The sequence below is a fragment of the Vombatus ursinus genome, unplaced genomic scaffold, assembly GCF_900497805.2.
Source record: "Vombatus ursinus unplaced genomic scaffold, bare-nosed wombat genome assembly UNPS02011572.1, whole genome shotgun sequence".
Classification (NCBI taxonomy): Eukaryota; Metazoa; Chordata; class Mammalia; order Diprotodontia; family Vombatidae; genus Vombatus; species Vombatus ursinus.
The window spans coordinates 3957199-4100904 of record NW_020951350.1 but is presented as its reverse complement, the minus strand read 5'-3'; the positions used below and the strand labels follow the sequence as shown (position 1 = coordinate 4100904).

The 143706-nt window shown below is 40.7% G+C and overlaps 5 protein-coding genes and 1 long non-coding RNA gene across 14 annotated transcripts in view; 4 read left to right on the top strand and 2 right to left on the bottom strand.

The window, feature by feature from the left end:
• The window catches only part of UBE2D2 (ubiquitin conjugating enzyme E2 D2), a 42750-nt gene extending 29427 nt beyond the window's left edge, over nt 1-13323 (bottom strand). Inside the window, exon 1 of the mRNA XM_027856546.1 lies at nt 12865-13323. Within this exon, the coding sequence (XP_027712347.1) occupies nt 12865-12888 (24 nt within the window). The 5' untranslated portion in view covers nt 12889-13323. The remainder of the gene's footprint in view (nt 1-12864) is intronic.
• Nucleotides 13324-34588: 21265 nt separating this feature from the next.
• On the top strand, nt 34589-53908 carry TMEM173 (transmembrane protein 173). 2 transcript variants are annotated; one of them, XM_027856593.1, is made up of 8 exons: nt 34589-34607; nt 46977-47051; nt 47629-47855; nt 49181-49364; nt 49692-49800; nt 51146-51384; nt 52032-52218; nt 53396-53908. In XM_027856593.1, the coding sequence occupies exons 3-8, from the start codon at nt 47629-47631 to the stop codon at nt 53593-53595; spliced, it is 1146 nt and encodes a 381-aa protein (XP_027712394.1). In that variant the 5' UTR covers nt 34589-34607; nt 46977-47051; the 3' UTR covers nt 53596-53908. The 2 variants fall into 2 exon arrangements, with proteins under 2 accessions (XP_027712394.1, XP_027712393.1); XM_027856592.1 differs by lacking the exon at nt 34589-34607 and adding an exon at nt 40915-40946.
• A 9550-nt stretch (nt 53909-63458) lies between these two features.
• Nucleotides 63459-80757, top strand: ECSCR (endothelial cell surface expressed chemotaxis and apoptosis regulator). Of its 5 annotated transcripts, none has more exons than XM_027856599.1 (10): nt 63462-63606; nt 71108-71155; nt 72283-72342; nt 72816-72968; nt 73383-73439; nt 76684-76794; nt 78360-78458; nt 79429-79465; nt 80077-80176; nt 80399-80757. In XM_027856599.1, the coding sequence occupies exons 1-10, from the start codon at nt 63549-63551 to the stop codon at nt 80405-80407; spliced, it is 732 nt and encodes a 243-aa protein (XP_027712400.1). In that variant the 5' UTR covers nt 63462-63548; the 3' UTR covers nt 80408-80757. The 5 variants fall into 5 exon arrangements, with proteins under 5 accessions (XP_027712404.1, XP_027712405.1, XP_027712400.1 ...); XM_027856600.1 differs by having other exon boundaries at nt 63464-63606; nt 80080-80176; XM_027856603.1 differs by lacking the exon at nt 72283-72342 and having other exon boundaries at nt 63459-63606.
• Nucleotides 80758-90617: 9860 nt separating this feature from the next.
• Nucleotides 90618-121374, top strand: DNAJC18 (DnaJ heat shock protein family (Hsp40) member C18). 3 transcript variants are annotated; one of them, XM_027856596.1, is made up of 8 exons: nt 90618-90728; nt 91766-91943; nt 96504-96649; nt 100841-101026; nt 101873-101985; nt 108944-109053; nt 112798-112970; nt 116921-121374. In XM_027856596.1, the coding sequence occupies exons 1-8, from the start codon at nt 90689-90691 to the stop codon at nt 117043-117045; spliced, it is 1071 nt and encodes a 356-aa protein (XP_027712397.1). In that variant the 5' UTR covers nt 90618-90688; the 3' UTR covers nt 117046-121374. The 3 variants fall into 3 exon arrangements, with proteins under 3 accessions (XP_027712397.1, XP_027712398.1, XP_027712399.1); XM_027856597.1 differs by having other exon boundaries at nt 90640-90728; nt 91570-91943; XM_027856598.1 differs by lacking the exon at nt 90618-90728 and adding an exon at nt 93621-93672 and having other exon boundaries at nt 91858-91943.
• On the bottom strand, nt 96152-112851 carry LOC114039024. Its single transcript, XR_003568613.1, has 3 exons — nt 112767-112851; nt 106571-106650; nt 96152-96401 (listed from the first exon to the last, which is right to left on the bottom strand). It is a non-coding gene; the product is annotated as an uncharacterized LOC114039024 (long non-coding RNA).
• An 8362-nt stretch (nt 121375-129736) lies between the features above and the next one.
• SPATA24 (spermatogenesis associated 24) lies at nt 129737-142854 on the top strand. 2 transcript variants are annotated; one of them, XM_027856605.1, is made up of 6 exons: nt 129737-129897; nt 135383-135448; nt 135703-135833; nt 135936-136006; nt 142131-142233; nt 142388-142854. In XM_027856605.1, the coding sequence occupies exons 1-6, from the start codon at nt 129781-129783 to the stop codon at nt 142515-142517; spliced, it is 618 nt and encodes a 205-aa protein (XP_027712406.1). In that variant the 5' UTR covers nt 129737-129780; the 3' UTR covers nt 142518-142854. The 2 variants fall into 2 exon arrangements, with proteins under 2 accessions (XP_027712406.1, XP_027712407.1); XM_027856606.1 differs by having other exon boundaries at nt 135781-135833; nt 142388-142853.
• Nucleotides 142855-143706: the final 852 nt, after the last annotated feature.

Below are 143706 nucleotides of genomic sequence, written 5' to 3'. Positions count from 1 at the left end.
AATGTGAGGTTCTAGGGGTGGCAGTGATGACTATGTTTTTCCCTTTCTTTGTATACCCAGCACTTTGCACAGTACCTGGGACAGAGTAGTAAGCACCTAATACTTGTTGATTGACTACCTGGTGCTTATATCCTCCAAAAAGGGCTAACTGATTTGAATAAGTATGTTATTTAACAGTACCTTAAAAGCTCTTTCCAATTTGCACTTTTTCCCTGTGAGATTTAAGGTCCATTTCCTCACATGTAAAGTGCATTTAACTCCTGTGACCACTCATCTAAGGGTATGGACCTTATGTAACAAGGTCTCCATATATTTTGAATAAATTTTTATCAGTTATTGCCTTCCCCCATTCTGTTGCTTTCCTTTTGCACCTTGAGTGCATACTATATTACAGCATTTAATTATGTTCTCTTTTTCATTTCTCAATGTTTCGTGTTAGAATCTCCGCCCCCACCCACAGGAGTATAGTGATACTTAATTTTATTCTATATACACCACAGCATCCAGCCTAGAGTTGAACATTAACCCCCCCCAAAAAAATTACATGAATAAACTCATGACACAGAGCAAAAAACTTTCAGGAAATGTTTATTTCAGTGCATTTTGCCTCACCTCCTATGAAATGAGAATTGATATTAACAATGTTTACCCTAAGATAGTAAGCTAATCGATTAGGAATTTAACAAAACAGAGCCCCCTAGACATGAGACTCCTGGTTAATGCTGTGTTAACTGGAACACCCAAGTGAATCATAGAATAAAAGCTATCAAATACTTGAATTTAAGCATCTTAGAAAAAAAAATGGGGGCTGTACCTGTGATTTTACTGGTATAGAGAACTCTCAGATAAGGAAAACTCCCTATACTAATGCAGGTCAGATACTTATCCACAACTTAGCTGCTCAGAGCACTGAAATGTTAAGTGACTTCGCTCAAAGTCACAAAGTCAATGTGTCAGAGGTAAGACTTTTGATTTTTAAGGTCAGCTCTCTGCCCACTATACTATACTGACTTTCAAGTACCTCCGAAAACACCTATTAAATCAATCTCCCTTGAAAGGTGTTTTTTTTTTTTGGTTTGGTTGATTTTTTTTGGGTGAGGCAACTGCAGTTAAGTGACTTGCCCAGAGTCACACAGCTAGTAAATGTTACTGTCTGAGGTTGGATTTGAACTCAGGTCCTCTTGACTCCAGGGCTGGTGCTCTATCCAGTGCGCTACCCAGCTGCCCCCAAAGTTTTTTTTTTTAAATTAACAAAAGGTAAAGTCTTTTGTTTGTCTAGTTTGAATGCACTTAATTATTTCCAAACACCCACAGTATTTAATAAAAACTCTCAAATTTGGAGAGTCTCCTTCTTATTAGTGATATTTTGCTCAATTTTTTACTCCAAAGTAAATCCACACCCCTGTCCCATTTAAGTACGACACAGGAGAGACAGAACAGGCTACTAGAGAAAGATAATATTGGTATTCCCCTACTTCAATGCACCCAATTTAGAGTTCTCAGTCATCAAGGCACATGCCTCTAAATATATCTCTAATGTGCAATTCAAGACTTGACAAAGGGAAGGAGATACAGCAAGGTTTCCAGAAAGTGGACAGTTAGGCTAGCTGATGCCACTATTTTGGGAGGGTCCTGAGGAATTAGCTGTGAAGGAAACATCGTAATACCAGAGGCTGCTCTCTGGCACCTGGATAGCCAGGGTCTCCAGCTGACTCCTGGTGTTGATGACATCTGCCTAGTAAGTATGTTATTCCTCAAGATGTCTGCAAGAGTTTGGGAAAGATGCTGTCAGGAGGTACATCTGTGATCCACAGACACCAAAAAAGCACTTTGGTTATTTTGGCAAGAAATGCCTCTAACACACATCACACTGATCACCACCATGGCCCCAACCTGGAGAAGAGAGGGAAAAGAGAGGAAAGAGTAAAAAGTTCCATCCTGGGATACTTTGAGGATACTAAAAAGTGGTGAGCATAGGCTATTAAGAGGAAAAGAAAATAGCACCCCACCTGATTTGTTCCTTTCCAACAAATCCCACCAAATCAACAGTCAAGCATTGCTTTCTGAGTTATTTTCTTTTTTTAGGCAATTGGGGTTAAGTGACTTGCCCAGGGTCACACAGCTAATACGTGTAAGTGTTTGGTCTGAGGCCAAATTTGAACTCAGGTCCTCCTGATTTCAGGGCCGGTGCTCTATCCACTGCGCCACCTAGCTGCCCCCTCTGGATTATTTTCAATTAGAGGATATGCACTTGAATTTGTTAACCTGGAGATGAAATCTTGGAAACCTAATGCACTGTTTTTGACTGATTTTATCTCCAATTATATCAATGTCTACAAATTTTAGAAACTTATATTTTCCCTTGTAGTGTCAAAAGATTGCAGACACTTTGCTGAGGTTAAAGAAAAAGTATACTCCAGTCAATCTGATCGTTGTTTGGGTCAACTTTTGTATTGATTTTGTCGATATTTTTTATGTAGTATAGACTACCAACTGGCTGAAAATCATGCTGTTTCAATTTTGGTGGGCTGAGAAACTATGTACTTACAAATAGTTTGGAAGAAGGAAAGAGGAATCTATATTTAAGATTCAAATTATACCCCGTATATTATTTTAAAATATAATTTAAAAACAATTACTCAAAACACTTCTGACCCCCCTCCCAAAAAAAACAACCACAGGATGTGATTTATTAAAGTCAGTAACAGACTAGTCTATGTTTTAAATAACAAACAAACAAAAACCAATACAAAGCTTATGTTAACAGAGAAGAATGAGTAGATGCTTTGGGAAAAACCATTTAAAGACGTTCAATTACCAGTGGCTTTTTCTTCAGTCCTCATCATTCTTAATTTCTCTATAGCATTATTACACTGCTGACTCTCCTACCACTGAAGGCTTTTCCCTTTCTTTATCTCAAAGAAACCCTGGTTTTCTTCTCACACCTCTCCTTTCTTGTCCCTTTTGTTGGTTCCTCATCTCCTTCATACCCACCCAAGCATAAAGCTGTCCCTCAAAATTCTCTATTTGGCCCTCTTCTCTTTTCTCTCCATCGTCTTTCTTGGCAATCTTATTCACTTCCATAGTTTGGGCTACCAAGTTTAGTAGTCTTGTGAAGGACACAATGCAGCACAATGACAACAGGAGAAACGAAGGATTTAAATTATGAACAAAACTTCTCCCTTTGTCATGTATTTCTATTTCACCTATGCCTAGTAATATATGGATTGTGGGATAAAGTACCATACAAGAAGACTCAACATGCAGTTAAGTTTGGGCATCCTTGCACAGGTTGTTGGCATGCTTTAGCAACTGCTTAAACTTTTAACTAATGAGTATTATAGAATAAAAGCATAGATTTAGCAAGCATATTTTTCAATGATTTTCCAACATCACCCCCCTTGTGTTTATATTTCCTCATCTGCAAAACAGGAGGGAGAAGATGAGAAAGGGGGAGGGGGGAGAGAAAGGGGCTGACTAGATGACCTGTGAGGTCTCTTCAGCTCAAAATCTATGATCCTATGTTTCTCTTCACATCAGTCATTTCTAGATACCACTTCCCTTTGTCCCAAACTAGAGAATGTTCCTTTGTAATAAAAATTTAAACAAAGCCAAGACACAACTACTGCAATGTTCTCCACCCAAAGTCTACCACACCTATCCAAGGAAAGAAGAGAGATGCACTTTCTTATCTTTTCTCTAGTGGCCATTCACTTTCAAAGTTGAAGTGTTTTTCTTCAACAACTAACTCATATCATATATAATCTTACTAACCACCAACGCAGGAGTAACCACTTGAAGATTTCCAGAAAGCACTTCTGAGATTTGTACAGAGGAGCTAGTATGCCAGTGAATTCTAAAATCTGTTATGTAGGAAATAAAGATATTGTGAATTAATTATGCAAGTATATTACAGTCCAGCTACTTCTTTTTTAAAAAGATAACTATTTTTTATTGATAGCTTTCATAAAACTCTGCTCCCTAAGTCTCCCCTTTTAACAAAGTTTTAGAAAGAGCAGGAAAAAAGCAGTTCAATAAACCCAACACATTCACCACATCTGACTATATGCAACATTCCACATTCCCCAACTCTGTAAGGGAGAGAGGAATATTTTCTACCTCTTCTCTAGAACTAAGTTTGAAGATTATAATTAGCTCAATTTTTTCCTGGTTTCCCATTTACATTGCTGTATATTGTATATATTGTTTCCTCTTTACTTCATCCTTCATCAGTTCATGTAAGTCTTCATAGGCTTCTCTAAATTAGTCATATTTGTTCTTTCTTGGACTGTACAGTAGTAATATTCCATCATATTAATGTAGCATAACTTGTTTAGTTATTCCACCCTGCCCCAAATCAATGGGCACCATGTGGCTTCCATCTCTTTGCTACTACAAAAAGTTGCACTTTGTTTCTGGCGAGTTTCTTACGCAGGCTATTGATGAGGTTATGAGGAATTATGATTAGTATTAGAGGTAAGGACAATGTTAATATCTTTTCTCCCCTCCTTCAACTTGTTGGGACATGGGGTTAACTAAGAAAATCAGACCTTACCATAGAAGACAGCTGATAGGCTTCCACCTCATTTTCACATAACTATTAACAGCTTTAAAGGTTTTCTAGGTAGGGAAATCCAAATCTAACATTCTAATTTCAGAACAAAAAAACCATATTCTGACAAAACTTTAATAAGACTTTCAAAAAGACTTTAACATTTTAATACCGTTTCTCTTCAGTCCTAGATTGAGAACCAAATGAAGTGGATGTTAAAAGGACCAAAAAACAAACAAACAAAAAAACCCACCAAAAGGAAACATCCTACATTATATTTGAGGGGAAATATCAAATGTTTATGTTCTGGGTCTATCTAAACTCCTTGTCTTTATTTCTATGGAAATACTTTTTAACAACAGAAATCTGAGACAATAAAAAAAATGAAAATGGAACCACATACATAAAACCCCAAATTCACATATAAAAAATAATTAGTCCACAATGACGTGTTGTATTATAAGTAGTGGTGCTTCACTTCTCTAAATTTTCTTCATCCCAACAAGCCTAAAAACCAGATTGTATTCTTTGGACTTCTCTATTATGCCCTCATGTCCGGTACCTCCCCCCATGAATTTCAACTTCCTTTTGTATGCTATCTTCTCCCTCTAGAATTTAAGCTCCAGGAGGTCAGAAACAGTCTTTCTTTTTCATATTTGTATCCTCAGCCCAAAGTACACTGCAGGAAACATATTAGGCACTTAAATGTTACAAGGTAGTTTACTTGAACATTAAAGTTTATCTGCTTCTGGTATTACTACTGTGGAACACTAAAGAAAGTGAATATATAAATGCCTTTGATATCAGACTGGACCCTAGCAACAGACATTTTCTCTTATTGGTAAGGGACAAAAAAGCTGACATGAAATTTCTATGTCCCAAGGGATCCACATCACCTTACAGATTTGACTTCTAATTTTATAGCCCATTAATACCCAATTTTTGGCAGAAAATTATACAACTTCTAACACAGGAACACTAACTTAGATCATGTTCTTTTTAAAACCTTGAAAGCCAAAGCCTTTTCTGACTACAAGTAAGATGTGAGGAAAGGCCACAAGTTCTATTTTTAAAAATCAAGAAACTAATCCAATACCAGGGTACCAATTAAATTCATACCAAGATGATAGGACCAAAACATTCCTTATAATATGGTGATATCTGAGTCCCACTCCTCCCCACCCCACCCCCAATTAGTCTCAAGTGGGCTTTAATAAAATTCAGCACCTGTGGACCCACAGGTTTATTAGTCTACAATTATCCATAGGAAGAGGCTTCAATCTCCACATCAACCTAAACCTGTCCTTCCTATCCTAGAAATCTAAGAATTAAAACTTTAGTTCTCCCCATTTATTCCTAAGAGCAAATTCTAGTCACGCCTGCAACCAGAAGGTTACCCGGAGGCTTGAATGAAGGATACTGTCCCCTGGACTGGGTCATTTAACAGGTATAGATTCCTTAGGAATTAAAGACAATTTACCTAAGAGAGGTCTTTTTTCCAAACAAGTACTAAAACTACCAACAAACTTACTTAGGATTCAGTGGTTCCTTAAAGAATTTGCAACAAACTTACAGCTGCCCTCACACAAGTCTGTTTTGCTGGTATTTTTTTTAAACATTCAAGTTACATATCCAATAAGGCTTACCAGTGTTTATTTCTGTTTCAAAACTTATGCTGCTGTTACTAACAAGCTGTTGCACTTAATTAGTCTTTTGATCCTGCACTGAAGTTAATTACTAATGTTAAGTAAAATGTAACCTTATTTTTTTTTTTTGTTTCTACAGAAAGGACTACACCAGCATGAGAGTTCATTACAGGAGAATCTACAGTGATCAAAAGCTGTACATCCTGGAAAAGTAAGTGATTACACAAACCTTTTCAAAGATTGCTGCTATGAATTTCAGAGACTTCACTTAAAGCAAGTTTTCCATCTCGTAATGACAAAAGCATTAAGAATTTAATGAAATCTTTCCCTTCTGAACAGATACTACTACAGGTACTATTTTGTTCAACCTATTTAGTGCTTTCATTTCTTGCATTTTTCAAAACAGAGGTCACTTGCCACCCTCCTCCTAAAAAAAGGCTTTTCCTGATCCCAATTACTTTATTTTTTATATTGTGTTATCCTGTATATATTTATTTGTTCATAAATTGTGTACCTCCTAGTAGACCATAAGCTCCTTCAGCAGTGTCTTTGTATTGCTAATTTCTCCATACCCTGCATATAACAAGCACCTCATTAATAAATTCTTGTTGAATGGGAAGTGTTAGGCTAGGTCCATCCTACTAATTCAAAATTTTAAAAATTGTTCATGAATGTTGCCTTGAAATAGAAAATTCTTACAGTTGGAATTTAATACCATTTCTACTCAACACAGAAAATGAAACAAGTATGCTTAAAAATATATCTAATTTCATGAATAGGCCTACCCTACTAAATCAGTAATAGCATAATAAAGCTTAGGTGACTCTTATATGGTCTTACCTCAAGATAGAAGAAATTTTGCTCAAGATGAAAACAATTAAAGTACAAACAATACAAATTAATTTTCTAACAGAAGCCACAGCTCTGAACAGTGACAGGCCAATATAGGAGAAAGAACAAACACCCTAGAGTCTACAGTCAGCATCCTGGGTTATTCTCTACCACTAAGCAACAGCTAATGTGAATCAAATCACTTCACCTGTACAGTGAAGGACTGAATTATATAATCTCTCAAGCTATTCCTGGTTCTAAGATGCTATGATGACTCTAACTTAACAACTTTGAAGATGAAGATGGAGTCTCGAACATCTTCCTGTCCTGCGTCTATCAAGCAGTCTTCTTAGTAGGCTAGTCATAACCTAAAAATACCATTGAAATCTTCTGTAGCTCCAACTTGTACTTTCCATTACAGTTAAATGTAACATTCAATCACACCATAACAATCAGGGAACCAGTAGCCCTGAAAAAGCTCATGAAGATTAAAAAGAAGCTCATGCTTCTTAACAGTGTTCCACATTGGGGGGGGGGGGTTCAGAGAATAAACTTTTTGCTACATATATACACATTACTCGTCACTAGGGGAAAATATTTCCAGCCCAAGAAACAATATACTATCACTGTAACTAAGTATTAGAAACACATTAAGAAGATAGTATATTTGTTAAGTAGGGTCTTTACATTTACAGTAAAAAAAAAGGACACAGTTCCCATCTGCATTAAATATTTTTTAGAATACTCTTAGAGTTTAATACTTATTTCTAATCAGTAACTCTGGAAAAAAGTACATGAATGTTGAGATCTGAGTTTTTAAGATTCTATCAACTTCATGGTTCAACTAAAGTTATTGTCACTTCACTCGGTAATAATCAGTGATAACCAGTTATGTTGAAACAAATAGACAGACTGCCACTATTCTTCAGTCACCATATCTATTAAAAAACTACTAAGAACTGACTTTTCTGGGCCAGTCACAAACTAAAGACTGATGGACAAAAAATATTACTGAGATATGTTACATGTTAAATGGGCTTTTACATGTTGGTCTGGGAACCTAACCACCTATTTCTTACAGAGAAAAATCTGTCCTAAACTCAGCTTGTTCAACTAAGACCACATCCCTCCTACTGCAATGCCAGAAGAGTCCTTCCTACTCCCCTAGTGCAGAGATCCTTGACAACAACAGAGTTCACTGGGGTACATTATCTTGGAAACTACCCATACACTACACTAAAGATATAATTTAAACACCTGACCAAAAATATTAGAAGCATTTCTTCTTTGGAACTGTCCATTACCAATGTAAGCTGGTTTGCTGCTAGTTTTCAAGTAATTACCACCTCACCCCCAGTCAATAGCATTTACAGAGAATGAGGCACTCCAAATAAAATATCAGGTGGCTGTGGATTTAAATAATAGCTGAGTTCCTGAAGGAAAAAAAAAAATAAGTCTTATCATAAATGTATTAGGAAACTGCTATTTGGTAGGACTTCCAGGACAGAACAATATTCTTCCACCAAGCATTTATTTATGAAGCACTAACAGCTCGACATAGTACCATTAACTAATCTTAAACTGTATATTTCTTACACATATTTTTTTTTTTAAAAAGTCATCTTTAACACCAGTGTTCTCTTGGTGATGCTACAATGACTATAAAACACACTGGGAGCACCAGGATCTCCCAAGAACCAAAAACTGCAGGCCAAGACAGATGGTGGAAGTGAATAAGTATTTATAAAGTGCCTACTATGTGCCAGACCCTGAGCTAAACACTTTTTACAAACATTAACCTCATTTGATTCTCACAACAACCCTATTATTATCCCCACATTATATCTGAAACTGAGGCAAACAGAGGTTAAGTGACTCATCCAGTGTCACAGAGCCAGTGAGGGCCTGAGGCTAAATTTGAACTCAGTTCTTCTTAACTCCTGGTCCATTTCTCCCCACTTCATCACCAGCTGCCTAATGGTGGTGGTGGGGTTATGCAGATTAAAGTATATTACCAACAATGACTTGTATATACCAAGTATGTACAGATGCATGAAAGACAAGGACAACTGGAAAAGGAAGTGGTCTGCTCCAAGCAATGGTCTCTACAAAATATTAAGAGTCAGAGAAGAATTTTCAGTGTATGGACTATGAAGCACACAGGTAGAGATTCAGAGTACCCAAAGTTTTGAAGATATGGGTCCACTGATGTATCTAAGTCACAACTTTTCCACATCGTTTGCAAGAAACAGATCAGGTCATTGTAGCCTCCAACTCACAAAAACTTTGCGAATTTCTGTTAGAGTATACACTTATAATGTTTTTAGTTCAACTTTAGCAAACCATAACAAGGGCCAGAGCCTATGCCAATTAAACAATTTTAATCTTGCCTAATGGCCAAACTATTATAACATCAAGTTTTAAAAGGTTAAACATTATGGTTCAAATGTTTAAAAAAAAAAACACAAAATCCACTGGTTATATTTTCATCCCAAATTCAAAAAAGAGCAGATTATCCATAATATCACTAAATCTGAAGCCCAAACCCTACATCTATTTTTCTTACTACATTATCTTTTCTGAGGCACTATCTCTTAAAGTCACCTGTTTTAACAGCTAAATACCATTCGCAGATGACTTAAGGGAGCCTTAGAAACTTGCCTAGTTCAATTCCATCCCCCCTCTCCCATTTTATAGATGATAAAAGGAAGCCCAGACACTGACTCACTCAAGGTATTGATAGTGAAAGTAACAGTACTTGAACCCAAGCTTTCTGTGCCTAAAGTCAGGGTTCTTTTCATGGTACTACATAGTTCCTAATAAAAAATATTTACTACAAAACTAGCAATGTTCTCAGTAATCATCTTAGTTTGTTAAACTATCTCTCTACTTATATTTTAAAAAGTATTATACCCTATACTAATTAGTATAGCTTTAATTATACAATAGGTACAAAAATATTTTAAAAATCTAGTTTGGTGATTTACTTTAGGTTTTCTTGGACCTCACTAAAGCAGTCCTTCCCAGTTTGGTAGGGTCAACTTTCTACTCTTCATAAGATAAGGTAATAAATATAGCTAGCATTACTGAATTTTCAAAAAATAACTTTCAAGAACTGTACTTTTAATAAGAGTTCACTCATCACTTTGAGAGTAGGAAACTGTTTCATTCCTTTGCTATCCCCTACATAGTATCTGGCCCATTGTAGGTGCTTAATATGTTTGGTGATTATCTGACTTCCTATTATCCAGCACACCTTCAAAGAGTCTAGAGGCAGCCAAGACAGAAGTCACAAAGTTCAGGTACAAAGGCTCAAGCACTTCACTCTGAGCCTATTCAATGATAATCTAAGAAGTATGATCTGGTTTCTTAGGCCTCTCAAGCTTTGAAACAGCAAATGAGAAGGCAAGAGTGGCAATGCTAGAGGAAGGAACAATGACAGCAAACAATAGGAAGTGATACAAGGATTAAAAAGGATATATAGTACCTTGTACATAGTAGGCACCAAATGTATGAACTGAAGAGACTTAAAACCACTATAAATATAATAATCTGGAACTTTTAAAAAGAGTTTCTCAATAACTCCTCAGGGCATCATTATATATACAACACAGTGCAATGATAATGCCCCTGAATCATCAAGAAAAGACAGCTTATATTGAGGACATTGTTAGGACAAAGAAGGGTGCTTTTTAGATGAATTTCACCAAAATGATTCAAACGAAGTGTTGCCATTCATGAGAATGTTTCATGAAAGTTCCTTTCACAGTGTCAGATAAACTGATGCACTACTGAACCATGGAACACACAACTTTATTAACGAATATGAGGCATGGCATATTAGAATGTCTACATCATGCTCTCAGATATAATCAGATGCCTATCCTAATGTCAGATTTCAGGGATATTAAAGTTGAAGAAACTCAAGACTAATTATTGGGGTGAGGACTAAAGAAGCCACATAAAAGTTTAATATAACAAGTATGAAGGTCTTTAAAGGGCCAGGGTTCAAGCCATTTATTCACTCAAATGACTTTAGGCAAACTGCTTAACTTCTAATGGCCTGTTTCTTTATCTGGAAAATGAAGGACTGACCAGATGATCTGAGGTTCTTTCCAGTTTAAAAACTAAGTTTAAAAAACTTTAACTCTAAGAATACTACTGGCTGCCTAGCAAGTATTGGGCCAGGTATGTTAAGGAAAGGATTCTTATTCGGAATTAGGTAGGCAAAATTCCCTTTCAATTCAGATTCTGTGAAGTCTTTATTTTTTTTTTCTTGAAGAGTTAAAAATCATACTGCAGTAGAAATAAAAAAGAATATAGTTGAAAAGTCTAATATTTATCAGTTTAAACAATGAAAAGTTGAAGTCACCTAAGGAATCTTTACTTATCCAAAATTAGTTTGTTTCTTCATTCGGCCAGAGATTGATTTTAACTGATTAGAAACCAAGAAGACCATTAGACAATCTACTTCAGAAGAAAAACTAGAAGCAATCTCAAATTACAGAAGTTCTTTGAGATCAAGAATCACATTGGTGCCTACTGCTGTATGAAGTCCAGTTCAAAGTAGTTTACATTTTAAATACCATGTATGTTTCACTAGGCCTTGTACTGCCAAAATACTAAGTATTTAACTGATGCACAAAATCAAAGTTACTATGGGTGCCTTTCTATTTCTAAGAAAATAATCCACTCCAAATGGTACAGAGAAGCCATAACTGAGTAGTAGCAGCAACAAACAGTATAGGTTGATGCTTCACTTTTGGTTCATGTCAATGGGAAAAACTTCTTATCCTCCAACTGTCATCAAAATTTATCCCCTGAACTACAGAATTTATCACGAAGTACCTAATGGTAAGCTGACCCATCAAAAACTCAACCCAACTATACGAAAGAGGAAGAGTAATGATAGAGACTGAACAAAAATGCCCACGTTCCATGGAAATGCATAATCATTTTTGAAAAGTTATTCTGCAAAATTCCTTTACTGACTTTAGAGGTTTGATTCTCCTTTTTAAAATTAAAGATCTTCTACTTGCAGGAGTTCTACTTCAAACTGAAATGGAGGCTGCTGACTGTACACATGGCGACCTAAAGGGAATAAAACGGCGCTCCCTCTACTCCCCCTCCCTCAGATAAAGCACATTATTTCCTTCTTAACTTCCTGCAATAACAGTTTCTCGACAATCTGAGTGTGCGGATGTGTGTCGACCTTCCACCGGGTTTTTAGTTCTCCCAACAGGGTGGGGAAGCCTTTTCTTTCGTTTCTCACTCATTACCAGGCCTAGATCTGGCTTCAGACGGGAAGGTCTAGCCCACCTAAAGGGGGACTGGAGGAGGCGGGAGAGGGGAAATGAAGAGGCCACTTTCCTACCCCACACTTCCTCTCCACCTCCTACGGGACAATAGCCCCGAGGCGCAGCTACGGGGGGTGGGGGTGGGGTGGGGTTGGAGAGGATGACCCAAGAGAGTGGGACCCCGAAGATTTAGAGCCAGAGCTGCAAGTGGCGGGGGTGGGGGGGGTGGGCTTCCGCGAAAAGCTTGCTGAGCGGAGCCAGACTCTGGCCTAGCAGCAGGCAGGGAACCCCGGGCCTCCCCGGGCGCCATCACTGGGAGTGGGGGAGGAAAAAAGAAACCCTTGGCAGGGCCCTTCCCCCCCCCACGAAGCCCCCGCCCTGCCAACCAGATAAGCCTGGGAAGAGGTCGGGCTGTGTGGTCCGGGGTGGGGGGGCAGCAGGGGTCCCAGCGAGAAAGGGAAGGGAAGCAGCAGCAGCACCGCGGGCCCGGACCTGCTGGGCCCGACTAGGCCCCTCCGGCCTCGGGCCCGGCCCTTACCTTGTGGATTCTCTTCAGAGCCATTGTGTGAAACGGGCGGCGGCGGACCCCGGGGCGAGGACGGGGATAGGGGAGAGGGACGGGGAGGGGAGGAGGGGAAGGTGGAGGGAGCTAGGCCGCGGCGATTTTTTGCCGTAGGGGGGAGAGGAGGAAAGAGGTTGAAGAGGGGTTAGGGAAGACGGGGAGCGGCACCGGCCCGGAGAAGAGGGGTCGGCGGCAGCAGGCAGCAGCGACGGGGCAGGGGGAGCAGGGAAGGGGATTGGGGAGGAGGAGGGATGGAGGGAAGTGTGGTGCCCGGGCTGGGAGGCCGCAGCGGCAGGGAGGGGGAGGAACGAGGGGTAGGGGGAGGGGAGGGGGCGGGGTGGACCCCTCTGGCAGATCCCCGGACTCGGCTCTTGGGCGCTACCGCAGTGAGGACCGCATCACCCGGCGGCGGCCCCTTTATGCGCTGCTGCTGCCTCCTCCACCACCGGCGCCGCCGCCGCCGCCACTGCCGCCGCCGCCGCCACCGCCTCCTCCTCCTCCTCCGCCGCCGCCGCCGCCGCCGCTGCTGCTGCTGCGCCGACACCGCCTCCGCAGATCCTTCCGCCAAGGAGGGAGAGAGTAGTCCGCGCCGCTCCCTCCGGACCTGGGGGCCTTCTCGGCGGCGAGGTCGCTTCCTCGAAAGGCAGCCAGGCAGGACTGACGGAATGCCAACGATGGTGCTACACTGGAGGGAACGGATGGAGAAAAGGCTGAGGAGGAAGTGGAGTTGGAAGGCACGGCGGAAGGATACCGTCGGACGGTGTGATGTCGCTGATGCTGCCGCCGACGCCGCCACCGCGGCCGCCGGAGAAGATGACGCGGGTGGGGGGGGCTAGGAGTGGGATCTCGCGATGCCCGGGGGAGAGCTGCGAGAGTTGGAAGGGGTCGGCCTCTGGCAGCTGGGGTCGCTTCTGTCTGCGCGGAGGCCTTAAGGGGCTTCGCCGCGCATCTTCCGTCCTGGCCGGCGCGGCGCCGTCCGGCCTAGCCTGGGCAGGCAACAGGAACTGCCATAAGTGTTTCGCCCTCTACTTTTCAGATAACTTTCAGATACATTGACATCAACTGTCAAGCACCCGGGGTTGGCTCTCGGCTGTCATTATACCTGTTTTACGGATGAGGAGTTTGAGGCCCAGAACAAGTGAATGTTGTTGGCCTAACTCGGGAGCAAAGCTGGGACTAGAGCTCCGGCCTTCCCAAGAGTCTGAGTGTCTCAGAAAACTCTGTCCTCTGCACCAATAGGTTCAATCGCCTAGGAGGAGCCCTGGGGATTCTGATGCCTAGGAGGAGCCTCCCTTGGGGTGCAGAGGTATTTGCTATGTAGGGTTTCTTCTTGAGAAGTAGGGCTTGTTCTCCCCAGTCTCCAGAGGCTGCTGCTGTCCAGCTGGAAAACCCGCGCCGGCTGTGTTTTTTCTGAAACTGTTAGGACACGCCGTAGAAGACCCCGAGACTGGTTTTTCTGATCCTGCCAGAGCCTGGAGAGGTGTTGGCGGTTACTGTTCCACTTAGCCTTGCTCTCCTGTACATGCTGTGAAGCCCACATAAATTGTTAGTGAGGAGAACTTGCTACCAACTCTTGTTTTATGAAATGCTCTGTTGAAACAAACCGTTCTCACAAATATCCCCGGGGATCTTAGCACAAAAGATGCACCATATTATCTCCAATAAAGTGCCAACTTTGGGTCTCAGATTCCCATTACCTCGTTCCATTGATAGATAAGGCCAGAAAAACTGGGTGGATATGTGTGTGTGTATTTTGAGGAAGAAGAAGAGGTAATGAGGATAAACCTTTAATAATAATTTTTGATGTGAAATAAGTCATCAAGAAACAATGTTTAGTACCTATGGTGTTCACAGCACTGGTAGATGATGGAGAGAACCAAAGTATAAGACATCGGTGTACTGGTAAATATTTAACAGCTAGCTTGAGGGGAGGGGAGTGGAATGTGCCCACACATACTTTTAAGTTTAGTCTGCATTGTTAATATTTTCTCCATCACTTTCTTAAGTCTAGACAGTCAACAAAACAGTAAGTCAAGGACCCTGATTTGTGGATTTACATGGTATAAATGCTCACACTGAAAATTTAACAATTAGTCATTACTCCCTCCCCTCTCCCCCAAATCCCCACCCCAGCCTGGAGCTGGCACTCACCTCTGCCTATATGAATTTACAACCCATTTGGGATACAATTAAAGGACAATAAGTGACAGTATATTATGTGCTGAGTGGTGTGGCATATAATATAAGCGTGAAAGGAATTAGAGTGAGTTCATTGGAGGCTAGAGTTTTGGAATAGGGCTTCATAGAGACAAAGGGACTTAAACTGGGCTTTGAAAAAGGTTGGGTAGGATTTGTTCAAGTGGGGGGATTGGGAAAAGACCATGACAAAAAGCAAAGGCACAGGTAATGATGAGTGGGATCTCTGGAGGTACTGAGGAAATCATCCAGATTGGAGTGGATAAATGGGATTGTTAGATTGTTAGTTAGTTAGTTTGGTTTTAGCCTTACCAAAGAAAACACTTGCCCAGGGAACTCTTTATGTGGGTGTTTAGGGAACAGAGGTTTCCATTTTATTGATTTTTCACAAAGAATTTTCCTCAAAACAACCCTGTGGAGTTGGTAGTTTCTGGATACTTAATGTGGAAAGGCCTAATTTCTCTGAGCCTATTTCCTCATCTGTAAAATGAAAATATCACCCACATGCCAGGTTTGATGGGATCAAATGAAAAAAGATTTATAAAGCACTTCGCAAATCTTTGAGCATATAAGTGTGAGATTACTGCTGGGGATTTTTTTTCTACTAATGATTATATGTGAATCCCAATCATTTCTGAGTTTTGATTTAATTCACAAGACTATCTATTATATTATGACCCTCCCTGTAATTATGTTGGGCATTTATAGTCTGAGGTGCTTCTAGAGCCCAGCTGGGTGAGCACCCATGCTTTTGTCTTCACAAAAAGCATTCCCTTTACAAAGGTACTTTCACCACCATGGGCAACTGAAAACCAACCAGAGACTAGGGAAATCTTTGTAAGTAGATGGATGATGCCTGTTGTGAAAAGTACAAATCACAAAAGATACAAAAAGGGATCAGGCAAACAATATATAATAACTTACATCCAGGCTGTGCCATAATATGCTGCTGATACAAAGTAAAATAAAGTAGATAGGAGTTAACTTTCAAACTATTATTCATAACAGAACTATAGAACTGGAAAGAACCTTAGAGGTTCTTTCTACTCTAGCTCACTTATTTTACAGATGAAAAAGCTGAGTTCTAGCAAGGAGAAGTGATTTGCCCAAGATCATAGAGCCAGTTGGAGACACAACCTTCACAATTATTTTTTAGTGTAGTTTCAGAACATAAGAGAATGACAGAATAAACAATTTTGAGCTGTATTTGTTTCAAATGACACTGCTTACAAGATCAATCTTTTATTTACTTAGAATGCTGGACTTAACTTATAGAAGTTCAAATTCTGGCAGCAACTTTTTCCATAGAAAATAATGAAAATGATGGTTTAATAAAGGAATCTCCCTAGTTTTTAAGTTCTTCCAGTACTTCCAGTCTATCTTGACAGCTAATCAGATTTGGAGCTTGCTCTGAATAACTGAAATTAATGTCCAAAATTTTATCATCACCACATTTTCACAGGAGGGCAGCTAGGTGGCACAGTGAATAGAACCTGGAGTTGGGAAGACTCATCTTCATGAATTCAAATCAGGCCTCAGACTCTTACTAGCTGTATGACTCTAGACAAGTCACTTAACCCTGTTTGCCTCAGTTTCCTTATCTATAAAATGAGCAAGAGAAGGAAATGGCAAACCATTCCAATATCTTTGCAAAGAAAACCCCAAAATGAGGTCACAAAGAATTAGACACAACTAAACATTTCATAGGGGGAAAATATTATAAACCCAAGTAACTGATACTTGTGTATAATTCATTTGAAAATTCTTAGAAGCTTGGGAGCTTCAAGAACAGCTCAGAAGAGACAGTATCCTTTAACAAACTTTTTTTGAAAAATTTTGAATCTGTAACATTTAATAGTGCTTCACAGTTTCAAGAGTGCTTTCACATTCCTTTTGGACCCTTAAAATACTCCTGGAAGTAAGGTAGATAGTATCATTCCCCATTTTAAGTACATTTTCCCCCAGTTAAGTAAACTGAAGGCTTAGAAGTTAAGGTCATATAACTAGTAAATAGTGAAACAGAGAGTAGAATCTAGGCCCATGATTCTTCTACTATGTACTACTCTTTCACTGTGAATCTACATGATTAATAATTAAAATACTCATTTCGAGGCTCAACTTAGGTTCCCACTCTATAGGACTGTCTTTTTCTGATTACTACCAGTTGTTGGTGCTTTCCCCACCCCTCAGAAATTACTTTGTATTTACTTTTTGTGTATATATATGTCTACATTTACACATATACATACCTATGTATAGTATATATACATATGTAAATATATGTATACACATATGTGTACATATTATACTGTATTTACTTGTCCATGTACATGTTCTCCCTCCCCTCTCAGTAGAACATAAATTACCCGAGGGCAGGGACTGTTTCATTTGTATTCCCAGTGTCTTATACACGTAGGAGGTGCTTAATAGATGCTAGTTGAATTGAACTGACTTGGATCAAATAGTGTTTCAAGCAACCATTTTGTGAAACGCAACTTTGAGTTCAAAAATCCCGTTGTGGAGAGAATTATGGGTCAGTGTAAATGACTTGGGGCTCAGTTTCTGATACAGTGGTATACACATAAACCGGGACAAAGTAAAATAATTACATTTTTTGATGTCTACAATAAACCTTACAACTTTTTGCATTGTTTAAAAAACCTTTTAACATTCAATGTCATCCATTTATAGCAGTTCCTTGTTTTATGTGATTACACATTGAATCTATAAGATTTTGACAAATTCATTCATTATGAAATCACACTAGAAAATATGCATACAGTTGATTTTTTTTCTAAATCTGGACTTCATTATTATAGCCCATAGGTTTTCAAGGGGTTTCAATCAGGTAAATTCCTAGGCCACTGAAACTTGTTTATTTCCATCTTTTGGATAAATGTTTTAGCCCTTCATGACATAGTGCAAGGTTGTATTGCAGTATTCCGTCTCTGTTTTGGAATTTCTGTAATTCCAGAAGAATTCAATATATCAATTGATATATTGATATCAATATATATCAATATATTTCTTGGAGTTCATCATTTTCTCAGTGGGGACAAGGCTTCTGGGCCCGCTGCAAGTTTAAAAAAACCTATTTTTAGAGGTGCATATTTTAGATTCTGATGAAGATGCTTGGCTCTTACAAGCTCACCTAGACTTCTTCAGACAACAGTTTTGATATAGCCTTGAATGAAAAAGTGAATTTCATCAGTAGGAATTACCTTTTCCTAATCTTCATTACTCCAGTCTTTATATTGTCTTGCCCAAGGCAAGCATTTTTCCTTCATTGAACAATAGTTAACAGCTGTTTCTTATTAGTCTTCTCTTTGCTCTTCCAAGTTTTTTTCTGAAATTTATTTTTTATTAATTTATTTTGATTTATCAACAATCACTTCCATAAGCTTTTGAGTTTTAAATTTTTCTTCCCATCCCTCCTCACCTCCCTCCCCAAGATGGCGCACAATCTGATATAGGCTCTACATATACATTCCTATTAAACATATTTCACAGTAGTCATGTTGTAGGTAAGAATTAGAACCAATAGGAGGAACCATCAGAAAGAGGAAACAAAACACAACAGAAGAAAAAAAAATAGTGAATAGTATGCTTTGATCTGCATTCAAACTCCATAGTTCTTTCTTTGGATGCAGATAGCATTTTCTATCACGAAGCCTTTGGAGATGTCTTAGATCCTTGTATTGCTGAGGCTAAATCTATCAAAGTCAGTCATCACACAGTGTGGTTGCTACTGTGTACAAGGTTCTCCTGGTTCTGCTCACTTCTATCTGCATCAGTCCATACAAGACTTTCTAGGTTTTTTTGAAGTCTGCCTGTTCATCATTTCTTATCGCACAGTAGTATTCCATTACATTCATATGCCACAACTTGTTCAGCCATTCCCCAGATGATGGGCATCCTCTCAATTTCCAATTCTTTGCCACCTCAAAAAGAGCTGCTATAAACATTTTTGTACATGTGGGTTCTTTTCCCATTTGTATGATCTCTTTGGGATACAGCCCTAGAAGTGCTATTGCTGGGTCAAAGGGTATGAACATTTTTATAGCCCTTTGGGCATAGTTCCAAATTGCTCTCCAAAATGGTTGGATCATTTCACACAACTCCACCAACAATGCATTAGTGTTCCAATTTTCCCACATCTTCTCCAGCATTTATCATTTTCCTTTTTTGTCATATTAACTAGTCTGGTAGGTGTGAGGTTTTTTTAATTTGCATTTCTCAGAGTTGTTTTGATTTGCATTTCTCTAATCAATAGTGATTTAGAGCATTTTTTCATATGACTATAGATGGCTTTAATTTCTTCATCTGAGAACTGCCTGTTCATATCCTTTGACCATTTATCAATTGGGGAATGCTCTTCCAACTTTTGAAGAGGCCTATGCCACATTGTCAAGGAATCTGTAACAACCCCTCCACCTGCCAGGTGCTCGTGAAGGTCTTTACATATTCTCCAAGGATCAGTTAAGGCTGTTTTGCAGTAAAATTTTGTCAGTTTTAGGCATTGCTTTTTGTTTTTAAACACTTTCCTTTTCTCTTGAGTTCAACTAGTTCTATTCCATTTGTGGGCTAGAATGATCTATGACATTCATCCTTTTATTGAACTGTGCTCTTTAAGAACTACAACTTTTGTAAGTGACCTTTGAGTATTATCCCTTCTTATAAACCACAGAATTAAAAACACAACAAATCAGTGATGAAACATGTATATGGCACAAAATCTTGCACTCAGCCAACAGAAAACTAACCAAAGGTGGGGAAACCAGCTCATCTGGTCCAAGGGCAGACATTCTGAATCAGCCCAGTTCAAATGGAAGCATGACAGCATGACCACTGCTGTCACAAAATGAAACCATATCAAAATTCTTGCTTGTCCCAAGTAATTTGCACATGATTGTAAGTCCTTACTCATGCCCAGAAAAGATACTATCAGTTCAAGAGCTAAATTGCTATCATTACTGGGCTTTAAGTACTTGTCTCTAAAAAGGAGGACACAGTTCTTTGCTACTTATGTTGGATTTGAGGAGTTTTCTTTTTCATCTACTCCCCAAGAATGCCTGTTAATGCTAATTCAGAGGATTTGCCATTAGGAGCGAGACAAGTCCAAACCACCTGTCTCTCATTAAAGGCGGCAACAAGTTTTAATCATTGTTAATCAGGCTTGGCATCCTGCTGCAATTTTCCTAAATAATCTACTGCCCCTCTTTCCTTTAAAATGCATTGCTGCTTCAGCAGGATTTTTATGGGCAACATGTTGTAGTTGTTGTTCAGTCATTTTTCAGTTGTGTCTAACTCTTCATGACCCCATCTGGGGTTTTCTTGGCAAAAATACTGGAATGGTTTACCATTTCCTTCTCCAGTTCACCTGACATAAGGAAACTGAGGAGAACAGGGTTAATTGACTTGCCCAGGGTCACACAGCTAGAAAGTGTCTAAGACTAGATTTTAACTCAGGAAGATGAGTCTTCCTGACTGCAGGCCTCCTGCTCTATCCACCGTGCCATTTAGCAGTCCTTAATATAGGATATGACAGCCTGGTAAATCTATACAACTTTGGGATAGGTTCATAAAGGTCATCGGCTCAGGCTCCATGGGAAAAATGTGACAACAGTTATTAGGGTTACATATTTGGAAAACTACTTTTTTTTCTTGTTTATTTTTATTAATTAATTTATTTTTAGTTTTCAACATTCACTTCCATAAGCTTTTGAGTTTTAAATTTTCTCTCCCCACACTCCTTCCCCAAGATGGTGTACAATCTGGTGTAGGCTTTACATATATATTCCTATTAAACATATTTTCACTTTAGTCATGTTGTAAAGCAGACTTAGAACCACTAGGAGGAACCACAAGAAAGAAGAAAAAAAAACAGAAGGAAAAAAAGAGCAAATAGTATGCTTAGAACTGCATTTAGAATCCATAGTTCTTTCTCTGGATATGTATAGCATTTTCCATCATGAGACTTTTGGAGATGTCTTAGATCCTTGCATTGCTGAGAAGAACTTAGTCTATCAAAGTTAGTCATCAAACAATTGGAAAACCAATTTCAACAATGGTACAAAGCTCCCATGTGAGACCTAACACTGGGAGGAAGTACTAGCATAAAAAATATCTGAAAGAAAAAAGCTGTGTGTAAAAAGTTGTCCACCAAACCCCTGGGTTTTGATAATTATAATTTAGATGACTTTAAAGAAACAATTTGGCTTCTAACATGGAGGTGACTGATAATTATAATTTATAGTTATATAATTTTATAATTCCTTGAATGGATCTTCATTGATGAATCTGATATTCCTCACTTCGAAGAACCCAGTCCCTCAAGTCTGGTCAGCATGTTCATGTAAGACACTGTTATTTAAGAATTTTAAAGCCAATTATAAGATTGAGAAGGATTCTTAAAGGATACAAGACTCTACCAGAGGAAGAAATTCCTAAGAAAACTGGGAGCCTATAGGAGACTGTAAAAAGGCTAGGAAACAGTCGGACATTTAAGGATCTTTACAGTCTGGTGCCAACTTACGTTTCCAGGCTTGATGCATGTCTTTTCCCTCCCCTCACCAGGTTCCAGCCAAACCAGTTACTCGGTGCTCCCCATACAGGACATTCCATCTCCTATTTCCATGCTGTTCACAGACTCCCCTCCCCACCCCCATGCCTAGAAGGCTCTGCTTTTTTTCCCCTCTGCCTCTTAGAATCTCTAGCTTCCTTCAGTGCTAAGATCCACCGCTTTTATGAGGCCTTTACTGATCCCCACACTTGTGTCTGTTCTTCCTATACTATTTTATATTGACTTTGCATATATTTTGTATTTATTCATAAGTTTTCTTTCCCCCAATAGAACATGTTTATTGAGGGCTGGATTGGTTGGTTGGTTGTTTCTTTGGTATTCTTAATGTCTAGCTAAGTGTTTAGAACTTTGCCAGTGATTAATGTTCATGTTGGATTTAACTGGAGGGCTCTGAGAGGATGGGAACTGAGGTTGTGATTGAGCGTACAGGCAGATCAGATCCTCAGTCATGAAAGGTCAGTGGTACCCTGCAGATGATCAGTAAACTGACAGACCTGTAGTTTCAACTGTCACCCACTACATACCTGCCAGGGAGTGATGTGGCTTTAACCTGTGACTATACTTTTAGGAGGATACCTTTTTTTTTTAATGGGAGGACTAGGATAGAGAACTTTGGCCCCCACAATACTCTCAGAGATTCTTTAACATACCATAAAGAACACCTCTGTTCATTTCATTATTGTTCGAGAAAGAAGATAAACTTAAAGTCAGTCATGGGTTTCAAGCAAATAACATTCAGATCATTCTAATTCTGATTTGCCTTTAATTTCCATTAAGAAAATGGTATTTGGGGTTGGAGTCAATCTTATTTAATGGCAAAGGCAAACCTTAATTAAATGGATTAAGGATCAAGTTACATTAGAATGGCTCAGAGAATAAGTGAAATCTGTAAGTACCACAGTTAACATAAAATGTAAGGTTTTTATTATTTAGAGACAATATAGTCTTGTGGAAAGACTTAGAATCAAGAATCCTCATTCAGATCTTAACTGGAAGCCATGGGCAATAGATCAAGACTCTCTGTGCCTTAGTCATCTCTTCTGTAAAGTAAAGAGACCTCTAGACCTACATACCTCAACGAGTTCGTCAAAAGCTCTTTTGTAAATCTTAATGTGATATATAAATGTGCTGTTATTATTATAATAGCACCATGGAGACAGAAAGACACATAAAATGGGAAGAAACAAAGGACTTCCAGAAGTCTTCTAATTCATTCCTGGTGCCTGGAAATCAGCCTCCCCAGGAAGGAGAGCTAGGTGACACTCCCTCCCCCAGGAAGGGTTTCCTAAGGTTCCCTAGGCCTTTTAACAAGACTGTTAGTCAATGCAGAGCTTAGTCAAATCTCAATCCTTCCTGTTGCTTTTTCTTCGGTCTTCAGTGGAAATGGAAAGTCATTTTCAAGATTCACCCTGAGTTTTCCCTTTTAGGTCTTTATGTAGTGTTCTTCACATGACTTGCCATTTAACAGGGCAGGGCAGAAAAGGGAAAGAACTGAAAAGTTGGGGTGGGGTGGTGTGGGGTGCTCACACTAGTTGATTTGACCACTGCTGTAGTCTCCTTGACTTGTTTGCTCTTTCCCTGCCCTTCCCTCCATTCTGGAACTAGAGTGGTATCTGTTCTCCAGAGAAATGATTAAGTGGTGTCTGTCTTTATCTTCCTCCATTCCAACCTTTGTTCCCCCATTTATGGCCTAATAACCCCTTCACCTGGTGGAGAGGCTTCCAGAGAGGCACAGAAAATAATTGATTTAGATGAGGGACAGTCACTCACCTGTTCTACCTCAAAACTGGAGACCTCCTGGCTCTTGAAAGCAGTATAGTTATTCCTTTGTTACTTAGTGATCATTCCTTGCATGTGGGTAGAGTTTTGAATATACTTTGCTTTCACATTCATTGCCTCATTAGGTCCTTAGAGCTTCCCTCCTTCTTCCTAGTCTAATAGGTTTAAATGTAACAAAAGAATATTTATCATCATCATTTTTGATGATGTTGTAGTCAGAATCATCTTTGAATTTTAGAGGTGGAAAAGATCTTAGGGATCATTTAGTCCAAACCCCTCATTTTACAAATAATAATGACAAAAATATCTAGCAGTCATATATCACTTTAAGGTTTGCAAAGCACTTTTATGTATGAAGCAATTTTATCTTCACAACAACCTGTGAGGTAGGTGCTAGTATCCGCATTTTACAGAACAGATGAAGAAACATGTTAGTTAAGTGACTTGCCCAGGGTCACACAACAAGTTAAATGTCTGAAGGAGAATGAGAAAAGGAGGACCAGAAAAGTTAATCGAACTTGCCTAAAGTCACAGAGACTTAAAATATTATTAAAAGCATTAAATAATCCTGTTCTTGGCTGAGACCACACAAAAGGTCCTCTACTTCATTTGCTCCTCATTCTAGGAGAAATCTAACAGAGAAAAGGAAAGGAGAAAGGAATAAGCATTTATATAGTGCCTACTATGTGCCAGGAACTGTGCTAAGTTCTTTACAAATATTATCTCATTTGATCCTCACAACAACCCTGCAGGGTAGATGTTGTCATTATTCCCATTTTACAGTTGAAGAAACCTAGGCAAACAGGTTAAGTGACTTGCCCCAGGATCCCACAGCTAAGTAAGTGTCTGAGGTTGTTTTTGAACCCAGATCTTTCTGACTACAGGCCCAGATCTTTATCTGCTGTGACAAGTAGCTACTACTAACTCAGATTTTTATTATATTCAAAATACCTAGCCAATGAGATTTATGTGTTTGGTTTGGGGCTTGGAATGACAGGGAAGGGGAGATCATCAGGTATTAATCCCCTTAGCATTCCTTTCAGAACCAGGTTCACTTCCCTGGGCCAAGACCGAGAGAGCTAACATTATGCCTGTCCTGCCCCTTTATGCCACTTCTCCATCGACCTTATCCTGATGTGACCACATCCTTTCCTCACAACCCTAGTCATCTTGTCCGAAGCACTCCAATCTCTTCTTGCTTTCCTTCTCCCTTTTTATTTCTCCTTTGGTCTGACATCCCTCCTCTTCTCTCCCCTCCCTGTCATGTTACCTCCTTCCCTCTTTCTCATTTGGTGAAATCACTACTACTCCCACCTCCCATGACACGGGAACCCCATCAATAGCACTATCACTCCGTCTCCCTAATCAAGTACGGGTTATCCTTTTGTGCATTTAGGTGCCCCTGCTAGAAGCAGTATTTAAATAGCAAAAGTTACAGTTGTGGGAAAGGCTGTTCTCCACCAGAGGGAGGCGCCAAGTCAAAACCATCACCAATTTCTTGGAAGCTTCGGTTTATGAGATAAATACTGAGGAAAATAATCTAAAGGGAGTCACAAGTTCCTTCTTCTGTGCCTTCTGCCCTCAGAGGCCCCTGACCTCCTTTCCCTCCCTTCTATGACTCTGCCCTCTTCCAGACTTCCCAGGAAGTTTGAGTTGACCAAGTAAAGTTTGGGAATCTGGCCTAAGTTCCTGAACTGAAATGGACATTCTGATTCTTCCATAATCCCCACAGTTGAATTCTTCTCTTCAGAGGTGAAGAACCATGAGAATGGCTCTCAGATAATTTAATATGGATGAAACCAGTCTGTAAGTCACCTCAAGGTTCCTGGGCTCAGTCAGAGGGAAGAAGGAAGAAGGAAGGTGAGAAGCCAAACAAGGATTGGCTCTAAAGAGTCCTTCAACTCAAGAGACAGACTCTTAGACTATTCATTTGTTCTTTGAACATTTCACAGAGGCAGCTGGGTGGCATCTTGGAGAGAGTGCTGGCTTTGGGGTCAGGAAGATCTGAACTGCAATCCTGTCTCAGGCACTTAGTATTTGTGTGGTCCTGGGCAAGTCTCCCGACCTCCCTGAGTCTTAGGTTCATCATCTATAAATTAAGGATTATAGTAATACCATCTACCTAACTGTTGTTGTGAGTCTCAAATATATGTAAAGCACTTCGCAAACTTTCAAGTACTATACAAATTATGCTACTGTTACAACCCAGTATGTTATTTATGATACACAACCTAGATATTCTTATATCAGGATGGGGAGCAATTGGCTTTTCCTGGTCAGCCTCTTTCTTCACAGGAGCCGTGAGTGTGGTGGATCTGGAGGGAGTAGCTGTATGACCTTGGGCAAGTCACTTAACCCCAGTTGCCTCAACCTCCCCCCCCAAAAAAGATGACACTTCTCTAGACCTCAGTTTCCATTTGTAAAATGAAAGATATATACTAGATAACATCTAAAGTTTCTTTCAGAGCTCTGTGAGTTCCTTAAATTCTTGATTTCTTGCAATCTTGGGACTTCTTTCAGGAAAAAGACATGGTCTCTCACATTCTCACTTCTCCTCTGACCCATCTGCTATCTGCTATCTTTTAGGGCATAATATCTGATGATCGCCAATAAAGCCTTACTCTATTGCTTCACCATTCATGGAATTGACCCTGAACTGAACTGAGTCCTCAAAGGCTATGTTGCTGGCCATCTCTAAGCTGGTAACGTGCCAACGGTCTGGTGGCAAGACTATATCCTTCCCTATCAATTAGGAATATGACTGAACAAGTTATGATATATGGATGTGTACTGTTGTACTCCAAGAAATCACAAAAGGGATGATTTCAGAGAAACCTGGCAAGACTTGTATGAACTGATGCAGAGTGAAATGAACAGGATCAGGAAAACATCTTATACAATAACAATAACACTGTAAAAAACAAACAACTTTGAAAGCCTTAGGAGCTCTAATCAGTGAAACAACCAACCTTGATTCCAAAGAACTGATGATTAACCATGCTACCCACTTCCTGACAGAGAGGTGATAAACTAAATGTGCTCAGTGAGACAAACATTTTTGGGCATAGACAATGTGAGCATTTGTTTTGTTTCACTATGCATATTTGTTAACTAATTTTGTTTTCCTTTTTAAAAAAAAAATTGGTAGGGGGTAGCCAGGTGGCACAGTGGATAAACCTCTGGCCTTGGAGTCAGGAGGACCTGAGTTCAAATCCAGCCTCAGACACTTGACACTTACTAGCTGTGTGACCCTGGGCAAGTCACTTAACCCCCATTGCCTCACCAAAAAAAAAAATTGGTATTGCAAGAGGGAAAATAAATGCTTTGTTAAATTGAAAAAAATAATTAAATAAAATTTTACAAAAGATTACATCTGTAGTATAGGTAAGTGCTAAGAGGCTACCAAATGGTTTTTTTTAGCTATAGTTTTTTTTAATTTTCTTTTTTACCTTTAATTTTTATTTTATTTTTTTCTCAATTACATGTAAGCAAGTATTTTTAACATTTGTTTTTCAAAATTTTGGGTTTCAAATTCCCTCCCTAGTCCTTGAGAAGGCAAACAATTTGATATAGATTCTACACATGCAGGTCATGCAAAATATTTCCATATTAGCCATGTTGTAAAAGAAAAAAACCTAATAATAATAAAGTTTAAAAAAGTTATACTTCAATCTGCAATCAGACTCCGTCAGTTCTTTCTCTGGAGATGGATAGCATTTTTCATCATAAGTCCTTCTGAATTGTCTTAGATCGTTGTATTGCTGTGCAACAATTCTTAAAACTGTTTATTAAAGAGAGATTGAGGGATTGTGATCTGCATTGGTGAAGAGATCTCCCACAAGGGAGTTTTAGAATGTTAAAGTACTGTCATGAAAAGCATCAGACATAGGGGCTTTATAGTCAACTAATTAGAACCCAATCCCAGGCCTTGCTGCCGAAAGCTTGTCACATCTGACTATAGTCCTGGAGTTAGGACAGTTAAGCGGTATAGTGGGTAGAGCTTTGGTCCTGGAGTCAGGAAAGCCTGAGCTCAAATTTGACTTCATATATTTAGTGTGACCCTGGGCAAGGTCCTTAACATATTTTTTTAAAATTTGTTTTTAGTTTTCAATATCCACTTGTATAAGATTTTGAGTTCTAAATTTTCTCCCTTTCCCTCTGCTCTCCCCTCCCCAAAGCGGTATGCAATCTGATATAGGCTATACATGTACAATCATATTAAACATATTTATCCACTTGTAAAGAAGAATTAGAACCAAAGGGGAAAACCATGAGAAAGAAGAAACAAACAAACAAAGGAAGAGAAAATAGTATGCTTCCATCCACATTCAGACTCCAAAGTTTTTTCTCTGGATGTGGATAGCATTTTCCATAGTGAGTTTTTTGGAGTTGTCTTAGATCTTTGCATTGCTGAGGAGAGCTAAATCTATCAAAGTCAGTCATCACACAGTGTGGTTGCTAGTGTGTACAAGGTTCTCCTGGTTCTGCCCATTTCACTCAGCATCAGTTCATATAAGTCTTTCCAGGTTTTTCTGAAGTCTGCTTGCTCATCATTTCTTATGAAATGATTTCTACTACATTCATATACCATATTCCATTACATTCATATACCATAACTTGTTCAACCATTCCCCAGTTGATGGGCATCCCCTCAATTTCAAAAAGAGCTGCTATAAATATTTTACTTTTCCCATTTTTATAATCTCTTTGGGATATGGACGTAGAAGTAATATTGCTGAGTTAAGGGGTCTATAGCCCTTTGAGTCACAGTTTATAGCCCTTCGGGCTATAGTTCCAAATTGCTCTCCAGAATGGTTGGATCAGTTCACAACTCCACCAACAATGCACTAGTGTTCCAATTTTCCTACATCTTCTCCAACATTTATCATTTTCCTGTTTTATCATGTTAGCCAATCTGATAGGTGTGATGTGGTACTTCAGAGTTGTTTTCATTTGCATTTCTCTAATCAATAGTGATTTAGAGCATTTTTTCATATGACTATAGATAGCTTTAATTTCTTCCTCTGAAAACTTCCTGTTCATATCCTTTGACCATTTATCAATTGGGGAATGACTTGTATTCTTCTAAATTCTACTCATTTTAGAAATGAGGCCTTTATTAGAGACACTGGCTGTCACATTTGTTTCCCAGCTTTCTTTTTCCTTTCTAATCTTGGTTGCATTGAAGGCCCTTAACATCTTTTGGCCTCAGTTCCCTCATCTGTTAAAGAGATAATAATAGCACTTATCTCAAAGGATTGTTTAAGGATCAAATGAAATAATGTTTATAAACATTGCTTATATACTGTGGCTTAGCAAAGTATTTGACACATAATAGATACTTAATACATGTTTTTCTTTCCTTATGGTATCTAAGCTCTGAGCCCAAATACTTGTTTGTCATTTAGCAAAAAATAAAAAGATGTTTCTTACTCTTCCAGTGTGACATAGTAGATAGGGCATTGGACTTGAAGTGAGGAAGCTCCTGCCTCAGATACTAACTATGTGATCCTGGAAAGTCAGTTAGCTTCTCTGAGGCTCAGTTTCCTCATCTGTCAAATGGGGAGGATATGCCTACTTTGCAGTGTTGTTGTGAGCATCATGTAAAATAATGGATATAAATTGATTCACAAACCTTAAAGTATTACATAAATGTGAGATATTATTGCCTAAACAAGATTAATTCTTTATTGACCATTTTTACTGTTTTTTTGGTTTATTAATCATTTAACAATAAACAATCATATATACACATACCCCTCCCACAGTACCTTTCCATAAAAAAGTCAAGCAAAAGCACCTGACATATTAAGTGTGAATGATATTACGTGTAACTTTCCTTCTCCCCTGCCTTGGTAGTTTTACTGTTAGTTAAAAGAAAGAATGTGTTTTATCTTATTTGGAGCCAGCATTGTCTATTGCATTTGACTGGAGTTTTGTTGCCTTTTCACATTACCATCATTTATATTGTATTAATCAACATTGCTTTTCTGATTCTGCTTTCTTCAGTTTACATCAGTTTATACATATCTTATGTTTTTTTAAATTCTTCATCTTCATTCTTCATAGAGCAATACTTTTCCATTATAGCCTGGTACCACAATATTTTCAGCTATTCTCCAAGCTAAGGAGCCTAATTTGTTTTCAGCTTTCCACTATTACAAAACTGTGTTGCTGTGAATATTTTGATATTTTTTGAGGTTTTCTTTCTGCCATTGACTTCCTTGGGGTATATAAATCCAGGAATAAGATCACTGTATTGATTGGCATGAGCAGCTTAGTAATTTTTCTCAAGCAATTCCAAAATGTTTTCCAAAATGATAGTGAGCTAGTATGCCTGTCTGCCCACAGCCATTCCAACTTTGACTTTTTCTCTTTCCCAATTTGATATCTAAGCAGTTTTATGCTGGCCAGATAAGTGGCACAGTGCATAGGATGTCAGATCTGGAGTCAGGAAAGGAACACTTATCTTCCTGAGTTCAAATCTGGCTTCAGGCTAGCTGTGTGATTCTGGGCAAATCACTTAACCTGTTTGCCTCAGTTTCCTCATGTGTAAAATAAGCTGGAGAAGGAAATATCAAACCACTCCATTATTTTTGCCAAAAAAAAACCAAACAAACCCTAAATGGAGTCACAAAGAATCAGACAAGGCAGAAACAACTGAACAATAACAATAACAACAGGTGTTATTCTTGTATTTTTCTTAGTGATTTTGAACATTTTTAAATGGTTGCTGCTGTATTTCTCCTTTTGAAAAATCTTTAATCATCTCCTTTGGCCACTTATCTAATAGCCTATTTTAGATTACTGTTTCCCCATGGCACACAAAGATTGGGTTGCCTGTACCAACTCCTGTTTCTCACAGCATAGTGGTTCTACTTTGAACATCTTCAGAACCCTAGAATGATGTCTGTCTACACACAATTCCACCACACCCCTTAGTTAGCAAGGTTGGAATCTGTCTCTCTTTCATCCAAACTCAAATCTGGTGACCATTTAATATTTACATTTATTTTAATTACCAAGGGGCGGTTTATAATTCTATGATTTTCTAAGTACTTTTGTTATCTCAACTCTAATAGCTAGAACCAGCAGATGAAACACTAGCATAAGAAGCCCGCCCACTCCTGCGCTTCTCACCATCTTCCATCTACTCTCAGCAAGAGGCTATGTAATTCTTTTTTTTTAATCTACATTTCCAAAATTCATTCTTTCATTCATTTGTATTTTACATTTCTGGCACTTCCCAATAATTCCTCCTCTACTGTACCCCCCCAGGTAATAACAAAGAGGTAAAATTAAGGAAAATGGGGCGAGCTAGGTGGCATAGTCAATGGAGTGGGGGGCTTAGAGTCAGGAAGACTCATCTTCCTGAGTTCAAATCTGGCCTCAGATACCCACTTGCTGTGTGACCCTGGGCAAGTCACTTAACCCTGTTTGCTTCAGTTTCCCCATCTGTAAAATGAACTGGAGATGGAAATGGCAAACCACTCTAGTATCTTTGCTAAGAAAACCCCAAATGGAATCACAAAGAGTCAGTCAGGACTGAAATGACAGAACAATCAACACATTGGCTATGTCTGAAAATGAATGTCTCATTCTTCACTTGTTAGTTCACTACCTCTCTGGTTTGAGATGGGAGGCATATTTAACTATCGAAACCACAATTGGTCCTGTATTGATCTGAAGTCTTTCATTGTTTCCTTTACGTTATTGTGGTCATTATCTAAAATGTTGTCTTGGCTCTGTTTACTTTGTTCTGCCTTAGTTCATACAAGTTTCTCTGAATTCTTCACAAACTCTTTCATTAATTCTTTACCATTTCTTATGGCACAATAATATTTCATTACATCATTTTGCTCAGCCATTCCCCAATTGATGGGTACAGATTACCCATCATTTACAGATTTGTAAAAAGTACTACTGCAAATATTTTTATGCCTTTGACCCCCTTAGAGTATATGTCTAGTACTTATATCACTGGATCAGAGGGTATGTACATTTTAGTGACTTTTCTAGTATAATTCCAAATTGTTTTCCAGAACAGTTGGACCAATTAACATCTTCACCAACACCACATCACTGTTCCTGCCTTCTTCATTCTCTCCAATGATTACTGTTTTTTGTCATGCTTGCCAGTCTAGAGGGTATGAGGTGAAACTTCATCATTCCTTTAATTTTTATTTATATTATGAGTTAGAGAATTACTTCATATAATAATTTGCTTTTCTTCTTTGTAAAACTTTTTGTTCATATACTTTGATCTCTTATCCACTAGGAAATGGTTCTTTTTGTGGTTTCTTTAAGTTCCAGTGACCAGGTGCCTGAGAGCCCATCTGTCACTGGTGGTTTACCCATCCCAGCCCCGGGAGTACCTATTCATCTCTTGTAAGTGGTTGGGCAGAACAATTACAGACTTATAAGAGAATTTTATTCCAGTTAATCCATTTGTGGGCCTCCAGAAGGCTGACTACAACAGAGGCTAAGGAGAAAAGGGATGGACCAAACACTACCTGGGTCAGAAAAATGAGAAAAGGTAGCTAGTTTCACCCCTGCTATTCAACTACCTAAACAATCTGCCACATGTACATTATCACTGCTGTTACTATCATACAACAACACTATCAAAAGCTAATGTGTTCCTCAGATAGGCAAAGTGGGAATTTCTCTTGTCTTTCAATAGTATATAAGTCTATCCCCCACCCCATCCCCTATTAAACCAAGCTCCCCAGGGACTTTGTTCATCTTTGTATTCCCACAATGCTGAATTCATGTGTTGTGAGGATCACATGAGCTAATATGCTTGGCAGATGATAAAGGACAATACAAGTAAAGGATTTCTGCCTTTCTTCCCAGGACTTTTCATAGTGCTCTGAACGTCAGAGGTATTTTCACACTTTTTATTACAGTTATTTGGGTACAGGCCTCTCTTTCCATCTAGACTATAACATTATCAAAGGCAGGGACCATGTGTTGAACAGTATCTACTTCTTTGTATCCTCCACAACACCTAGTGCAGGACCTTGCCCATAATAAGTGCTCCATAAACAAATGTTTGTGGAATTGAATGGAGGTAAATATCAAGAAACATTTTTCCACTCCACCCCAACCACGACTGCCCACCTCTACCTGCTGGCTAAAAGGGCCTTGTACCTTATAGAGTTTGTCGGCTGATTGAGATATTTGGGGATAGGAGCTGTTTACTTCTGCCTTCCTAGCAAGTCTATGCTTTTAGTCTCTAGGGTATCAACCTAACGGGCCTGGGAAACACCTCAGAGTATGAGAGATTAAGTATAAACAGGTACACTGCTCTCTATAATAGGATACAAAGAATTCTTTCTAGGTCTGAGCTAGTTAGCCCAAATGTTTAGAGCATGACACAAGGAGAGCCATGGCTAAATCCCCATACAAGTCACTGAACTTCTCACAAAATACGTAATAGCTAGAGACCGGCATCATTAGCCGGTCCTCTCCTAAGTCTGCCTTGGTTACTGGGAAACCAGAAAACTCAGTGCCACTCCTTTGTACTCCTAGAAAGTCACCTCATCAGCAATTCCCTCTGGGTAATGGGTCAGCAGCGACATCTTCATGGAGGAATAACTCAACAGGGTTGATGCCTGACAACATGAGTCCATGTGACGATAACAAGGGCAGCTCTACTAATTGTCTCCTCACTCATCCACATCTCTTCTGTTTTTTTTTTTAATTTTCCCTGTCATCCTCTCATTTTCTTTTTCCTCTTCTTTCTTTTATCTTATTTTTATTATTTTATATCACCTTTGTTTCCAAATATATTCCTCCCCTCCACCCAATTTCTTGTAACAAAGTTTAAAAAGAAAAGAAAAAAAGAACAGCTCAGCAAAACCAACATGTAACCATGCTTGACAGCAAATGCATTATTTCATGTTCATAGTTCCCCAGCTCTGCAAAGATGGGAGGGGGGGGGGTTCTCATCTCCTCTTAAGGACAAATTTGACCGTTATAATAACATAGCATTCATTTTTCAATTGGCACAATCCTGGAAATCCTTTCCTTTTGACACTTAAAAATTCAGCATTGGGAGATGTGTAACTTTTGCATGTTTATCATGACTATATAAATGTTACCCTTTGTTTTCTCATACTGTTCAATAACGTGGATTATTCTATACTCAACAACTCTCCAGCCAGAACCTTAGTCACCTTCCTGACATTCTGAATTGGAAGATTGCTATGTGGACCAACTAGCCATTATGAAGTTGGAGATAACCTCAGACTTCCCCTCTTGAGCCTCAATTTCCTCCTCTATTAGTTAGGAAAAACAACCCCTGCCCCTTTCTTCTCAGAGCTGGCATGTGAGTAAAAAGAGGGAAAGTTTGTTGTTGTTCAGTTATTTTCAGTTGTGTCCAACTCTTTGTGATCCCATTTGGGGTTTTCTTGGCAAAGACACTGGATTGGTTTGCCATTTCCTTTTCCAGTTCATTTTACAGATAAAGCAACTGAGGAAAACAGGGTTAAGTGAATTGCCCAGGGTCACACAGCTAGTAAGTGTCTGAGGCCAGATTTGAACTCAGGAAGTTGAGTCTTCTTGACTCCAAGCCTGGCACTCTCTCCACTGTGCCATCTAGTACTTTGGGGAAAAAAAGTCAAACAGATACAAGTGCAGGATACAACTGTCAGCATTAACATTTAAGGGGAAATGCACTCATTGTGCAGCCTCGTTGTTCAGAACTGGTCCGTTGAAGGAAAGTGGGGATGGACCTGTCAGGCAGGCCCAGCTCTCCAAAGGATGTTCATTCCCGACCTGCCCCAGCGCCTGCGCACTCCGACTGGGCTCGGGCTCTCAGAGCGGCCGAGCTTTGTGTGGCTCCATCTAGTGCAGGCACCTGCCATACGCACCCGTCGCTGGGATGAGGTCACTGGCGAGGGGTATGCTGGGAGTGGTCACAGTGAGGGTTAGGGATGGTGGAGCGGTAGGGTAGGGAGCTGAGAAGCCAGGCCAACTGGTTTTGTTTGAGCAGCCCAGCTACCTCTTTAAAGATAAAATGCTGTGGTCTGTGCCACAAGGCATGGCCCAAGAGGATAGAAGCAAGCTGGGTTTTTCCCCCCAGGTATCTCTTCCGGGCTTTAAAAACTTGCCCCTCTCCCTGTGGAGGAGGGGAGGAGAATGACCTTATTAGAAGGTAGGAAAATTTTCCCCTTCCTTCCTTGACCTAGTTCCCCACTCACTACTCCAGCATCAGAAACTGAGGTGCAGGCTTAGTGCTGCTTAGACTGGGAGATTTCCATCTAGGCGTGTCATTTTATTTAAATATCAGGATTCCCAGCAAGTACCCCAGGCTGTCTCTATGCCATAGCTTCTTCCATCCAGGACAAGGGTCCCCTGGTTCCTGCTGGTCTGTTGAACCACCATCATTGTGCTGTTAGGGCATTGTGACGTGGCACCCCCTCCACAGCCTTAGCCATTGTGTTTCAGCTGCTCTGAGAAGGGCACAGAAGTAATGTCTCGAGTTTTCTGGGCAGCATAGAGAAATCTAGATCCAGACAAATGACTCACTCCCGGCTCCAGGACCAGAATCTTCCAAAAGGAACAGAAGCTTGACGCTTATCCCAGATGTCAGAGACAGACCCATACCCTGCCCCTCCCAGAGTTTCTGGGCCAAGTTTCTTTTTTGAGGAGTTTAGCAGATGACCCACCTAAAACCACCTATCATTCAGTCAATATTTTATCAAGTAGTTTCTTTGTTCAAGGTGGAAGTGGAAAGAGGGCCTGACTTTAAGGCAGAAGATCTAGATATGGTTCCTGACTCTGACATTTGTGTTACCTGGTGTTCCCAGTTTGGGAGACAGGATGTGGTAACAGGAAGGCTGAAAATGCCTTCAACAACGCCGACAAGGGCATCAGCTTGAAAAAAGCCAAGGCCTGTACATTGGTATTCTTAAACTGCCCTGCATACTCTAGCTGGAGGGCTGATTGTGTTAAGCAAGGGAGAACAAGAAAGATGCATGAAACTTCCTTATGGCAGAGTAGCACAAGTCTAGGGAATGTGGTCAATTGGGTGGCTTGTCCTGCATGGTTTCCCTGTCCCTGGGAAAGTTTTATGTGCTGGGTTGGGCTGTAAATCTGAGCTCTTGGGCACAGAATACACCAAAGGACTGGGTGAAAATGCCGTTACAAGATCAGTAACAACTACATCCTTAATAATAATAGCTCACATTTTTTTTTACAATACTTAATTCAATTAGCATTTATTAAAATGCAATTTAGAATATTTGCATTCTACTTTATGTGCTTTCTTCACAAAAGCCCTGTGAGAGAAATATTATCCCCATTTTATTGATGAGAAACTGAGGCTCAAAGACTTAGCCAGTTATATAACTAGTAAGTGTGAGAGCCTAGATTCAAACCCCAGCTTTCCTGACTAGAAGTTCAGTTCCATTTGTACCGCACCACGCTATCAATGCAATGGAACAGAAGTGAGCTAATTCCCCATGGGAAAGTACTGGATTTGGAATCAGAGCACCTGGGTTCCACTCCCAGCTCTGCTGCTTATCAGTGTGATCTCGGACAAGTAATTTCATTTGCCTGGCCCTCACTTTGCCTATCTACAAAATGACAGGGTTTGAGCTCCATGACCAGCTCACTTCCAGTCCTAGATCTCTCAAGGGTCCTGAGGTTTCTCCTTCTCAGAGTCCTTGCCTATTCTCTCAGGTGTGCTTGCATCAGAGATCCCAGGACAATCTGACTGCAGAGGTTGTGACTTTGATGCCCTGGGGAAGACCCTTCACTTCTCTGGGTTTCAATTTCCCTCATCATGAAAGGGAAATCCTTGCCCTGCATAATTTACAGATCAAATGAGCTAATATATGTAAATGTGCTTTGTAAATGGTAAAGTACAGCAGTACATGAAAAGGATTTTACCCTTTCTTCTTGTGATTTTTCACAGTCCTCTGCCACATTAAGCGTTTTCTCACTTTGCTTTGTATAATAGTTATTTATGTGCAAGCCTGTCTCTCCTAGACTGTGAGATTTTTGAAGTTAAGGATGATGTGTGGGACCATGTTTCAAGTTCATCCTTCCCATCACCCATAAATAAATGTTTGTCAAATTGAAGATTCAGTTTTTGCCCTTGTTGTCCACATCCTGCATAATTTTACAAACCTTGAGCTTCAAATCTGAAAGGGACTTTAAAAATCACCTACTTTAATCCCTTCATTTCACAGATGAGGAAGGTAAGGGCCAGAAATGTGATGACTTGTCTAAGTCACACTGTTGCTTAATAGCAGAGCTAGACTAGTTCTTTCGTATAGGTCACTTATTAACAAACATGGTTGCATTGCCCTACATTCTGTGTAGAGGGAAGCTATGCAAAGGGAAGATGGGGTGTTATTTTACCATTCTGCTTAAGCCTGGCCCCCGTGGGAGGGCTGGGAGAGAACTATGCCTGTTGCCATGGGGACAGGCTTTAGTATCTAGGAGAGATGGAAGAGATTTGAGACTAGGATTATTAAAGGGAGGAAAGTGCTTCCTGGGCTAGATTCCCACAGCTGTCCAAGAAAAAGAGAAATTGTAGAGGCAAGCTGACCCTGCTGGAAGAAATTCTGATGTGTGTGATGGGGGGAGGGAGCAGGGATGGGGGAATGGTGATTCCTTCCTTTACTAACTACATATCTGTGTGAGGCCAGATTTTTTTCATGTACTTCAACCAAAACCACATAGTAAGTGCGAAAGACTAAATGTAGATAAAAAAATCCAGATATTAAAGAGATTTGCAAAAATATGTAAAACAATGTCACTCCTTCCCCAGTCTCAGTTGGTCTTCTCTGACTTCTGTATGTTCCCTCATGCTTAGAATGCATTACCTCCCCTAGCTGAAATTCTTCTCTTCCTTCTAGTCAAAATTCAGATTTTACTTTTCTATCAAGCCTTCCCTGATGCCCCCAGTTGAAAGTGATTCCTCCATATTTCTTACTGGATTTTGTCAAGACCCTTTATTTGCCCTTATCACATTCCACCCTGCCTTATACTTATATGTATATGACTTAGGACCCTATTAGATTGTGAGCTTCTTAAGGTTGTTCATTTTCATATCTTTCAGGCGTGGTACACAGTAGAGCACTTAGTCATTAAATTGAATACCACCTTCAGTTAGCCCAATGGCCACTAGATGTCGCAAAATGCAAATCTCATTCTTACTTCTTGGCTTTGCACAGAGTTTGTTGAGCAATGCTCTTGAACACCACCAAGCCCACTCAATGCAAATTAGACTTTGAAACAGCAGTTCTTGAAATTTGGTCTCAGGACACTTTTATACTCTTAAAAATTTCTGAGGACTCCAAAGACTTATTGTTTACAAGGGTTACCATATTAGCAGTGAAAACGGATTAAATTTTAAAATATTTAATAATTCTTTAAAAAAATAACAACCCCATTAGATGTTTATATAAATAACACATTTCTCATGAAAAAGTACTAGTGTTTTCCAAAATAAAAATTTTGGTGAGAGGAGTGACATTGTTTTACATATTTTTGCAAATCTCTTTAATATCTGGATTTTTATATCTACATTTAGTCTTTTGCACTTACTATGTGGTTTTGGTTGAAGTACATGAAAAAAATCTGGCCTCACACAGATATGTAGTTAGAAAAAGAAGGAATATTTTCATAGGCAAATAATAGCTTAATATTATTGTAAAAATAGTTTTGACCTCGAGGAACCCCTGAAAGGGTCTCAGGGATCTCCAGGAGTCTACCCAGCACATTTTGGAAACCACTGCTTTAAAACTTCCCTGAGGGTAAAGCCTATCCAAAGAAATTACAGAATCTCAGAGCTGGAAGGGATCTCAGGAACCATTGTGTCCAATCCATACCTAAATAAGTATCTCCTTTCCAGTCTACCTGACAAGTGGGTTATCTAGCTTTTACTTGAATACCTCCAATTAGAAAGAACTCACAGTCCCCAAAGCAGATGATTCCAATTTGAGATGACATCAGTTGTCAAAACTTTTATCTTTACATTGAACCTAAATCTGCCTTACTGCTGATACTATGTGCTGTAACCTATTGATCCCCTAGAGCTGAGAAGAACAATTCTGTTTCCTATCCCTTAAAATATTGGAAAACAATTGTCTCATCTTCTCCAAGTTAATCATTCCCAGTTCCTTAATTTGAGCCTCAAGTAAGACCTCTGACCACCCTGGTCAACCTCCTCTAGCTTCTATCTTGCTTTGAGTGGCCTACATTCTAACTTGAATACAATACTCCAATGTGGTCAGAACTGGGCAGAGAACAATGGGACTGTAACCTGGACATTAAGCCTCTCTTATGGACAGGACCTGAGAGAATCTCATAACCATCCCCACTTTAGGTACACACACACACACACACACACACACACACACACACACACACACACACATTCTGAAACACATGAACAAAAGTACACTATTTTACCTATGAGTAATAGTAATAATTACTGACACTTTTATCCTTTTTTAAAGATTGAAGATTATCTTTACAAGTTTTAGGCCTGATATGGGAATTTTGTTTTGCTTAACTATGCATATTTGTTATAAGAGAAATTTTGTTTGTTTTTTTAAATGGGTGAGGGGAGGTAGCAGGCATAGGCTTTTCCCTTTTTGGCTCAAAGTGGATGTAGTGGGGATGACAAAGGTAATATAAGAACATTTATGAGCATCAGTGGCACTGGATCTTGCTCCTAAATGGACTGAATTTGGGTGTGGCAAATCTCAGAACTCTGTGACCCAAGCAAGCTCAAGGAGCAGGGGGACCTTGACGGGTTTGGCACTTACAGCCAGGGATAAGAGAGATCAGTGAAGGTTTAAAAATTAGTAAAGAAGAAAACCCTGGGAGTTGGGCAAAGGTCCCTTGAAATAGTTTTGGTTGCAGGGTGTCCTTCAGTTCAATCCTGGGAAAACCTAGTCCAGGGGTGGGGAACCTGTGGCCTCAAGGCCACATGTAGCCTTCTAGGTGTTTGGGTGTGGCCTCTTGACTGAGTCCAAGTTTTACAGAACAAATCCTTTAATTAAGGGGATTTGTTCTGTAAAGTTTGGATTTAGTCAAAGGGCCACACTTGAGGACCCAGAAGGCCACATGTGGCCTTGAGACCACAGGTTCCCCACCCCTCAACTCATATGATTCCAGGAGCAAATGTAGAGATTAATGATTAGCAATAAGGGAAGTCAGCTGGAGAAGAAATGAGGGATGGGACCAGAATACATGTAGAACGGACTGGGCCTTTGTGGAAGAGAAGACTGGAGTAAAGATAATGAGGGATGATGTCCACGGGTGGTGATATGAAGATAGAGAGAAGAGGGAGCTTAGGTGACTGGTTTCTAGTAAAGTATGAGATAAAATTCTTTGGTCTGGGAGGAAGGAGAGAGTGGTGTGGGAGACTGGAGCAGAGAAGAAGCTTGAAACAGCAGCTGTGGAGATGGGATAGAGAATCAATTGGCAAGGAGTAAAGGGCTTGTCTTGTTGCAGTGAGGGCCCAGTTGAGATTCAATGACATATATTTGTAGTGGGCCATATCAACATGGCCATCACCTTTCTTCCTAGAGCTATGCTCAGTAGCCCCTGTTGTCAAGGAGCTGTATGTATTGGGCGGGGGGGGGGGGGGGGAATATTTCTTGGCCACAAATAAGTAAACATGAGATAATTTGAGGAGGGAGGCAGCACTAATGATTGGAAAGAATATGAAAGGTTTTCCAAAACTTGTGGCAACTGAGCTAAGTATGAAGATAAAAATTTTGAGCAGTGGAATTAATGAGAAAATGCATTCCAGACACAGGGGACAGATTATGGGAATACATGGAGGCCAGAGATGGGATGTGAGTTTAGGGAATAGTTAAGAAGTGATGGGTTTTTCTGTGTGACATTTGGCAAGTTATTTAATGTCTACAGGTCTCAGTTTCCTCACCTGAATCTAAGTCTAAGTATTCCCCATCCTCCAAAAAACCTTTACTAGATCTTACCACCCCTTCGAGCTATCATGCTGTATCTCTCCTCCCTCTTTCAACCAAATTTAGAGTGATTCCCGGCTGTTTGCCGTTGGTACTTCCACTTTCTTTCCTCTCATTTCTCAGTCCTTTGTAGTGTGGCCTCTGCCCTCATTACTCAACTGAAACTGCTCTTTCTAAGGTACCAGTGAATCTCTGAATTGTCCATTTTGATGGACTTTTCTCAGTCCTTCTTGACCTCTTTGCAGCATTTGACACTGTTGACCATCCTCTCCTCCTGGATATAATATAAATGATTTGAACTAAATGACTTCTAAGGTCCCTGATGAGCCTAATGATCCTAGTAGGTTTATTTGGAAATCTGCTATCTTAGTACTAATGACCTTAGAGCTAGATTCCTGTTGTACTGTGCCAGAGCTATAGGCTGAGCCACCCATGGGTGGCGGATTAACGCTCTCATTTTCAGTTCCTTTTTTTTGTCTCTTATTTAAGACAGTTTGTCTAGTGTGTGAAAGAGAATAATATGGAGTAATGCACGAAAGGTAGGTTGGAGAAAGACTATGGAGGGCCCTTGGTGCCATACTGAATATTTTGTATTTATCCTAAAAGAGTCACTGAAGAATTTTAAGCAGGGGAACGATATGGTCAGATTTGTGTTTTAGGAAGATTATTTTGGCTGCTGTGTGAAGGATGAATTGCTTAGAGAGACTGGAAGGGAGAAGACTAATTAGGAAGCTTCCTGATTAGTCTGGGCTAGAGGTGATGAGGGCCTGAACCAGGGTGGCAGTTGTGTGAGTGGAGGTGAGGAAACAGATGTCTTAGAGATTATGGATCAAAAGAGATAATGCATATAAAGTGCTTTGTCAGCTTTAAAGTGACAGATAAATATCAACTGTTATAATAATAACTATTATTATTGTTATGGAAGTAGAGTTGACATGACTTGGAAATTGATTCAATATGGAGAATGAAGGAGAAATTAAAGACAAGGATGATGCTGGGGGTACAAACTTGGTGACTGAGAGCATGGGGGTGCCCTTGTCAGAAATCCAGAAGTCTGGAGGAATGAGGGGTTGTGTTCTGGAAATGTGGACTTCCGGAAACTGATGGGACATCCAGAAGATGACTGTGAGTAATTAGTTGAAAGTGTGGGAATGGAATTCAGGAGAGAGATGAAAGTTGAAAATCTGAATTTGGGGGTCATCTGCATAGAGGCAGTAATTGAACTCAAGGGTGCCAGTGATATCACTGAGTTCAAGAGAGCTGGTAGAGAAACAAGAGGGATGTTCCCAGCAGAGCCTTGGAGGACAAGCTCAGATTTAGGGGCAGAGTAGGAAGAGAAAGCAAGAAAATGCAGTGCTGAGGAAAACAAAAGGCAGCTATGTGGTACAGTGGGTGCAGTATTGATCCCAAAGTCAGGAAGACCTGAATTTAAATCGAGCCTCAGATACTTCCTAGCTGAGTGATCCTGGGTAAGTCACTTAACTTCTCACTGTCTCAGTTGCCTCAACTGTAAAATGGGACTAATAATAGACCCTACCTCCAAAAGTTGTTGTGCAGATAAAATGAGATAATATTTGTAAAATGTTTGACATAGTACTTGGCACATAATAAATGTTTGTTCCCTCCCAAGAGAGGTAAGAGTACATAGGATAGGATGCTTAGCAATGTCAAGAACTGCAGAGAAATCAAAGAGAATCAAAACTGAGTAAAAGCCAACAGATTTAGCCTGGGAAGATGTGATATGCTGTAGGAAAATTCAGAGAGGGGAAGGATAGTTTCAGCTCAGGAGAATCAAGGCTGGTGTTGGTAAAATCCTGCTGGGGCTCCCTCCTTCTTAAATGAGACAGAAGCCCTGGGTCTCCATGCCAGTGATCCCAGGTCTAGAAAAAATGCTTGAAATACTAGCTGTACCAGTCTGGTATGGGGAGAAGAAGAAAGGGGGCGCAGTTAACAGGTTTATTTTCTCTTTTTTTCCCTTAAGATTTTAAATTTTTTTTAACATTTTTATTTAAAGTTTTGAGTTGCAAATTCTGTCCCTCCCTCCCCTAGTCTCTCCCTGAGAGGGTAAACAATAAGATATAGGTTATACATGTGCAATTATGTAAAACATTTCCATATTAGTCATTTTACATAAGAAGACTCGAATTAAAGAAAAAAAATGAAAAAATAAAGTGAAAAATAGCATGCTTCAGTCTGTATTCAAATAATATCAGTTCTTTCTCTGGATTCAGATAGTATGCTTAATCATTAATCCTTTGAGATTGTCTTAGATCATTGTATTGCTGAGAATAGCTAAGTCATTTACAATTCTTCATCAAACAATATTGCTGTTACTGTGTAAAACATTCTCCTAGCGCTGTTCACTTCACTGTGCATCAGTTCATGTTAAGGCTTTCCAGGTTTTTCTGAAATCATCCTGCTTGTCATTTCTTATAGCACAATGATATTCCATCATAGTCATGTAGCCATTGTTTAGCCATTCCCCAATTGATGAACATCCCTTTGATTTCCAATTCTTAGCCACCACAAAAGGAGCTGTTATAAATATTTTTGTACAAATAAGTCCTCCCCCCCTTTACTTATCTCTTTGGGATATGGACCTAGCAGTGGTACTGTTGGATCAAAGGGTATGCACAGTTTTACAGCCCTTTGAGCATAGTTCCAAATTGTTCTCCAGAGTGGTTAAATCTGTTTCCTCCTAGAACTCATTCAGCTTCTCCTTCAAAAATGTAAGTGCTATACCATTTGGTGCATATATGTTTAGTATTGATATGACTTCATTGTCTTTGGTACCTTTCAGCAACATATAGTTCCCTTCTTTTTCTCTTTTAATTAGATCTATTTTTGCTTTTGTTTTGTCTGAGATCATAATTGCTACCTCTGCTTTCTTTTCTTCAGCTGAAGCATAATAGGTTCTGCTCCAACTCCTTACTTTTAGCCTGTGTGTTATCTCTCTGCTTCAAATGTGTTTCTTATAAACAACATATTGTAGGATTCTGGTTTTTAATCCATTCTGCCATCTGCTTCTGTTTTATGGGTGAGTTCATCCCATTTACATTTATAGTTATGATGACTGTGTATTTCACTCCATGCTATTTTTTGCTTATTTATCCCCCACCCTTTCCTTCTTCACAAGTGTTTTACTTCTGATCACCATCTTTCCCAGTATTTCCCTCCCTTTTATCAGTCCCCCCCCCTTATATTATCCCCATCTCTTTTTACTTCCTTAAAGGGTAAGATAGATTTCTGTATCCAGCTGAGTTTGTATGTTATTCCCTCTTTGAGCCAGTTTTGATGAGAGAAGGGTTTAAACTTTGTCTGCCACCCCCTCTCCATCTTCCCCTCCATTATAATAGGTCTTTCACGACTCTTTTGTGTGGGATAATTTATCCCATTCAATCTCCCTCCTCCTTCTTCCAGTGCAGTTTTCTTTCTCACTCCTTTATTTTGTTTTGAGGATATCATCCCATCAAAGTCACCTTATATCCACGTACTCTGTCTATATATACTCCTCATTGCTCTTACAGTAATAAAGTTGTTAAGAGTTACAAATATTATCTTGCCATATAGAAATGTAAAGTTTAACCTTATTAAATTTCTTAGGTTTTCTCTTTCTTGTTTTTTTTTTTACCTTTTTATGTTTCCCTTGAGTCTTGTATTTGGAGGTCAAATTTTTTATTCAGCTCTGGTCTTTTCATTAGAAATGCTTGAAAGTCCTCTGTTTTGTTCAATGTCCAGTTTTTCTCAGAAAGATTATATTCAACTTTGCTGGGTAGGTGATTCTTGGTTGTAATCCTAACTCCTTTGCCTTCCAGTATATCATATTCTAAGCCCTCCAGTTCTTTTATGAGGAAACTGCCAAATCCCTGTGTAATCCTGACTGTAGCTCCATGATATTTGAATTGTTTCTTTTTGTCTGCTTTCAATCTGTGAGCTCTGGAATTTGGCTATGATGTTTCTAGGAGTTTTCATTTTGGGATCCCTTTCAGGTGGTGATCGGTTGATTCTTTCAATTTCTATTTTGCTCTCTGGTTCTAATATATGAAGATAGTTTTCTTTGATAATTTATTGAAAGATGTCCAGGTTTTTTTTTTAATCATGGTTTTCATGTAGTCTAATAATTCTTATATTATCTTTCCTGGATCTATTTTCTAGGTCAGTTGTTTTTCCAATGAGAAACTCCACATTTTCTTCTTTTTTTTACTTTTTTTATTTTGTTTTATCATATTTTGATGTCTCATAGTCATTAGTTTCCACTTGTTCAATTCTAATTTTTAAGTAATTATTATCTTCAGTGAGCTTTTGTATTTCCTTTTCCATTTAGTCAATTCTATTTTTTAGAGAGTTATTTTCCTTGGTAAAATTTTGTATATCTTTTCCCATGCTATTGACTGTTTTCATGATTCTCTTGCATTCTTTTCTTTTCTTTTCTTTTCTCAACTTTTCTTCTAATTCTCTAATTTGCTTCTTAAAATCCTTTTTCCCTTTGACTCAGCAATAGCACTTCTAGGGCTGTATCCTAAAGAGATCATACAAATGGGAAAAGGCCCACATGTACAAAAATATTTATAGCAGCTCTTTTTGTGTTGGCCAATAATTGGAAATTAAGAGAATGCCCATCAATTGGGGAATGGCTGAATAAGTTGTGGTATATGAATGTAATGGAATACTGTTGTGCTGTAAGAAATGATGAGCAGGCAGACTTCAGAAAAACCTGGAAAGACTTGTATGGTCTGATGCAGAGTGAACATTGTACACAGTAACAGCCACATTGTGCGATGACTGACTTTGATAGACTTAACCCTTCTCAGCAATACAAGGATCTAAGGCGTCTCCAAAGGCCCCATGATGGAAAATGCTATCCACATCCAAAGAAAGAATGCAGATCAAAGCATACTATTTTCTATTTTTTCTTCTGTTGTGTTTTGTTTCCTCTTTCTGGTGGTTCCTCCTATTGGTTCTAATTCTTCTTCACAACATCATTAATGTGAAAATATGTTTAATAGGAATGTATATGTAGAACCTATGTCAATTGTGCACCGTCTTGGAAAGGCAGGTGAGGAGGGATGGGGAGAAAAATTTAAAAGTCAAAAACTTATGAAAGTGATTGTTGATGAATCAAAATAAATTAATAAAGTTAAAAAAAACTTTTTAAGCTCTTCCAGGAATTCTTTTTGGGCCTGAGACCAAATTACATTTTTCTTTGAGGCTTCACATGTAGCTATTTTGACACTGTTGTCCTCTTTTAAGTTTATGCCTTGATCTTCCCTATCACCATAGTAACTTTTATAGACAGGCTCTTTTTTTGTTTTGTTTTGTTTTGTTCATTTTTTTCTACCCTTTTGTGTGTGAGTGTGTGTGACTTGGTATTTTTATGTGAGAGTTGGACTCTAGTCCTCACTATCCCAAGCTTTTTGTGCTATGGCTCTGGGACTTACTGCTGGCTTTCACTGGTTTTCAGAGCTTGGCTGCTTGCTTTCTCTGGAGGGTAGGCTTCCCTTTTGGCTTGTACTGGGGAGTGGGGCCTCCCCATTGGCTTCCCCAGGTGTGAGGTGTAGCTGCTGGCCTGCCCCAGAGGTGGGGCCCTGCTGCTGGGTTGCTACGGAAACAGGGTCTCCCTGCTGGTAGCCCCCAGGGTTGGGATCTCACGGTTGGTTAGCCCCAGGGTGGGGCTTCACTACTGGTCAGCTAAATAGGGTCCAGGCTGTGTGGGATGTGAAGACCCTTACCAATAAATTCTGGAGACTCAGATGTAGCAAAGAGAAAGATTTCTTTATTAGCTTTCTCGAGAAAGGGCACCCTCCGTCCACCTAAAATGGCTCTGGTGGAAGAGTGCAAGGGTGTGCTCAGCAAAGAAAGATTATATACATGCCTAACCGCAACTCCTCCTCCCTAACCCCCTTCCTGTCAGCTCATTGGTGCAAGCCTTGACAGCACAATCAATTCTCAGCAATCTACCCCAGCAACAGAGAATAAAGACAGTTTCACAAACTTTCCTGGAGACAAGGAAAGGCAGGAAGTTTTTGCAAGAGTAAAATGTTTCAATGGAATAAGAAATGATTAACTCTTTGAGGAGGCTTCACTCCTGAGAGATCCTCAGAGATCATCTCTCACAAAGCCTCTCTGCTGGCTTCTGCTGGGGGCCGGGTCTCTGGGGTGGGATCTTGTTGCACAGCTCAGACTGCTCACTTGCCTAGGGGGCTGCTGGCTTGCAGAAACACAGGGTCTGATGGTGGATTGCCCCAGGCTTGGAGCCTTGCTGCTGGCCCCCTGCTGTGGGGCCGGCTGAGGCTGCTGCTCTTGGACCTTGCTCTCCTCCCACTCCAGTGAGACAGACAGACCTTTCCTGCTGGGCTCGTGAGCTGCTTCCCTGTTCCTAGACCAATTCTGAGGGTTTTCTAGTTGTTTGGAGGGGAATTTGGGAAGGCTTCAGAGGGTTCCTTCCTCACTCCCCCATCTTGACGCTGAAAGTCCCAACAAGTTTATTTTCAGTTCTTTTCTGGGAAGACTGCCCATAATTATGACTAAATCCTTACCCTGTGAGTAAGTTTTTGAGATTTTGTTGTCAGATTTCTCAGCAGAGCTGGAGGTTTGACGAAGCAGCCTAGGAATTCCAGAAACCTTAGGACCACAAAGACAGGAAGGTGAGTGGACGTGGACCCCTCCCCACAATCCCATGCCCCCCAGACCCAGGTCCTCAGCTTGTGGCTCTCTGTGAAACTAAACTCGTTCCCGTACTGAAGTACAAACAATGTACGTTTTCAAGGTTCTGCTTCCTGGAGAGGGAAGAATGTGGGTGAGGCTGGGCAGGAATGTTAGTGGAAGGGTAAGGGGTAGGTTATTTACCTGGCTAACTAAGGGGTTGGAGAGTAACCCATGTATGTATATCTACCTATGTATCTTCAGGTATATACGTACGTATATATCAGTGGTCTTTCTCAGTCCTTTTTTCTCGACTTCCATCTCTGTCCTAGGCACCAGGGGAAACCCCTCCTTATGCTGGGGTTCGTGCTTAAGAGGAAGCCTGAAAGAGCATTCCCCCTTCTGTAATCTGTGGAGAAGGGAACATCCAGGGGAGGGCCCTCTGAAGGGATGGGGCAGTTGTGGGCAGAGATGAGATCTCATTCCTGTCTGCTCCTTTTCCCAAGGTGGGGCCTTTGTCAAAGAGAGCAAGAAAGTTGGGGGCAGCTGCTGTATCAGTGAGTCTCTTTGTGCCCACAGATGCCGAGGCCCCGTCTCCACCCCTCCATCCCCCAGCCCCGGGGCCAAGGGGCTCAGAAGGCAGCCTGTGTCCTCTTGAGCCTCTGTCTGGTCATTGTATATCTCCACGGGGAGCCAGCTGCTTACACCCTCCAGTGGCTGCTGTTCTCCTTCACCTCTCTGCAGGTGGGGCTGCTGCTGAAGGGGGCCTGCTGCCTGGGTGAGGAACTCAGTCATATCCAATCCAGGTGAGGTAGTAAGAAGAATGGATAGAGCACTAGCCCTGGTACTTGGGGGAAGCTCGGTGGCACAGAGGATAGAGTGCCAGGCCTGCAGTCAGGAAGACTGGGCTTCGTGAGTTCACATCTGGCCTCAGACACTTACTAGGTGTGTGACCCTGAGCAAGTCACTTAACCTTGTTTGCCTCAATTTCCTCATCTGTCAAATGAGCTAAAGAAGGAAATGACAAACCACTCCAGTATCTTTTCCAGGAAAACCCCAAATGAGGTCACAGTCAGACACTTGGAATCCAAGTTGACACAGTTGAACAACTTGGAATCACAAGACCCAAGTTCAAATCCTGCCTTAGATACTTACTAGCTGTAAGACCCTGCACAAGTCATTTAACTTCTACCAACCTCAATTTCCTTATCTGTAAATGAGGATAATAATAGCACCTACCTTCCAGGGCTATTGTGAAAATTAATTGCTATATAAATGCTATCTGTTATTATTCTTAAGATCTTCCTTACCTCCCTCTTATCCACTATCTCTACCCTTCACCTTCAGATCCCTCCTAAGCATCTCTACTTCCATCTGTCCTCCCCTTCCCTCATGATCCTTTATCTCTGCTCTGTACATGGGGTGGGATATAGTTCCTGCCCTATCAAGAGACAGCATCCTGCCCTGGTAGCAAGGCACTTGTGCCTTACATGACTCTTGTATGGAGAGAGATGTAACTTCACACATTCACACATATAACTAGTCCAAGCCTGAAAGTTCTTACTTTAAACTAAGCTCAGTCTCTTCTGAGGCCCCTCCCCACCAAAAAACAGAAAAATAAAATCTGTTCTCCTCCCAACCTTGAAAAAAAGGGGAAGTCAAGGAGAGAATAGCAGGCCCCAGGGACTATTCTTTGCTCTTCCTGTTCTTACTTCTCTTCTCCCCCTCCACCTCCCGGCTCCTGCATCAGCAAATATTCTATCCACAGGGCTGTAAGAACCAGTCACAGCTTCTCAGGGTGATGACTGAGGCCCATGCTACATCCTTGTAATGGAGTCAGGGCCTAGATTCAGGGCTGGTCAGAAGACCCTGGGTACGGGGCAGCTAGGTGGCACAGTGGATAGAGCACTGGCCCTGGAGTCAGGATGACCTGAGTTCAAATCCAGCCTCAGACCAAACACTTGACACTTACTAGCTGTGTGACCCTGGGCAAGTCACTTAACCCCAATTGCCTAAAAAAAAAAGAAGACCCTGGGTAGAATCTGTTAGTCCTAGCCTAGGCCACGAGCTCTGGTCAGGCCCCTGGGTATGTACTGTCTTCACTTTCTCTTCTTTTTGTGTGACCCTCCAGGTACCAGGGTAGTTACTGGCAGGCAATACAAGCTTGTACGGTCTACCCACTCCAGCGAGGCGCTCTGTTGCTGCTCTCAGGATATTTCTGTGTCACCTTCTCCAGTAAGCCAAGCCCATCTCTCACCTGGGTTTTTGCCTTGCTGGGCCTCTCTCAAGCACTGAGCTTCATCCTAGGATTCCAGGTACAAAAGATCGGGGCAGGTAGATTTGGAGACAGGGAAGGCAGAAGGGCACTTGGCACCAAATCAGGAGGGAGGAAGCAGGTGTGAGTGTATCTGCCCCTACCCAGGGGAGCCTAGGAGAGGCTATTGCTAGATCTGTGGTTTTAAAAAATACAAATGAGAATTTGTTTTTGAGCCCTCAGTTACTCCATATGAAGCAGGTGGGGATGCCACTTGAGTGGTAGCCTGAGTACCAAAAGATACATGAACTCTGGTCAGGGCTGAGTGACTCTCCTGGGATGGATTCCTCTTCCCAGCACTTATGAGGGTATCTGCCCTACCCTCCAGAGCCTGAGTCCAGCTGAGATCTCTGGAGTCTGTGAAAGGAAACATCTCAATGTGGCCCATGGACTGGCCTGGTCATATTATATCGGGTACTTGAAGCTGATCCTGCCTGGTGAGCCACCCTCCCCATTTCATTCTTTCCCCATATTCATCTCAAAGACCCACCAGACAATAATAAGGACTCCCTACCTGTCTAACGTGTTTTATAGTTTCCGAAGTGCTTTCACAAATGTCTTCTCATTTATTACTCACAAAAACCCTGGGAGGTTAGATAGGGCAGGTGTTATTATCCGCATTTCATAGTTAAAGAAATGGTTCCATAGTGGTAAAGTGAATTGCCCAGGGTCCAAATGAATCAGTGATGAAGTCAAGATTCAAACCCAGGGGTGAGGGGGGAAAAGAGGAGAGGTTATCTCCAAATTCCTAGGCTAATTCTACTGTTCCCTGCTGCCTCCTAGACAAGCCCTAGAGATGGCTGGAGGGGGTCTCCCTATACTCTCAGATGCTGAATATCCATCCATCAATACCACTGTGGGAGAGTGAGGTCCAGGGACAAATGACCAGCCCTGAATCTAGCCCTGACTCCATTACAAGGATGTAGCATGGGCTTCAGTCATCACCTCTGAGGAGCTGTGTCTGGTTCTTACTGTCCTATGGATGGAATATTTGCTGATGCAGGAATATGGGGGGAAAGAGAAGAACAAGAAGAGAGAAAAATAGTCCCTGGGGCCTGCTCTTTTCTCCTTGACTTCCCCTTTTTTTTTTTCAAGGTTGGGGGGTGAGAGTGGATTTAATTTTTTTGCTTTTTGGTGGGAAGGGGCCTCAGGAGAGACTGAGCTTAGATTAAAGTAAGAACTTTCAGGCTTGGACTAGTTACATGTGTGAATGCGTGGTTATATCTCTCTCCATACAAGAGTCATGTAAGGCACAAGTGCCTTGCTACCAGGGCAGGATGCTGTCTCCTGGTAGGGCAGGCACTGTGTCCCACTCCATGTACACATATACATATACACATGCAGCTGGGTGGGTCCACTGGAGAGGTCAGGTTAGGGGGCACAGTTATCAAAAACCTCTTCTCAGTGTACTTCCCTCTCTCCAGGAAAAGAAACACAGGGCAGGCTCTCTCCTGGTTGACTGTGTCTCTGGAAACATGGGATTCAGGAAATGAGGCATAGAGAAAGATTGTTGGATCTGAAGTCAGAGAATCTGGGTTCAAATCCTAGCTCTTTTGTTTACTACCTTTGTGAGGTTGGTCAGATCACTTTGTCCCTCTTGGCCCCTCATCTTTAAGATGAGGCAGTTGGATGAGATGACCTCTGAGATCCATCGTAGCTCTGAAATGATCCTTGATCCTATGATAACCCACTAACTTTCTGGGGGTATGATAGGCATCAGGGAAATAGATGAGAGATGACCTTTAGATGACCTTTCTTTTTCTTTGTTGTCTCCCCACCCAGGGCTCCAGGCCCGAATCCAAGTTTATAATCAGTTCAACAAGGATGTCTTAAGGAGTCCTGAAGGCCATCGGCTCCACATCCTCATCCCTCTGGATTGCAGGGTACCTGACGACCTGAGTCAGGCTGACCCTAACATTCGCTTCCTGCAAGAACTACCCCAGCACAGAGTTGACCGGGCGGGCATTAAAGGCAGGATCTATAGCAACAGCATCTATAAAATCTGGGAAAATGGGAAGCAGGTAAGTAATAAAGCCTGGTGAGGAGAGAGAGAGGGGTAGAGAAGGGAAATTAGAGGAGCTGGGGACAGGAATGGAGGCAGGAATTTGGATTCTATGATCCTGGGTCTGGCTCTGTCCACAGTTCATCATTGTAATCTTGAGCAGATCACTGCCCCTGTCAGAGTTTTCCCAAGGCTCAACTCTAAAAGCTTGAAGAATGAACAGTAGAAACACTGTGGGTTTCAGAGTATAGAATGGTTCATCCAGACTCCCTGCCCTGCAGGGACCTCTGGGCTCTGCTGAACCACAACTTCTGCCCAGCCTGGCCAAGAATCTCAATTCTGTGGGTTCCCTCTGGGAAGACCCCCACAGTGGTAATGGGTAAGAACAACACATGTAGCAGGCCAAGTGCCAACCAAAGAGTCAAAAACTAAGATAGGTTATAGTCAGCACCCCAGCCTGGCTTCCTGGCAGAGCAGAAATAAACTGATAAAGACTGTCATGCCCCTAGAAGCCTGTATCTACCAGCTGAGGTGGGGGTGGGGAGTGCAGTCCAGGTGGGGAGATTCATGGAGATGGATATAGACCATAACCCCCAGGTCAGAGGGCACTAGCTGCCATTGCCATATGAAGGGAGATCACCCTACCTTCTTTTCTACCCTTACCAGGCAGAAGTCTGTGTCCTGGAGTTTGCCACCCCCCTGCAGACCCTGTTTGCCATGTCCCAGGATGGGCGGGCTGGCTTTAGCCGGGAGGACCGCCTAGAACAAGCCAAACTTTTCTGCCGGACTCTGGAAGACATCCTTGAAGATACCCCTGAAGCCCGTGACTGCTTTCGCCTCATCGTGTACCAGGGTGAGGGGGCAGGGTCAGTGTGAGCCCCAGGCCAGAGAGGACTTTTAAGGAGAAACAAAGCTGAATTAAGACGCAAAAGGCTATGATATCAGCTTTGTGATCATGGGCAAGTTTTAAGCCTCCATTTCATCTGTAAAATAGGGATAATTAAAGGGATAACAAGACTTGCACTACTTCTCTCACAGAGTTGTTGGAAGGAAAGTTATTTAGAGTGCTCTAAAAATGAATTCATAGCAGTAGTGAAGGACCACTGGGTCTGAAGTTAGGAAGACTTGAATTCAAATCTGGCCTCAGACACTTATTAGCTATATGACCCTGGGTACAAGTCACTTAACCTGTTTGCTTCAGTTTCCTGATCTGTAAAATGGGGATAATAATAGCACTGACCTTCCAGAGTTATTGTGAGGATCAAAGGAGATAATATCTGTAAAACACTTAGCACAGTGCCTGGCACATAGTCGGTGCTTAATAAATGCTTGTTTCCTTCCTTCCTTCCCATTTTACAGATGAGGAAACTGAGGCTGGGACAATTTAGATGACTCACTCACGGTCACAGAGCTAATCAGCATCAGAATTGGGATTCTAATTCAGGTCTTCTCATCCCAAGTCCCAGATCTTTCCTCTCCTCCTCACTGGCCCACTCTCACTGCCTCACCCTAGAGAGAAGGGTCACAGGGCAGGCTTCCCCAAGGACCTGGAACATCGCCCTCTAAGGAATCTCAGCCTGGAACTGAACAACATGGGCTTAGAGGAGTGGGGAGGAAGTGTCCCCTGGATGTCAGAAGGCCCGGGTTCTTCTAGTCTTGATTCTGCCGTGAATCCTTGTGCGACTTGGGAGAGCCACCCTAACCCAGGGCTCAGGGTCCCCACTTGGAACGTTACAGAGTTGGACGTGATTTTTCAGGTCCCTCCCAGCACCCCCATTCAATGATTATGTTATTCTGTGGCTCCAGGGGGATTTATTGGGTGCTTTTAGGTAGGAGTGAGTAGAGCCCCCACCCCCAGGATATAAGAATAGGCCCTCTCCTCATGTCCCAAGAGTCAATGGTGTGTGCACATTTACTGGTGCATTCATGTGTGACTGCATGTATGATACAAATGTTCCTGGATGCTTAGCACATAGTAGGTGATTAACAAATGTTCATTCATTGATCAATTGTTTGATTTCACTCTCCAGAGCCTGAGGATAGAGCTCTAAGCAACTTCTCTTTGTCTAAAGAGATTCTTCGTCACCTTCAGCAGGAGCGGCAAGAAGAGTTTGTCATGGGGCCTGAAAGGGCCGTGGGTATGGCCGTGTCCTCCACCTTGTCCCAGGAGCCACAGCTCCTCATCAGTGGCACAGAGCAACCGTTCTCCCTCCGTACTGATGGTTTCTAAGCAGCAACCTCCCCCTCTTATAACTTGGAGTAAAGCCAGGGACCAAAGGGACCTCTCTGCCCCAAAACCCAAGAAACCCTGGCCTGGTCCTCTGGTCAGCCCGCCACTGTGGGCCAGGCATCTTCAAATGCTGGATGCCCGGCAATGCTGCTGACCCATCTGACCTTACACTGAGAACAGTTTGGTACAGAAATATTGTTCATCCTCCCCATGGACCTGGGCTTCTTTACCTTTTCTGTGTCCTGGACCCCTTTGGCAATGTGGTGAAGCCTATGATTGCTGCTTTATAATACAATTTAAGATCTGGAATGGCTAGACCACCTTCCCCTGCATTTCTTTTCATTAGTTCTCTTGATATTCTGGACCTTTTGTTATTCTAAATGAATCTTGTTATTATTTTTTCTAGCTCTTTAAAATAATTTTTGGTAGTTTGATTGGTATGGTACTGAATAAGGAAATTAGCTTAGGTAGAATTGTCATTTTTATTATATTAGCTCGACCTACCCATGAGCAACTGATGTTTTTCCAATTATTTAGATCGGACTATATTTGTGTGGAAAGTGCTTTGTAATTGTGTTCATATAGTTCCTGAGTTTGTTTCAGTAGGTGGACTTCTAAATATTTTATAATGTCTACAGTAACTTTAAATGGAATTTCTCTTTCTATCTCTTGCTGTTGGTAATATATAGAAATGCCGATGATTTATGTGGGTTTATTTTATAGCCTGCAACTTTGCTAAAGTTGTTTATTATTTCAAGTAGTTTTTTACTTGATTCTCTAGGATTCTCTAAGTATATCATCGTATCATCTGCAAAGAGTGATAGTTTTGTTTCTTCTTTGCCTATTCTAATACAAAAACTGCTTGGAAAACTGGTAAAGGGTATGGTAGAAACTAGGCATAGACCAAAATCTCACACCATATACCAAAATAAAGTCAAAATGGGTTCATGATTTAGATGTAAAGCGTGATACTATAAGCAAACTGGGAGAGCAAGGAATAGTCCACCTATCAGATTTATGGAGAACAGAAGAATTCATGACTAAACAGGAGATAGAGAACATTATGAAATCCAAAATGGATAATTTTGATTGAATTGAATTAAGTTGAAAAGTTTTTGCACAAACAAAGCCAATGCAACTAAGATTAGAAGGAAAGTAGAAAATTAGGAAAGAATTTTTACAACCAGTCTCTCTGATAATGACTTCATTTCGAAAATATATAGAGAATTAAGTCAAATTTATAAGAATGCAAGTCATTCTCCAATTGATAAATGGTCAAAGGATATGAACAGGCAGTTCTCAGATGAAGAAATTAAAACCATCTATAGTCATATGAAAAAATGCTCTAAATCACTATTAATTAGAGAAATGCAAATCAAAACAACTCTGAGGTATCACATCACACCTATCAGATTGGCCAACTTGACAAAACAGGAAAATGACAAATGTTGGAGAAAATGTGGGAAAATTGGAACACTAATGCATTGTTGGTGGAGTTGTAGAGATTCAACCATTCTGGAGAGCAATTTGGAACTATGCCCAAAGGGCTATAAAAATGGGCATACCCTTTGACCCAGCAATAGCACTTCTAGGGCTGTATCCTAAAGAGATCATACAAATGGTAAAAGGACCCACATGTACAAAAATATTTATAGCAGCTCTTTTTGTGTTGGCCAATAATTGGAAATTAAGGGAATGCCCATCAATTGGGGAATGGCTGAACAAGTTGTGGTATATGAATGTAATGGAATACTGTTGTGCTGTAAGAAATGATGAGCAGGCAGACTTCAGAAAAACCTGGAAAGACTTGTATGGTCTGATGCAGAGTGAAGTGAGCAGAACCAGGAGAACATTGTACACAGTAACAGCCACATTGTGCGATGACTGACTTTGATAGACTTAACCCTTCTCAGCAATACAAGGATCTAAGGCATCTCCAAAGGCCCCATGATGGAAAATGCTATCCACATCCAAAGAAAGAATGCAGATCAAAGCATACTATTTTCTATTTTTTCTTCTGTTGTGTTTTGTTTCCTCTTTCTGGTGGTTCCTCCTATTGGTTCTAATTCTTCTTTACAACATCACTAATGTGAAAATATGTTTAATAGGAATGTATATGTAGAACCTATGTCAGTTGTGCACCGTCTTGGGGAGGGAGGTGAGGAGGGATGGGGAGAAAAATTTAAAACTCAAAAGCTTATGGAAGTGATTATTGATAAAATAAATTAATAAATTTTTTTTAAATTGTGCCAGTATTACCATATTAGGTGACTTATTCGTGGCAGCTTCACCTGCCTTCCCAGTCCCATTGTGCCTATGGTTCTTTATTGGGTGGAATGACAATACCATTTGTACTGCAGGGCTCTAAACAAACTGCCCAAGTCGGCTTTTGGAAATATACTGACAATGCCCACGCGCTGAGAATTCTAGGCTCACAGCTTGCAATGGGTGAGAGATAAATGCATATCCATATGCCACTGATGAATACGTTGCTGATCTGTTTAACTTTTAAGCAGAATGACGAACAAAATTATACCATGCAATGATTATGCAGTGAAAGGTTGTAAACCAATTTTTGGACTGAAAAACAGGGTGTGACTATCATGCAGTGGTGATGATTATGCGGTGAAATATGGTACCTTATTTTCCAGAGCTAAAGCCTAACAAGCAAGCTGTGCGCTGAGCTTGGCATAGCAATAATCCTTTGCGCTCAGGATGATATCACCCTCTGGCAAAGTGCCAGCACCAGATGTTCACTGAGAAATTTAGCTCCCCCTATTTCCAAGGGCCATATATCACATATTCACAATCCCTGTTCCTGTCACAGAACTCTGGTTCTGTGCCCCAAAGGGTGGTCATGAGACAATACTATTCCCATAGGGCCCGTGGGAACAGTAACTCAAGACCTAAAAATGATTATGCCGTGGTCCATCCTAGGATGGATGTAAGACTTGACTTTAGTCCAACATGTTAAGCCCTTCTTCTTAGGAAGAGGGTTTCCATATGCATACGTCATTGTCCTCACTCTGAAATTAATTAAACTTCTGTTTGTCTCTTGACTCTCCTGTCTCTAACCTGTTCTGTTTGTTTGACTCCAGCCACCCACAGGTTAGAGGCTGGTTCTGATCCCAGTGACACCTTCCATTCATGGTTCAATGTTAAAGCCAGCTGCCAGTGTCAGCTCTAATAGAAGTTGGGGATGGGGTTGAGTGAGGGGAAGTGAGGAGCCAGCATACCTGGGTTCCCCACCCTATGTCAAATCTTGCTAGCTGGTGACCCCAGCAGAATCACTTCCTTCCAGCAGGAAATAAAAAAGGGTCCTGGGGGGGTCATTTTTCTAAACAAGGAAACTAGGGGAAGGGAGATTAGAGAAAAGTAAACTAAGGAAAAAAGTTCAGAGGCCTGAGGATCACTGGATGAGGGAGAAGAAAGGGGTTGTAGGTCTATGGAGAAGTAGAAGGAGGGATAGGGATGAAAGTATTAGAAATACACAAACTGCACCATGTTTCCAGGGAGACCCCCCCCAACTCTGCATTTATTTTTCTAATCTCAAGAAGAAGACCCCTGAAAATCATCAGCTCAGGCAAGAAATCCATCTTGTCCATTCTCCTTTGGCCTTGAAGTGCAGACTCTGTATTCCATTTCCTATTAAATTTTTGTCCAACTATTTACTCTTTCTTTGGTGGTAAGGGAAATCTTCAGATTTGCTCTTCATAGATGTGTAAGCTCCATGATACTGGAATGAGTGCAGAGGCTGGTAGCAGCAGGCCAAAGCTGGGCTTCCCTGTAGCTCTCTTGCTGCCCATTTCCAAGTTGGGAGCCCAGTGCCTGCCAATGGATGAGATGGATGCCACCTTCTTGCTTCAGGGGTGGGGGCTCCTTAGGGAGAGTAACCTGGACCTTTCGAAGCTCAGGACCAAAGTGGACAACCATGATGATGCAGATAGCCAATAAGACGAAAAGGGCTACAATGACAGCAAGCAGAGGTAGCCCATCCCCCTTTGGCCCATGCTGATGTCCTCCCAGAGTGCCCAAACAACTTGGGGAATATTGCACGATGGAGTTGTTCATTGCTGGTGAAGACAGAGGCAAGAAGGCAACCTGGGAATGGAGAAGAAGTCAAAAATGGAGAGAAGAGGCAGAAAAAGAAAATACAAGAAGGAGAAGAAAGGGCAAAGACCCCACTCAAAGTCAAGATCTTGACCAAGAACAGAGAGGAAGAGAGCAGCAAGGTGAAGGCAGCAGAGAGAGTGGAAGTCACACAAAGAGGGAAACCGAGGCAGGCAGAAAGGGACAGAGAGAAAAACTTTGTTATAGTCTTGCAAATGAGTATCAGCCCACTAAAATCTGTTCTCTGCCTTCTTGCCTACCCACTGTCCTCCTTAAGTCCACAGTTAAGTATAAGAGCTGGGATTCCAACCCAGGTTTCCTGTTTCCAAGTCTCAGGCTCTTTTCAATTATACAACCCTGCACACTTCACTTGGAAGAACTTGGGAGTCATAAAATGATATCTACTTCCAGATCCTCCATGAGTATTAACTTTTCCTCATCTTGTGCAATAAGCATCTATTTCCTAAAACCTCAGGAAAAGGGGGACTCATTTTTGTCCATCAGGCTATTTCCTCCAAGTATTGCTATGCTAACTGGCAACAGGGGAAGAAGGGGAAGAGGCAGAAGAAAACTGTCCTTGTTCTAGAAAGGAAAGGAAAGGGACAGTTCCCAGCAGCCCAAGGCTCTAGGTAGGTGCTCAGCGATGATGTGGAAAGGCCAGGGAGCAGTCTAAGATCTCCTTCTGCCCACCCCCAGAGTCTGAAGTTTCCTCTGGTCTCTTGCCATAGAATTCAGAATGAGAGAAAAGGAAGAGGCTCCCTCTGCCAGAAAGGGGGCAGGCTGATGAAATGACGGTCCCCAAAGGAGAGTAACCCAGGGGGATGGGGGAGGGAAGAGGGTAGGAGGGTACCTGATTATCCTGGTTTAGAAGTAAGAACTCGAGAAAGCTCAAGGTGCATCTTCAAGGTTGGGAGGCTCCTGTGAGACCAAGAGTGTAGGGGAAGTAAACTGGTCTCCCAGAGGGCTGGCTCCCCTAACCCTAAAACTGCCACGTCTGATAAACACACATGCACACACACATACCCTCTTCACATAAAACACACCCTCATTCTCCCGCGCTTTCACTTCCGTCAGGTTCTTTGTCACAAAGCTGTGACACCCTGGGATGTGTTTGTTTGCTTCTAGTTCTTACTCATCCTGTATTGGTCTTTCTCCCTCTTCAGCCTAAAGTTCATTTATAAGACTAAAATAATGCCTTTCTCTCGGTCCCTCTCTTCCTCTCCATTTCCTTCTCTATCCTTTCCAGGCCCCTTTCCTCCCTCTTTCTTCCTATCTTAGTTACTCACCCTTTATGTCTCCATTTCTGTATGTCCCTGTATTTGTCTCTTATTTCAGTCTCCTTCTTTGTTTCCATCTCTCTCTGGCCAAGTGGCAGCTAGGTGGCCCAGTGGTTAGAGCCTGGGGCCTGGAGTTAGGAAGACCTGGGTTCAAATATGGCCTCAGACACTTACTAGTTATGTGAACTTGGGAAAGTAATTTAACTTGTTTGCCTCAGTTTCATCATCTGTAAAATGGGGACATTACTAGCATCTACTTCCTAGGCTTGCTGTGAGGATCAAGTAAAATAATCGTAAAGTGCTTGGCACATAGTAAGTGCTATATAAATGTGAGCTATTATTATTCCAAATGTCTTCCTTTTTGCTCTCTGCCTCTCTCGATTTCTGTATTTCTATTTTTCCCTCTTTATTTTCATCTGTAGGACCCAGTGTTCTCCCTACAGTACTCTAACCAAGAATCCTGGATACCAGGGGCAACCCTTACAGTCAACATCCCCAACAGATACTGACTCTTCATACCAAGAGAAGGAGGCTTGTGTATTTCTGACACTTTTCACTTTCCTGGTAAGAAAAAAATTCCTTTTATTTTGAGTAAGATAATGAACATATGTGCCTCTATATGTCTTTATGCTTCTTTACAGAGGGGCTTCTGCGTGTATCAGCTTGTTCAAGTCACAAAATGCTCATAAAGGTTTCTCTTGTCTCTGGGGAAGGCTGTTTTTCAGGAAAAGTTTTGACTCCAAAGGGACCCCCTCCCCATCCCCCATTTCCCTTTCCACCTCCATGTCAGAACATTAGGCCTGAAGAGCTGGAAAACACCGAGGGAAAGCCCAGCTCTGAGATGAAGACTGTTTGTCTCGCTAAAGAACTTTGCTCTCAGGAAACAGAGCCCAGCCAAGCTGTCCCTCACTCTGAGACTTGGAAAACTCTGTGACATCTTTCCCGTGACACACAGGCCAGCTCCATAGTACCCACAAGGGCCAGGGCTAAGCTATCTGAAAGGTTCTCAGAAACGTGGGAGGTCATTGGCTGAGCCAGCTCTGAAGTCACAATGCTACCTCCTCCTCCAAGCACCAATTAGAAGGCTGTGTTAACAGGAACAGACCCAGCCTCTTTTCCCATCTCCACTTAACAACTATGCTGTAGGAAATCTCATCCTGCTACTGAGTAAGGTCCAGGATCTCTGGCTATTACTGTTCCCCACTAGGAAAGGACCAACAGGCAGGTTCTCCCTGGCCGCAGGTCATCAAGAGTGTCCCACTACTTATCACAGGGCAGTGGCCCAAACAAACAGTCAATCAACAAAAATGTATTAACTATATGTTGTGGACTTCTGTTCTGAGAGAGAGTAATTGATACCTGTCCTCAGAGTCAGGAAGACCTGTTCTGTCTGTGACACATATTGGTTTTGTACCCTAAGCAAGTCATTTAACTTCTCATTGCCCCAGGAAGCTCTAAGACTCTTAAGTTTCAGGTCAGATACATTTGTAGATGGAGTTTCTTCATCTGACATTCTGACATACAATGAAATCACAGGTCTAGTCCAAGGGAAAATAAATCCCAGGCATTGAGATCACATATATAATAATTAAATAGTCCCTTCCCTTAAGAAATTTGCATTGTGTCAGAGCAAAACCTTAATTCCTTACTGTTTTGAATGGTTAAGCTGACTCTGTACTAATCAAAATTTTGAGACACTTTAAAGGTCATGGACTCTTGAGAAGAAGATGGAGTCCCAGTCTAACCCCTGAGGGTAGAAGACAGCTTCTTTAACCTGACAGGTGTACTCTTTTAGGGGAAAAGTAAGTCTTTACAGGGAGCGGGGACTAGATGTTGAGGATCTCATATATTTCATGATTGGGAACCACCTCTTATTTTAGAAAGAAGCAAAACAAAAAGCAAGATCTGGAGATTAATCTTTCTTGTCTGAAGAAAGCTTTGCCATAGCAAAGATGGAACCATCTGCCACTGTCTGTTTCTGCCATTTTCCCCTGGTTGGGATCAGGAACATCTCACATCCCCTCCTGGGTTGAATGATGTCTTCCACAGCCCAGAGAGAAGGAAGTCTCTTCTACTTTCAGAAACCCCAGGACAAAGAAGGGGAATATCCCACTGATTCTGTTTCAGATAGGCCCCTAAGCTGTACAAAAGAAGGAACAACCTTTCTGTCCTCTCGTAACCCTCCACAGATGAGATAGACTTTGGAAAATAAGGATTAAGGAAAGAAACTCTGGCCTTCCCAACCAGTAAATATATCTTTAGCAGGATCACTCAATCTCCATTTACCTCAGCTTCTTCAACTGTAAAATGAGGATGATAATAGCATCTACTTGGCAAGGTTGTTGTGAGTATCAAATGGCATAACATTTGTAAAAACCACTTAGCCCAGTGTCTGGCACATAGTAGGCACTATCTAAGTGCTTATTCTCTCCCTCCCCTTTATTGTGAATTTTAAAAATACTTCAATAACTATTTTTAATCTTTTTTTAAAAATATAATTATAACTATTCTCCCTCTCCCTACCCAAATCCTTCTAGCCTTGAAGAAAAGGGGGAAAAAACAACTTTGCAACAAACAGGCAAAAATATCCACACATTAGCCATTTCCAAAAATGTATGTCCTATTCTGTACCTTGAGTCCTTAACTTCTCTGTCAAGAGGTAGGTAGCATGCTTCATCATTAGTCCTTTGGAGTTTTAGTTGGTGATTGAATTTATTGGAGTTCCAAAGTCTTCCAATGTTGTTTTTATCATATATGTTGCTCTCCTAGTTCTTTTCATTCACACTCCTTCAGTTCATACAAGTCTTTTGGGTTTCTCTGTATAATCTAGCTCCCAAAAAACTTGGAGCATTTCGTTGCTGTATATGCAGAAGACATGATTCTAGGCTGGTAGATAGAATGCTGAGCTCAGCATGGCACTGAAAACCTGTGTTAAGAGACTTACATAACGAATGCCCAAAATTCTTTAGGATAGACAGATGGACTGGGAACACTCTATAGAGGTGACAAGTATGGGAAGCCAGTCCCATCATGTCCCTACATTTGCTTGAACTAGAATGCTAGAATATACTATTCCCATGTAAGTGTTTTTTCTCCTAATATGAGTTCAAATTTCATTTCACTCCAGCTAGAGAACTCATTCACTCTTGTATATTGTTTGTTATATTCTAATGTGTATATCTTCTATTTCTGTTTGATGTTTGCTTGAATAAATAGGCTTACTTTTGTGTAACTAGTATAATATAGAAAGAAGCCAAGCTTGCAAGTATGAACTAAGGCAGAGGTGGGGAACCTGCAGCTTCGAGGCCATATGTGGCCCTCTAGGTCCTCAAGTATGCCCCTTTGACTGAATCCAAACTTCACAGAAAAATCCCCTTAATAAAAGGATACCTTCTTTCTTAGGAATGACCAGGGAAGCAACTTTCCTTCTGAACCTTGACTTGTAGCCCTAGACCAGAGATATTTAGAGGAAAAGATTCTAGTCTAGTACCCCTCTCAGAGACTAGAAGAAAGAGTGCCCATCCTTAGTACCGCTCCTGGGGCCTACCTGCTCCTCCCTAGGGCACAGGAATAGTCCTTGGCTCTTTTCTTCTCTACAGGGGTGAGCCAGGTCTCACATCATATCTATCTGTGCCACCCATGACCAAATTGCTTTCCAGAATGACTGGACCAATTCACAGCTCCGCCAACAGTGCATTAGTGTATCTGTTTTTCTGTAGCCCCTCCAATGGTTGTCATTTTCTAGGGTTTTTGTTTTTGTTTTTTATCTTCACCAGTCTGATAGGTGTGGGATAGAATCTCAGAACTGTTTTAACTTATATTTTCATTATTATTAGTGATTTGGAGCATTTTTTCATATGACCATCAATAAGTTGGACTTCATCCTTTGATAACTGCTTGTTCATATCCTTTGACCACTTATCTACTGGGGAATGGTTCTTGTTTTTACATATTTGATTCAAGTCCCTATATGTCTTGGATAACAGACCTTTATCAGAGAACCTTGATGCAATATTTTTTTCAATAATTCTTCATATCTATGTTGCAATTTCTAAGAGAAAGAGAAAGTACCCCTGAAGAAAGGTGGGGCTTTGGGGTGGGAGTGGTGAATTTGTGAGAGAACAGAGCCCCAGAATAAGAAGCCCTAGGTTGAAAAAGCCATGGGAAGGCTTGGGGATAGATACCAAGAAGAATTTCCCAGCTGGATTAGATGTCTAAGGCAAAATGGTGGAGAATTTGGAGCACAAGAGAGAATAAAGTGGGCAACTGGGTCACCACTCTTCATGAAAATGTCTCCCCCCCCATCCCTGGGGACTCAGTTATTGGTCCACAATGCCTTGCATCCTTCTAGCTCCAGGCTAGACTAGCACAGTTTAATGGAACCCAGCCCCTTCCATTCCCCCCACCCCCACCCCCCTTGGATTCAATCTGTTTCCTTCTATTCTTTGACAGGAAGCTCCCAGAGAGCCAGCTACCCCCAATCCCAGCCCCACCCCAGCACTCCCTCTCTCCTCCTCATTATGGACAGAGCTTCCCTTGAGCTGAACAGCGGCAGGACCGGTGGATATGAGCACAATCAGAGCCCAGCTATGTTTGGGGATTATAAGCTACGTTCTGTTTCAAGGTAAGGAATGCCTTTTTTTCTTCCTCTCAGCATTAATAGTCCAAGAATCCCAGGAGGGTGGTCCTCATAGATTCTAGAGAATCACAACTATTTCACTCGTCCAAGAAAAAAATCTCAAATTTTTCCTCCAAAGGAAAAGCCTAGGAATCAGATCACTATTGGGTGATAACTGTGGACTTGTAGGGCACATTCCCAAGGTGATGTGCAGAGGGGGATACCCTGTCCTACTAACCTTACTCAGGAGACAGAAAGTTGGAGAAACTTGAGCCCCTGGTCATTAAGTCCCATGTCTGGACTTTCAAATGGGGAAGATTGTTTTTCCTTGCCCAAATGTACGAGGTCAACAGTATGTGACACTTTCTAGAGTTTGCTCTAAAGCCAAATAACTCCATTCCTGGGTTGAGAGAGAGGGAACAGAGAGAGGGGCTTCCTTTGCCTTCCCCCTCTCCCACAAATCATAACTCTAAATTGATTACTAAGGGAACACAGGAAGCTGAGGTGATATTTATAGCATTGGTAATAATGGTCCTGGGGAATAAGGACCCTGGTGTTTAATATCTGGACATCTTAGCACCTGGTGACTGGGAAGGACCTAGGATGTTTGGTCCATAGAGAAGGCTACCCCTTCCTTGGTCCTAGATGAGGAGCCTACTGTTAGTGTCTTTGACACCAAATCCTCTTTGCCTTCAAAAGTTCAAGGTACCATGTTTTTCTTAGATCTGAGAACTTATCAATATTGATTTTCGGTTTCATGTTTCCAGGGAGCCACTGATCCTCAATCATAGCAGGAGGGACTAGGGTTAGAAGGAAGAACTTTCCTGTAGGGAAGGTGACTAACCCTTTGAATCAGCCACTAAAAGAGACCATGAAACAAGGCCACAGAGTCAGTTTCCCTGGAGTTCTTCAAGAAGTGAATTCATTTTTCTTATCCTGGGCTGGAGGAGCTGATATCTTTATGGAGGTTGGAGGATGGATCTGATTACCTCTAGGGAACCCCTGTTTTATGATAAAGAAGAGTCGATATCACAGAGACAAGAATAAAACCATTCAGTTTTTCCTGCTTCTTGTGAACAGCTAGCTAGTTAGGGCATTAGTAGCTTCCTAATTAGGAAGCCATTGCTGGGAACTGAGGAAGGTCCTGGAAGCTGTGACTCACAAATCCAGGAACTTCCCTTTAGTCCCTCCCCACCCCCACTCCCACATTAGGTACAGGGGCTGGGCAGCCAGTGCTCTGGGAAGCAGTCAAGAAAGGGGAGTCATTCTGGAGAGCCCCTCGTCAGGGCAACGGGCCCCATATTCCTGGGAGAAGCTGCCCTATTTGTTCTTCCCACTACCAAATATTATGTCCAATGGCTCAGTGTTCAGGGGAAGGACCCCACAGAAGACTGGAGAAGCCAGATTCTCCTCTACAAACCCTGGGGGTTGGGGGTACAATGAGAGAGTCACACTGATCTCCACAATATGATGTAGGGGCATGAGCTGTGCCTTATTCACCAAGCATCTCTGGGTTCAGGTGGAAATATACAGGGTAGCATCCTCATTTCCAGGCCTGGGTTATAAGCATTTGAGAAGAAGAGAGAAGTTGGAGATGACAGAAGGGGCTAGGTAGTCTCCTACATTGGCTAGCTCTTGCTGCTCTGTCCTTGGACTTCTCTTGGGGATGGGGATGGAGGTAAGCAGGAGTTCTCTCTGGGACAAGTAGATGACTGGTATATAATATTTATAGATTTGTAAAATGAAATTAAAAGATGAGCATGCTAAGGGGATACCATCAGACTTCTGCTAGAATAGTATCAGGATTCAGAGAAATCTTAGAAATCTTCCAGTCTAACACCATCGTTCCCCCTTTCTTGGCTTTGACCAAGGGGATGGAAGACAGAGTGGTTGGTGATTAGCAAAGAGTTTATTTATCCAGAGGCACCCTAGCCTTCAGAGCTGGACTTCATTCTCTTACATCCATCATAGAGAGAATCATCAACAGCCACAGGAAAAATGTGGTGGTAATAAGGGACATAGAGGCTAGATCATCATAGCTTTGGAACTGATCTTCCCAAGATGCTAACTCCCCACAAGAACAAGGTGGGGGGAAGGTATACTTTGTTCTTTTAATGTTACAGGACAAAATATACTGCCTTCAAAAAATTCAACAAACATATTAAACCAACTCTTTGCAGCACACTGAGGCATTGTGGTACAGTAGAAAGAGTGTTATCTTTGGACTTGAAGAGCCTGGGTTTAGACACCATCTCTATTATTTGTGTGTGTGTGTGTTAACAGATATTCTTTTTTTAAAAAAAAAATAATTTTACTTTTAGTTTTCAACATTCACTTCCACAAGATTTTGAGTTCCAAATTTTCTCCCCATCTCTCCACCCCCACCCCCAAGACAGCATGCATTCTGAATACCCCTTCCCCCAATCTGCCCTCCCTTCTATCACCCCCCCTTCTCTTATTCTCTTCCCCTTCTATTTTCCTGTAGGGCAGGATAGATTTCTATACCCCATTGCCTATATATCTTACTTCCCAGTTGCATGTAAAAACAATTTTTAACATTTGTTTTTAAAACTTTGGGTTAAAAATTCTCTTCCTTCCTTCCTCCACACCCACCCTCATTGAGAAGACAAGCAAGTCGATATAGATTATACATATGTAGTCATACAAAACACTTCTGTAATATTCATGTTGTGAAAAAACAACTGTATTTCCCTTTATCCTATCCCACTCCCCCATTTATTCTCTTCTCTCCTTTGACTCTGTTCCTCCTCAAAAGTGTTTGCTTCTGATTACCCCCTCCCCCAATCTGCCCTCCCTTCTACCATCCCCTCCTCTCTTATTCCCTTCCCCTCTATCTTCCTGAAGGGTAAGATAGGTTTCCATACTCAATTGAGTGTGTATGTTATTCCCTCCTTAAGCCAAATCCAATGAGAATAAGATTCACTCATTCACTTTCACCTTCCCCTACTTCCCCTCCACTGTAAAAGCTTTTTCTTGTCTGTTTTATGTGAGATAATTTACCCCATTCTACTTCTCCCTTTCTCCTTCTCCCAATATAATCCTCTCTCAACCCTTAATTTTATTTTTTAGATATCATCCCTTCATCTTCAACTCACCCTGTGCCCTCTCTCTCTCTCTCTCTCTCCTTTTCTCTCTCTCTCTCTCTATATATATATACATATATATAATTATATAATATATATACACACACACACACACACACACACACATATATATATATATATATATATAATTCCCCTCTAATTACCCTAATACTGAGAAAGGTCTCATGAGTTACAAATATCTTTCCATGTAGGAATATAAACAGCTCAACTTTAATAAGTCCCTTATGGTTTATCTTTCCTGTTTACCTTTTCATGCTTCTCTTGAGTCTTGTATTTGAAAGTCAAATTTTCTATTCAGCTCTGATCTTTTCATCAAGAATGCTTGAAAGTCTCGTATTTCACTGAATGTCAATTTTTTCACCTGAAGGATTATACTCAAGTCTTGCTGGGTAGGTAATTCTTGGTCATAATCCTAGTTCCTTTGACTTCAGGAATATCATATTCCAAGTCCTCTGATCCCTTAATGTAGAAGCTGCTAAATCTTGTGCTATCCTGTGTTTCCACGATACTTGAAATGTTTCTTTCTGGCTGCTTGCAATATTTTCTCCTTGACCTGGGAACTCTGGAATTTGGCTATAATATTCCTAGGAGTTTTCCTTTGGGGATCTCTTTCAGGAGATGATCAGGGGATTCTTTCAATTTCTATTTTACCTTCTGGTTCTAGAATATCAGGGCAGTTTTCCTTGATAATTTCTTGAAAGATGACGTCTAACCTCTTTTTTTGATCCACCATCCCTATTATTTACCACCTGTATGACCATGGGCAGATCACTTAACTGATCTCAGTTTTTTCATCTGTCCCAAAATTCTGTGCTGGGACCTTCTTTTCTCTGTTTGAACGGTCTCTCTCTTGGTCATCTCATCAGCTCCTACAGGTTTAGCCATCATCTCTATGCAGAGTACTCTCCGATTTATATATCCAACCCTAGTCTCTCCTCTGAGCTTCAGGCCCAGATCACAAACCACATATTAGGTATTTCAAACTGAATGTTCCAGAGACTTCTCAAATTCAACATGTCCAGAACAACTCATTATCTTTTCCCATGAGCCTACTCCTCTTCTAGACTTCTCTAGTTCTCTCCAAGGCACCAACATTGTTCTAATCTCCTAGGTTCATAATTTCATTATCCTTGACTTCTCACTCACCTCACCCCATAAATCCAATCAGTTTCCAAATCTTGTTCTTTCTACTTCTGCAAAAGATGTCACATCTGACTCCTTCTTTCCCCACACACACCACATCACTTCTTGCCTAGATTATTGCAACAGCCTCTTCATTGGTTTCTCTTCCCACTCCAATCTGTACGCATCTTCCTTAAGTGTAGATCTGACTATGTCACTTTCCTATCTAATAAACTCCAGTGGCTCCCTATTACCTCTAGAAAAAAAAACATAATTTATGTTAAGAAGCCCTTCACAATGTGGTCTCCCTTTATCTTTCCAGTCTCATTGAACATCATTCTCCTCCTGCACTCTGTGATCCGGCTATCTATTCCCCACCTCCATGTCTTTGCACTGACTGTTCCCCCATTGCTGGAATGCCCTTCTTCCGTGCCAGTCTCATAAAATCCTTCTCCAAGACCCAGCTCAGACATCATCTTCTACATGAAGTTTTTCATGATCCCTCTACTGCTAGTACCTTCGTTCCCTAACCATCTTGTGTTTAACTACCTTGTGTTTGTATTGATTCTCTTATATTTATGCTGTATTTGCTTATATTTGTATTTGTTCTCTCCCATGTTAGAATGTAAGGTCTTTGAGAGGGGGTATTGTTTTGGTCTTTGTATTTTTATCCCCAGGTCCTAGCATACTTCCTGGCACATGGTAGGAACTTAATAAATGCTTGTTAAATGATTAGTCAGTAAAATGGAAATATTGGACTAGACAAATTCTAAAGTCTCCTCCAGCTTTGAATTTATTGTGATTTTTGAAAACAAAGGATTTTAACTTCTTTATGTCACAGACTCCTTTGGCAGTCTGGTGAAGCAAATATTGACCCCTTCTCAGAATCATTTTTTTTAAATTCATAATTTAAGGAAATGCCAAATTTAAGTGAGTGAAAATAAAAATATATTTTTCCCCATCCAAGTTCAGAAATCCATTAAAACATAGATATATATGGTAGTTACTGGGAATACAACAATGCAAGTATAAGTTGTCCTCAAGGAGTTTATAGTCCAATGAGGAGAAGGATAAGATATATACACAAATAACTCTAAGGTCAAATTTGTTAAGTTCAAAGGAGAGAGTCAGGAAAAGTGTTGTGAGAAATTGGATGGGCAAGCTCACTTCCTGCTGGAGGGATCAGGGAAGACAGTAGAGGAGGTGACACCTGAGATGGGTGTTGGAGGAAGGAAGGAATTTCAACAGGTAGAGATGGGGATGGGAAGAGTCAGTTCCAGACATTGAAGACAGCTTGACCAAAGGAACAGAACAAGATAAGAATGGGAAATAATAGGTATCTCAGTTCACTCTAATTGTAGTTCACGAAAATAGTAGTAGGGTCAGAAAAGTAGGTGGGGGCTAGCTTTGTACATGGTATGGCTCTCAACGATTATGTGTTGAATCAGTGTTTGAGTGATTGATTATGTATTCTTACAATCAAGGAGCTTCTTAGGCTGTCAGGGTCCTTCCAAGGTCATCTCACTTATGCCTCCTGATAGGAAGGCCTCTTCCCTGTCCTCAAACAACTCCCCTCCAGGGAAGGGGTTACAGTTGTGGCAATGAGGGATGGTGACCTGGGAAAGCCAGCCTCATTGTTTGGATGCACCTCGACTGGGAACAATGCAGCAAGCCAAGTGGAAGTCCAGTGGAAGATGGCAAGGGTTTAAAGAAAATAAACACACCAGGCAAGCTGCATGCTGGCACTCAGTCCCAGATCCCTCTCCCTGATCTCACCCACCCAGGGCTGGGCAGCTGTTCCCCAAACTTGGGCCCCTCAGGAACTTCCTTTAACTCTGAGCAGCCCAAGGAACAGGAGTCCTAGGCCAGAGTATAGACATCAGCCCCAGTCAGGGCTGTAGGAAGGGAACCCCAACTGGGTGGTTCCACTTCCCCAAGTTGTTTTCCTTTCAACTCATTCGCATGTTTCAAGGATGATTTCATTGTGTAAAATTGGGAAATGCTCTCTTTGTGCAGCACAAACACAACCCATTATGTCTGCCTGTGTGTCTGTGTGTACACACACACACACACACACACAGGGCATTCATGAAAGTCTGTTTCTCAGGGATCTGGGTGATCGACACCCTCTTCTGGGTGGGCTGGCATTAGCCATTTCCACATTCTTTACCCTTCCTAGGGATTCTCTTCCTGTAGAAGAAGAGAGAGTCCTTCCAGTTAAGGAATAAAGATCACCATCTGCTTAAGGAGGGAGGAAATCAGCAATTATTAAATATCTATTATGTGCCACGCACTGTGCTAAGTACTTTACAAATATTATCTCATTTGGTAATGTTTGATAATAATTGGTAGGTCAGATTGCTCAAAGTTGTATTTTTTTTTTTTATTGAGTCAATTGACCAGTTGAAAGATGGCCTGAAAAACTGCCCAAACACTTCTGTCTGTATATATTTTTATACATAAGTTAAAAGAGGATTTATCACATGGGAGGAATGGAGTGGAGTGGGGATGCCACATTGGGAAAGGGAGGGAGGGAAAGGGAGGGTTGGTGTCATGATGCCTGTTGGAGTTCAGACTTTCCTGAGCATCAAAAGTGGGATGTCTTGTGGTTGTTAAAGGATGGAAAGGACTTGCAAGGACAGACCCTTAAGAGCCACCTAAGGGTCACTTAGATTAAGTTGGCTCCTACAGTTGAGTAACACTTTACTGAGCACAAAAAAGTAAATTGTCTTAGGAAAAGTAAACCAAAGTCACAGTTACAAAGCCACAGGAGAGAAAATGGAATATGTGTTCCCCAGTTTCAAGAACAGTTTTTAAAACAGAAGCACTTATGCTAAGCTGGTTTCTATATTCTAGAGACCTTGAACTGACCACATAGGCACTTCTTCCAAAGGGGAAGCTGTAGGTTCTTAAGTGACTGGACTAAGAGGGTACCAAGCACTCTAGACTCGGGCCATGCCAATGATTCTTGTGCCACTATTCTATGGGGTTGAGCAAAGGTGATTCTCTCCATGCTACATATAGTGACACTGAAGCCCAGAGAAAGGGTGAATGAATTAACTATGATTCCACAATGAATTAGTTTTCAGAGCCAGTATTCATATTCACATCTTCCAACTCCCTACAAGGGGTTTTGTCTACTTTTTTACCTCCTAGTCATGGTGCTCAGGAGGCTAAATGGGTTGTTCCCTATGGCAGGACCCAGCAGGTACTAGCGCTGCAGGTTGTACCAGTTTATCATTCTTTTCTTACTCTCGTAGGTGGCTCCTCCCAAAGCCCACGAGTCCAGAGCCCTGGATTTCGGCAGGGTAAGGTGAAAACAACAGCGGGATTAGGGAAACTGGCAGGGAGATCATATGAATTATTACAGCGTCCCCAGGGCTGGAGGTGGTGTGAGAAGACTGCAGAAACCCTGAAGGGGCAGCAAAAGAGACCAAGTCTAAGGGGGGTTTTTTCACACTTGGTCAATTCAAGCTGGTTTAGGAAGGCACCAAGGCCAGTGTGGAACCTTCAGCCTTGAAGCCACATGTGGCCCTTTAGGTCCTCAAGTGCAGCCTTTTAACTGAATCCAAACTTCACAGAACAAATGGTTTAGTAAAGAAATAAACATTTATTAAGCATCTATTATGTGCCAAGCCCTGTGCTAAGTGCTGGGGATACAAATATGGAAAAGAGACAGTCCCTACTCTCAAGGAACTTACAGTCTAATAGGGGAAGATAACATACAAAAGGAGGCTGAAAATACTTACTATGTGCCAGGCACTGCACTAAACACTTCACAAATATTGTTTCATTTGATCATCATTTAGATGATGACTGCCCCCCTCCCTCAGCTAAATTCAAAAAGGGTAGCAGCCAGGCTGATCACAGGGCAATTAGTTTTTCAGCCAAAGCAACTGAAGTTCATCTGCTAAGAGGGTTTTGATCTATGGAGGTGAGGGAAGTAGCCAAATTGATAAAATAAGAGATCTTTGAAACTTAAAATAATAATATAATTTAGATAGAACTTGGAGATTTACAAAGCACTTTACATAGAGTTATCTTATTTGATCCTTACAACAACCTTTTAAGGTGGCTTATATCATTATCCCCATTTTACAGATGAGGAGACTGCAGCAGCTGAGAGCAGTTAAGTGAGAAAAAGCCCCAGACATAATAACAGTGACATCAGCCTTTGATTGTCTGTTTCATGAGTCATCAGTGCTGTAGCTAGTGTTGAGACAGGTTCCCCAAGTACAAGTTCAATCTGCTGGCAAAGGGTGAAGAAGAGGATTTTTAGCAACGCTATAGCCAGGGCAGGATATTGGTTCCACTCTCTCCAAGGCTTTCAAGTGACAGGATATCAAAGATTCCAAAGCCCAGGGTAGAAGAATTGCCCCAGGGCAACCGTATTGGCAACCCTTCCCTGAAACTAATTTGACATATATCCTTCCAGGTAGTAAGCCTTCCACCTTCACAGCTCACTCGGCACCTCAGTCCACCACAGGCATCCCAGGTAAATATGAGATTTAGCCAGGTCTTAGGCCTGGGCCTGAGCCTGAGCCAGGTAGTTCTTCCTTGCTGGTCAAAGAAGGTGGATGATAGCATGGGTAGAAATTGGCAGGGGGAGAGAGAAGGGGAGTAAGTATTAGCGGAAGAGTGGGAATTAGGTAATGGGAGTAAGGCATCCTGTGAGTTGGAATCAGTGTCCAGTTAGGGATGTTGAACGCTAAGGATGGGGGACTAAGTATTTGAAGGCTTTAGGATCTAGTCCTAACCTGGGCCCAGGAATATTTTACCCTTTGAAAATTTGCTGAGATGTTCCAAAAATGAAACAGATAATTGGCAAAGCAATGGTCAAAGATAAAAATCCCCACTGCTAACCATTACCTGGAGAGCTAAAGTATTTTGGACAGTAACTTTGGTTATTTCTGGGATATCTGCCTGTAGTTCTCAGATTCCCCCAAAATGCTGCCTTGGTCTTCACAGAATCTTTGAGGATGTCCACACTGGTTTCCACAGTGAGGGGTGAATCATCAAGTCCAAGAACATCCATCTCGCATAGTCTCCAATCTTCTCCCTTTGGTCCTACGATGAAGACCCAGACCCAGACCCAGAAGCAAGAAACCACCTCAGGGCGAGGTAACCACAGGCTCAAGGTGGGGGTGGATTGGTACTGAATGATTCACACTTAGGGTTGCATCCAAGTTCCTCCCCTGACCCTCGGGCAGTGTTGCCCTAGGAACTGAGAAACTGAAAGTGGTTTTGGGATGGGTAGGAGGAATTGTGAAAGTGCAGGAAAGAGACAAAATGCTGGTCATATTGAAGGGAAAAGAGCAGTGACTTGGGACATTTGTAAGTGACAGAGGGGAAGAGGATTGGCAGCTGGGGGAAATTGAATAATAGAAAGGTAAGAAAAATGGGGAAGACTCAGCCCCACTCTGGAGAGTGGGGTCCTACCCAGAATAGGAATGGTGCATAGGACTTGTGGTTCTGTGCTTTCCATACTGGTGGTACCTTGTATCGTAACTGGGCCTCCTTCTCCCCCATGTGCAGGTACAAGTGCCCTGAGTTATAAAACCAGAGAAAGAGCCCAGATCCCCACTTCTGCAGGTGAGCCCCTAGCTCCTGATAATGAGATATTCATCGTAAGAGACCAACGATAAACAGGGAAACTCCGTTTGGGCCCTCTTCCCTTCCACCATAATCCTAAATTGAAGGACAGCTAGGTGGCACAGTGGATAGAGCGCCAACCCTGGAGGCAGGAGGACCTGAGTTCAAATCTGATCTCAGACCAGAGACTTGACACTTACTAGCTGTGTGACCCTGGGCAAGTCACTTAATCCCAATTGCCTCGCAAAAAAACCCAAAAAACATAATCCTAAGTTGAAATAGAATCAAGAGCAAGAGGCACTAGAGAGGAAAGAGAAGGAATGGAGATAAATTTTTGTTGACTGAATTCAATCATGCCACTGGCCCAAATGTGACCATTAGACCCAACATCTATACCAAGAAACCTGTAATTTTTCTGATATGCACATCCCCTCCAATGACAGTTTATAGCTCTTCTATAATTTTGTAGAGGATCTTTGAGAATTCTTCATTTAAAAAATTTGTCATTTTGTGGCCAAGCTGGTGAAATAAAGGTGTCTCCTAACTTAAAACTAGGCTGATACTTTCCCAGATCATCACTGGGTCCACACTTCATTATCATTATCGACAATAGTCATTAAGTGCCTCCTATGTGCCAAGCAAAGTCCTAAGCACTGGGGATACAAAGTAAGGTAAAAACCTGATCCCTCCCCTCAAGGAGCTTACATTCTAAGCCTCTCCAATTTGGTAGACATTGCCACAGCTCGTCCTCTCCTGCAGGAACCCCCTGGTTGCCTCCGTGTCACAGTGGGTCATCGCAATGGCAGTTTAAAGGAGGCAAAGATATACATCTGAAACCTGCATTATGTAGATAATTATCTCCATTTGCCACTTAGTGTTGCATGAGTAATGATACGATAAATCAACCAACAATAATTAATTGGTGCCTTGTTCACTTGTTTTCCATCATATCCATTGCGTCTGACTCTTCATGACTGGGGTTTTCTTGCCAGAGATGCTGGAGTGGTTTGCCATTTCCTTTTCCAGATCAGGAAACTGAGGCAAACAGAGCTAAGTGATTTGTCCAGGGTCACACAGCTAGTAAGTGTCTGAAGCCAGATTTGAACTCAGGAAGATGGAGTCTTCCTGACTCCAAGCCAGGTGCTCTATCCACTGCTCCACCTAGCTGCCGATGTATACTCTGTGGATTATAGAATTTAGAGCTTGGAGGGACCTTGTAGATCATGTAATCCAGAGGTTCTTAACTTTTTGTGTGTCATGGATCCCTCTGATATCCTGGGGAAGCCTTTGGACTCTTCTCAGAATCACGTTTTAAAGTACATGTGATGACAGAGGAAACCAATTATATTGAAATGCAATTATTGAAATATTTTTTTAAACTAAGTTCACAGGCCCCAGGTTAAGACCCCCCTGATCTAATCCCACCTTCCTAGTACCCCACCACCACCACCATCTTACAGATGGAAACTATAAAGTCTAGAGTTCTGGTGTGGTTTGCTCAGTGTCACATGGATTGCAAGTTTCAGAGAGGGGATTAAAATTTAAGTCTTCTGACTCCAGATCTAATGCTTCTTCCACAAATGCCTCATGGCATTGTGGAAGATGAAAAAGAAGCACAGGCACAGCAGTCCCCAACCTATTGATGATTGTATTAGAAAGTTCACATCTATCTATGTCTGTTCTCTGTTAGCAGGCTAACCTGGCATTGAATTCTCAAAGTTGCTCAAAGGGCCAAGAGTTCTATAAACCTTAACCACCCCATGTTACAATGTATTCTCAAAGTTCTTGTCTGTATTTGTTCTGTGTTCCCAAGCTAGCCTGCTGTTGAATTCTCAGTATAGCTCAAGGGCCAAGATTTCTGTAGACACTAACCATCCCCTGTTAAATGGATTCTAAAAGTTCATGTCTAGGTCTGTTCTTTGTTCCCAGGCTAGCCCACCACGGAATTCCCAGTATAGCTTAAGGACCAAGAGTTATGTAGAGCCTAAGCATCACATGTAACAAAATTCCTAAAGGAAAATGAATTCTGAGTTCCAAACTAAAAGAATAAGAACCAAATCCAGTTGTAGGCAGATAAAGGTACTTCCTTCACTTTCCCCAGCTGCTGGGTAGTGAGGGTGAGGGCTGCCCTAGCTTTAAGACCAAGGTGTCAAACAGGCCACAGCATCCAGGCTGCAACATGCCCTAATGGGGCCAATCAGAGTAAAATATAATTGAGAAATATTTAATAAATTAAATAAAAATAGAACATATTATTATAATATGTGGTTTTCTAAGTCAATATGTGTCCACCTACAGGGATCCTTAAGTGCCCCCTATTTCTATTAGAATTTGACACCACTGTTCTCAGATATTGGTGGTAATTTCCCAAGGTACAGTATCTCAACATTATGAATTTGTGAGGAAGAGGGAATTAGAAGGGAGTGAGGCAAAATGTCATTCCATTTTTTTTTAAAGCAAGGCCTGCAACCATCTTATTCCTCTCTCCACCATTAAAAAATAAAAATAACCTTGCCTGTTAAATTTATACCTGTTGATAAATCATCCCACTTTCTTTTTTTCCTTTCCTCTTCAAGCCTCAAGAAAGGGAAACATGGCATAGTATTTAGAGAGCTTATGTCAGAGCCAGGAAGACCTGGGTTCAAGCCCCATCTTTGAAGTATCCTGGCTATGCAGCCCAAGGCAAGTCACTTAACCTCACAATGCCCTTGGCCAGTAGAGTCAAACTCAAACAAAAATAGAAGCACTAAATCCAACCCCTGAGGGCACATATAGAAAACCACATATTAACATTATTTATGTCCTATTGTATTTTTGGTCCTATTTTATTAAATATTTCTCCATTACATTTTAACCTGGTTAGCTGCATTTAGGAGTATTGGTGGGAGGAGGTATGCCTGAAGTCCTTGTCATTATGGCACTCAGACTCCATCTTTGGGCCTTGTAGAAGAGGAGGGGGGGAGAGGAAAGTGTATTGCAGAGCACGTTCCATAAGAAATGTGGACTCAAAACATAACAGGTTCTGTAAAACCACCAGTCATGATGCCCGTGTCATATCATCATGGAGAATCTGATCTTGATTCAAACAAGATATTTGTCTGAGGATACTCAGGGGAGGGAGGGGAGTGGCAGATATTTTGTTGGGTTGTGAGTTCCTTTTGTCCCTTCTTTATTTGACCAGAATTTTCCTCTGGCAGAAATATGCCAGTTTCCTCCACTGACTGCCTTTCTCACTCTATCCTAGTTACAACCTCAGACATTATCTCCAAGTCAACTATAATGAACCAGAGAACAACTGAAGAACCTGTCTTCCCCACCCCAACATCCGAGACTGTGCTCACTGTGGCAGCATTTGGTAAGCCAGAAAGAAGGGGGAAAAGGTAGAGCAGGAAGACCCTAAGATTGGGATGATTTTAGTTTTGGGCCCTGGGTTCAAATACCATCCTTAGTGGAATTTGGAGTTAAAGGACCTGAGTTTGAATACTGCCTCTACCACTTATTTCCTGTATGACCTTGGGGGAAAATCACTGCACTGCTCTAGCCCTCAGCTTTCTCAGCTGTCAAGTTAGGTGGTTGGCACAATTCCCAGAGGACTGACCGTATTTTCCACCTCTTGATACATAGGTGATAGACTAAAGGTGCAGAATAAGACACATATTTTCAGACTTGGCTAACATGTGGGTGTTTTATTCAAGCTCACTTGTTACAAAGGAGAATGTTGATTACTTTTTAGTGGGGAAGGCGGGGTGGGGTGGGATGGGGAGATGAAGGGTGGTGATATTAATACAGAAAAGAAATTAGGAAAGGAAGACAGGAAAGAACATCAGTGAAGCTGTTTTTTAAAATTCACAGAAGAGAACACAGAAGGAAGTTTGAAAGGAAGCATACAATCGGGACAGCTTTTGGAAACAATTTGTAGAGTTTTATATGTACTTAAAAAGACAAAAACAAAAAAATCAAGTTGTACATGATGAGATTTGAGGTTTCACATAAAATACTCTTTTCTGTTCTTTGTGCAAAGAAATTTTCAGGTTTGTTGGTATTTTTCAAGTTCAGAATAACAAAAATTGTATAAAATTTAAAGAAAAGAAAAAGACAAAACCAAAATATTTTCTGGTCTCAAAAGAGCTTAGGGTCTACAGGGTGTTCACTGGGAAACATCTTTTGTGTCAAAATAAAAAATATCAGAAACATTTTTGGTATTAATTAAATTTTTTAAAATGAGGTGGTTGAACTAGATGGTTTCTAAAGGCCTTTCCAGCTCTAAATCTACAATAATATTAAATGATATAGGGGCAGCTAGGTGGTGCAGCGGATTGAGCACCAGCCCTAGATTCAGGAGGACCTGAGTTCAAATGTGACCTCAGACCCATAATACTTATTAGTTGTATGACCCTGGGCAAGGCACTTAACCCCATTGCCTAATCCAAAAAAACCCCCCAAAACTATTACATGATATGAACCTTTTCCTACCTAAGGTTTTAGCTGAATTCATGGAAAGGTTACTGTTTTTGGTTTGGGGTTGTTTTTTTGTTTGGTTGGTTTTTTTTTTTTTTTTTTGGCAGGGGAAAGAAGTAGGTTCCTTGACTATATCCTGAATTTCACTTTATGGCTCTTGCTCTCTCTTTTTCTCTTTCTATCCCTCTCTTTCTCACTCTCCTTCTCTTCCTCTGTCTATCCCTCTCTATTTCTCTTTCTTGTTCTCTACATACATATATACGTACCCATAGGTATATGTATAAGATTTTTTTAAACATAAGAATGGACTGCAGTAGAGTCTGAGGGATGCTGACTAGGGATCAGGAACTCTAGGGATTCAGTGGTCCAGGCGGCTGACCATGTAGCACTTGGCAAAGAGTGGGACTTGAGACTCTGTAAAAATTGTACCTGATTGTTTTCTTCTCCCCCTTTTCTCTTCAGGAGTTATCACCTTCATAATCATTCTGGTGGTTGTAGTGATTATCCTGGTCAGCGTGGTCAGCCTGAGGTTCAAGTGTCAGAAAAATAAAGAATCAGAAGGTAAACTCTTGGAATTTCTTAGTCCCTCTCTCTGCTTGATGCTTAGGAGTTGGACTATTAGTATTGGTTTAGTGACGCTTTAGAATCAAGGGGAGGCTTAGGACAAGGGCTCCACTGTGCTAATTCCCCACTCAGTAGAAAGAGGCTACATAAAAGTTTGAGGGAAATGATGATAAAATCACCAAAGAGTTTAGATCACTTTTTCATATGACTATAAACTGTTTTGATTTCTTCATTGGAAAACTGCCTGTTCATATCCTTTGACCATTTATCAATTGGGGAATGACTCATATTCTAATAGATTTTATAAAGTTCTTTATATATTTGATATATGAGACCTTTATCTGAGAAACTGTCTATAAATTCCCCCCCCCCCCATTTTCTGCTTTCCTTCTGATCTTGGCTATATTTGTTTTATTTGTACAAAACCTTTTAAATTTCATGTAATCAAAATTATGTTATACCTAACTTTGCTCTCTATCTCTAGTTTATTCATAAATTGTTTGCCTATCCATAAAGCTGATTAGTAATATGTTCTATGTTCTTAAATTTTTCAAATGGGAGCTAGGGGTCTGAGTTTGGCTGGACTTATCAGACTGGTAGAACTTTAAGCATGGGTTCTTAACCTGGGGTCCATAAACTTGTGGTATTTGTTTGTTTATTTTTAAATATTTTGACAATTGTATTTCAATATAACTGATTTCCTTGGCAATCCTAGGTATTTTATTTTATATATTTCAAAACACTATTCTGAGGAATACATAGCTTTACCAGACTGCTGAAGGTGTCCTGAACACCCACAAAGTTTAAGAATCTCTGCTTTAGAGGGAAGGTGTAAATAAACAAAAAGAAAGCCCTGATGAAGTCACTAAATTTGGCTTGATTGGCCTGGGTTGAGCTTGGTGCTCAAACACCCCCACCCCCACCACCCCCACCCCCACCTCAAACTGATACCTTTATTTCCTCACAGACCCACAGAAGCCAGACAGCTCTGGAATGTCTGAAAGGTATGAACATCAAGGGGATGTCAAATTACCCCCACTTAGAGCCATGAGAAGAAATGTTTTTCCAGGAATGCTCAGGGAACTGTCTGACAGGGAGGGGTAAGGGTGGGACTCATGGGAGGGAAGTGAGTGAAACTCTGGGATTGACAACAGTGGGGTACCACCAGGAAGAGCTGCAGGAGGTGGGGTGGGAAGGAAATACTAGCCTCTCCCTAAGCCCTTAGGGCAAAGCCCAGGTTTGACCTGAACTAATTAACTAACTATGACTAGTCCCCACCCTAAGCTTTCAGGTTATCAACTAACTTGGAATCCAATATACAGAGAACATTTGATATTGACCACAGCTGAGGCTTTGGCAGAGACAGGGAGGTGGTGAGGTCCCTCGGGAGGATGCATGGCCCCTAACTTTCCTGTCTCAGGGCTGAGCCATGGCAGTCTTTTCATGAATTGACATAGGGACTTGGATTCTGGACAAGCAACATTCCACCCATCAGTCACGGAGTCCAAGGTTTAACAGTCATAGCTCCACAGTCCTAATGTCCCCTTCCCCCATGTGTCTTTCCTACTGTCCCCTTTTTATAATGGAAACTTTTCTCCTTCTTCCTGTTTCCCAGCAGCTCCACAGCCAATAGAGAGAAGGACACCAGCATCACCCTCATCTCCATGAAGAATATTAATTCAAATAATAACAAGGGCTACTTCACAGAAGAGAAGGTTTGGTTTTTTCAGCATCTTCTTTCTCTTCCCCTGAGTCATCCCATCCGTCCACTGCTGCTGGGCAGGAAGGCCCCTCCTGTAGCTACAATAGGGCTCTTTTCAGTTCCTAAGCATTATGCAGGGAAGAAACATTTTGAAAAACATGGGTATTATTTTTTATGAAGTTCCCACTTATCCCCAGTACAAACTTACCTTCACCTGAATATCATTTTTTTGCAGGTTTTATAAAGTTGACCTTGAGTGACAAGGACCCAGGAAGCAGCTAATCTATGACTGTGATGGTGGATTGTTGGAGTGATATGGGAGGGAGGCCAAGGCATGATATATTCTGTACAAATTATTTCATTTCAAATCCACACTTGAAGCCCAGAAGACACAAGCCTTGGTTTAGATTTGAGAGCATTATCTCCCAATTTGAACATAAACAATAACCCTAGAAACACAGCCTATTCCTCCCACTTCCCTGGGATCACAGAGAAGAGACATCTATAGGGCAGGGGCAAATAGGCCTTGTGTTGGGAGTGGGGGATATTTGTATTTTTCATTTTTAATATAATTAAAATTATTTTTGGTCTGCAGCATGATTTCTTTCAGGACCTGTGCTTGCAATCACAGTTGCTTTAGAGAATGTGAGATCAGAGAGTCCCAGGTAGGTCAGGGCCTCCTTCCCAAGACAAGGTGTGCACCACTGGGCCAACATAAATTGAGGACACTCTGAAATCAATCAACAAACATCTCTAGGGCTAATAGAACAAGCCCAGGCACTTCTAGCTATGTTCCAGTTTATTGTTCTGTAAAACTAGAATGAGGCAACTGACCCATCCCCTTAGTTTTGAAGGCAAAGTAGCATTGGCAGACGAACTATAATAATGCATGTTATGTACTTTGCGACCATAAAGGTAAACTATTATTATATGAATAATAATCTAAACAAAAAATAATAGCATTGCCCTTTAGAAAGGAGGTCAATGAAAGCAGTTAACCAGAGCAAAGTATTGTGTTAATTAAGAGAGTTTTAACTGAATCTATAGTAGATAATATAAAAACAGTTGTGTACTTCCTATTATGCCCTAGGGTGGATGTACTGGTCTCCCTGATCCCAGTTGGAGAAAAATCAAGAAGCATTTCCACACCAGAGGGAGGGAAAATAATGACATTAAGGCTGTGTCACCGCATAGACCGACAACACATTCACTTTATGGGGTCAGTGTCAGGTTCCTGTCAGGTCAGTGAGGTTCACGTCATTACCAAACACTTTTCCCCAGCTGCTGAGGGGTCATGGAAATTTTAAGAGCATGTAGTATTGGACTGGAATTGGAAACTGTTTGCTCCAGGAAGCCTGCCTGGACATTTGAGGAATCACTAGCATAATTCTCTGTATATACATACACACACATGTACAAATATTTATTTATGTATGTATATACATATATGTATATGTGTATATATACATACATGCACATACACACATATATATATACACTAAGCTTATTTAATATTTATGAGCACATACTATGAGGGGAGTAGCATTCAGAACATATATTCAAGGGCTCCACGATATGGCCCCAACTTTCCTTTCTAGACTTATCTCCCATGTATGTAACTCATATTAAAACAAGACTGGCCCACTTTTTGATTCTTAAATATATCACATAATTTCCCTCCTTTTTACTTTTCTTTGTACTGTTCCCTCCACCTGGAATCATATTCCCCCCTCCCCTTAATCATCATCTGTCAAAAATTCTACATATCATTCAGGGTTCACATCAGATGTCATTTCACCTCTGTCACGAAGCCTTTCCTGATCCAAACAAGTAGATGTAATGTCTCCCTCTGATTACATGGCACTTTGTCCCTCTCTTATAACCCATCATATTCTGTAATATAGTATAATATAGTAATTTGTATACTTTTCTTATCCTCTTACTAGGTGGCAAGGGCCCTGAGGGTTGAGTCTGTGTCATATTTATTTATACGTCCCCACCAGTGCCTGGCACATAGCTGATGTTCAAGAAATATTTACTGACCTGAAGGTAGACAACAAATCCTGCTGTGTTAAAGTGTTACCTTGTTCTAGTCCCTCTGACCACCCTCTCCCTGACCCTGATTTCCAGTCAGATAGTTTATAAGTAGCCAGTATAAATGGCAATAGCAGGAAATGAGATTGCAAAGGGGAACCTAGAAGTCATGTACAAATCATCTTGAAGATCAGAGGAGCATAATTTACCAATTGTATCATATATTAACCAAAAATCACATCCTGATTGTATGCGTTGAATCAGGAGAAGCCATCTAGGCTTTGCTGTCAGGCAGGGCCTTTTGGTCCTATGATATGCAAATTCCAGACAAATTCTAGACTTCCACAGTAAAGACCAGCAGATCATCAAATGGCGCTGATAATTTTGAGACGATATGGATATGTTAGCTTTAAAGTTTTACTAACAACTTTGAAATGACTTGGATTTGGAAATGATTAATCTAACTGAGATCCAAATAGTTAATGAACTAATCCCAAGATCATACAGATAAAAGTTAGTCTGGTCTCCCAAAACACCCTATAAAAATGAGACCTCAAGCTCCTGCACCACAAGTAGTTTTCTATCTCCATCGGGTTCATGCTGCCTAGTGCTCCCAATGCTGACCGTGGTTACATGAATGATGCTCTCTGCCTCTCCCCGTCTCCATCCTCGTCCTTAACAACTTGCTTCCCTTCACCAGCCCACCCTTTGTCCCCACACCATCTGCCTCTGTACCCCTTTCACAACTTGTCTCTATTTTCTGTGCTGTTTTACAGCTCCATTTTCTGCTGCTATTGTGGTCTTTCCTCGCTAGTACCCCAAGAACTGGGTGTGCCTGCTGCCATTTCACAATTTCATAAATTAATTACCAATTCACCTACCCTCTAGGAACTTCTATTCTCAGACATCAAAGTTTTTTTCTTTTTATATTTAGACTTTAAAGACTAATATGACTATCTTTAATGCAATAACAAGGAGAAGCAAAGGCTGACAAAAAGTCCTTTCCCCTTTGCTTAATTTATGAGTATAAGATGAATCATTTTCATGGTATCTTAGTGCTAAAAGGGATACTGGTGATCATCTAGTCCAACTTTCTCAGTTTTACAGATAGAGAAACTGGGGCCCAAAGAGAAGTACCTGGCCTAAGGCCACACAGCTAGTTAGGAACAACACTAGGGATTGAAGTGCAGGACTTTGACTTAGTAAAGTGCCTTTTCAAGTACATCACATCTCTTATTTTCACCCAGACTTCCGTCCCTGGAGATCTAAGACCTGGATGCTGAACAGGTGAACAAGGTTGGGTAGAAAGAGTCCTAGACTTAAACTGAGTTCTTGTCTCAGCTTTACCATGAATTAGTTGTATCGTGTTGGATAAATATTTGAAACCCTCTAGGTGGGCCTTCATCTGTCCCTATATAATGTGAGAAAAATCATCCCTGCCCCTGCCCTGCATCATGGGGATGCTTTAGAGATAAAACACAATAATGGATGTTGAAATATCTGGGAAGTAGCATTAAAAGTGTTAGTGAAATGGAAGGTACATAGCATTTTATTTTTAGAATTCAGATCACTCTGGTGTAAATCTCACAACAGTAAGGCTTTGTTGCTACATTACAAAATAACAGCTTATTATTGGGATAGAAATATTCTGGTGAGGGAAAACTAGGTGGCACAGTGGATAGAGCACTGGCCCTGGAGTCAGGAGGACCTGAGCTCAAATCCGACCTTAGACACATAACAAACACTAGCTGTGTGACTCTGGGCAGGGCACTTAACCCCAATTGCCTCACCAAAAAAAAAAAAATAATAATAATGAAATAAAAATATTCTAGTGATGTGGCAAGCGATAGGATGAGGAGTTGTTAACCTAGTGTCTGTGAACTTGGTTTTTTTTTAATATTTTGATAATTGTATTTCAGTATATTTAGCTTTCTTTATAACCCTATACATTTTATTTTATGCATTTAAAAAGCATTATTCTGAGGTGCCCATAGGCTTCACCACCCTGCCAAAGCAGGGTCCATGACACAAAACAATTAAAGACTCCTGATTCAGAAGTACCAGCTAGTTTATTGTCACTAAAAGACACTGCTGTAGTTTGACTATAAATTATTACTGTGGTCAGTTGCTTTCTGCACAGTGTTAACAAGGGTGGCTTTTTCTTTAGCCTCTTTGTCTTTAAACTCTCTGAAGCTTCTGAGATTGTGGATTTCTCCCCTTTTCCCCCAACCAGAGAGGTTTTCTGCTCCCTTGGTTTTCCTGTCTTTGTTTTCCTCCTATTGGTCTGCTCCTTCCTAGTCTCTTTTAATGGTTTATCATCTATCTCTCACCTCCTAAGTGCAGGAGTCCGTCCTCCAGGGCTCTGTCCTGGGCCCTCTTCTTTCCCTCTACACTCTCTGGCTCCCATTTCATCTGCTTCCATGGATTCGATTATTATCTCTATGCAGATGATGTCCCAATCTAGAAATCCAGTTTTAATCTCTTTCCTGAACACCATCCAGTCTCATGTCATTAATTGCCTGCAGGACGTGTCATCCTCAATATCCTCTAGGCATCTCAAACTCAGTATGTTCAAAACAGAACAGATCGTCCTCCCCTCGCAACCTATTCCTCCTCCAAATTTCTTTATTTCTGATGAGGATACCATCATCCTTTCAATCAGTTATCCTTAATTCTTACCTCTCCCTCACCTTCCATATCCTGTTGTTGTCGTTCACTCATTTTTTTCAGTTGTGTCCGACTTTGGGACCCCATTTGGGGTTTTCTTGGCAAAGATAAATGGTTTGCCATTTCCTTCTTCAGTTCATTTTTACAGATGAGGAAACTGAGGCAAACAGAGTTAAGTGACTTGCCCAGGGTCACACAGGTACTAAGTGTCTGAGGCCATATCCATTCTGTTGCTAAGCCTTTTCGATTCTACCTCCACAACATTTCTTTTATCTGCCCCTTTCTCTCTGCTTACATTTTTAGCCTGGACTATTTTCATAGCTTACTCATTAGATCCTCTATTTCAAGACTCTTGCTCTATGGAAACTGGCAAAATACTCTTCCAAGACACAGGTCCACCCGCTGCTTAACAATCTTTAGTGCCTCCCCATTGTCTCTATGATAAAAGACAAGTTTCTTAGCCTTGTGTTCAAGACCCTCCCACAATCTAGTTCAACCTACCCTTTTCAGACATTTCCTATTACCTCACTAGCCACACTCTACTTTCCAGCCAAACTGAACTATGGATTCTTTTCTGTATTCAGTTTTTTATTTCTTGCCTCCATACATTAACATAGGTCTCCTGCCCACCCTCCCCTCCCCATATCTGGAATTCACTCCCTCTGTATCTCTGACTCTTAAAATTCTTTGCTTTCTTCAAGGTCAGTTTAAGTATCAACTCTTCTGTGAAGCTTCCCTGATCTCCTCCCCTTCCCTAGCTGTTAATAGTCTTCTTCGAGTTAGCTGGTATTATACTTACTCATATACATATCATATCCCTTAGTAGAATGTACACTCCCTGAGAGTAGGGAGTTGTCAATGTTTTTTAATCCTTATACCCCCAATCCCTACCACAGTGTCTTGTGTCTAGTTAGTGCTGAATGAAGGATGACTGAATTTAATCCTTTTTTTTTTAAATTAAAAAAAATTTTTTTTTAGGCAGTTGGGGTTAAGTGACTTGCCCAGGGTGTCACACAGATAGTAAGTGTCAAGTGTTTGATCTGAGGCTAGATTTGAACCCAGGTCCTCCTGACTCCAGGGCTGGTGCTCTATCCACTGTGCCACCTAGCTGCCCCAGCTGAATTTAGTTCTATTCCATTCTAGTGGGCCATATGATTTCTGTTCTACTGCTACAAACTACCCAGCTAATCTGGACATTTGCCCTGTAGGTCATAAGAGGAGAAAGTATTATCTCTTGATATGAAGGATATTTATTACTCTGTAGCACCTCACCTTCAGCCTTCTCTCAGTGTCCATGTCATAGGACCTCCTTATAATAGGTAATACTGGCTGATAAAAAGCACCCCTTGGATGCAGTCTAAGATAGACTTTTCTATACTGAATCTTGTTTGGACGCAACCTGTTAAGAGTGTGTAGTTCCACTGTACCCATTAAATTCCTCATGCAAATGATAGACCCATCTTTGACAAAAGTTTGTGTTGGGAGCCCATTCAGTTTCCTTAAAACCACATCACTTCCTTGATGTCTAGACAGCAGGATGGTAGATATTTATAAGATGACTTCCTCTCAGCTCTCTCACTCAATGACATAAGCTGTAGGCCCAAGGAAGAGAGCAAACCCAGACTAAATAACAAACTACCAGGACACACACATAGGGCCAGGTGCACTGTACACTATCTACTTGGTGATTTTGATCTGATACTGGTCAGCTTATGCACAACATCAAAGGTAGGATAATATAATATAATAATAATAGCTAACATTTATATAGCACCTACTATGTGCCAGGCACTGTGCTGAGTTACAATCATTTGATCCTCACAACAACCCTGGGAAGTAAATGCTATTATTATTTCCATTTTACTGATTAGGAAGCTGAGACACTGGAAGAGTAGTGATACCTTAAAGAGAAATAATTGGAAGTTTGGAAGTGGGGAGGATTTGGGATAAGGTTAATGAATTTGTTTTTAGATATGTTGAGTTTAAGATGTCTCTGCGACATCCAACAGGCAATCAGTGATACAAGACTGGAGTTCAGGGAATACACTGGGGCTGGATATGTAAATGATCTAGGCGTCATCTGCATAAAGATAATAGTTAAACTGTTGGAAGCTGATGAGTTTACAGAAAGAGAAAGAAAGGAAGAAAGAAAAAAGAAAGAGGAAGGAAAGAAGGAAGGAAGGAAGGAGGAAAGGAAGGAAGGAAGGGGAATGGAGGGTGGGAGAGTACAGAGAGCCTAGGACAGAACTTTTAACCCTTAGTTAAAGGGTACTATGTGGATGATGAGAATGAGGAGACGTCAGACAGGCAGAAGATGAACAAGGGGTGAGAAATGTCACAAAAACCCAGGCAGGAGAGAGTATTCAGGAGAGAATCAACAATGTCAAATTCAGCAGATTAGTAGAGAAGCATCAAAGGTCAAAAAGAATTAATGCACAATAATCTCCCTGGATCTCAGTTTTCTGATCTATAAAATGAGGGTATTTGATATCATGGGTGCAGGAGAGCATAATTCAGTGCTTCAGAATACAGTCTCTTCTCTTCCCTCCTTGTCCCTTAGCATCTACACAGAGATAGGAGCTGAAATATAGGCTCAGTGCTAGAAGGAGGACTAAAGGTTGTCTTATCCAACGGTCTCATTTTTACACATCAGAAAACTGAAGTTTATATTGGTGACAGATATTGGTGAGAAAAACACTTTGTAACTCAATTCTTCTCCCTGACTCCCAAACTGTGATATTCATGGAGTCTTAAGAGATACCCAAAGAAAGTAGGAACAGAAAGAGTGGGAATTCTTTCTCCTTTCATTCTCATTTGTGCATTGTCCTTCCTTCCCTGGGCTCTTGCTGCTAGAACATACTACCCAATGACTTTAGCTGGGCCCCTAAAAAGACTGTGTGAGCCTAGGTTGAAGTGGGTATTGCTTGGGTTTTATAGGGAGATTCCTGGGATGGAGATGACACTATCTGAATTATGGTAAAGGCCATTCAGCACAAGGTGGAGGTTGCCTCACTCAATGGGGGCGCTTCCTAATGGCCCACCATTTGGACTTGCCCATCCTATTGTTATAGTTCCATTTCATTCCAAGGCCTTATATCTCCTGTAGGGGCCACCAGGTTGCAACACTGATCTGGCAAGACATATTTGGCCAGGAACAACTGAAGAGAAGATGAGGGTAGAAGATAAGATCTTATGTGCATGGCCATTATTTTTATTGTTCTATTTACAAATACCAAATCATGTAAATGTTTTAAATTTTAAAAAAAACTTTCTTAAAACATTTATAAAAATAAAGTTGTTGAAGTTATATGTTTTATAGCACACTGAATAGCCCATGCTAAATGCCAGCTTTCCTGACCTCAAATTCCACTAATACCATCAATTTCTTTGAGTGGCCTGGAGGGGGATGGGATATATATGACCTCAGTGATGCCAAATGAAGGGATATAATCAGTGAGGACCTGGGTTTTGGCAGAAGCTGGATCTATATGAGCTGACACTGACTAAGGACATTCAGAGAACATTGCTTCGTTTTCTTTCGACTGATCTCTTACTGCAGGATGCCCTGTCAGAAGGAAAAGATATGAGCTATTTATTCATTCAACAGTCATTTGTTATGTTATTATTATGTCATTTGACACCTGACTGTGCTAGAAATATAAAGACAAAACTGAAATCATCACTATCTTAAGGAGCTTACGTTATACTGGGGAAAACATGTACATACAAAAGTAAACATAAAATACATATAAATGATGTATATGTTGCCACGTAGGTTATGTGTATGTCCACATGGGTTTGTCTAAACACAGCTCATAGGAATGCATGAATAGATATCTTTGGAGTCTCATCTACTATCCAAAGAAGACTTTGATTCCTGCTTGGAGGGGATCAAGAGATTGGGCCACAAGGCTGGACTGCTTTACTCTGCTCAGAGAGGAGATACTGATTAGAATTATATCTGTCTGCCACCCTAAATATTACTAGTCTAGGGGAAATTAATTTTAGGTTCAAACTGCTTTTCTGGTGTTTATCCTTTAACAAGGGAAGGAGTGCCCCAAGATATATCTGATAGCTTGATTCTTTCTCAACAAATGCTAGTTACACAAAGACTATGGACTAGTGAATAGAGAATAAACTCATTTATCCAAGCAGATAGCAAACAGAAATCAGAGAAATTCTACGGATTGGAATATACCAGATAATACACAGAGTGAATGAATTCTCCCACTGGGAGCGAGCTTAATTGAGAGTCCTCAATCGCAACCAGAGGAAAAATTTCCAAAGTTACTAGTGCAGCAAAATTTTGGGACATGTCAAAGCCCTGATTTCTCTACATGTTGGCTTCTTCCCAAAGTCTTTTTTTCTCTCCAGGGCTTCTTCATGAAGAAAGCCTGAACTGTGTGTGCTCTCTCTCAAAACTAGAATAAAGAAAAATCTCTCTTCTCCCAAGCTGTTGCCAACTCTTCCTCCTCAGGCAGTCCTGAAGTGTCAGGCACTCGTTTCTCTACCAATGAGGAAAATCTTAGGCAAATGCACTACGTTTGAACCCTGGGCTACATTAAAAAAATTGTTTCTGAGTTACATTTACAAAGATACTGAGTAGTTTCAAAGAGGGTAGAGGGCCCTAGTAATTGGAAAAAGGATCAGAATCAGAGGTTTAAAGTCAGAATGCACCTTACAGGTCCTTTGGTCCAGACCCTTCATTTTACTTGAGAGGTCCCGAAGGGTTAAGTGAATTGTCCAAGGTCACACAAATAGTAAGTAGCAATGCCAAGGGATAGACTTCCTGTTAGAGATGGCACTTCAGCTCAATTTTGAAGGAAGCTAGGGGTTCAACAAGGTGAAAATGAAGAGGGAATACATTTCAGGGCTGTGCAAGGAAACAAAGACCTTTGAGCCAAAGAGTCTGCAAAATAGGGTATAGGGAGGGCATAGGTGGGACAGGAGCAGTTGGCTCTGAATAAAAGGAATCAACTCTAGGCCTCTTCTCTATTCTACTGAATAGTCTACAGGTTTTCTTGGGGTTCTAGGCTTTGGAGCTTTTTGTAAAAGGTTTTTTCTATGTGTGGAAAACTGGGGTGTGTGAGCAACTTTCCTAGTCTTCCTCATACTTTTCCCTTCTCAGCTCCCAGGAGCTGCATCTGGCCCAAATGGACATGTGGTCATTTCAGTTCAAACCCCATTAGGATCTGTACAGCTCTGTAAAAGCACGTGGTATAGTGTTAGACCTGGAATTAGAAAGATCTAGGTTTTACTTACTAGCTAACCTCTCTGTGCTTCAGGTTCCTCATCTGTAAAATGGGAATAATGATACCTAGAATATCAATTTATAGACTGCCTGGAGACTCAAATATGAAAATGTATGTAAAGCTTTATAGAAATATCAGGAATTGGGATGATGTCACTATGGTTTACTGTTGCAAGTCCACAAAATGCGTCACGGAGGCAATCGATTAATGAAAATTTCCTTTCGTGGTCCCTGCCCATCCCTTCTTTCCTGCATCTTTCAGCTGCCTTGCCTTCACCCCAAGCATCCCTCTCCCTTATCCTTTAATCTTTACAATTACATACTGAGACAACCCCACGCGCAGGGTGCGCTGGGAACTATAGTCCAGCGTAAGCACGCCGGCTGGTGTGTCAGCGATGGTCGGGACTACTATTCCCGGCGACCCCCGCGAGGCCCTATTTCCTTTCCTTTTCCTCCCCACTTCCGTCTTCCCCCTCACCGCCCCCTCCCTCCGCGGCCCTCCTCTCCCCTCCCCCCCCCGCATCCTCCTCCGCGCACCACTGCGGCCTAGCGGTGCAGCTGAGAGGAGCCGACATGAAGGCGACTCTGGGGAGCAGGGACCACTGGACCGAAGGTACCAGGACAGGGGGCTAGGGCCTCAGGTTTGGGGGAGATCAGAGATGGGGGGGGCAGCGCGGAGGCAAGGGGCTTGGGCTGCCCCGGGGAGCGCCGGCGTTGACGGGTCACTCCGGGAGCAGGTTCAGGCCCGATGCGGGGCAGGAAGCATCCTTTTCTCGCTGGCTCTTTCCTAGGGCCAGCTTCCTACGCCCTGCCCTACCTGGAGGTAGGACCGGGGAGGGGACTGCTCTGCCCCTCCCCCTCACTTTGGGGAGGGCCCCCCACTGCCCCCGCCCCCCCGGGGGGGTCACCTCCGCGCGCATGCGTACCCGAAACCGGCCCCTGACTTTAAAGTGCCCACGTTGCACAAACCCTGAGGTGCAGGTTCATTCAGTGCTTGCTGAGGGTTCGGTTCAGCTCCCACTATACAAGGGGCACAGGGCTGGACTGTGGCATGCCAGGGCCTGGGGTCACCTTGCTTTAGCCTTAAGCTTTAGGTAGAGGAGGGAGGGAGGGAGTGTGTGTGTGTGTGTCTATGTTGAAGGAGGTGGGCAGTCCTTCATAGATTATCTTCTTAGCAGTGTCAGCTTCGAACACGGATAACTGGACAGCAACAAAAGGAAGCAATCAGTCATCTGTCTCTGCAAATGTAGGCATTCATTTTTCCTAAAGTCAGGGGGCTGGCAGGGACCAGAGCCCAAGATTCCTTTTGGTTCTACATCTAGACTGTTTGCTGACTGACTATTGTAAAAGTAATTGATATATGAAGATAATCGATATACCCAGTACCCTGTGTGTTTCTAGCATGTGTAAGCCCTTATTAATTTCCTCCCGTGTTTTCTGTGTTATTTTCCTAGGGAAGGTGTTTATTCAGCTTTGGTCTGGACATTGAAAAGACAATATAAAGTCCATAGCATGGCCCCCACACTCACCTGCTCATGAATGATGCGGCTATGATTCCTGTCTGCTCCCACAAAGAGCTCCTGAGTCAGATAGGAGAGGCTGATTTTCAGGGACAGTACTTGGCCTAACGGAGGTGCTGTTGCTTTGCAGCATACATTGATGCATTTAGAAGAAATAAATATCCAGCTGACGAAACTCCTGACTTCTGTGGATGCCATAACTGTATGAATTCTAAGAAGGAAAAGAAGTTTGAGAATGAGAGAAGTCAGGCTCAGCCTGGAGAGGCTAGCATGACCTATACAGAAGAACAGTTACTTGGGGTGCAGAGGTAATCCTGTTATATCGTCCTAGGGAATTTGCACTTTCTTCTTTACATTAATAAAGCACGTAACCTACGTGTGACTAAACAAAGATGGAGTAAACCTTGAGCATGGTGCAGTAGATTGGAATGATAGGACTATAGTTGTAGAACTATAAGGGACATTAGAGGCTATCTGTCCAACCCCGTCATTTTGCAGATGAGAAAACTGAGGCACAGGGAAAGTTAGATGACTTGCTTAGAGTCTCGCAAGTACTGGGCATCCGAGTAAGGATTTGAACCCCGGTCTTCTTAACTCCAGAGCCATACTCATTCTATTATATCCACTGCCTTCCTCTCCTGAGTTGCTTCATATATACTCTATACTTAAGAAATATCACAGAAGAATGGGACAGACACATCAAATTTAAAAAATCAAGGTTCTGATCTCAGCTCTGCTGTGTAATCTTGGGCAGGTCATTTTATTTTTTCCAATTTATATGAAAAGACAGTTTTAAGTATTCATTTTTACAAAATTTTGAGTTCCAAATTTTTCTCCCTCCCTTCCCCTCTTCCTAAGATGGTAAGCAATTTGATATAGGTTATATATGTAAAACATTTCCATGTTAGTCATATTGTGAAAGAAGAAATAGACCAAAAGGGAAAAAACCACAATAGAAATAAAGCGAAAAATAGTATGCTTTGATCTGCATTCAGAGTCCATCGGTTCTTTTTCTGGATAGTGGATAGCATTTTCCATCACAAGTTCCTTGGAATCACTTTAGCTCTTTGGGCCTCTGGTTCCTCAGTTGTGAAATTACCCCTTTGTATTAGATGCATTCATTTAGACATTTTTAAAACTTCTTTTACATGCAAGACACCATGTCAGATGCTGGGAATACAAAGATAAATCTAGCACAGACTGTACCCTCAGGGAATGCACAATCTAAAGGTGGAAGAGATAACACAAATAACTGACACAAGGGAGAACCATTTAGAAAAATAAAAAGGAGTGGACTAGGGAAAGTACTACAAAAAACTTAGGGACAGATCATTTTTCTAGAGCATGGTATGTCAAGGAAAGCTCTTTGGTGGAGCTGGCACCTAGGTTGGGTTTTAAAGGAGTAAATGGACTTCAACAGGTACAAATGAAAAGGAGGCATAGGAGAAGACTTGAGCAGAGGCATAGATGTGGACAAGATTAGGGTGAAGAGTAGTCCATTTTGTCTAGAACTTGCAATATGGGAAGGGCACTAATGTGGAATAAGATTTTAAAGGTAAGTTGTCAGATTTTGGAAGACTTTGAGTTTTGTAATAGATGTGGTGGGGAAGGAGATGATAGTCAAGATAAATAAGAAGGTAGTGTTTCAGCAGTAAGTTGAGGGGTAAATAGCATAAATTTGTAGTGGACCTAGCCCAATTTTACAGTTTCATGACCAAAGAGTTTAGAACTAGAAAAAGACCTTAGAGATCATCCTTCTGGTCCAGGACTTCTTAACCTGGAGTCTGTGAACTTTTTTTTTAAGTATTTTGGTAACTCTATTTCAATATAATTGGTTTCTGTTGTAATCTCCTATGTATTTTATTTTATACATTTAAAGCATTATTCTGAGATGAGTCCATTGACTCCACTAGGCTGACAAAAGGGTCTATAACAGAAAAAAAGATTAAGAACCCCTGATCTAGTTCAATTATTTCCTTTTACAGATAAAGAAACTGAAGCCCAGAGAGGGTAAATGACTTACCTATGGTCACACAGGTAATAAATAGCAAAATTGGGGTTTGAACTCATTTTCTCTGATTCCAGATCCATTGTGCTTCATACTTATACCACAGTAGGACCAGAAGAGGCAGGTTTTGGGTGTTATCTAGGATTGAGGTTTAGCAAGATAAAAAATAGTGGAACTGTCAAGGTAGCAAGGGATTCCGGAGTGAAGGTGAGGACATTATTAAAATAACTGATCATAGTGTAGATGAGACTTGGTAAGGAGAAAAATAAGGCCAGAACAGTGTTGATTACTGAGAAGACAGATAATACCTAAAGAAGGAATGGATAAAGCAAAGAAAGGAAACTATAGATCAATATCATTAGAAAATATTGATTCTAAAAATTTTAAACAAAATCCTGGCAAAAAAAGGTTTCAGCATTATATACAAAAAAATTATTCACTATAATCAAGTTGAATCTATACAAGGAATGCAAAGATGGTTTGATGGTAGGAAAACAATCATTTTAAAAAACAAAAACATTCAAAATCATGTGATTATATCAAATAATGTAGAAAAAGACTTTGACAAAATGTAACACTCATTTATAGTAAAAACCCTACCAAGTCCAGCATGGAAAGGCTATATTTTGGTAAGAAAAAGCATATATGTATAAAAAGCTAGCTTTCCTTGCAATGGGTAAATACAACTTTTCCAATCCAGACGTAAAAGGTGAGCCTTTTTTTTTTTTACTGCTGTTATTTAACATAGCTCCAGAAATGCTAGTAATGACAATGAGATAGGAGAAATTAAAAGCATAAACAGCAACAAAGAAGAAATGATTTTCTGTATTTGTTGATGACATGATAGTTTACTTAGAAAATCCTAAAGAGTTACCAAAGAAACTAATTGAGACAGTAATAGATTGAGTAGAATACCAGTATACAAAATAAAACCATAAATATCAATAGCATTTCTACATAGTAGTATTAAAATCCAGGAGGAAATAATAAAAAGGGGAACTCCACTTAAAATAATTACAAAGTGCATGGAATATCTGTGGTTACTAAGGCATTCAAGTGTGGCATAGATACTATTACAAAATACTCCTTAAAGAAATAAAGTGACTAAAATAACCAGAAGAACAAGCAGTGCATGTGGCTATGCTGGGCTATGAATTAATGTAATATTAATCAGTCTACTAAAGATATACTATATATTGCTAAACAAAATAATGTTTCATTTAAAGAAGCAAAAGGTTTAGAATCTAAAGGAAGATAATGAAAAAAGGTAGGAATGAAGGGAAAGTAGAAAAAAATCAAGGAACCAAAGGTTGTGATGAGGACACAGATATGGGAGGAATAAATGAGTAGGAGAGACTGAAGGACAGATGATCATAATAATAGGGGAATTTCTTTTATTATTATAGAATTCATTATTTTGGAGGCAGAGTAGTTTTGAGTGATGATAAGGCCCAAGATATGACCTTAAGTGTTTATAGAATATGTTTGGGGTGTGCATACCTGAGGTTGACTTAGGTAAAATGGAGGTGGAAGTCATAGGGACTGAAGATATCAAGAAACTATGAGGGCAGAAAGGAGATTCATCATTGTAGATATGGAAGTTTCTGAGAATCATGCCAAGGGAAGAATAGAGAAGACTGAGCCAAGTGCCACAGTGATAGGAAAAGGTGGCAAAGTGACAAGGAGGTGGTAGGTGACTGTCACTAGGTTCAGGGGAGAGTGGTCTGATCAACTGTCATCCCTTCAGAGCAAATGTTGAATGATGGTGGGAGAGAAGGGAGTAATTCTTGACTTCCAGACCTTGTGAGAATAGGGAATGGGGAGAGAGGCAGCCTGCATCAGAGAGGGTAATGTGAGATGTGGAGCCTTCAGGGGAATATCAGTTTTCACTTGATACAAGTAAGTAGAGTGGCTGGAAGAGGAAGAAGTCCAAGATGAAGGAGAGTTTGAGGAACTCCAGAGGAGAAGGTAAAAGGGTTAGGCAGGAGAAGGCAAGGGCTTAAATGGAAGGGGTAGGGCAAACAAGAAGGGTGAAAGCTTAGGGGAGATGTAGTAGCAGGACAGGGTTTGTAATGGAATGGTGATACAGATTTGGAGAGGACCTGCATTTGAATCCTAGTCCTGCCACTTTGGGTAAGTTGTTTAACCTCTCTGGTATGTAAGTTTCCTCATCTTTAAAATGAGAGGTGTGGACTAGAGGATGACCAAGCACCCTTTCAACTAAAAATCTATGATCTCTTATCCTATGGAAATTGGAAAGTGAGCTGTCAGGAGCATGTTGGCCACAGGGAAAAGGGGAGGAGAGAGTGGGTTAAGATGTTTTGGGTTTTTTTTTTTGCTCTATTTTTTTGTTTTCAGCTAACAAGCATTTATTTTCTTTTCTCTCCCATCTCCCCTGCATTATGAAAAAAAGGAAAAAGAAAACCTTTGTAACAAATATGCATAGCCAAGCAAAACAAATTCACACATTGACCATGTCCAAAAGTGTTATGTTAGAGACATTTACTACAAGAAAAGCATGTAGAGTTACATAGCTCTGATGTTCCATTTAGAATGTTGATGGATGGAATGAGCTTTCACAATCTCATTCCCCACAAGTGAAGATCTCTCTTTATTTTTCTGGGTGGTCAGATTGCAGGGGCTCCATGGATGAGACTGGAGCTGGGAGGGATGGAGGTGGATGGTAGCTTCTGTACCCTAGGTGAAGACCTCTGAAGGTTCCTTCCATTTCTAGCATTTTTGAGTCTTGACTCCACCTCTGTAAAATGGAGATTTTGTACCACCAGTGGTATAAAGCAGACAAAATAAACCATGTGAAAGCATCTTGAAAGGTGTAACTACTTTTGACATTATTTTTTAGGATAAAGAAATGCAGAAGTTACTATGAAATTCTGGGAGTTGACAGAGATGCCAGTGATGAGGATCTCAAGAAAGCTTACAGAAAACTGGCCCTGAAATTTCACCCTGATAAGAACTGTGCACCTGGGGCCACAGAAGCTTTTAAAGGTATCACAGCTGAAATCATGTTTGAGTTCTCCTTCAGTAGACTCCTTCAAGTCTTGTCATAGCATTTTGTTCAGTCAGAAGTATAACTTTTATTTTATCAGGGGACTATTGTATACAATTGTTTTAAATAGTGGGTTTATTTAAATACCCACCTTGTCCCATGATACTTTTGAATAAACGTTGGTTTAGGTAAGTCTTCAGGATAAGGTCACTTTCAACAATAATATAAACTGTTAATCTAAGTTTCCAAATCTTAACTTTTGCCGCTTAATAGCCGTGTTCCCTAGGTCAAGGAAGTCACTACCCCACTCTGAGCTTCAGTTTCCTCATCTGTAAAATGAAGTCCTTTCACTAAAAATCAGATGTTCTTGACCAAAGGTTCAAAGATCTCTCAGTTACTGAATCTATTGATCTTTTCTCAATTTTCAATATCTTTGAGCTTTCTGCAGCATTTTATACCATTGACCCCACCCTTTCTTTCTGGATACTTTTCTCCTTCTTTGGCTTCTATGACATTGTTCTCTCTTGATTCTCCTTCCTGTCTGATTGCTCCTTATCTGTCACTTTAACTAGTTCCTCCTCTTCCATCCCCTGAGGTGGTGATTGTCTTGGGCTCTGTCCTAGGTATTCTTCTCTTTTTTCTCTCTGGTGATCTTATTCACACTCACAGGTTCAGTTTTTTGCCTCTGTGCTGATGACTTTCACATGTTTCTATCCAGCCCCTGCGCTCCAATCCCACATATCCACCTCTCTGCTGGGAATCTCACTTGGATGCCCCATCAGTATCTGAAACTCAGTATGTCCAAAACTCAATTCACAATCTTCTCCCCTAAATCTAGCCCTCCGCCAAACTTCCTATTTCCATTGATTTTTCCCTGTCCCTCACTCCTCATACCCAATCAGATTCTCCCTCCAAGGCATGTCTAGAATCAGTTCCCTTTTCTACATTTATACAGCCACCTCCCCAAGTGGAGGCTCTCATCATCTCTCCAACTCTCAAAACAACTTTCCAAATAGTCTTCCTGCTTCCACTCTCTTCTCTCTCCAGTCTGCCCTCCATACAACAACCAAAATGATCTTCCTAAAGCCTAAGTCTGACTGTGTCACTACTACTCCAAGACCCTCAGAGCCTCCCCAGATCGGCATTAGAAGGCTTTGTAGTCTGGCTATAGCTTATGTTTATAGCTTTATAATCCACTCGTATGTTCCAGTCAAAAAAAAATAATGTACTTATTCTCTCTGCCTCTGCCTCTGCACAGGCAGTCCCCTTTGCCTGGGATGGACTCCCTCACCTCCACCCCTTAGCAACACTGGAGCTTCCTTCATGGATCAACTGCTGTGCCATTCCCTACGTCAGTGGTTCTCAGAGCGTGGTCTAGGGACCCTTAGGGGTCCCTAAGTCCTTGTCGGGGGTCCGCAAGGTCAAAACCATTTGCCTAATGATACAAAGATATTTTAATTTCTAATATAAACATTGATAGATACAGCCCACATAAACAAAAGCACTTTAGGGGGTCCTCAGTAATTTTTAAGAGTGCAAAGGGGTACTGAGACCAAAAAGAATAAGAACTGCTATCCTACAGTAAGACTTTCCTTAGTTAATGCTTTCTCCTTCCTTCTGAAATTACTACACATGCACTTACTTGTTTACCTATCATTTCCCTCCAGCAGAATGTAAGTTCCTTGAGAAGAGGGAGTGCTTTATATTTTGTCTTTATATCCCTTGGATCTAGCCCCAAGCTTTGTAGCTAGTAGTATTTAGTAAATGCTTATTGGATTGATGATGCCACTATCTTTCTACTCCTTCAGGTTTATAACCTCTGTAATATTTGATTCTTCCCTCTTTCTCTCTCACCTCCCACTTTGTCAGTTACCATGTCTTGTCAATTCTGTTTTCACAATTTACTAGCTGACATTTTTATGGTGTTTTAAGGTTTTCAGGTTTTACTTATATTTATTTGATCCTCACAACTATATGGGGTAGGTACTGTAGTTGTTATTATCCCCACTTTACAGATGAGAAAATAGTCTGAGAGGTTAAATGATTTGCCCATAGTCAGACATTCACTAAATATTAGAGGTGGGTTTTGAATCTATATCTTCCCAACTCTAAACAGTGATAGAACACTGATTCTTTTTGTCTTTTGTATATGTTCTTTACACTTGATTCACTTCTCTAGTACAAGTCTTTATCACCTCTAGCCCATAATATTTTTAATAGCCTTGTCTACCCTATAATATTTTAATAGCCTGGTCTTCCTCCACTCTCACACCTTTCTAATCTGCCCCTCACATAACTACTAAAATAATCTTCCCTGTTCAGAAACCTTCAGTGGCTCCCTATTGCCTCTGGGATGAAATATAAATGCCTTAGCTAGGTCTTTAATGCCCTCTGCTGTCTGGTTCTCACCTACGTTCCCAGTCTTAGTTTGTATCACTTCCCTTTGTATGCTGCATTCCAGCTACACTGGAATATGAGCTGTTTCTCAAACTTCTATCATTCCCACCATTGTGAATTTTCATAGACCATCAACTGCCTCCAGTGCTGTCCCTCCTTATTTCCACCTGCTTAGATCTTTATCTTTCTTCATACTCAGGTCAAGTGCCTCTTTCTTCTGTGAAACTTTTCCTGTTACCTCTACCTTCAAGTTTTCTCTCCTTTCTCAAAATTTCCTAGGGTATTTTGTTTGATCTCTCTCCCTTTGATCCTGTCACTCCTTATCTTTCTACAAGTCTTTTCCCAATAGACTGTGAGGTCCTTGAGAGGTAAGGGATTTTATTGGTTTTCATATTTGTGTTCCTGATTGTCTTATACTTAGTAAGATCATAGATTTAGAACTGGAAGGGACCTTAGAACAAATCTAGTCCAACCCTCTCATTTTACAGATGAGGAAACTGAGGATCAAGGAAGTTAAGCAGTTTACCCAAGGTCGTACAAGAAGTGCTTAGTAAATTTTTGTTGAATATGTGTATTGTTAAATTTGTTGAATTTGTTTATTGTTACTATTAACAGTAAGATACTGTGACACTTAAGGAGAATATTTATTTCACTTCAACAAACATTTGTTAAGCATTTACTATATGCTTGACTTATCTTATATCTGATTACCTCAAAGAAGGTAAACTAGGAGATTGCATACATCACAGCAGTTCTGTCCAAAACACCATCTTCCTGACTAGGAGTAATGGCATAGCTACTAAACCATTCCAGTTACATGAACCTCTAAATAAAATGATAGTTAACTACTGTTAACTTTTTTTTTAAAGACTGGATCTCACTATCTCCCCCAGACTGGCAGTGAAGGGGCTCCTCACAGGCCTGATCCTGCTACTGATAGGCACAGGAACTCTGACTCACTCTATTTCTGACCTGGGCTGGTTTGCCTGTCCTTTAGCAGTCCCCAGCTAACACCTTCCCCATCTCCCTGCCTCAACCCCTACCAGTTTCTAGGGACTTCCCATGCTGATGCCAAATTTAGTCCTGACATACAATCTGCACAGCCCACTGCGGTTCAGAACTTTCCCAGTTCCTACCATGCCGGGCCATGTGTTCTTAAATAAGTGTGCCAAGAGCATAAAGAGTGACTACTTGTTAACTTTTCAGAGAGGTTTTAGAGGAGAGTTAAATGCACATAAGATGTGCAATCATGTAAAACATATTTCCATATTAGTCATTTTATATAAGAAGAAACAGAACGAAAGGAAAAAACTGAAAAAAAAATTTAAAAAAAAAATAGGTGCTTCGATCTACATCTCCATCAGTCCACATCAGGATATGGATAGCATTTTTGGAACACTTATAATCACAAATGCTTCTTTTTGGGAGGGGGGGGTAAGGCAATTGGGGTTAAGTGACTTGCCCAGAATCACACAGCTAGTGAGTGTTATGTGTCTGAGGCCTAATTTGAACTCAGGTCCTCCTGACTCCAGGGCCAGTGCTCTATCCACTGTGCCACCTAGCTGCCCTGTACACCACACAAATGCTTCTTACCCCAAAATTACCATCTTGGCTTAACCTTAAATCTGTGTGAAGTTGCCATATAGAAATTGACCTTATTTTCCTAGTTGCTGGGAGTTCTATATACTTACTTATATATAGTATATAAGTATATAAATTACATACTTAAATTCAGTGGAAAGAAAGGATGGATAACTGTAAGCTCTGACATGTTTTTCCCCCTCCCTGTATAGCAATAGGGAATGCCTTTGCTGTTCTCAGCAATCCTGATAAAAGATTACGCTATGATGAATATGGAGATGAACAGGCAACTTTTGCTGCGCCCCAGGCCAGACCCTATACTTATTACCCAGATTTTGAAGCTGACATTACTCCAGAGGAGGTCTTCAATGTGTTCTTTGGAGGACATTTTCCTACAGGTTAGTATTCCAGATATACTATAGACAAGCACATTTTTGAGAACCTGATTAGAGGATCAGTTGTTATGCTTGTAGGATTGTACTAATGGAAAGCTAGAGATAGGGACTAGAGCTATTATTTCGTCAATTAAAGTGAACTTCCAAATGAGGAAACCCCTCTCCCAATATAAATCAGCACCTTCTCTGTAACTTATTTGCCTAGAACAGTGCACGGTTAAGTAATTTGTCTACTGTCACATGCCATGTCAGTGTCACTGTGTCAGGAGTGGGACTTCTGACCAGATCATCCTTGGTCAGAGGCCTTCTCTCCATCCACTATGCCATGATGCCTCTCTCTGGAGGGTTAAAGGTTACAAACGCTGTCCTGGAGCACTGGAGTTTGGAATGTAATACCTAGCTACTAAATGCTGAGGAGGAGAATTGATTGTTATATGTAGCTGCCAAAGTTATAAAATAGGGTTGCCCACAGCCAGTCATTAGTGACAGAGACAAGAACAATGGTTCTTGATTCATAGCCTGAAGGAACATCCATTAAACTATACTGTTTTCCTCAGTATAGTTTTTATATGTTTTTTAAAAATACTTAAATTTGAACCCAGTTCAGAGGCAAGGGAGCTAAGAAGGTTTGGTTTATAGCTACGTCACTTTGATACTCTTCATCTCAGAATCCTGGTTTCTCCAGTGTGTAAAATATGGAAGAATACTTAATTGAGCTTTTCTTAGAAGACTATTGAGAAAAATCATTAGATAATTTCAGTTACATTAAAACTCACCACAAAGGGGATCATAGATAAGGCAGGGAGAGAGGTTTGTTTGCTCTCTATGCTAATTTTTTTTTTTAACCAGGAAATATTCACATGTTTTCAAATGTGACGACTGATGACACGCACCTTTATCGTCGGCGACACCGAAATGAGAGAGTACAGACCCAGAAGGAGGAAGAAGAGGAAAAGCCTCAGGTGACTGGAGAAAGGAGGGTTACTATTTATAAATAATTATGATGAGTCAGTATTTATGGTCTCTAAGAATGTTTTAAAATGTTATACATACTTAGGAAGATGGGAAATACATATAACAGGACCCAGGAGGGTAGAGGCCCCAGTCAGATCTGAACTTTTCCTGTCCTGTGGCTGGGAAAAACTATCTGCTTTTCCACTAATTTCTGTTATTATTCAAAGTTGGTATCTGCCAAGGTAAAAGGCCTCTTCCTGTACTCTTTTATTCCCATCCAGCCACTCCTACACCTTCCCATTCCCTCTCCTCTTTTGCCTTCCTCTTCCATTGTGCCCTCTGGAATTTTTGTTCTATTTATAATAAAATCCCCTTCATCCCAGACCTCTTCCTTTCACACTTTTGCTCTTCCTGTACTCTTGGAAACCTAGCTGCCTTTGGAAGATGCTGCATCCCTGGCCTCCCACTCTGATAACTAGTTGCTTCTTCTTTCATGTCATCCAGCACACTGGGCCAGGAGAAAAAATCAATATAGTCTTTGCTTCATGCTTCCACTTCCAGATCTTCCCTCTGCCACCATCATTCCTCATTATCTCCTCCTTGAGATTTACCCTCTCCATCACCCATTCCATTGTCTTTCTGCTGTAATCCACTGCCTACAGGAGACTGCTGATTTTCTCAGGAAATTCAGAGGTTTAGTTTTCCTCGCTAGCCGAGCCCCTTTTCTCTTACTCAAGGACTTCTTATACTTGTTGAAGTCTCCCCAACATCCTGTCCTCCCAGTCCATCAGTCTTAGCTCCCAGGACCTGTTTCTTTATTCTGTCTCAGCTGTTGGGATGGTCATGCCGTCATCTCACCATCAAGACACCCAGGCCACTGTATCCTCGTTACTCTCCAGGTTTCACTCGTGGTCTTTCAGACTTTCTCTAGCGTCATCCATTTGGGGGACATCCCTCTTACCATTTTCAGCTTCTTTTTGTTTTTCTTTCTGCTTGTATTTGTATTCCCAGTAGTTAGCACAGTGGCTGGCACATAAGAAGTACTTAATAAATACTTGATAATTTGACTATCTCCATGATCCTGAACTCTGAAATTCCCATCTGATCACAAATTCCTTTTTTAATTTGTACCTCTGTATCACTAAACTTATTTTTTCTCTTCACCATGAGCTTCAGTCTCTCTACTCCTCCCTCTTCTCCCAATCTGTTATCCCTGCTCTGGTTTTATAGTCCTCCTATCATTATCTTGATTCTATACTTGACCAGTTCATCTGCACATTGTCTTCTACCCTTGAATTCCTTGGCCTTTGGCCACTTGTGCCCTGCCAGACCCCAGCCCTAGGATAACCTCCCCCATGTGCCTTCCCTACGTCTCTTCTCCTGTGGAGTGCTGTGGGTGAAAGTCACACAACAAAAAGTCTTTTGTCCCTCTCTCTTGGTGGACGACCTCACATCTCCTGAGACAATCAGAGTGTCTGTTATAAGCTCTTTTCCCCCACCTCTGACCCCTTTTCATCTTTCCCCTTTCTTGCCTACTTTTCCTTCCATCTCTGATGAAGAGATGACCCTTCTCAGTCCCTCTGCTTGAATCCTTTATCCTCTCCCTATCTGTCACCTCCAGGGACTCACTCCTTTGATCATCCTGTTTCCTTCTCTCAGGTACCTTTCAGTTTTCCTTATCTACTGGCACCTTCCCTGTATCTACAAAGTCTTGCTTATCTTTAAAAAAGCTTCACGTAAAAAAAAATTTTAAAAAGCTTCATTTGACCTTGCTGCTTCTCAAGTTCTTGGCATAGGTCTCTTTCTCCTTTCACAGCCAAGTCCTAGCAAAACTAGTCTGTCTTCACTATTTCTTCTTATTCACTTTCCAGTTACTTCTCAGTCCCTTGTACTCTCATTTCTGACTCCAATGCTCAGGCAAAGTTGGCCCCTCCAGGGTATAAACCTTTTCATAACCTTTTTTTTTTTCAGTCCTCAGTTTTTTTGCAGGTTTTAATAGTGTTGACTTAACCCAGCTCTTGTATATTCTGTCTTTCCTGACCTTCTGTGGCACTGCTTTCTTCTGGTTGTCCTTCTGTCTGTCCAACTTTTCCTCAGTCTCCCTTTCTGGGTCATCATCCATCTCTTTCCCCCCAACTGTGTGAGTGTCCCCCAAAATTCTGTTCTTGGCCCTCTTTCTCTCCCTTGGTCACCTCTTTTACTCCCATGAGTTCAGTTATCTTTTTGTATATAACTTTCATATCTTTCTATCTAGCCCTAAATCGTTTTTGCAGAACCCCAGTCCTTCTTACAGTGCCAGCCATCTCCACTTGATGCCTCAAGAGCATCTCAAATTCAGCAGGTACAAAACATGACTGATTATCTTTTCCCCCTCTAAATCTGCATCTCTTCCAAACTCCCCTGCTTTTTGGAAAATCTATCCTCTTCTAATCACCTAGTTTTACAACTTCCAAGATATCCTTATCTTCCCTTTCTCTCACCTGACCCTGCCTCCCATCCAGTCAGTTGCTTAATTCTCTTTATTCTGCCTCCATGTAATTTCTTGAATCTGTTGCTGCATTTCCACTTAGATACCTAGGTCTATAGATGAGATCCTCAATAACTTTAGCCTCGACTATTGTAATAGCTTTCTAATTGGTTCCCCCGCTTCCAGTCTCTTCCTTCTTCAGTCCATCTTCCATAAGGTTGCCAAAAGAATCTGACTTTGTCACCATCCTCCTCAAACTTCTTGAGTAGATAAAGTATAAACTCCTTAGCCTGACATTTAAAAATAAAGATTGATCTTGATTTCCAGAGATATCCTTCACCTTTCCCCTCGCCATCAAGGCATCCCTTATAACAGTAATTAAAGAAGAAAAGGAAAAAAAGCAACTCAGTGAAACTAACCAACATGTCATCTCTTTCTATATAATATTTTCTGTATGTGTATATGTAATATTCTCTACCTGTTGTCTCATAACTCTGCAGTGAAGGGAGGAAGGGAAAATTTGGCCTTTTCCCTGGACCCAGACTTAGTCATTATAATCACACATCATTCAGTTTCATTTTTCTTTCTATTTACATTCTTGTAGTCATTTGTGTGTATTGTTCTCCTGGTTCTGCTTCACTCTGCATTAGTCTTCATAAGTCTTTCCCTCCTCAGAATTCTTCATATTCACCACTTCTTAAAGCACAGCAATGTCTCATTATATACCAGCATCACAATTTGTTTAGCCATTTCTCATTTCTGTCCTGATATTTAAAACCCTACACAACCTGACTCCCACTTACCTTTACAGACATTTTATTTTTCCCCTTCATGCTTGCTCATGTCCCTGCCATTTGTTATATTACAGCCAGCCATTATTTTCCAGCTGTTACCGGAATTCAGTATTCCTCCTCCTAACTCTGTGTCTTTGCAAGGCTGTCCCTTGTCCCTCAAGTATAATTCATCTTCCTTTCCACCTCTTAGAATCCTTGCCTTCAAGGCTCAGCTCAGGTATTTGTCTCTCTATAAACCTTTACTGATTCCTCCAGTTTTTTATGCTTTTTCCCTTACCTTTTATTTGCTTAGCAGTGTACAGGTTGTATTCTACCAATTAAATATCGGCTTCTTTAGGACAGGAACCATTTTGTTTTTTCTTTGTATCCTCAGCTCCTAGCATAGTGTCTTGGTTTTGATAAGTGCTTAGTAAATGTTTATTGAAATTTAATTCAAACAGCTGTGTCACTGATGAATACATATCAAAAATGATCTCGCATTTCCTGCCTTGTGAAGAATCTGCCATGACCTTCAAATCCACTCTTGTGGGTCTTTTGGAGAAGGGTCTGCAAAGCATTCCCTTAGCAGGTTTTAAAGGAAGAAGATCTAGGGTCTTTGTTGAGTGTCTCATAGTCCCCCTACTAATTCCTCAGTGAGCAGAATGCTGCAGGGTCCCTGCCCAGGATCTAGGTACCTTTTCACCATTTCTGCTCTGATGCTTTTATACAATTTCACTTATATCAAGTGCACCACACTTTGATATGTGAATCTCATGGTAGAGTTCATTTATATTAGATTTTTTTGGCTTAGGAATTTAGAAGTCTTGGTATTCTAGGCCTCTTGACCTTTTCCCTGGCTCTAAATTCACAAAGAAAATAGCTCAGTTTTTTGTGTAGAACAATAAAAAATGCATATTGAATTGAATGATAGGCTTGAGAATCATCATTTACCTGACTAGGCTAACATGTGACCCTCCCCATCCCCTGCCTTTCTTATATCTCCTCTGACTTCTTCGTGTGGTCTTTGCTGTAAATACCAGATTCTAGTAAAAGCAAGCTGTACCTCTTTTTAAAACTAAATTCCAGTTGTTGTTTATAGGGCAAGTTTAGGATTCCTTTTTACAAATTGTTTATTATTACTTTTTATCTTTTACATCAACTTCATTTCCAAATATATTGCTCCTTCTCCCCTGCCTAACTAACCATCCCTTGTATGGGGATAGGGACTAAACTTGTGACTTCATTCATACAGGGAATTTTAAAGAGGAAGCGCCTCTTCTTGTGCAGGGCATCACCTTTTCTGCAACTGGTAGTCTTAGAGAGTTACCTCGAGCATGTGAGAGGTTAAGTTACCTGTCCATGATGTGCACAACCTGGAAGTAGGTTTTAGAAGCAGGATTTGAATCCATGTCTTCCTGTGCTATGATACCTCTCTGTAAAAAAGAATAAAAAAAGATGGGGAAAAAGCATTTCAGCAAAATCAAGCAACACACGAGATCTTAGTTCTCAATCTAGAAGGGACCCTATAGCCATCTCATCCAATCCCCTCATTTTACAGAGGAGGAGAATGGGGCCCAGGGAGGTTGTGACTTACCCAAGGTCAAAAGGTTATTTCTAGAAGCAAGATTTATACTCATTCCTCTTACTTCAGAGCTAGTGGACTTGAACATATTTTTTATTATGAACTTAGCAAATATGATTATTTCCAAATATGAAGAATAGAAAAAGAGGTTTATATAATAAGCCATTAACTTCTGTTACATTCAACTTTTTTTAAAAGCACATTAAATTTAACAGAGTAGTACCAACACTGCCCACTTTGTTGTCTTTAACTTTTCCCGAATTTCCTTCTTTTCTTTTCTGTGTATTTTTAAAATATTTCATTAATGTTTTTTTCTTTCTTCCTGTCGCTATTGGTCCACTTTACCCTATACCTCTTCCTCCCTTGTGATAAAAGCCCTCCTTTGTAACAAACCAATTCAAACATTGACCATATCTGAAAATGTATGTCACTTTCTGCACCTTTAGTCCATTACTTGGTTTTTTTGGAGTCATGATTGGTCATTTCATTATCAGAGTTCTTATGTTTTTCAGAGTCATTTTCCTTTATATTATTGTAGTCACCAATGCAGCTTGGTGACTCAGTGGATAAAGCACTGGACCTGGAGTCAGAAAGACTGGTTCAGATCCAGCCTCAGCCACTTACTAACTATGTGACCCTGGGCAAGTCACTTAGCCTCTGTCTGCCTCAGTTTCCTCATCTAAAAATAAGGATAATATTTAAACCTACCTCTCAGAATTGTTGTGAGGATCAAATGAGATAATATTGGTATATTGCTCTGCATACTTTAAAGCACCAAACAAATGCTAGTTATCATCATCATCATCATTGTTGTTGTCATTGTTATTATTATTGTTATTGTTATATAAATTGTTCTGGTTCTATTCACTTGACTCAAGTGGTTTTTCCACTAATTGTGAACAGCAGATACGATATTTAATACCAATAATCCTCTGCAAAAAATGGAAGAAGGGGCCGCTAGGTGGCGCAATGGATGGAGCACTGGCCCTGGAGTCATAAGGACCTGAGTTCAAATGTGATCTCAGACCAGACACTTGGTACTTACTAGCTGTGTGATCTTGGGCAAGTCACTTAACCTCAATTGCCTCAAAAAAAGTATGTCCATCAAAGAATGGAAGGAGGTACATTTTCTCAAGTGTCTGGTTCCCAGCCTCATTCTCCATGGTTTCCAGGTGTCTGAGGGGCTTTCACTTGGTGTCCGAAATCTTCCATCCTTAGGACACTTCCTTTCCTTTTCAGATTCCTGGGATCATACTATTTAGAGCTGGGCAGGACCTTAGAGATCATCCAGTCTACCTCCTTCATTTTACATATTAGCCCACTGAGGCTCAGAGAAGCCCAGTGACCTATGGTCACATAACAAGTGAGTTGTAGGGCCAGGTGTGGAACTCAGATGTCCTAAAATGTGTGTTCATTTTATTTACCATTAATGTTCATGAAATGGGTAAGCATTTGGTAAAGAGAAAATTGTGTCTTTTGTAGAAAGCTAAGAGTGTAAAACAATGACTAGAGTTTATGAATAGTCTACCGAGCAAGTCATTTACCCATCTTTAGGCTTCAATTTCCTAGCTACAGAAGAAAGAGTTTGCATCAGATAATCCCCAAAGACTTTTCTAGCTCTAACATTGCAGTATAGTAGCAAGCTGAACAGAAGTCATCTTCTATCAGTATTTATTCAGTACATATTCAGTTTATATAATTATATCTGCTTATGGTTGGAGTATGAAATGAAGGTTTGAAGAGGTATGGAAAAGGGATTTAACCAAAATATTTCTGTAGATAAATATATTGCAAGTTATTTTTCAAACATGGGCCTATCAACTTTTTTTTTTTCTAATGAGAGGCAGCCTGGCATAGTGGATAAGAGAGTTAACTTTAGAGTTAGGAGACTTATGGTCAAATCAAACCTCTGACACACATACTTGCTATGTTACCCTGGGCAAGTCATTTAATCTCTCATGCTCTTGGCAACTCTGAGAGTACAGAATGCCAACCTTTATTCGTAAAGGGAGTTTCCTCATCTAGGAGGAGTTCCCTATACCAAGATACCACAGATCCAAGCTAATCTCTAGCCTTATTTTTCCAATTAAGTATTTTTTGTTTTTGTAAAGGTAATGGTTACTCCAAATATCTTTCTCTTTTAGAATATGTATTCTGCATTTCTTCAGTTGCTTCCAGTTCTCGTGATTGTGGTGATATCTGTTATTACTCAGCTGATGGCCACAAACCCTCCATACAGTTTATTCTATAAATCGTAAGTCAAATATTTTCATTTTTTGTTAATGATAGGCTTTGGGGATGTGGGTAAGTAAAAGACTAAAAGGCTCTGTCAATAAGTTACTCATTTAATTTCAGTATTTGTTTCAGAAAACAAAACTTGGTGTTTAAAGGGGAAGCTTTGCAGTGAAATCCCATACTGGAGACATAATGTATAGAAGTAATCTAATTTTTAAGGGAATTATTTTGTTCTACAGTGACACCCTCTGGGCAAAACAAAGAATGGCAGTGACTGGTCTCTAAAGCAACTCTCAAATTGCTTAGCAAACTGAGAAATGGTCATAGAATGTGTGAGAGATTATCTTGTCCATTCTTCTCATCTTAAAGTTGAGAAAACCAAGGCCGAGAGATCTGAAGGCAGGGAGGCAGTAGCATGATACAGGGATAAAACACTGGATTTGGCGTTTGAGAAACTGGGCTCTCAGAATCACAGAATGTGAGGTTGGAAAGGCCCTTGGGCTGGCTAGTCTAACCCACACACACTGTAACATACTTTACTAAATGGTCATCTAGCATCTGCCTGAAGACCTGCAGGGAGGTAAGACCTACTGCCTCTGAGGTACCCCATTTCTACTTTGGGACAGCTCTAATGATTAGTAAGTTTTTCCTGATATATAATAGCCTAAATGTTCATCTTTGTGAGTTCCACCCATTGCTCTTGATTCTGCCTTTGCTCCACATAACAGTTCCCCAGATACTTGAAGACACCTATTTTATGCCCCCTGAGCTTTCTCCTATAGGCTAAACATGATCCGTTCCTTCAGGTAGTCCTCATTTGACATGTACTCAACACTCTTGCCCTCCAAACTTCTCAGTGTCCTTCTTAGATTGTGTTGCTCAGAGCTGAACAGATGAGGTCTGAAGAGAGCACAGCACAGTGGGGCTTTCTGTCACCTTATTTCTGGAACTGTGCAGCCCAAGATGGCATTGGCTATTCTGGCTGTTATACTGTAAAATTCCCAGATTTATTTTCAAAACAATTATCTAACTATGTCTTCCCCCATCTTACGCTTGTGAAGTTGATTTTTTTATACCCAAGTGGAAGACCTTAAATTTATTAGTATTTAATTTCTTCATATTAGATTCAGCCCAATGCTCTAGCCTGTCAAGATCCTTTTAGAGCAAGTGTTCTTAACCTGGTGTCCAGGAACTTGCTTTAAAAAAAAAATTTGATAACTGTATTTCAATATAATAGGTTTTATTAGTAATTTTGTGTTTTGTGCACTTAAAAGTATTCTGATAAGAAGTCAGTAGATTTTATCAGAATGCCAAAAGGGTACATGACCAAAAAAAGGTTAACTCCTGTTTTAGATACTGAATCTGTCATCAACTGTGTTTCCCAGCTATGTGTTACCTGTAAATGTAATGCGTATGCCATCTATGTCTTTATCTAAGACAGTGATAAAAACTGTTAAATAGAACACTAATCACAGGTCTTTGAGATACGAGACTAGAGGCCTTCTGCCACCTTGACATTGACATTTAATAGCTACTTTTTTTTTAGCCTGGGCTTCCTGCTAATTTTGAATCTATCTAATTGTATTATTTTCTAGTCCATATTATTTCATCTCTGTAAAAATAGCATGAGATATTTTATCAGAAATTTTGGTAAAACCCTAGGTAAACTATCCATGTTCTTCCCCTCATTGAATAGTTGAATAATTTTATCAAAAATGGAATTGAGGTTAGTCTGTCATGACCTGTTCTTGATGAAGCTGTTGTGGCTCTTTGTAATCATCACATCTCTTTTTAGACCAACAGTCTCTTTAACAATCCATTCTAGAATTTCTTAGGAATTGAAGTCAAGTTCACTTGGCTTATAATTTGCAGACTCTATACTCTTCCATTTTTTTTTTAAATTGGATCAACATTTTCTCTTCTTCATTCTTGTAGTACCTCTTCCCCAGGCACTCTTGGCTATTACTGACAGTGTTTCAGCAGTCACATTGCCAGGTCTTTCAGTGCTCAAGAATGTAGTTCATCTCGGACCAGAGACTTGAATTCCTCAAGGGCAGCCAGGTCCTTACTTCTCTTGGGTATTGGTTCTTTTGTTTCTGTTCTCTGTTGCAGAGGTCACTCCCCTTGGCCAATGAAAAGGAAACAAATAAGAAAGGAGCAGCTAATTGTCCCTTGTACCCCAAGCAAAGGCCTTTCCTTTCTTTGATCCTCTTTTATGTTGTCCTTATCTTCCCTTGCCAACCTCAGCTCATGTGGAATTTTACTTCTCCTGACAGTAAGGGAAAATTTATGCCATAATTCATGCTTTTTTCTCTGGCCTTATTTCCACATTCTGTATATTTATCTTTTAACTTGCACTTAGTTGGTGAGTTCCCTGTGTATCCATATTAGTCTTGTTGGGCAAATCCCATGTTTCCTTCCCACTGAACTTATTTTCCCTTGTGTCTTGAGAATTTCATTCTTGAGTGTCTCCCATCCTTCCAGTGATTGAGTAATTCAAATCCTGCCTCACTTACTTACCACATGCGTGACCTTAAGCGAGTCACTTAACCTCTCTAGGCCGCAATTTCCTCATCTTTAAAATGAGGGAGTTGTACTAGATGGGCTCTGAGGTCCCTTCCAGCCCTAAGTCTATGATCCCATGAAGTAAGTAGTTTATTGCCCAAGCTTACTCAGTGGAAGAGCACAGACTAGAACCCAAGTCCCCTGCTACCCTACCATCCAGTGCTTTTTCCTTTTTCATGCTGTCTTCCTTCTCTTCAGGAGAGTGGTATATTTGCACAGACATACATGCTCTGTGCACACTTTATTTGGGTAAAGACAAAGAGCAACTGTCACTTCATTCCACTGGGAGAGATAGCCCAAAAAAAGGGATCTTAGACAGCCACTAGGGAGACCAGTCTAGAGTCCTGCTGCCATTTTGTGAAACATTAACTTAAAAGATAGAACTTAAAAGATAAACTTCAAGCAAAGCCCCAGTGAACAAAATCAGTTTAGGGCTTGCGAACTTGTCGTATTATTATAACTTGAAATGCAACTTACTGTCCTAGAAATTTGCTTTAGCAGCCTCCAAGCTTTTCATATTAACTTAGGCTGGTGCTTCTGAATTTGGGGACTTAGATTTCTATACTACAATTCCTTTACTTCCTCAGGGTTATTTTTTGGCTTTGGCCCTGAGGCACTCAACTTTCTAAGCATCAGATGTGTAGTTTAGGTCCTTAGGAACTTGTACCAGAATGGCCTTGATGAACTATGAACCCATGTCTTCTTGCAGTTCTACCCAGGTATCTCTCCCAGCTTTCAGGTGCTGTTTTTAGTCTCTTTGATATTAATGCTGGATCAGTGCTATCTGTCTGATTATTTGTAATTAAAATGTTTTATCTAAATGACATTTTACTCTTATCACAATAAACCTTAAAGAGAATCTACTTTTAGAAAAGTTATTGACAAATAACAGTGTACACGTTTCCTATCAGTTTTGCTTTTATTGTGGTGACCAATATGGTCCCAATTCCTTTAGGAAATTGGAAGAATACAAATACTATAGTGGCATGCGTGTTAGGCATTGATGCTGGTGATGTTGTAGGCAGTAACTGTTCTGTAAATAAAATGTTAAATGTTACTGACATAAATTGTTGTGGGAACCTTGGTAAGGAGACAGATTTCTGCGTGTGTCCATTAAATGTTCCTAGAGGCTTATACACAGCAAATATTATTAATGATATTGCTAACCTTTGGTCGTGTCTGTGTGCTTTTCTCACAGGTCCATGGGGCACACCATTTCCAGAGAAACAGAAAATCTGCAGGTGCCTTATTTCGTTGATAAACACTTTGAAAAAAACTATAAAGGGCCATCACTGCGTGATTTGGAGAAGACTGTAGAAAAGGATTATATAGATTATATTCAGTCAAGTTGTTGGAAGGAAAAACAACAAAGTAAGATGGGGCAGGTGATGGAAAGGGGGAGGGCACTTGATTTTGTTATCATCTTGACAAACATTTCCTCAGAATGGCGTAACGTACTCTAGCTTAAAACAGTCGGCTTATTACTCATAGTCTTTTTGCATCCCTCCTTGCCCCTTTTCCCCTATTTGGACGAGGGATATGATAAGTCACTTGATTTACAGGTCAGATAGATTTGGCCAAAGTAGTAACAGCAAGTATAGTTGTGCATACCTCACAGATGCCACTTCCCCTACCCTTCTCTCTTCCCTGCCTTAACCCTTTAAGATTTGCCTTTCTATAAACCGAGAAGTTGAACTAGATAAACTCTGCCTTACCTAGCCCTAAGTTTATCTGATTTTTTGGTTTATCCTTAGCACTCATTTCTTAAGAAATTTAGGTTTTGTAAATTTGAAAAATGTTTTATTTATGCTTTTTGTTTTTTGTGTTGTAGCCAGTTCCCAATAACATCCTCCCTTATCACAACCAAAGATAACCTAGCAAAACAAACCAACATAGTGGTGGATCAGATATTGAGGGATTTAGGGTAGTGGTGTTAAACTACAGGCAGAAGTCATATCTTCAATTCTTAGAACTGAATTTGTAAGTTTAGAAGGAGGAAAAGGAATTGAGAAGAAGAGAATATAGGTCCCTTAGGCCTGAGGGACAAAGGATATTGATTCATTTAAACTAAATGGAAATTAACATGTCATAAATATGTTTACTGCTTTGCATCTTGGGATAATTCTAAGTTATGACATTAGCTTTAAAGTTTACAAAGCACTTTTCCTATAACATTGCTGTGAAGTAGAAAGTGCAAGTATCATTATCATCTCTATTTTACAGGTAAGGAAACTAGGGCTCAAAGAGGGAAAATGAAATTGCCTATGTTCATGACTCATTCAGTGTCATAAAGCCAGACCTTGAACCTGGGCCTTGAACCCACTTGACCCCGGGCCTTGAACCCACTTGACCCCAATGCACTTTACACTCTACCACCCTGCCTTTCAAGTTCATTGTATTCCTTGTGCAAAAAGAGAACAAAACTCTGTTTCTTCTCTTAACCCTTCCTTTTACTCTATTGCCAAAAAAGGCAATCATTTAATGTTCTTGTTGGTAGATAAAAGAAATCCTTGTAATGCTGCCCCTGCTAGGTCTTGGTTTTGAGCCTGGTGAGGTCACATGTGATGGCTGTGCCCCTCACCAACTGCAGAAAAATTCAGGAGATAAGTATATTTGCTTATGATTTACAATGAGTTCTAGTTAGTCTGCACACCTTTAAAAATCTATTTCCAATATTTGAGAGTGTTCACTGCCTAGTACCTCTGTAGGAAATGCAAAGCTATTTACAAATGATCAGCAACTGTTCTGCTGCTCCAGCAGCAAGTACAGCTGAGATGGTTAAAATTAGCACCATAGAGGTTACAAAAATAAAGCAACTTCAGAACAAAGTTTCCTGTTGGCAAAATGTTCTGTGGAAACTTTTTGGCAAAGTCAGTTATTGTCTTTTGTAACCTTTTGGTCGTTTTCTCTACTATTCCTTAAAATATTTAACTTAAGTGTGGCTCATCTTTGGACTCCTGAGTAATCACTTACTATGGCTGTTTAGCCCCTTGGTGAATTTTATTTTTTATTTTTTTTATATCTGTACCTGAATGAATACTTTAAAAAAAAAAAAGTAAAACCAACAGAACTGGATGATTGTTCAGGAAACATGGCCTTGTTTACTTTTCCTCCTAAATAGAGCTACCTGGAGCCCTGGACTATGTAGCTCTAGTCTTCTGCATTTATTTCTTAATTAAGTGTACGGATTTGGTTTTCACTGTGGTCTGGATCTGGGTTCTCTGAGAGCATGACCTCATCAGATGTGTCACCATGACAGCTGAGACTGGCCAGGATGCTCCAAATTTGCCAGCCCCAGGTCTGAAAACTGAAAGCAGAGTATTCTTGGGAGTTGAGGCAATGACTTACTTCTTTTCTGTTAACCAGAGCCCAAGTCAATTGCCTTTAAAATCTATCAAATATGTGTTCTATTGGTTACCCAAATGTTTGTGTCAGGGCAGGATGAACATAAAGGGAGAATTTGGAAGAAGATTATAATGCCAGCATTTAAAAGATATTATATTAGACCTGCCCTTTATCATTGTTTTAAAAGGAGTTGCTTAAAAGATTAAATTTAGCATTTTCATTTTGTCAATCTTTTGCTCACTGATGGGCTAAGAATAGTTTGGGGAGAAGTTTCTCTGTAAATATTATAATTGAGCAGGAGCATCGTGAATTTGGCCTCATATGAAACTTTGGATCTTAGATTTTTAGGAGCAGCCTGTTGATTTGCTCCAGAGCAATAAAATCAAGTCAAGCCAGGTAAATAGAAACTCAAGGAAATTGAATGAAGATTAAAAAGAAACAAAAGAGCCTGCTTCAATTCAGATAATTTTGTATTCCTTCTAATTGTCCAAGACTAGCATCAAACATACCTCCAACCCAAAGGAACTAAAGGTCTAGGTGGGTTCAACAATGGCATTCTGAATGTACTTTGCACACGTTGCTGAAGATATCAAAAGAATTAAGTCCACATTTGACTGTAGAGAGAACCTTAGCAAAGGTATTTCAATTCATGGAGCCAAATAATTATCCTTGAAGGTCTGTCACCTGCAAGAGTTATTGTGCCAATACAAACTTAGTCTGATGGCCACGAATGCCAACCAAACAGAATGGCTTCTGGAACACATTGTTTTTGAACATGGGAGATATAATTGCATGTCAAGCAACTACCTGAGTTTGACTCATGTAAGGCCTTCTGAACCACATGATCTGAACCATTTGTCATGAAAGGAAACTTTCCATGCATTGTCTACCTGTCATCCTCAACTCCTACATGTAATCAGTGCTTTGGGTTGTCCTGGGCCTCCCTCGGTGTCAATAGAGCCATTGTGTGAGCAGAAGTGTTAACACAGCATTCTATATTTATGAAAACTTGTTTAAAAGTCAGTGCCTAGTGCTCCCTATGACTATTTAACCCCTATGTATTAATTCCTGTTTCTAACAGTTTGTTGATTAATTAGACTAGTGCCTGTTTTTCACAGAGAGAAACCAGTCTTTCAGTAGAAAGACTGGAAGGGAACAGATTTATTTCAAAATGATTAAGATACAATTTTCACAGGGTGATGCTTTAAACATATCATAGCTGCTTTATTTCAGAAGCTATCCATCCAGCATGAGCAAACAGGCTGTTCTAGTATTGCATTTGACCCTTTTCTCAGAGATTCTCTTAAGGAATTCTATCCTAAAAACATGTGTTAGAAATATTAAGAAATTATGAAAATTGGATATAATCCAAACATCAAATCACGGAAAACAGCTAAGAATGTAATCTAGTTTTCAGCAGAACAGCCTTCACTAACATAGAAAGAAAATCAGACTCATTTAACCAAGCAGCTAAAAGTCACAGTATGTGAATTAGTTTACTTTTTGATTTATGAGTTGTGTGCCCTACAAGTAGAGAGAAGTGAAAAATGTCTCTGGCCGCCCCTGGACCTTCTTGTATCTTTGATAATGACTCTGCATCATTTAGTATGTGTAAGTTAAGATCCAAAAAAAGAATAGGGGAAGGAATGAAGCAGCTGTCTTGCTATCAGACAGCAGGACAGGGAGAGTGAGCTGTTGTTCCCTTCCAGACTGTAATCTGAGTAACATTGGAGGACATAGTTTTAAATATATTCTCTTGTTGCACACATGTAAGTTCCATAAGTCCGGTGCCAAATGTTAAATTGATGAGAACTAAGCCCATTGCTCCTCTGACCCAGGACCCAAAACCACAAGCAGAACTTAAGGAAAGAAACAGTTCATTAAAATACAAATTGGTCTTAATTCAGTGAAAACTAAAGTGAGTTCCAAGGCCTTGACTGTCTGCTTTTTAACTGGTTCTCTCTTTCACTTTTCAGAGTCAGACTTGACAAACTTGGCCAGACTATACCGAGATGAACGCTTGAAACAAAAGGCAGAGTCACTGAAACTTGAAAACTGTGAAAAACTGTCTAATCTTATTGGCCTCCATAAAGGTGGTTGACGGAATCATAGGTGGATTACACAAGGGCATGAGTTTTTCTTAGTTGTTCCTATTTATGTTACTAATTCCATTTTATAAAAGAAAATTAGAAAGTCAACTCCATTTTTATGGCTTGCTGAAACTCAAGTGGACAGAGCTGAAAACAATTGAGCCATGGAGATAGTTTCCAGTCTTCTCATAATCCTTGGTATAGTCTGACTCCAAAGGCCAGTGACAGTTCAACTAAATTGATTTCTTGGGCATAAATATTTGATCTGACACTAGTCCCACACCATTCCTGACTACCCTCTAGGGACTTTGTTCCAGAAGTAGAACCAAAACATATTCTCTTATCGGTGGATAAGTGTATCATCTAGAAATAAATAGCCACCATTTAGTTCCATGCCACACACAAGCTTTATAGCTTTAGTTATTTATAGCCCATACAGCAAATAGTACCTTTCTGTCAGTTAGAGATATCATTTCACTCCCATATCACTAGGCAGAATATGTTAAAGTCAATTCTTCATTATTCCATGGCCATGAGAAAGACATGCTTAAAGGAAATAAAATGAGATAATGTATGTAACGCACTTTGTAAATTGTAAAACACTAATGTCTTATTATTATTGTTGTTAATAATAACACAGATTCATTGTAGCTAGTAGTTGTCACACCCTCATTCTCTTGTATGTTGCTGACATTAGCAACACCACCTGATTTGAGTTTCACCTGATTTGAATTTGATTCTACTCTTCTTTGGTTTAGGTTTCAGGGTACTGTGACATTGCCAAAAACTCAGCAATAGGCCAGAGCCCAAAGATGGAAATACTTTAGGTCCTGGACAGTTACCGTTCACAGATTGGCTCCTAATTAATTAAGAGTTGACTTATGTTGCTCCTAAAGAATAGGACATCTCTGGACCTCAGGTACTTCATCTCTAAAATGAAGGGGTTGGATTAAATGATCTCAGAGGTCTTTTCTGACTAGCAGTCTATGATCCTATGTGCTCCTGCATATTTCAGTACAGACAAGTATATGGTGAAAGTTCCCTCTTCTTAGATTTTTCACTTTATATGATATAGCATTCAAGTTGAATTTCTCAACCTTGTTTAGGGGTATGAGAGTTAAGATTGAAATGGAGAGATTGCCAGTTAGCAGAGCTGTACTTGAGAACAGAGAGGTAGAAAGAAAATGGAGTGTAAGCTGAGGTGATGCAGACTGGATTGAAAGAGTGGAAGAGTCTTCCCTTAAAATCTTCATCTCCCTGTGTTTTGTATGCCATTTGTAATGGCTCTACCTTCAGCATCATTTCTCAGCTTGCCTTCAATCGACAGGGCCTCTCTCCACAAGAATCTTGTAAACCAAAGAAGAGATTGCACACAATCAGCTCTCTTCCAGAAAGCACTGCTCTGATAGGTGAAAGGGCACTTCATTGCACATAGTCATTGGGTTCCTTATCTTCCTGTTAGGATGTTCAGTAAGACAGCTAGATTCTTTCTTTCTTAGGACTAGAACTGAGATTCCCATTTGATGATCACCTGGTTTTAGAAATGGAAAGAAAGAGATGCCCACGGCTGGATCTTCCATAGTAAAAGTTCCCTTTTTCTATGTTCTAGGAATCTAGGTGTGTGGGTCCTGAATTCAGCAAAGGATAGGTCTGGGTCATAGGGCTTTGGTCTCTGAGGAACTGGAAAATGCCCACAAGAAGGGTGGGAAGAAACTGTTTCACATACTGCTGAGATGAACTCTGAAGAGTCAAGCAGTTTACTTTGGAGGGCATAACCTCAGGATCCCATTTGGTGTTCTGGGATGTTCTTTGAAAGACCTTGACAATTCTTTCAGAAAGATCTGCACTATAAAATTTGTCTGCATTCAAGGAGGCCTGGGGAAAGCTGAGCTTCCTCTCTATCTTGAAAGTAGAGCTCTCTTTTTTTCTGATTTCTCCTAGAAATTAAATTAACATGAAAGGCCCTGCTCTGAATGCTTATGAATAACATAAACATTTATTTGATGGAGTCAGAGATAAGATATTTGTGAAGCTGTTGAGTAAAAGCAATGTTAATGGCCATTATGTACTAGAGGACATATATATTCCCATAGCACTGATGAGAGTGTTATATTTCTTAATAGAGCAACACAATTGCATTTGATTTTTCTCAAGGGAATAGTTAGGTTTTGTTTTGATCCATTGCTGGTAATCTCCAGTATATTGTTACATGAAAATGTTCCTGTTTGTATTTTAGTTAAACTATTTGCATGATAGTGTCTACTATGACCTTTGGAGTAGTCCCTAAAAGTATTAATATTGCAGGTGAGGACCATGCTGCTTCCTGCTGTAAAGGCAGGACAGACAGTTCTGTGCACTGTTTCTATGTAAATTATTTTGGGTTTGGTACATGTGTGGGCAAGTTGAAATGGTACTTGGCTAAGGTAGAGACCATTGTGCTAAATTTTTTTATGAATGGAATTTATGTGCCTCTTTCTCTTTATGTACCATGCGGAGTAATGGGGGGAGGAAAGGAAAACCTTTGTTGCCTCCAGAGAAATTCACATCTTGGGAAGAGAAAAGTCACCTCAAGATCAGTCACCTGTTTGCTGAAAAGCTCCAGCCTGCCCATTAAGCCAAACCTAAATGCTACTGACTTTCCTCATGATCACCTACCTGAACATTACTACCTGGTGAAAGGGACCAGTCAAAGAATGTCACTGAATAAGGCTTTTGTTTCTTGAACTGCTAAGAACTGTATTGAATCCTAAGTCACACAGGTTTGTGGTAAGTACTCAGTAGCCTAGATAAATTCTGTATTTTAATGGTCATGAAACAAAAGAAATACTCACTTCCTTAGTGACTATTTTGGGAATGTACACTAAACACAGAAAAACACTCTTAACATTCAACTGTGGCTGAACATCAAAGTTCTTTGTTTATGCATGCTGTAATACTGTACAGGAAATATAGTTTATTTTGAATTACTTTAGACTCACTGTTCATTTAACATGCCAGCTTAGCATCCAAGCATTTATTTTCTGGGAGTAGTATCACTGTTGGTTTAAGATTTTTAAGCCTGCATTGTATTTCTTCTAGCAGAGAAATGTTGACTACTAGGAACTGTCTGCCTGCTCTTTAAAAATTGATTGTGCCATTTGTAAAATGTTTGGAATTAAAGTTATGAATGCTCTCAACATCATTACCTGGTTGAAGTTGAAGTTCACGAGGGCCAAGTCAGCTCACAGCTGACTTTAAAAAAGTTTTAACCTCTCTTGAAAAGTTTTTTTTACTGTTGCCTTTATGTTTTCACACCATAATCAATTTCCCTTTTACTGAACCCTCCCTCATAATTCCAAAAAAATATATAAGGAAAAGTAACTGACACAGAGATCACATATGCCTGTGAATACCACATTCCTATATTGAGAAGATGATCACTGTGATCTTTTGGATGTCTAAAATTGGTCATTATAACTAGTCAGAGTTTCCCTCTTTAATGTTGTTGCCTTCACGTTTTTTCCATTGCTTCACATATACAGTCATCCTTCCACATTTGCGGGGGTTAAGGGTATAGGACCCCCATAAATGTGGAAAACCGTGAATAACTCTAGGCCCCACCCCAAACCTTTATTTTTAATAATTCTGATCATATTTACTTAACACAAAAAAAACAAATAAAACAGTACACTGCACCCATAAAAAAGTTGTAGTTTCTACTGGACAGAGATTAGTGACTTGTATGCTGTGCAGAGTCTTCACAGCCACAGTGTTGTGGCATTTTCTTCATAATTTCCTTCCCCGAAGAGCCCAAGATACAAGGAGAAAATTACATGACTGAGTCTGGATGGTAGAGAGACAAAGAGGAGGAATTCCCAAAGGGAATGCATAGCCCATAGTTCTTTATTGCACTGAAACTTTTAAGAAAATCCAACTGTTTATATAAATATATGTATGTATGCTTATGGTAGTAAATGATAAAAATAGATTAATAATATACAATATTTATGCATTTATGATTTACTAATTTTTTTAGTTTTCTGTATTATTGCGCGTTGCCTTTGATTTTCTGCAGTAGGTGCAAATCTCCAAAAATTCCCATTTGATTATCTGTAGCCAACCAAATAATCAAAACCTCGAATGTGGAACCCATGAAAGTCAAGGGATGATATATATGTATACACATATGTATGTGTACATATATAATTATATATACACATGTGGTATATATTGCTGTAGGATAGAAGTTTTGAAAAACCTAGTCACTTTCATCTTGATTGGTTGCATCTGGATCAAGCTCAGTTCTTAGAGGTGGAGTACATTTTGATAAAGAAAAATAAAAAAGACATTCATATAAATAATTAATGGCTCTACATGTCATCTTTTTTTCTCTCCCTGCTCCCTTTTTTCTTCTCTTTTGTCTATAGTGTTTATAGGCACCCCTTGGTGGCACAAAGAAATAAAGAGTTTGCTGACATTTATATCCCTTATTGGCTGATGTATGTTTTTTTTCTGCTTATAACAATATCAGTATTGGCAGAATCACCTATTCCTTATTGAGTTTTTCTATCAACCAGCAGCTGCTGTAGCTCATTAATCATTTGCAACCTATCTGCAGATCAAAACTATATTTAACACCAGTAAATCAATGCCATACCAGCTACCTTATTCAGAGAATTTGGACTTATTCCCAATGGGCCAATATTGAGGAAAGTCTTGTTCTAAAAATATAGTGCATAGTATGATTGGCCTTTGTACAGAGCTACAGCTGTGTAAAGGATATTCATAGTACCCATTATTTAAAGAAGATAGGAGGCCACTATATAACATTAATATTTTTTTTTGATAAGAGGCTAGTGGAATGGAAACAGTAAATCAGTCCCTTGGACATTTACGAATTGATTTCCTTTCATCTCAAGACCATGTGTTGAAATCCGATCAGCAACTAGAGAGGATACAGTTATTACTATAACTGGCATGTTTGCAAAGTGCTTTACATTAATTGTCTTACGAATATAGTGCTTGACATGTAGTAGACACTTAATAAATCTTTGTTGACTTGTTGACATATAATCATAACAGCTCTTGAAGCAGGCATTACAGATATTTTTATCCAAATTTTATAAATGGGGGAATAGGGCACCTCACAAGTTTAGGTGAATTTGCCTGAGGTTATACCATTAGTAGGTAGCAAAGCCAGGATTTAAACTCAGATCTGACTGCAAATCTGATACTCTTTCTTAGACCACAGTTGCCTCTAGACTACTATAGATACACTACTATACAGATACACAGCCAACCTTGGGTATTATTATTATATCATATTCTTACTTTGTGATGTTATGTTCCCTAGATCTGTGATTGGCTGGTGAAGATATGTGTTGTGATGCATGAAGTTGGATGTCTATGAGACACCCTCTTCCCTCCCATCAGATTAGGTATATATTGTATGACCACACTGGTGTGCAGGGGATACGGGAATAGGTTTCTTCCTTGCTCATCACTCCCCCCCCCCCCCCCCCGTCACACAGGCTGCTGGGGAACAGTGCTCTCTAAGTTTTTGGCCCAGGTAAGTAAATAGAAAGCGAAAAATCAGTTGAGTTGAAATGATTGCCCAGAGGGTATACAATGTGGTGCTGTGATGGATTTGGGATTTTTATTGGTGTGGAATATTCCCTTCATAAGTGCAGATTACAACCCTTCTGTTTTTCTTTATCCTATGTAATTCTTGTATATGCCTTTAGATGCTATATAAAGGATCTACCTAACTCGCTGAAGATTTTTTTTCAAGGTTGTTTTAATACTTCAGATAATGAAGCCTTTAAAAATAAATGACAGTTTTTTAAAATACATATTTTAGATAATGGATTTGTACCTGGAATCCCTTCTATATATGACAGCTCCAACCTCTTATTTTGGTCATACACATCCTTGGTAATGCCTTTTGTAGTAACTGTGTGCAAGTCATTGTTGGTAATATGCTGCAGCTTACTTAAACCTGTAATTTTGATTCTTCTGAGATCATGGTGTTACATGATCCATAGCCATATGGTATCACACACTGGCAAAATACTATTGTTTAAAAAGATAGGTTTTGTTTTTTGTTTTTTTTTTAAAGAGGTTGATTTCATCACAGCAAAGTAGCTTGAGCATTGTAAAACACAGGTGGACCATTTAAATGTGGTCCAACTTCATTTTCATTTCTGAGTCCATTCTGGGATCCATCTATACAGCACCTGTCATGCATGCACACGCACACACGGACAAACTTAATGGGCTCTCCATACACTGCTTGTCAAATCTGACCAATGTGCATGTTTTAGCCACATGGGTTTTTTTCAGCATGAATGGCTAGGCTAACCTGTTAATACATTAAGAGCTTTCAAATAAAAGCTTTGACTCTTTCAAATGACTGTAGTGTTCCTTATGCATAGGTAGCTGTCTTCTGTGACATTGGCAAACACCCTAAGTGAACATAGACCATTTTTTACCTTAGGTGATGATGATTCATATGTACTCAATGTATCATTGAACAAAAGTACTCTCTGAGGTTGCATTTGCCATAGAATCGTGTATAATTTTAACGTGTGTGGAAGACACATTTTGTTTAAGGAAAGCTTTTAAGGTAGCTTTTTTCTTTTTATCGAATCAACAAAAGCCAGAGTGAAATCTTAGAGTCTCTACACCTTTAAGCTGTGAAAGATGGGTTTTGTGGTAGAAAATCATCTTTTAAAAAGCCTGGCAGTTTCATTTTTGTGTTTTCATAAAGGATGTTTGATTTTTTTATTTTTATTTTTTGCCTAAGACCACTCTTGTAAATAATTTATACTGATAAGAGAGGAGGCAAGGAGTTGTCTTGGCAGTTTCTGCTCAGTCACTTTTTTATTATAACTAACATTTACATTGCACTTCCCAAGTTTGAAGAATGCTTTAATCCATTATTTCATTTGAGCCTCATTATTGTCCTATAAAGGTAAATGTTACAGACGTTATTCATATTTTAGGGATGGGGAGAAATTAAGTAACCCAGCCCTGGCATAGCTCTTTTCAGACTTGTCTTTTCCCTCTGCTGCTATTTGCTGTTTTGATATTGCTTGCAATGTTTTGCAAATCCAGTTTGTACTCTAACCTAGAACCAGTCTTTACCTACCATATCTCTCTAATTATTAGTAAGAGCAAACTTTGCTTCTTTACGGGGTCAGCCCCCTCTTGTCAGTACTATTTTATATTAGTTAAATTTCTCTCTGAAATGGTAATAGTGTCACTTTTGTCATTTTCCATCCTATTTCTTTGTATTAACATCTTGCTTAAACAGTTTTAGTTGATACTACTGTAACTGTCTATGTATCTTTTCATCTTTATCCTTTCTGCTAATGTATTGATTTTTGATCTTTACTCTGATCTTTGATATTTAGGATACAGTGAGGTACCGAAAAGTCCTAGCTCTGGATTCAGGGGAACTAGGTTCACATCCTAATTGTAATGTTCATACTTAAATAATGTGTGAGACCAAGTCACTGAACTACTCATAAAATTAGGGATTTGGACTAAATGGCCTCTTGGGGTGTCTCTTCCAGCTCTAGACCCATCGGTCTGATCTGATTTTGTAATGACGCCTATGTTAATCAGTAATTATTTCCTTAGTATGTCTATATTTGTTTTTTTGTAATATTATTCAGTAATCCCCATCATCCAAATCTTCTGACATTCTTCTCAAAGAAAGTATTCATGATGTCTGTACATTGTGGTGTGCCACTGACCCCTACCACAAACATAGGCTTTGAGTAAATAAACTTTTGGCTTTGTTATTCTTGATTCCAAGTCATATTTTTTTTTAGTCATTAAGCTTGCCTTTTATTTCTGGTGTTTTAGGGCAAATTGAGAAGTTGCTACACTCCATGATTTCAAAAAATCTAGAAAAGTGTAACTTCCAACTCTTTTAAATGAGATGATATTTGTAAAGTGCTTTGCAAATTTTTTTCTCTATTAATTATTTATTTTTAGTTTTCAACATTCACTTCCACAAGATTTTGAGTTCCAAATTTTCTCCCTATCTTGTCCCTCCCCCCACCCCAAGATGGTGTGTATTCTGAATACTTCTTCCCCTAATCTGCCCTTCCCTCTGTCTTCTCCCCCTTTTCTTATCCCCTTCCCCTTCTATTTTCCTGTAGGTCGGGATAGATTTCTGTACCCCATTGCCTGTATATCATTTCCCAGTTGCATGTGAAAACAGTTTTTTTAACATTTGCTTTTAAAACTTTGAGTTTCAAATTTTCTCCCTTCCTCACTCCCCACCCACCCTCATTGAGAAGGCAAGCAACTCGATATAGGTTATACATGTGAAGTCATGCAAAACACTTCCATAGTAGTCATGTGAAAAACTAAGTACATATATATATATATATATTTTTTTTTTTTTGGCTAGGCAATGGGGTTAAGTGACTTGCCCAGGGTCACACAGCTAGTAAATGTTATGTGTCTAAAGGCCGGATTTGAACTCAGGTCCTCCTGAATTCAGGGCCGGTGCTCTATCCACTGCACCACCTAGCTGCCCCTGAAACTAGGTATATTTCCCTTAATGCTATCCTGCCCCCCATTTATTCTATTCTCTCTTTTGACCATGTCTTTCCTCAGAAGTGTTTGCTTCTGATTACCCCCTTCTCCAATCTGCCCTGCCCTCTATCATCCCCTTCCCCCTATTTTCCGTAGGTAAGATAGATTTCCATAGCCAATTGAGTGTGTATGTTATTCCTTCCTTAAGCCAAATCCAATGAGAATAAGATTTAGTCATTCCTTCTCATCTTCCCCCACCTCCTCTCCACTGTAAAAGCCTTTTCTTATATGTTTTACTAAGTCATATTTTCTTACATAATTTTTTCATTGATCTTGCTTCTGTTCCTACCTTCGTATTGAAGTCATCAATAATAAAGATATATATGTGTTAACTTAGGAGAAGCAGAGTGGTACAAAGAAAAGAGAATCCCATTTTTCTTGCCCATACCATTTCATGAAATAATGAGGTTTACAAAACACATAGGTAGTGCCGTGTGTACAAAGTACTGTACTAAAACTGAAGTTACAAAGACAGAATGTAAGTGCTGCTCTAAAAGTTCTTCTAGTGTAATCTGGGTGTAAGGAAATAAATAATCGTGTGATACGTGAGAAAAATCCAATTTCTGTTGCTTACTTGCTGTACCACCGTAGGCAAGTCACTCAACTTCCTTGGGCCTCAGTTTACTCATCTGTAAAATAATGGCTTGGGGAAATGGCCCTCTGGGACCCGTGAGTCTCAAAACTAGATCCATGATGATCCTATTTAGTTTGGAGGATTTTGTCAAATCATTCGTAGAATTTTTTTATTTCATCTTGTGCAAGAAAAAAAAACGGTGACACATGGGCCATAATTTCTCCTTGATGTGTAGTCTATTTACTAAATTCATCATAACCACTTGAAGGAAAGACAAGTGTCAAAACCCCGTGAAATGATACTTTTGTGTATCATTTTGAGTGCATGATGCACCAACCATGCCAACTCCTTTATTTGTGTCGTCTCCAAGGAGAACTTAGGAGCAACCTTTCCATTGTTCTACAACTTCATTTCTTCCTGTTTCATTTGTGTTGAGAATGTCCATTTGAACCGGGTTGTTTCTGCTAGTAGGGAATCAGCTTGTTGGTTTTAGATGAAGATCTCACATTTAATTGTTTTAGCCATATTAAATGAGTGTTTGTTAGATGATCCTAAGAACTGTGTGATTTTTAATACCTTTGATTCCTCTACCATTTTCCCCCGTCATTGTAAAAGAGGAACCATGCAGGTCTGAAGGCAGTTCTTCTCTCTTTATCTATTTTGAAAGTCACCATGGCCAAAAAATTCTTTACCTAGTATGGTCAGTATTCTGACTTCTCTGTACTTAGCTATACTGTTCCTTGCATAGCAGATGATTTCTGTCATTGGACCAACCTTCAGGACCTTGATAGTACAGCTTGGTAGAACCTGCCAAAACTTTGATTCTATTGACAACTCTCAGGAACCCAGGGTCACCTCCAGATCACAATAAGGCATCAGAAAGAATGGGGGCTATAAAAAACAAAACAAAACAAAACAAAAAAAGACACACTAGGTCATGGTCATGGCCCTGAAAGGTGTACTGTACATTGTATGCTTCTTGATCCAGATTGAGAAGTGAACTATACAAGCTGGGCAGGATTACATGCTTCTTCCTAGGAATTTGCCTAAATCAATCAATAGACATTTTTTTAACCCCTTCTATTTGCCTAGCCTTGTACCTAGCCACTGTGAGAAGGAGATACAAGTTAAAATAGAAAACACTGCCCCTGCCTTCAAGGAGATCATGATCTTGTTTGGGAGGCAAGGATATTCACAGAGACCAATACAAGACAGGAAGGAGGTATTAAGTGTCAATAAGCAAATAGGTATTGACATGCAGGGTCAGGCAACAAATTGTCTATTTGACCCAAAATCCTTTTGTCAATGGAGACCCCAAGTTGTATTTCTTGTCATGGTCTGGTATACTCTGTTGTGCATACCTTTTGAATCTATGGTTTCGGCTACCTTTAGGAATCATAGATGGCTGGGTCATTTCTAACCCTATTTTGAATTAAGTGCTAATAGGCAAATAGATATTGACTTACCAAGTCAAACAACAAACTGTCTGTTTGACCCAGGATCCTTTTCCCAACAGAGGCCCCATTTTTCTTGCCCATCTCATTTCATGGAATGATGAGGTTCACAAAACAAGCATGTAGTTGTAGTGCCTTGTGCATTAAAACTGAAGTTACAAAGAAAGTATGTAAGTGCTGCTCTAAAAGTTCTTACAGTGTAATCTGGGTGTAAGGAAATACATATAAATAATTGTGTGATACATGAGAAAATAACATAAGGACAAAGGATAGCCAGGCAAAGTGACAGGAGCCATTTGAGAAGGGACAAATAATCACTTTCACCCTGGGAAAGCAAGTCTGTACATGAAACAGACCAATTAAAGGCTGGAAATATTTAAACACTAATAGGCATGTAGGTATTACCACAATGGATCAAACAACAGTCTACTTGACCCAAGACTGTTGCCAATAGAGTTCTCAAGTTATATTTATTTCCCAGGGAGACAACCTGGTGGTTCCCTTTGTCAAGAAGGCTTCATGGTGGAGCTAGCAGTACCTGAAATGGACATTAGGACAAAGGACTACAACAGATAGAAATGGCAGTGAGTCTAGGCATAGGCAAAATCAAGGCAATGGGGAAAAGATGGGACAACAGTAAATGGAAAGTAATCCAGTTACCTAGAATGTAGAGCTTATAGAGGTGAGGAGTATGAGATAAGAGTGAACAGTTAGTGTGGAGCAGGATTGTGCAAAGGGGCTTGAATATTAGAGTCAGCTCAGATCATATCTAGTAGACAAATTTATTATCTGCAGTCTGAAGAAAGACTTAGTTTTATGTGTCCTAAACTTACTGTTTTTCATCTTTGTGTTTCAGAACATGATGAATAGGCCCATGTCAGTTAAAACTAGGCAAGACAGAGTTTCATCTTTTTAGATTTTAATTACGTTCCCTCTCACTTTTAACGTTTACAGGTTGAAGAGTTCTGGTGTGTTTTTAGTCTGTTCTTTTATGTCAGTCGACTACAACCCACTTTTCCTCTGATGAAAATGGTTTTTCTGTACCTGTTCTGGGTGTGTTATGATTTTCTCTTCACCAGTCAAAAAAAAAAAATTCCACATTAGAGCAGGTTGGGGTGTTATGATAGCTTTACATGGGAGGGCAGAACTAGAAAGTATTATGCTTAAGGCAAATTCAGTTGGGAGAGAAGGTGGACAGTGGCAGTCAGAGGACAGTTATGCAGTTGAGCCAGAAAAGGGCTGCGTCCTGTCCCCCAAAGAATTCAGCCTATCATGCCATTGATTAGAGGGAAAGGCAGAGGGAGGAGACCACCACAGGAAGGGAATTTAGATGTGGCAAAGGCTGAGGAAGATAAGGAGATTGAGAAGCACATAGGACAAATGCTGCTGTTCCAGGATAATTTGTGCCCTGGGACAAAGCCTTGTGGCCCTGTGCTATATTTGTGGCTCTGCATGAGAATAAGATAATATTTTCTGTTTTTCCTTTTGATGAACTTCTGAGAGCTTCTGTTAGTGGCAGCAATATATACAAATTGGGCTAGAGTTCTCAAAGATTAGTTTACTGAAACCTCGGGGCTTCTTTCCTAAATCATCTGCTTCACTCATCCCATTCAGAGAGGATATATCAACAATCACTCCCAGCTATGCGATAGTGGAGTCAAAAGGCCACCAAGTTCAATTATCCTCCCTGCAGCCTCTTGCCATTATTACAAACTGGGAACCTCCTAGGATTGCATAGGGTTTTTTGTGAAACTTCCTCAGGGCAACCAAAAAAAAAAGATTTGGAGACTGCAGGGAAGATGTGCTCTAAGAAAACGGGGTCAGAATGACACGGCTTATCCTGGCGGGGTGAGGTCAGCAGGGCTGTGCCTGCTGCATGCTCTGCCGCCCGCTGTCATTCACAGCACGCGACTCTCTCTGTGCTAGTCACATTCACGGCCTTTAATAAAGTCCTCTCGCGAGACTTCTTCCAGAGCAGATGGTCCTCTGAGGCCTGTTGCGGGGCAGAGGACCCGCCCCGGATGCTGTGACTCTAGGCTTTAGATGGTACAGCTCTTCTATTGGCCCAGGGAGGACGAGGAATCAGGAGGCGGCCATTTCTAACGAACGGGAGCTAGGGGCGGAAGATGGCGGAGGCTCTGCAGAATTTTCTGGAGGACGAGAATACAGTGTCTTTCGCCTTCCGACAACTTCGGGACGTAATTGGGTCTCAGGAGCAAGTGATCCACCGGCTGAAAAGCACGGTGCGGACCCTGATAGGCAGGGGGCGGGGCCGACCCCAACGTCACAATGGGAAGGGCGGGGCCTAATAGGAAGGGCGGGGTGGGGGCGGGACAGAAGGCGGTGCCCGAGCGCCCCATTCTTTGGTGTCGGCAGGGGCGTGGCCAATGGCCGAACCTCTCTTTGGCAAGGCAACTGCCTGAGAATCTTTCCGTGGAATGGACCAGCCTGTCTGGCACTGCGCCCCATCGCGCCCCACAGCCCTCACAGCTCCTCCCCAGAGTTTCTGTGCACCTGTCTCCAGTCCAGGCTCGTCGTTCTCCGCCCCCATGATACCTACATTCACAGCAGTCTGGCTCTCTTTGTCTACGGCACCCTGCGCGGGCGCAGAGCTCCACCCACCCCTCCCCACTCCCCCATCTTATCCCGAGGTGCTCGCAGGGGCTCGTAGACCTTGGCCGGGCGGTCTACCCAACACGCCGTGCGCGTCCTACACCAGTGGGTTACACTGCAGGCTTGGAGCTGTCTGTCACCCACTCAGTCATTCCTGTGCATGATACGTTTTATCCTAGCTATCCGTGTAGGAATAGGGCCTTGAGAGGGGTTTCATTTCAGTTCCCCTGTAAGGAAAACCCTCTCTATTAAAGTCGGTCAGCAACATCTTTGTGCTTTGGATCAGTCAGTCAGTCAGTAAACAGTATTTGTGAAGCACATGCTCTGGGTGCCAGGCACTGTGCTTTTAAGGGCTGGGGATAAAAAGAAAGGCAAGCACGCTCAAACTCGGGGAGCTCACATTTTAATGGGGGGAGAGGAAACAATAATAGCTACATACATGCAAGATATATATGTATATGTACGTAAGCTATACATCTATACATATATGCACATACATAAGGTAGCTGGAAGGTAATCTAAATTAAGTACCTCAATAGCTGGGAAGCCCAGAAAGGCCTCTTGCAGAAGATGAATTTGAGGTGAGTCTTAACAGGAAGCCAAGGAAACTTGAGAGGTCAGAAAGGTGAAGGGGACAAAGCACTCCAGGCATGGGGCACAGCCAGTGCCTAGCCCCAGATTATAGAGCTTTCCTGGAGAGGAGTAAGTGTAAGGAGACAAGAAAGAGGTAGGAAGAAACTGGATTATGGAGAGCTTTGAATGCCTAAATAGGACTTCATATTTAATCCTAAGGCAATAGCGAGCCATTGGAGTTTATTGAGGGGGGAGGGGGAATGACATAGACCTATGTTTGTTGTTTTTTTAATCACCTTGTGAATTGAGTGAAGGATGAATTGGAGTAGGGAGAGGAGGCAGGGAAAACAATAGTCTAATAGGCTAATAGTCTCAGAGATGTTGACAATGAACTAAGGTGGAAGCTATATGAGTGGAGAGAAGGGGAGTTCTATGAGAGGTATTGTGACAGTATAAGCTACAAGATTTGGCAATGGACTGGGTATGTGTGACAAAATGCAAGTAAGGATTTGATGATGACACTAGGCCTATGTGACTGAGAGAATGGTGGAGCCCATATAGTAATAGGGAAGTTGGGGAGAAGGGAGGTTTGGGGAATACTGATAATGGGCTCTATTACTTGGGAATCATATGCCTACAGATGCCTCTCAGTCTCTACAGCACTGAAAAATTAAGTGATTTGCTCAGGGTCTCACACAGCCAGTATGTGTCAGAAGTGTGACTTGAACCCAGGAGTCTTCCTGGCTTCAAAGTCAGTTTATCTATTCTGCCAATCTGACGTTTATTCCAGTTATTCCCCTAAAAGTCATCTTTGCAACATGCAGTGAGCCTGGGTATTTGAAAAGCTATCACGGAGGAGGGGGATTAGTTTTGTTCACCTTGGACACAGCTGTCAGAACTAGGAACAAAGGGGAGGGAGCAGGGGTGGGAGTGGGATTAGAGTTACAGGAAGGAAATTTTATTCTTAATATAAGAAAAACTTTTTAGATAGTAAGAGTTGTTCAAAGTAGAATGGGCTGCCTTGGAATGTAGTGAGTTCATTCACTAGAAGTTTCTTCAAGTAGAAGCTTGAAAATACCTACATAGATAGGACATGTGCTTTCTTTTTCAGTCGGGGGTTAGACTAGAAGAGCTTTATGGTCCCTTCCAAGTCTGCAATACTATGATGCTACATTCACCATTATCCTTTGGGTCACTTATGATTTTGATTCTGAAGAGACATGGTTTGGAGTCCTGTATAGCATCACCAGAAGGATGAGATGGGATAGGACAAGACCTATTATAGTATAGGGAACTCCCCATGAAGAAATTTCTTCCACCAATGCAAATTAGCACCTGCTCAACATTGGAAAATTGCCTTTGGGAGTTGCATGTATGAATGTAAGAATACTGGTATTGAAAAGATAGACTTTTGTTTCAGGGAGCTGCTGGAGGTGTTGAAAGTGAAGCATAATTTTCCCAATGCATTCCACCTTGCACCCCCTCCTGTTCAACTCTATCCATTTCACTGTCTTATTAGCAGTGCTTATTCAAGATGGAGTAACTTGGTAGGCTGCCCATCCATTATAATCTGGTCAATACCCATTTTCTTTTTTAAAAGGAAGTAACATTTTATTTTTCAGCTAACAAGCAGTAGTTTTACCTCCCCCTCATACACACCCCCAAAAGAAAAAAAGAAGAGAAAAACAAAACTCCTGTAACAAGTATGCATAATCAAGAAAAATAAATTCCCACATTGGCCATGCCCAAACCCATATTTCTCATTCTGTACTCTGAGTCTATCACTTTTCAAGAGATGGGTAGGACACTTATCATTCCTCTGTAACTGTGATTAGTCATTGCATTGAACAGAGTTCTTAAGTCTTTCCAAGTTATTTGCTCATATTGTAACTATAAATTTTTCTTCTGGTTCTGTTCATTTCACTCTGCATCAGTTCATACAAATGTTCCCAGGTTTCTACCAATACGCATTTTCCATCCTACAGAATCTCCTTGGATTTTTCTGTGCAAATTACTGAGCCAATCTTTTTTTTTTTTTATTGAATAGCGTTGGATTTCATTTAGGATGGCACTTCAGAGCATAGGCCATTTGCAGACAGGACTACCTGGGGCATTTCCCCATCTATAGAGAATCCTCTTTCATTAGGACTTTGGTTGGGGTCTCTCCTCAATGACATAGTCAAGCATAGTTCCCTGTTTTGTTGCCTCATTTGCTATAATCAGAATCATTAAATGAAAAGTAATTTCTGTGGTTCCATCTACCTGGTAAGGAATCTTCTATAATCTTAACATATGCACAAGAGACACTTTGTTGGAAAAGTGCTGCATTTTGCTCTACCAAGTCAAATGCTCTTTGTAGTCAGCAAACAGTGGATATAGTGGTATCTTGTATTCTTTATATCTACAACTATATTCTTGCTATGGAAAAATATCTATGAAAAGCCTGCCTGTTGCCTTATTGTATTTTCTTCAAGGCTATCCCGGGTGCATATGGAAACATTCTCATAAAGCTTTTATAAAGATTAGAATATAGACATTGCTGTTGTTGTTCAGTTGTATGCGACTCTTTGTGACACCATTTGGAGTTTTCTTGGCAAAGATACTGCAGTGGTTTGCCATTTCCATTTCCTTACCAGCTCATTTGACAGATGAGGAAACTGAGGTAAACAGTTAAGTAACTTTCCCAGGGTTACACAGCTAGTAAGTGTCCCATGGCCAGATTTGAACAAAGAAAGAAGAGTCTTCCTGACTCCAGGCCTGATGCTCAATCTACTGTGCCACCTAGTTGCCTAGAATATAAACATGTGAGTTAGTAATTGCTGATGTTCTTCTCCATCATCTTTTTTTTGGTAATAACTCTGTGATTTTTTCCTCTTTTTAAAGATTTTGAAAATTGATCCCTGAGGGCCTTTAAAATTGTCTCATCTCCATCAAGGATTTCTTCTTGGATTTGGTGGGGTCCAGCTGATTTTAAAGACTTCACTTCATCTTCTTAAATTCTTTATATATTACATCAGATACTATGATGTTAAGAGTCTAGATGTGGGGGGCAGTTAGGTGGCGCAGTGGATAGAGCACCGGCCCTGGATTCAGTAGGACCTGAGTTCAAATCCATCCTCAGACACATAACACTTACTAAGCTGTGTGACCCTGGGCAAGTCACTTAACCCCCACTGCCCAACCAAAAAAATAAATAAATAAAAGTCTAGATGTAGCAATTCCATATGGATGACCAGTCATTTCCTGTCTGTCCATGAAAATGAAATTCATCTTTTTGTGATATTGTTTGGTACTCACCTGTCTAGAACTTTGACTTTTTTTTCTGGCTCCCTTCTGGAAGAAAATACTCATGATATAGATAGTCAGGGGCTTCTGAGTAGTCTATGTGCCCTTGATCTCTTTTCATTTCTTAATCCCAAACCTCACTGAAGTCACTGAGTATTTGCTGACTTTGTTTTAAGGATCTCCTCAAGTTCTTTATATAATTTATTTCTTCATCCCTTGCAGCAAGTGTGTTGGCATATAAACTATAAATTATCTTCCTAGTGGTCGTCTTGCTTATTCTCATCATGAGCATCAGAAACTGAGATGCAAAATGATGCTTCTCATTGCCCATCCCATTCTCAAATTGCCCCTTCCAAAGATCTTCCATTTATTCCCATGCCTTCCTATCCCTTCTAATCTCCTATTCAGAAAGGGAGTCTAGTAGCATAATGGAAAGAACCCAAAAATTAGTTGTCAGAGGACCTGAGGTCAAGACCCAGCCTCCTTGGGCAAATCACTTTTCACCTCTTGGTCTCAGTTATTGAATCTATAAAGTGGGGTAACAGTCGTACCATGCCTACTGCATTGAAGATCTGGTGAGGATCACATGAGAATGTAGAGATGAAAGTGACTCTGGAAATCCTCTAGTCCAGCTTTACAGGTGAGGAAATTGAGGGCTCAGCAAAAGTGAAGTGACTGACCCAAAGTCCCACGGGTAATAAATAGCAGAGCTGGCATTCAAACCCAGGTCCTTAGATCTCCATATCCAATGTTCTTTCCTCTACACAATGCTTGCTATGCAAACAGATGGAAAAACATTTTTCATTCAATCAACAAGCAATTTTAAGTGCTTAGTGGGTGCTAGGATACAAAGAGGGGAAAATGAAACAGCCTCTACCTTCATGGAGTTTATACATTCTATCAGAGCAGAAAATATTACACCTTCTATGCATATATATAAACCATATAGACATATATACTTACACACCAAATATATATACTTCTACAAACTAAAAACCATGGTCTCCAACCTTTATAATTATATTCTGCTATTGTAATGCCAAGCCTTTCAACCAGTCCAAGCTATGACCTAAAAAGGATGGGGGATAAATTGTAAAGTACTTTCTCTCTATGTATACGAGATTAGTGTTAATATTCCCAAACCATTCATTAGCTGCTCCCATCCTACATCCCCTTATTCCCTTTTCTCCTCTGGCTTCCAAGACCTTTTTGGTCTCTGGGCTTTAATTCTCTCCCAACCCTGTGGCTGCATTGCAGATGGCCATCCAGGAAGAGAAATTTGTGAGTAAAGAAGAGTACGAAGCTGTGGTAAAGAAGCTGGAGGTAAGAGGGCCCTTCCCTCTGCTTCTTCCCATCCCTGGGAGTGGGGGTGGGAGGACAAGGGAACAATAGAATAGGAAGAAAAAAGGACTGGGATCTTTGAGATCTTTTACCCATAGCCACATGGGGGCAGGACACTAAGAGCCCTCCCCCAGACAGGAAATGCTCTGATCTCTCCAGGGCTCCAGGCAACCCCAGAGTTAGACTCATCTGGTTGGGGGGGGGGGTAATGTTAATTGAGGGATCTGTGATTATAGGAGGAAAAGGCAGCCCATGCCCAGACCAAGGGCTTATTGGCCAAAGAGACAGAAAAATTACAGTTTGCTCTTGGACAGGTGGAGGTGCTGTCCAAGCAACTGGAGAGAGAGAAGCAAGCTTTTGAAAAGGCGTAAGTGGGTTCTGTGGGAAAAGGGGGGATGGAGTAGAGGGGAGTGCCAAGAAACCAGTTGCCTCCCCCACTCACTCAGACATCTCATCCTTTCCAATTTAGGTTATCCAGTGTCAAAAACAAAGTTCTGACAGAGTCCACCAAGAAGGACAAGCTTATCACCAAGTGCAATGGTAAGGGGGAAGGCCCAACCATTTTCCCTAAAGAGGAGGACAAACCCAATCCTTGTTGGGCCATGGGGAATGAACAAGGGGACTGAAGAAAAACTAGAGACCAGAACAGCTAAGACAAGTAGCTAGAGAAATGGATACATTATTAACTGGTATTTAGATTGAAAATGAAGATATTAGAAAAAGCTAATGGGATCCGTACACAGTAGCAGCAGTACTATAAAATGAACAACTGCGAATGACTTAGCTATTCTAAGCAATACAATGATCCAGGATAATCCCAAGAGACTCATGAAGAAAATTGCTATCCACCTTCAGAGAAAGACTGATGGGAGTCTGAATGCAGATGGAAGCATACTATTTTTCGCTTTCTTTCTCTTTTTTTTAGTTGGAGTTTTCGGCCACAAAATGACTAATATGGAAATGTTTTACATCATTGCACATGTATAACCTATATCAGATTGCTTACCATCTCAGGGAGGGGAGGGAAAGGAAAGGGACAGAATTTGGAACTCAAAACTTAAAAAACAAAACAAAACAATGTTTAAAATTGTTTTTAACATATAATTGGGGGAAAATACAGTAGTATTTAAAATGCTAATTTGATCTTAGGATACATTAAGAGAAGGAATAGTACCCAGAATATTGATAACTATCACTAAGTACTAACCCATGGAGCCTACTTTGCTAACTCTACCAAGTCTTGATGAAAATAATCTACACATGCATAGAGAGGGCATCCTTAATGAAGGTGTGAGAAAGAAATGACATCCTATAGCAGCTCATGTCTTCAGCATCACACAATTAACTGGAAAGTCCAAGGAATGAACACAAAATCCCATTGTGCTTATTCTTTGGGAGTATAAACAAGTATGTGATTTATTGGAGCAAAATGCCACCTTAAAAAAAGCTTTCCACTAATAAGGGAGGTCTCCCATGCCCAAGTCAAAATCTTGCAAGATTCCTTGGAAGATGTTGTAACAAGAGTAGTAACTTTGTTTGACCCCCTGAAATATTAATATCAAGTAATGCATAAAACTGAGACTACTTGTTGGCCACCACCATGAAGAATATCTCACACAAGAGCCCAAATCAAAGAGGGGCCACCTGTAGCAGGAGAGATCCAGACACAACAGTGGGAGGGAGCCCTTCAAGATAGAGAAGGGTCTAGGGGTGCCCCTGTTTACAGATGACATTCTGCTACAAGGAAAGCCATTGACCTGGACCCATCCAGGAGAGAGAGACAGAGAGCGCAGGGTCATGCTGGGATTTGAGAACCATAAAACAATGACTGACATGTATCTGGTGCTTTAATGAAGCACTCTTTCATTATCTCAAATCTAGGATGAAGTAGGAGGTATTATTAGCTCCATTTTGCAAATGAGAAAATTGGAGCTCACAGAGTTTTGAGGGTCACACAGCTATTAAAATGGGATTGGTGCTTGTCATTATTCAGTCATTCAGTTGTGTCCCACTCATTATGAGGCCATGGACTATAGCATGCCAGTACTGTGCATGGGATTTTCTTAAAGGCAAGGATACTGGAATGGTTTGCCATTTCCTTCTCCAGCTGGATTAAGGCAAACAGAAGTTAAGTGACTTGGCCAGGGTCACTCAGCTAGTACATATCTGAGGTAGGATTTGAACTCAGGTCTTCCTGACTCCTGGTTCTATACAGGACTCTATCCACTGAGCCACCTAGCTGCCTCAGGCTTGGAGCTTATGTCTTCCTAACTCCGTGTCCAATACTGTATCTCCTCTAGCATGCTGTCTTCCTGTGACTAGAACACAGGAAGATTAGTTGAAAGAACTAGATATGGTTGGCCTTGAGAAAAGAAGACTCAGGAGGGGGATGGTGTGATAGCTGCCTTGAAGGGCTGTCATGAAGAAAAAAAATTCTTTTGGCCCCAGAGGCAGAACTAAGCACCATTGGTGTAAGTTGCAGAAGCAGATTCCATCTACAAGAAAAAACGTCCCAACAATTAGAGCTATCCAAATTAGAATGGGATGACATAAGCATTCATGGGTTTCTCTTCACTACAAGAGATCTTCAAGTGAATACTGGACATCTATTTGTTGGGGATGTGCTGTGCTCAGTGCTTCCCAGTCTTTCTTGGTCCTGTACTTTCCCATGCCCTCTATTCATTATGAAAGGAAATAAATCCTAGAGTTGACCATGCATATGCACATAAGAAATCAGATAGAGATTAATTTTTCTTCTCACTGGGTACACCAAAAATTTTGTAACTTCATTGATTGGCATGAACTTTAGTTTGGAGTTTCTGGAATATTCCACTTGAATAATACAGTTATTTAATAAAGATTCCCCATTCCCCTGTCCTTGGCAGGCTTTCTTGTATTCCATGAGGGTGGGAGGCATGCATACCCTAGGCTGGGAACCCCTCTGTACATGTTGTACAAGGCCAAATATGGACCGGAATGGCCAACCTCTGAATTCCCTTCCAACTCTATAACAGACAAAGTGTGAGATAGCAAGACCTCGGTTCAGATCTTGTCTCCATTACTTACTAGCTGTGTGACTCTGAACCTAGTTATTTACCTGCTTTAGTTTCCTTGCGATAAAGTGAGGACAATAATAGCCCCTCCCTCACAGCGTTGCTGTGAGACCCAAGTGAGGTCATGTTTATAAGCACTTTGCACACACTAAAGTGTAATGTTAGTTATTTAATAACATTTATTATTTCCCTGAAACTCACCCCCCTCCAGACTTACCTATTTCTGTCAACGGCACCGTCATCCAGGTTCATCTCCTCAGAGTCAGTCTTGCCTCTTCCATTACCCTCACGAGCCCCCAGATTCAATCAGTTGTTGAATCCTATTAGCTCCCCAGAACACCTGCCTCTTCGGTTCATTCCCTTCTCTCCACTGACTTAGCCACTTAGACCCTAATATAGACCTTTACCAACTTTTGCCAAGACTACTGAAATGGCCTCCAAACAACTCTCTGCTTTCCAATCTTTCTCTTTTCTAATCTGTCTTTCACACCACAGCTATCAAAATAATTTTCCTAAAGCAGACTCTGCTCATAAACTTTTTAATGTAAATAGCATTTTATCTTTTCCTATTGCATGTAAAGATAGTTTTCAACATTCATTTGTATAAGATTTTGAGTTCCAAATTTTTCTCCCTCCTCCTCAAAATGGCAAGCAATCTGATATAGTTATACATGTGCAATCAAGTTAAATATAGTTCCACATTAGTCATGTTGTGAATAAAGAAACAGAACAAAGAGAAGGCAAACAAAAAAAAGTGAAAACAGTATGCTTCGATCTGTATTCAGATTCTATCAGTTCTTTCTCTGGATGCGGATAGCATTTTCCATCATGATTCTTTTGAAATTGTCTTGGATCATTGTACTGCTGCTTTGCTCATAAACTTTCAGTGACTGTTGCCTCTAGGATAAAATATAAACTACTTAAATGACATTAAAGCCCTCTGTAAGCTGGCTGTACCCTAATAATATTATTACTCTTCCTGAACATTCGAACTCAACCGAATTCCTAATTGTTCTCCAAACACAAACCCTCCATGTCCTCACTGTACTTTCACACAAGCTGATCTCCATGCCTGGAATGCCTTCCCTCCTTTTCTCCCTCCTCCTCTTTGTCATGTCTTTGTCAAGGCTCAGCTCAGAGACACAACAGAGATGCTGTCTCCACTGTGAAGCTTGTTTTCCCTGATTCCCCCCATTGTTAGTCTTCCCTCTCCCTCATCAAATGGCCTTCTTATAGACCCTCATCCCCAGGAGAATGTAAACTCTTTGAGGACAGGGACTTTCATTTGGCTTTTGAATCTTCAGCACCTTCCATAGAGTCACCCAGAAAACAGATGCTTAATCAATATTTGTTGAATTGAATTGAAGATTGGAGAAGGGGTAGGTTTCTGGAGGAAGATGAGTTCACTTTTGGACCTATTGAGTGTGAAATGCTGGTGAAGCAACTGGGTCGGTATGTCTGGCAGGCAGATGGAGATGTGCTGAACTAGCGTTCAGGAGAGAGATTAGGGGCTTGAAGAGAGTGATCACGATGGTCATTTAACGTGTGGCTGGAGTGCTTAGCACAGTGCTTGCTGGCACATGGGAGGAACTTCATAAATGCTTACTGATTGACTGGAACAGATGAGGTCAACTTGGGGACATCCCAAAGCAGTGACTCACAGCTCTCATTAGTGGAAAGAGCTGTGCCAAAGTGGGTCTTTACCTGGATTTGGGAAATGAATTTCTGTTCATCATCATCTTACGCAATTCTTGTTAACTAGGTGGACAACCATGGGCTAGATGGATGAATCACCAGACTCCATAGAGGCATCATTAGTGGGTTGATGTCAGAAATCTCTTGAAGTGGCTGAAGAATCTTACCTGTGTTGGAGACTGTGGTGGTTAACATTTTTTTTTTAATCAGTGACTTGGATGAAAACATGTAGGTAGCATGTTAATTAGATTTGCAGATGACACAAAGCTAGGGCAAAGGACATTTATGTTGGATGACAGAATCATGATTCAGAAAAGAGCTCGTCAGACCATGTATAACAATGGTCTTAATATAAGATTTTGGAATCTAATAGGGATAAATGTAAAATCCTTTACTTGAGTTTAAAAGAATTGGCTTTATAAGATGAGGATGGAAGAGGCATAGCTAGATAAGACTGCCAATGAAAATGCTCCCGTGGGGAGGGCTAGAAGACTCCAGGCTCATGAGGTATGTTATGAGGCAACAGTTTGATACTGTAACCAAAAGAAGTGATGTGATATTAGGCTTCAGGGTCCAGGACGGTGAAGGTGATAAGGCTTCAGAGTCCAGGACGATGAAGGTGATAGTCTCACTGTATTCTGCCCTGATTAGCCCAAATCTAGAGTCCTAGCCAACAAGTTTGAGCCATTCCAGAGGTTGAGATAGTCAGGATAATGAGGGCACTGGAGATAATGCAATATGAAGACTGGGGTTGTTAAATCTGGAGGTAAGAAGACTTACATGGAAGGGAAAGAATCATTGTTTTCAAATATTTTGGCTGCTGTCATATAGGGACAGCGTGAGATGAGAACCTATGGTTGGCCTCAGAACAAACCTAGAATCAGTGCATGGAAGGGATATAGAGAAACAATGAAACTCCACATAGGGGAAACCTTTCTTTTTTGGGGGAGGGGAACCTTTCTAACAATTAGATCTTTCCAAAAGTGGAATAGGCTGCCTGGGGAAATAGTGAGTTCCCCTCTCCTGGAAACCCAGGGATGTTATAGAACATGTTGTTTTTTCAGGTGTGGACAAAAGGATCTCTGATACCCCCTCCAGATCTGAGATTTTGTAATTTTGTTTAACCCACACTCCTGGGCAGGCCTCCCAACTTGCCAACATTTTGGCTTCAAGATACCAGAAAAAAAAAATTTAAGAAACATCAAAAAGGCAGAATTTTATGATTCCAGTCAGAGTTAACAGTACAATTTGAAGTCAGAAGGCCTGAGTTCAAATCTTAGCCCCACTACTTAACTATTTTTGTGACCTGGGGCAAATCATTTTCCTTCAAGGAGCTTCTGTTTCCTCCTCCATAAAATCCAATTTTCTTAATTTCTGAGTGGGCTGGTTTATTTAAGGCTCCTCCTATCTTTAAATTCTATGATCTGCTGCTCCTCTTTCCAGGTGCCCAAGGTTCCATAAAGGTCCAGGTTGCTGCCTGCCATGGTGCCAGGCCTTGGCCTCTGTACATCCTCCCCTAGTAAGGCCCCACATCTTCCTGACCTTAGGCCTTTTCACTGCATCTAGAGGTCTGGAGTTTTCCCCAGAATCTCCAGGAAAGAAGCCTGACATCATTCCTTGTTAAACCAATGACTTCTTTTATAAGCAGCACAAATAGAGTGAGCTTTTTTTGATTGTAAAAGGGTTAGCTTGGAGAGGGGTCTTCTCTCTCAGGTGGACCCACTCTTTGCAGCTGAGTTACTTCTAGGAAAGCTCATTCACAGGGAGGTATAGAAATGTCTGAAGTTTGAAAGAAGACCCTGGTGAGGTAGTACTTAATTCCAAAGAAATTACCCTAATTCTGAGATTTCAAGCATTCATTCCTCTGTTCCCGGGACCCTAGTCTAGGTGTTTGATACCTCTCTCCTTCACTTCAGAAATTGAAAATCACATTATAAAGCAAGAAGATATTCTTAATGGGAAAGAAAATGAAATTAAGGAACTACAGAACGTCATCAGCCACCAGAAACAGATCTTCAGGTAAGGAATTTGGATCCTCCTTCAGGTAAGGGGTTTGGATGTCTGGGGAGGAACCCGGGTGTTGAAGGGGGAGGGAGGCACTGACTCTCCAACCTCCCGGATGGTTCCTGCCCCAGCAGCTGTCTCAGGCCCATCCCATGGGTCTCTGTTGCAGGCATCAGATATCGGACTTCCGGATTCAGAAGCAGCAAGAGAATTACATGGCCCAAGTGCTGGACAGGAAGCAAAAGAAGGCAGGCGGGCTGCTCTCCACCCGGGGCTTCAAGGGACTTGGAGACAAATAAATCTGCTTCCACTTACGTCTTTTCTCGGTCCTGACCTAAGAGCTCTCTCCTAGGCCTATTACAATAGTCCCTCAACCTTTCCCCTTTTACTGGATTTATCCACTTAAGTTGGGCTCAATCCGACCCTGCCAGGATGGTCAAGGAACCTCACTTTAGCCTCCTTTCCTCTCCCTGGTTCCCCTTGGGAAGGAGATCTTAAGCAGACGGCAGGCCCTTCCTGACCAGGCCTGGGAAGCATGCGTGGGATAGAGGGTGGGGCTAATAGGACATGACCTGATTCTGGCATTCGCCCCTGCACCTGCCACACTGGACCCAGCACTCAGAGCTCAAACAGAAAACTGGCCAGAGAAGAGATACTAAGATTAAACACTCTCCCACCCTACTTTCTTTCTAGATGGATCTCCGGAGTTGGTAGGATGTAGGGGGCTGAACTGTAGCCTATGCAGAAGTGTTGAGCTCCCAGGATTTGGGGGGTCGGAGGGGGAATTACCTTGTCCGATGGCTGCCCCACCCTTGTTTGGCCCCTCCCTACATAAGCACTCCCAGTTACTCTGGTAACCCTCCCCCACCCCCACCCCAGGGTTAAGTTAACTTGCTTAATTTAGCTTCCAGAGCTGGGGAAGCTTCTAGGCTGGAAAATGATGGGGGAACACTAATTGGGAACTTCCCAATGCAAGGTCTCACGACCCACAGCAATAGAAAGCTCTGTCCTGAAATGGATCTTTATCTGGATTTCAAAATTAATTTCTTATATTATTCATCATCATCTCTTACATATGTTTAATATTTCATTCAAAGTATCTGCACAAACATTATCAAAGGATCTTCAACCCTTAGCATTATGATTATGACTTGCCCAAAGTAATGCCATTAGGTGCAGAATTATTCCTGACCTAGGTGGCCAAGGCCTGGGGTGCATAAAAAAAAATACAAACTATATATAATAGATATCTATCTGTGGATCTGTCCCCTTCCAGGTGCTTAACGTGCAATGGAAATGGTAAATGTGCGTCAGGAGAAAAGTTTGAAATCCTCGGGGCCCCTACTTTCCTATTAAGCAAACCCAGAGAGTAACGGCATATTTAACTCTGATAAATGCAGATTCTGACTTGCAATGAATTTCAGACTGGTTTTGAATGCCACTGCCTTGATCCTCATGCCTCCTCAGCGTTTGTCAATGTCTAAAGCT

Bases quoted from the DNA above. Each gene is read 5' to 3' on its own strand.
- TMEM173 (XM_027856593.1), top strand. From the start codon at position 47,629: ATGCCGAGGCCCCGTCTCCACCCCTCCATCCCCCAGCCCCGGGGCCAA. The intron at 47,856-49,180 runs GTGAGGTAGTAA...GTGACCCTCCAG, and splicing joins CTCAGTCATATCCAATCCAG to GTACCAGGGTAGTTACTGGC. The intron at 51,385-52,031 runs GTAAGTAATAAA...TACCCTTACCAG, and splicing joins TCTGGGAAAATGGGAAGCAG to GCAGAAGTCTGTGTCCTGGA.
- ECSCR (XM_027856599.1), top strand. From the start codon at position 63,549: ATGAGCACAATCAGAGCCCAGCTATGTTTGGGGATTATAAGCTACGTT. The intron at 72,969-73,382 runs GTAACCACAGGC...CCCCATGTGCAG, and splicing joins AGAAACCACCTCAGGGCGAG to GTACAAGTGCCCTGAGTTAT. The intron at 76,795-78,359 runs GTAAGCCAGAAA...TTTTCTCTTCAG, and splicing joins GCTCACTGTGGCAGCATTTG to GAGTTATCACCTTCATAATC.
- DNAJC18 (XM_027856596.1), top strand. From the start codon at position 90,689: ATGAAGGCGACTCTGGGGAGCAGGGACCACTGGACCGAAG. The intron at 91,944-96,503 runs GTAATCCTGTTA...ATTATTTTTTAG, and splicing joins CAGTTACTTGGGGTGCAGAG to GATAAAGAAATGCAGAAGTT. The intron at 112,971-116,920 runs GTAAGATGGGGC...TTCACTTTTCAG, and splicing joins TTGGAAGGAAAAACAACAAA to AGTCAGACTTGACAAACTTG.
- SPATA24 (XM_027856605.1), top strand. From the start codon at position 129,781: ATGGCGGAGGCTCTGCAGAATTTTCTGGAGGACGAGAATACAGTGTCT. The intron at 136,007-142,130 runs GTAAGGGGGAAG...CCTTCACTTCAG, and splicing joins GCTTATCACCAAGTGCAATG to AAATTGAAAATCACATTATA. The intron at 142,234-142,387 runs GTAAGGAATTTG...TCTCTGTTGCAG, and splicing joins CACCAGAAACAGATCTTCAG to GCATCAGATATCGGACTTCC.